This window comes from Plecotus auritus, assembly GCF_963455305.1.
Source record: "Plecotus auritus genome assembly, chromosome: X".
Lineage (NCBI taxonomy): Eukaryota > Metazoa > Chordata > Mammalia > Chiroptera > Vespertilionidae > Plecotus > Plecotus auritus.
Window position 1 is genome coordinate 128,683,037 of NC_137784.1, and position 144,179 is coordinate 128,827,215.

Sequence of the window (144,179 nt, forward strand, 5' to 3'; positions counted from 1 at the left end):
GATTGTTTTCAATCTCCATGCGGGGGGCAGACCAATGGCAGGCCCACATTGGCCTTATATGGTACCTCTGAAACCCCATAGATCAAGTCCAACTCTTTGCTTGGCAGCCTCTCAGCAACAGGGCCAGAAGATTCCCCCAAGAGAAGGGCAGCCCCATGAAACCTCTGCAGGATTCCTTTCCTCACCAGGACTGCACATACTAAGCATGAGTGCTCACATGGAAGAAATAGAAAGGCCAAGCTTTGAGGCCCAATGCTTACAGCTCTGCAACTCTCAAAGTTTGCGACACTAGACATGTCCTTTCACCTCTCTGAGTCCCCCATTTCCTCATCTAGAACATGGAAATAATGGTGTCTTACGCCTCATCGGGTATGTGGGCTCATGCAGATAAAGCACATGGAGGCCTCAGAAAATGGAGATATGCTGTTAGCTCAAGATTTGGTCCACATATTGGGTGACAAAGGAGTCTCATACCTGTCCACTCAGTGTGGAGAAAGCCCTCACCCCACCTCTGTCTCTGGCCTCCTCTCCCATTTCTCTATCAATCTTGGGGATACCCAAGGTGACATCCACAAGAGAACCTCTGTTTCCAATAGTAAATAAAGGAACCACAACACACCTGGGCCACAGTTCCACTGAGTGACATGATTCTAGGCTGGTTTCAAGGTACAAATAGAAAGATGCTTACCTGACCTCCATCCTGCTTAAACTTTGTTCACATCATAAACCTCCTTAAAATGCAATGAAATGAATGAAAGCTATGGGACCCTTTCCCTGTGCGTGTGTACAATCTTGTGGCCCCCCGAGTTTCCAGAAAATTCCAGGAAAACAGAATCCTATAACATTCACTGAGCAGATACTCCCTGCCAGGCACTGTGCTAGGAACTGGGAATACAGCTGTGGGCACAGATTGCGAGCTTCCTGGGGCCTAACATATACTGGAGGACAGCTAGTGGTAAATACAAGAGAGAAAACGAAATGGGAAAGGGGAGAGGAAGCGCCAAGGATGGGTGTGGGGCTTTAAAATGTTATATAGGGTGGCCAGGTGACATGTGTATCAAAATTAAAGGAAATGAGGGAGCCAGCCCTATGGATATCTGGGGAAGTGTATTCCAGCAGAGGGAACAGCAGTATAAAGGCCCTAAAGAGGGATGTCTAGTGTGTTGAGGAAGAGTCAAGAGTCCTGGAGCAGAGGGAGGGAGGGCAAGAAGGTAGATGATGTCATCCAGATGGGAGGGGGTATCTTGTTCAGGATCTATTAGGCTACCAGGAGCACTACAGTTTTACTCTGAGTGAAATGGGGAGCCACTGCAGGTGAACAGAGATTGGGACTAGACTGAGGTTGGGGAGAGAGGTTTGGGGGAAGGTAGGAAACAGAGGAATAGGTTAGGTGGCTATTGGAGTAATCCAGGTGGGAGCTGCTGGTGAATGGGCCTAGTGTGTAGCATTGAAGGAGGAGAGAAAGCTGAGAGGGTGGATATATTTTGATGATGGAAACAACAGAATTGTATGTATCTCTGGAAAGGGAAAAGTCCAGGGCATTTGGCCTGGGCAATGTGAAGGATGGAGCTACTATAATCTGAGGTGGCAGACTATGGGAGAAGTGGGCTTGGGGGTGTCCAGGAACTCTTCTCAGGCCATGTGGAGTTTGAGATGTCTAGTTTCCATCTAGGTGGTGATGCCATGGAGGCAATTGGCCATATGGCACAGGTGCAGCTGTGATGTCACAGGCTTCTAGGACATTGGGGAGAATGAGCATCACCCACCTTACTGGGGAAGCAGAGGAGAAGTGACATGAGGGTAGAGTGGAGATGTCTGGGAATAGAACTTCATGTTCCACCTCCTTAACCAATGTGGTGGTGGGAGCGGGGGGATTAAATTTAAAAACACTCTATAATGCTCTGATAGACACAGTTAATTCCATGTTCCAACTGCTTTGTTTGATCGAATATCCTTTAAGACACTCCACAGCTATCTCTAGTCTAGCTCTAGGATGACTCCCCCTCCCTGCAGGACCCCGACAGGCCAGAGGCCACACAGGATTCCAACTGAGGCCTTGTCTGGAGTGAAGGTGAAGATTTGGATCAATTCAATCATCAGAGAGCAATAACCTCCCATGGCCGCTGGCCACAGGCCCTCAGCAGAGCAGCCTGGGCTGGGCTGTGCAGGCCCACCGCGCCCCCAGGGGCCCTGCTTGCCCTGGTCCAGGGTGCAGGGTGTCCAGTGGCTGGACCTGAATGCTTCGCCTCAGCGGGAAATTTTAGCACCAGCTCGGTGGCACCTACTCAGCCCAGGGCTGGATCTTGCTAGGTTCTCAGGGTGCCCTGAGTTCTCAGTGGGCCCGGAGCCCGGGGTCGGATCTGGAGAGAAGGAGGGGCCGAATGGACGGCGGGTACACCCCTTTATTCTCGGCCTGCGGTTCCACCAAGTGCAACCAGATGTGATGGTGACAGGTTGCTACTCAGAGGTGCTGGCAGGAGCCCTGAGAGTGCTCTGGGGCTTCGCCCATGGAGCACTGCTGCTGTCGGACAGGACAAGGCGTCCGCAGAACTCAGGGAAGTCCAGGTTAGGAAACACAGCCGGGGCGAGGACCCCGGAGAAAGGGCATAGGCCATCCACAGGGTGGGGGATGGGAGCCGTGGGCCCTGGAGCCTGCAGGACAGAGGGCGGAGCGCTCCGGCCTGCCGGGCAGTTCACAGGGAAACCACGTTCCCCCAGAAGCTGCAGGCAGGTGTCCACCCGGGATTACCTCGTGCGGAGAGAGGGCCCTTGTAGCTCAGCTAGAGCAGGGGCTTCGCCCCCTCAAGCCAGGAGGGAGGGAGACTGGCTGGCGCGCTGGGGCTACCGGGTGAGCACACCCCGGGGAGGGGGGAGGGGGACACCGACAGAGTCCTGGCTAAGGTGGCGGGGTCTAGGGAGGGGTGGGCGTGGCGGGCGTAGGAGGAGGGGGTGGAGAAAAGGCGGGGAGGGGGAGCTAGCGGAGTAGGGGGAAGGGGAGCTAGGCGAGCAGGGGGTGGGTGCAGTTCAGTAGCTGCCACCGGAGAGCCTCGGTCCCTACTGCTGTCACAGCAGGTCGACTGGGCTGTCCAGCGGAAGCCAGCCAGCGAAAACGTGGGCAGTGGGATAGGCGCTACCCACTGAGCACCCCCAATTGAAGGTGAGCACCCTCCGGTTAGCTAGCTCTTGGAGTCAGTTTCAACTGAGAATGGGACGAGGTGGGGGAATTCAATAAGCTACTTTACAACCAGACTCCTGTCCCTGCGATGCTCCGGAGTCCTCCAGGGGTCTGCCATCTCCCTCTCCCCCTCCCTCCGTGTCTCTCTTCCACCCTATTTCCGTCATTTCCCCTCGGTCTCTGTTGGTCTGCCTCTCTCGGTCCCCGTCACTCGCGGGCACTCTCACCCTGTCGCTGATGAGTGCTGGATCTCCCGCGCTCCCGGCTTGCCCTCGGTCTGTCAGGGGCGCGCACCGCTCAGGAGATCCCTCAGCCTACTCTCAGGAAGACTACCTGCCGCCTGAGGGTTTCTCAAGTGCGCGGGGCTCCGCCTGTGGCCCTCTGGCAAGCCCCATCCTCTCGTGCCCGGGGGCGCCAGGTCACTCTGTTGTCATCTCTTCCCATCAGCGCACCGTCTAGGCAGTCCACCTGCTACCAAGGGCACCTACCGCCTCCCTCAACGTTTGGAGCTTCCAGGGTAAGTGCCCTGGTGCCCCTTCCTCCCCTCCCGTCTCTTCTCAGCTGCCATGGCTCCAGGTGGACTGGAGAAATAAGGTGACTGCAGCGAAGCCAGCCTGCAGCCCAGCCGCTTTCCCTTTTAAAAAGTGACAGAAGGACCCGGGAGGCCCTTTGGGCGTCCGCCGCGCTTCTGCTGCCCGGGCCCCATCCGGGCCTAAAAACTCAGAGTTTAGGGGCTCAGAGCCAGAGGGGTCGCGGGCGGGGCAGCACGGCTTCCCCTTTAAGGCCAAAGCCGCTTGTCGCCGCGTGTGTGAGGGTGTGTGAGTGTGCGGCGTGCGTGTCTCCTCCTCCCCGAGTGACACAGCAGTGAGAAATGCCTATCAGTAACTTAAACCCCCGAAACTCCACCTTCCGGGCGCACGGCGCGGAGCCGGGCGGTGGGAATGGAGCAGATTGAGGCCGCCACTGCAGCGCCGCCGGAATGAACTTGGCCACAAGCTGAAGCGGCCGGCGGCGGGCGGGCTTAGGGGCACCGGCCGCTAGCCAGGTGGTGATCTGCAACCGGGCCGGGCCACTCAGCGGGCTTCCGAGGCCAGGCTGCCCGCGCTAGCGGACGCTCGCCCCTGGGGCACTGCCCCCGCCACCGCCGCTGCCTGCCGCCGCCGCTGCCGCCGCGGGAGCTCTGCAGCACGGTAAGGCTGAGGCGGGCCCGGGAAGTCCGACTGCTGGCGGGGAGGAGGGGGGCTTCGAGGTACACTGGTAGCTCCACTTGTGATCCCCTCTTGGAGGAGCCGGGACCCAGGGATGCTGAGAACCGGGGGACCCCAAAGTTTGCTCCAAGCGCACGACCCACCTGGTGCACCGCGCTGCCGCCCCCCTCTCAGATAAGCCGGGCAGGGCTGAGCTCAGCTCACATAGCCCTGGACTGAGGCCTCTTCCTGCTCCCCCGCGCCCACCGGGCGTCCGGAATCCGGCGGGGGCAGCCAAGTACCAGGGAGGGAAGACAGAGGGGTGCGAGCCACGCGGGTTCCCCTGGCCGAGCTGGGTGACTGGGAGGCTCCCATTCTGTCCCGGCGCTCTCTGGGCCGCTTGTAACCCTGATGCCCCGGCGACGCTGCCTTAGTCTGCCAGCGCCCTGAGCCTGGGCTGGTCGGCAGTGGGCGCAGGGCGCAGGATTCCTCCACCCCACCCCAACCCAGTTTGCTGCCGCCAACAGGGAGTGTGGAGTGTGAGCGCGCCTAACCCGCTGCCTCGCGCTAGCTCTCCTGCCAAATCCTCCCCTGGAGAGCAGCCCAGAGCAGAGCTAGAGGGCTCGAGGCAGCCCCGACTGGGCTCCTGCCCGAGCTAACGGCGCCCTTGAGTTCTGAGCTCCCAGGCCTCGGAGCCGGAGCCGCGGCAGAGCTGGGTGCCCGGCGCCTGCTAGGGCGGGAGGGAAGCCCCCAGGAGAGCCGCCAAATACTTTTCTACGCCAGTTGGCTGGGCTAGTCTCCATCCCGATGCAATGAGTCCGAAGCCGCTTGGAAAGCTGGCCATACCGTCTGATTTTTATCCGTGATTAAATGCGGACTGAGCAGACACTAATAGGATTAGCCTGCCAAAAAAAAAAAAAAAAACTGCCCTGAAGTCTTCGGAACCTGAACACACAGATGCACCTCAAGCAGGGGTTTCGCTCCTCCCCCCACCATGCTCCTGCAGCTGGGCACAGCCAAATGGGGCACCCAGATTGTGGGTTTGAGTCTGTGCGCAGGCAGGAGCACAGTATGGCTGGGGGACGTAGGAAGAAGGGACCCCACTTGCCGGGGTTGCGTGATGGTGTTGTTTGGCAGCAGAAGGAATTTCGAAAGTGTTGAATGGGAAAAGGGCCTGGTTCTCCGGGGAAGATCCCCGCGGGAATCGCACTGCCCCCATGGGCCCCAGCCCCGATGTCTGGGCGATCGTGTTCCCAGGTTTTGGTGAGCCAACGGGCAGTACCGCCTCGGTGCAGCTCAGTCCTTGGCAGGCGCGGGCCGCCTCCTGGGTGCCCACGGGTCGGACGGGATCGGCCGCACACTCGAGGGGGCTTCCCAGCCACCGCTGCCGCTCTGAGCTCCCTAAGGAAGTGCACTTTTCCCCCCACACCACCTCTTCTTATCTTTATATATATCCCCCTCTCTCCCACCCCCCGACGCTGCTTCAGCCAACCATCCGCTTTCTAAAAAAGCCCCTTTGTTTCCCAGGAGGCTGGAGAGAGGGAAGGGGAAGGGAAAGGGACGCAGAGGCAGAGGGCGGGGGCGGCTGCCTCCCAGTGGCTTACAGTGGCTGGGGACAGGAGGGTATTTGTAGGCAGTGGGGGAGGGGGCTGTGTTTCGAAGACCCTAAGCAGGAGTCCCGGACTGAAGACGTAGGGAGACCCCCGGCTCCTGGTGTCCAACGGGAGCACAACCTGCAGGCGGTGGACAACCTGGGCCCCGGAGGTCTGGTTGGCCTGGCGGGCGGACTGCTAGCAGACAGGCGCAGAGGCCAGGGGGGGCGCGCGCTCCGCGGGCTGGGCAGACGCGGCTCGCCACTGCGCTCCCTGGGCGCGGGCAGAGGGGGCGCTTTCTCCTCGGTTTCGCTTTTCAATTCTCATCCCTTGCCGCCCAGGCACTCATGGCATCTGTCCCGCCAGGCGTAGTAAGACGATGGTTGAAAAGACTGTAGCTACTCTGAGGCTCTTGCCACCACGCGGCTACACGCATCACTCCTTCCCTCGCCTTTCTGCCACCTTCCCCCCACCCCCACACCCGCCAGACACACAAAGTTCCAATGCTCCGTGGGACCCCTTTGTTTTTAGTCAGGGAGGGAATCAGAACAGCCACCTCCGATTTCTTGCAGCCAGGCAGGCAGTGGGGACGAAGATGCACCTCTGCACAGACCCAGCGCTTGGCCCTTGGGGGTGTCCAGGATTTAGCCGGCCCCTATCCCTTACACCTGCTTTACCTCACAAACTTGCAGGACCTCTGACTATCACTGAGGAATGTTAAACATAATGTGAGAAGTAACCTATTGTCAGCCTGTTGGCCTGCCCGGTCCCCATTCCCCAAAGCGCCTGGCCCGCTTCTCTCCTAGCAAAGTTTGTTCACTTGTTCGAAAGGGGATACTGACAATAAGAAACACTGACAAATAAGGAGAAGTGGGCGGAGCCCAAACTCGACTGTTAGGTCTCAGAGCTTAGTGAGATTCAGATTCCTCAGGGTCATCTGTCGCCATTGCCTCCGCCCCCTCTTCCTATTTAATCTCATGGCGACATATTATTTGTGCCTTTTCGCATATCTTTCCCCTACACCACTCCCCTCCCCTCCCTGGAGATTATTCCTAAGTGTTAGTCGAACATTTGTTCTCTGCTCTTTGGAATAGAGGTGAAGCGTTAACTCCCCCCAACCCCCTCCAATATACACATCCCAACAGCATCTAAAACCACAAGAAAGTGCTCAAGGGGTAAACCACGAGCTCTACCTTCTCCTTCCCCCTTTCTGCTTCCCTTCTGGAGCAAGATCATTGGAAAAATAAAGCTGCTGATGTGCGAGATGGAACATATGGTGCCTCCATAAGAGAGAAGCTGAAATGGCCTTGAACCTGCCGGACAGACCAGCTGTTTGCTGCCAGCCAGAGCAGCTAATCAGCTTCTTCACCTTAAAGTAACAGCCCTCTTTTCTCTTGATGACCGGTTTGCATATTAAATAGAATATTCTCTAGAGGAGAAATGTGATGGGCTCCTATATTGCTTTGTGCTTTGGTGGTTCTCCAATGCCTGTCTCCTGCTCTGGGGGCTGCCTTGTCCTCTCCCCACGTGTGCCTCCCATGTGTGAGTGTTTTCTTCAACACTGATGTAAGAATGTTGCTCAAAGTGGAACTTGGGAAGAGGGAGACAGGAAAAAGGAAAGAGAGAGGCTGACAGATTCTCCGATTCCAGGGAGGACATATTTCTGTTTTGTTCCTACTGGCTTTAGAAAAACTAGCAGTCCACCCCCCCCCCCCACACACACACACACTTAAATATATCACAGAGAGCTGCAGCTCTTCCTTGTAAGATCTCCTTAAAAATCATCCTCTTCTGGCTGTGACCATTTTCAGTTTTCCTTCAGTGCAATGTGTTTGAGAGCCGGGAAAACAGCTTGGCATTGGAAGAAGAAGGCTTGAGGAGATACAAGGAATTCCATGTTAGGAAATCATTAGCAAAGGGTGACTTTGCCTGTTTTCCTGCTACTGACACTGACAGTAACACAGACATGTGGGTTGAATCAGGAATGTCACTGAATGTTTAAATTCAACCAGGAAATAGCTTATTGCTGGGGTGGGAGTGGGGGCTATACATTCACTGCATCTTAAGGTAAGGAATTCACAATTGTCATTTCTATTCATTAGGTAAAGGGAATTTTTCAAGCTTGGCCACCAAGTTTAATACCATTTAAAAAATATTTTAAGCTGATCACCTAATGGCTTAAGTGCACCTGTTTAGTAGACCACCCTTAGGAAACTCAAACACTGCTTAGGCTTATGAAATGGGCAGAAACTGATCTTAAACAAGTGGTTTCTTTCAGACAGTGGTTTGACTACTCTCCTTTAAAGGGGCTTCCTATATGTAGTAAAGCTTTTTTTTTAAGATTCTGATTTTTTTTTTTTTCTGTAGTGGTGCATTGGAGAGATAATTAGTAGAGGAAGTGAGACACTTGTGTTCTAGAACACTCTCCCTACTAACTAGCAGAATGATTTTGGGAAAATCCACCCTACCCTCTTGTTTCTCCTTCTTCCCTTCATAACCTGGAAGTCTGAGTCTCTTCCAGCTTTAACACACTGTGATGTATGAATGAAATAGTCATTTTTCTGGTAAAGTGAAACACCATTGGGGAAAACAGCTAGCTATAAAGAAATGGGTCTGAGATTTTTTTAAAATATATTTTTATTTATTTCAGAGAGGAAGGGTGAGGGAGCGAGAGATAGAAACATCAACGATGAGAGAGAATCGTTCATCAGCTGCCTCCTGCATGCCCCACACTGGGGATGAGCCTGCAACCTGAGCATATGCCCTGACTGGGAATAGAACCATGACCTCCTGGTTCATAGATTGATGCTCAACCACAGAGCCACGCCAGCCGGGCATGGGTCTGAAATTTTGAGGGGCAGCAAGAAGAGAGTGGTATAAAAACTGGCAGAAGGCCAAGCAAAACAATATACAAGTGTCATCAGTGTGAAATTCTAATCTAGAATCATGGATGGGAGAGTCTGAGAGGCAACCCAAAGGGCTTCTTGTCCAGTCCCCCTAATCCAGTGATCTCAGGGCCTATTGATGGCAGGCCTCCTTATCATTGGGTTGGTTTACAGATAACACAATCTAAACTATTTAAATTAAAATTGGCATGATTGTGAAGGACTCATCTAATATAGAACAGATTTGCTGTTTTGCAGTTATTTAGCAAAGGTTTCAAGGACAAAAATCCTTCCCCTCTGCACACACGTACCCCACTGGAATATGGGCTCTGAATTCAATGTTGAACCCTTTCTTTTGTTCCTAGTCCAGCTGGGTGTTTTCTTTTTTAAAAAATCACATTTTCAACTTTGAGGACACAGCAGCCATGAAAGAATCTGCCACTGTCCTGCTTGATAATATTGATTTTTTTAAACGGGTAGGGGGAGGGGTAGACATTATGAAGAAGGACCTTTTATCCTCTGAGCTCTTTGGCAATTATCTTGCTGCCATAAATGTTGATACACATATAATGGATGTAACTAAAAATCTCCTTATCCAAGCAGAAAAGGCTGAGAGTTTGTTGGAGCAGATAGAATGCTGAGAGTGTGAATAGACCAACCCAGATGTGGCTGGGATGGGAGATAAATGATGGAGGAACAGGAGTCGGTTACTATGGATCAGCACAATAAACCAATTCCCATCATACACCTCTCACAACGCCGCTGAGGGGTAACCTAGGCAGCACCAGTCAACTGTATGGCAGGATTGAAGCCTTGCGAAACTCAGCTGGAAGCAGTCTGATTTTTCAGACATTGAGTCCTTAAACATCTTCCAAACTTTGAAGAGGGAAACTTTATAAATCTGCATGAACCTGATGAGTTTAATTTCAGGGAATACTACTAGTTTTGTCATCATTGTTGTCATTTAGAAAAGAAGAGTGGGCCCACAGAGCCAGAGTCGGTTAGTCAGGGATCCCATGGAGAGGCAGGCAGAACAGCAGAGTCCTATGGGATTCTGCTCCCAAGTGACCAACCAGGGGCTTCTGAAGCCCCAGTAGCATTTTCTGCAAGGGAGGGGATGGAAACAAATTAATTTAGTTCCCTCCCTTCCACAACTCATTGCTTTATTTTTTCTTCCATTTCACAGAGCCTCCCCAATTAATTCCCTTCATGCCTCAAGTCCCCTCCTAAGATCTGACCTCTTCATAATTTCCAAAACAATCAGCTATGTCAAAATCTAAAATGATACCTCCTGCCCTAGCCAGTTTTGCTCAGTGGATAGAGCATCAGCCTATGGACTGAAGGGTCCCCAGTTAGATTCTGGTCAAGGGCACATGCCCCCATTGCAGGCTCGATCCCCAGTAGGGGGCGTGCAAGAGGCAGCTGATCAATGATTCTCATCATTGATGTTTCTATCCCTGGTAAGGCATAGCAAAGGGCCTCAGCCTCACTGGCTGTGGGTACCAAGCTCCAGGAATAAAGCTTTCCAGAGACAGGTCCAAGAGCAGCATAAAGAAAAAGCCCTTTGTAAAGTCTGTGAAAATTGTCCTTGCCCAGAGGTTTCCCCTAGACCTTCCTGGAACCCTAGCTTCAGACTTCTCCCTCCTCCCTGGCCTACATGATAATGGGCTCTTCTGGACCCTGGAGGAGGAGGTCACCAATGGAAACCCAGTCCTGCTCTGGTTGCCTTCTGGCCCTGGGGCAGTCATCACCCATTTCTGGAGAGTTTATGGCGCAGCCTCAAGGTCCCCCCATTTCCTGGAGGGGAAGGGATCCAGCTACCTTTCCTTCCCCTTCCAGAGTACCCTGCTGCTTGCTCTATACAGTAAATAATCATTAAATGGGCTTTTGGGAAATGATGTTTTCTTATGGATGAGAATTGTTCCACAAGGCCTGGAAGAGGATGGGGCCCACTGTGGTTCCATCATGCTAGAAGGGGCCCTGGCCAACTGGCCATTGTGTTTTCCCCCTTTCCTCCATCTGTGGGAGCACCTGGACACTAGGGTTCCTCCATCTGTGGGAGCACCTTTCCTCCATCTGTGGGAGCACCTGGCCATCGGGACACATTCTGCTGATTCTAGAAGAGGCCACTGGAAGCCACAGGATCTGAACTATTAAATGGCAACTGGGTCAGAAGGGCCTGGTGGCCCCAGCTCCTTTTGGGGAGGGAACTATGGTCCTTAGGGCACTAAAGGCAGGACAAAACCAAGTTGCCCTAAATGCTTTGGGCGATGTCAAGTCCAGTTGTTCAGAGTGCCACCCTTGCCCCATGGATAATATGTTTATATTTTGCACAGTGTTTGAGCCTGAAACCCATACCCGCAGCTTCTTTGAGGGCTCAGTGACACAAAAAGGGAAAGGGAGGGCAGGATCTAGGTCTTCCTTCTTTTGGGGGGTCCTGTTAACCAGTTGACCACAGTCCTGCACATAGTTGCCCCAACTCACATATAAAACTCAGATGTGGAAAGATGGAGACTTTTGGAGCTGAAAGAGTAAAGCCCTATGATTTTACAAAAGAGGAAAGTGAGGCCCAGAGAGGGGACCCAACTTCCCTGAGGTGACACAGTGGAGGGATCCCAAAATAGATAGAACCTTGGGTTCCAGCTCTCAGTCAAGTACTTGGGTCTTGAATGCCCACATTGTATTCATGCTGAGGAAAAGCAAACGTGGTGAGAGGAATAGGACCCACAAAGGAGGACCATCATTATTAACTAGTATAACATAAGCCACCCTGTGTCAGTGTGTGCTGTGCTTAGCATTGCTAGGACAGCAGAGGGGTGCATTATAATCAGAACTCCAAGTCTAGAACTAGCTGTAGATCATTGAAAGCTGTAAGTTAAGCATCAGTCTGGGGCTCAGGCATGGATGCCACAGAAAAGAGTGTCTTGTTTTGTTTTCATGTTGCTGATGGAGTGTTGAGCTGCCAGCCCCTTGGAGGGCTGGGCTGGGTGGGCTCCCTTGGCAGTTGCAGATTGTTTGGGTTTTGTTCTTAAAGAGATCTATGTTAATATCTGCCTTGGGTAGTTCCAGCGCTGACCTGGGAATTTTAAGTGGGACAGTAGTTTTGATGCAGTTGCCAACGTCACGTGTTTTGTGTGTCTAATTCTGAAAGACTGGCATGAATTATGCTAGGTTTGGGGAGGAGGGCACAGCGTTTTTAAGTTGCTTGTCTGTTAAGAATTAAGTTAACCTCTAATTACTACATTTTCTTCGCAGTTTGCTGCACGGACATGTTGTAACAAAAGCTCAAAGAAGTATGCCATTTCATTTCGCTGCTCTAAAATTAATTTGGGGGACGTGGAGTCAAATCTGACACACTTGGTGTTAAAATAATTGTGCTGACAGTTGAATTAAAATGAACAATCTGGTTGTTTCTAGTGATACCCCAGTGATGGGGTGAAGAGCATTTTTGAGTTAGTCGCAGCCACAACCCTCAAAACAAGCCCTGACAATGCGGAGGAGTGTCGCTGCACTAATCCCACCTGGCAGCCAGTGCTCCCGACACATGGCCCGTGTCCTGTGTGTTGCATTCAGAGCGTGACTTGCATAGTGAAGCTGTCTTGGAGCCCTTCCTACCTGCTAACAGGGCAGGTGGTGAGGTTTCCTACCATAGCAAAGGTGAGGCCATTATCAAATTGTAGCCTCCCGAGGGCCTACTCCCAAGACAGAACCACTTCAGAGCATGGCTACAATGAAATTGCAAAATTAGACTGCCTGGGATTCTCCAAGCAGGCTTCTCTCCCCCCTCCTCTCTGTGTTCCCCCACCCAGGAGGGATGGTCCCTTGGCAGGCCTACATATATATATTTTTTTATCTTCACTTCCCCCAAACAGCAGCAGTGGATAAGGGTGCCAAAAGCTCACTCCCCACTCTGGGGTAGCTGGGAAGTCTGGCTACTCAGAGTCTGGACAGGAGTCCTTCACAGCATGATTTGCTTCCTATTTCAAAATCCATAGACATAAACTTGTGGGATAAGGTTGACAACCAGCTTAGCCAGTCATGGGGCTTCATATCTTTGTCTGGGTAGTTGTGGAGAGCCAGACTTTACACTCACACATCCCTACCTCAGTGTCAGAGAAGCATAATTGCTCTTCATTTCCTCCCAGGAAGGAGAGGCACTTTACCTTTTAGAGCACATTTTGCTTTGGGATTTGAGAACTACAAGCTGATGTTATCTCTCTTATCCTCAGCACACCCTTTCTGATAGAAATGGCTAAGTCCTAGAAGCCCTTGTTCCCCACATGGTTGGGAACAGGCTGTCTGGCCTTTGCAGTCATACCTTTGTGTTGGCCCTTTGCAAAAGTTCTGGTTCAGTCCCCCGACCTTGCCCTTTCTGGATCCTAGACCTGCCCCTCCCCCTTCCCTGGAAAAGCACCATCCTCAATCCTCTGTGCCTTAGTGTGGCTCGCTACCTCAGGAGAATCTGGAACCTCTAACTTGAATTATGGGATGCAAGGGTTACATGTCTTGGGGAGCATCAACTCTTTAGGGCACAGGTAGGAGGTATTCAAGGGAGGCTCTCTTGGACCCCACCAAGTGGTACCATGCCTGGTATAAAGCTGGTTCTGTTCATGAGATTGGAGAATGGCCAGTAGCATCTGGCTGCCAAGGCTCTCCTGAGCTCACCCCAGGGAAGCTGAGAGCTGATCTCCTGAGCCCTAAATAAAAAATTTTTAAAAAAACACCTGTCTCTCTGAAGCAGGGGAGGCTCTTTGCCTTTTGCGGGTCATGGACCTATTTGAAAATTCAATAAAAGCTATGGGTCGTGTTCTTATACCACACAAGTATATGTAACGTTGCATCTAATTTCAAGGGTTCGTAGACCCTTCTGAAAGCCCATTCATGGTTCCCTTGGGGATTCTTTGAGGCAGATTAAGAATGCCTCAATATGGTGCCTTAGTCTGTGCCAGACTGTGTGGTTATCCCTGGTCACTACATGGGCATAGAAACACCATAATGTGGTGAAGGAACATGAGCTTTGCCTTTAGCACAGGACATTAACCAACTGTGGGATTTTAGGCAAGTCCGTGAACCTACCCAAGCTGCAGTGTCCTCAGTTGTCAGATGGAAATATGAGAATGCTAGCCCTACCCAGTTTAATGGCATGGGAGGAAATTCAAATGAACCAGTGTTTAAATGAACCAGCGTTGGTGCAATAGTCTTGCGCACATCAGACTCTGGCTCCCTCTAGGATTTCTCTCTGTGATGTCACTGGTCACTCTTCATTTTGCCTTCCTATCTGGCCTGAGAAATTTAACCAAAGGAAAGCAGGTCTCTTTTGACATGAAAAGTCCTTTTGTTCCTTCTTTTGACATTTTGTAAGTTATACCTAGGCAAACTACCATTAAAAGAGTCTCTAGTGTGGGCGGGACCTCCTCAGGCATGCAGAGTATCTGGAATCCATTCAGTTCCAAAGGTCAAGACTGGGTAGGGGTCTTGCTTGCCCAAACCTCAGCAACTCCTGAGTGGGGCCAGGATATGTGTTTCTGACCTATTACCCTGGAAGGGGCTCCATGTTGGCCTGTCATGGAAGTTAACAAGTGGGATCTGAGAAGGCAAATGGATTAGTTTTCCACATCCCAGTAGTGTCACGCCTAGCATCAAAAGGTACAAATGGATCCTTGAATCTCCCCTAAATTAGTGAAAAGGTCCGGCCAGCTCCTTAGGAAAACTGGATAGTGGACCTGTCTGGGGATCTGGCCAGAGTCCTGTCCTGAGGGATGGGGGAGCAGGTCTCTTTGGAGAAAAGACCCAGGAGCAGCCTGCAGGCACTTTGGTGAGGGGTTGGCCTGAAAGGGAAGAGGCCTGGTGGGCTATTCAAATAGTCCTTCTCCACTACCCACATCTAAACCTGGTAATGTAGAAACACTTTTCATTGTCAAGCCAGGAGGGCTGGAAAATCATAGATGAGGAAACTGAGGCCCTGAGAGGGGGCTGTGCTTGTTCAAGGTCACATGACAAGTCAAGGCCAGTCCCCTGCAAGAACACAGATGAACATGAAGACATGTCCTTGGCCCTTGTTGGGCCTGGGCTCCCTCCAGGCTGTCTGGTTCCTGACAGTAGTGTCTTTTCACCTCCTAAAAACACAACCTGTCTTCAGATTAACCTGGCCCTAATGAATGCTAAAGTTTTCAAAGTAAACTTGAGAGAATAAATAGTAGATTTGGAAAGCTCTTTGAATCCTCAGAGGATGATTCTGGCCATGCTGAGCCTGTTTCTATTAGTTAAAGAATCAAGGCAGCCACACATTTGTAGAGCCCCTCCCTCGCCCCACCTCAAGTTAGGAACCTTTTGGGAAAGAGTGTGTTGCTAGGAGCTTGGGCTTTTCCTCTCTTTATAAAGAGAGGAGTGCTGTTTTGCTGGCTTGCAAACAGATTGAGGGGTCCCCTCTTTTTTTCTTTAGTTAAACCAGCCAGATTCGCCAGGCCTGGTTAAGTGGAGATCATGTTGAAAATGAGTGTTCAGTCCTGGGTCATTATGCAGAATGGTGCCTATTCCCATCCTTTGCTGGAGTATCTAGGCCTTAAGCTTCATTATTTTTCTGGAGGGGGAGGAATCCTGCAAGTCACTTAAAAGTAGATGCCACTCAGCAATTTTAGGCTTCCTCACATAATCATCTGAAATGATAGTGGTCTGTAAATTGGGAAGTATGGCAGTTGGCACTTGCCCTTTGGGAGAGTCACTGTTTTGGGACCAACTTTCTGAGTCTAGGAAGGATCCCAAGTGCAATAGTGGGAAGAATATCCACTTGGGGGTCAGCTGACATGTGCTCTGGGTCCAGCTGTGAGCCTCAGTTTCCCCATATATACAGTGAAGAAGTTGACTAGAGAATCTGAGGGTGCCTCCAGCTTTGACATGTCATGCTTCTCGGAGCTGCAAATTAAACTCTAAGTTACTTAAAATATTTGAAAAGGATAAATCACAATTTGTTCTTTTTGAAATTATTAGAGACATGAAGCAATGAGGGTTTCATTTTAGTTTGGTAGGTGGGGGCTGTGACTATTATATAGTCAAAGACAGTTCTAGAAGTATAGGTAAAGACAAAGATTTTGTATGTATTTTTGTAGGACCATAAAATGGGAAAGGGGACATTCCCTTACAGATGCAGTTTTTACACATGTGAATACTGGGGTTGGACTCCATTGCAAGCTGCTAGAAGCTGAAGTACTCCAGGACTCAGGCGTTCCCACTCTCAGCCCACTGTGGGCTGTTTTGCCACCCATAGTTTACATACTGTTTCAGAGGAAACACCCAGACGTCCAGCTTTTGGACCTGCAGTTAGCAGAGTATCAGGCTAAGAGATTTTGGTTTCTAGCTACCAAATAGTAGCTTATCAAAAAGGAATTTTTCCCCATTCTTGCCCATAACAGCTAAGAGTTGTTCTCAGCTAAAGTAAATATTTAATTTTGTTGGTCTTGTACCAATGCCTAATTTAAAATAAAGCAAAATTTTTAAATAATGGGGTGGGGGTGGTCCTTGAGGATTTTTTTATTTGGAATTATTTTAATTTAACCATGTAGGCTGTTTTAGGTTTGACTTCATATATGCTTTATTTTCATTACATAAAAAAACAACACAAACCTAAGCTACCCCACCCTTATTTTTGTAATGAGTAACAGTTTGTCTTGTCTAAAAGAAGCTTTTAGTTTCTCAGCTGTTTGTACTCACAGTGCTTGGCATGTTTGCTTATTTATTTGTTTGTTTTTTAGTCAGAGACATGTATTGTCCACCTATAGCAAGGGGTGCTTACAAAATCTGTCTGGCTCATCCCCAAACAGCCACCAGATCTGGGATTGTTTTTTGCTGTTGCAACCCAACCACCTCTTATCTGTGCTCAGCTACCCCCTCCTCATGCCTGGAACTAAACCAATGTCTGGGAGGGAGGCAGTTTGGGTGCCAGGCCCAGCGCTCCTATCACTACATGACTTTGAGTATGCCCCTTCCCCTTTCTGGGCCCCAGGGTTCCTATCACGAGAATGAAGGGTCTGGCTTAGGGCTCTCTGAGATTTTCTTCTTACCATTGGGTTGTATTCTTATATTTGAAGGCTATGATTTGACCAATGGAGTATATGGCCTTTAAATTCTTCTTAGAGGTATAATTCAGTGATTGTCTAAGAAAAATGAAACATACTAGCACTTTTAAGTATATGTGCTTGTCTACCCACATAGTTCCTGATGTCTGGCTGCCTTTTGGAAAAAATGCATCTATTTCCTCCCCCTCATTCAGATTTGTTAAGAACTATAGCCTTGAATTCAAGGCAAAAAGGGAGGTAGGAATGAGGGCAATGCCCAAGACCTGTCTCTGTACTGTGGACGCTTGCAAGTAGTGGTGCCCATTGGGTACCTCTTCTCTCCCATTTGGACAATTCAGGGGTCAGTATGAAGCAGACCCAAAATAATCCCAAACTAGAACTTGGGTGCTGGTTAAGAAACTGGTCAAAAGACAATTTAAAAATTAATTTCACAAAGATATTTTGTATGTCTATTATGTGCCAGATACTGTTGAAGGATGGATGGATGGATGGATGGATGGATGGATGGATGGATGGATGGAAGGAATGAAGGAATAACACGCAGATACATGAGAGTTAAGATGTAAAAGATTTCCCAAAGTAAAGAAGTTATGCATATTAATAATGTGTCAAGGTGATGATATAATAATGAACAAAACGGACAAAAACTCTCATAAAAGGTAGCCTTGTGTGGGGGAGAACAAAGAAAATATTAATAAGTAAAAAATATAGTATGTCTGAGGTAAAAAGTTCCTTAAAGCAAAATAAATCAAGGAAACAAGTTGGAGAGTGCTAGGGAAGGGTGCACTTTTAGATAGGGTGGCCAGCAAGGACCTTGCTGAGAAGGTGAGATTTGAGTAAAAACTTGCAAAACCATTTATCAATCAGGCCAGTGCTATCCAACAGAAATATAATGCAAGCCACACATAAAATTTTAAAATTTCTAGTATCCACATTTTAAAAGAAGCAAATAATACTAATTAAATATATTTTATTTAACCCAATCTAAAACTATATCTATAATATTAATATTTCAACATGTAATCAACTTAAAAATTACTGAAATGGTATACATTCTTTTTACCATGCTAATTCTTCACATTCTAGTGTATTTACACTCATAGCATATCTCAACTCATACTAGCCACATTGCAAGTACTCCATATACTCTCAGGTATATACCTAGAAGAGGAATTTCTGGGTCATATAGTAACTCCATTTTTAACATTTTGAAGAACTACCAAAATATTTTACAAAATAACTGTACCATTTTAGAGTCACACTAACAATATATAATGGTTCCAATTTCTCCACATCCAGGCCAACACTTGTAATTTTCTGTCTTTTTTATTATAGCCACTGAAGTTGAGCATCTTTTCATATGTTTATTGGCTATTCATATATTTTCTTTGGTGAAATGTTTACTCATATCCTTTGCCTATTTTTAAATTGGGTTATTTGTCCTATTGCTAAGTTGTGAAGGTTCTTTATATATTCTGGACACTAAACCTTTATCAGTTATGAATTGAAAATATTTTCTCTCATTCTCTGGGTAATTTTCTACTTTCTTGATGGTATCATTTGTAGCACACAAATTTTAATTTTGATGGTCAATTTTATCTTGTTTTTCTTTTATCAGTTATTTTTTATGCCATATCCAAGAAATTATCACTTAAAGTCACAAAGCTTTATTGCTATGTTGCTTCCAAGAGTTTGGTAATTTTAATTCTTACATTTAGGTCTATCTTCCATTCTGTTTTTTTGTTTTTTTTCTGATTTATTTATTTTTTTTTATTAAGGTATTATATGTGTACATATCTTACCATTGCCCCCCCCACCCCACTCCCATACATGCCTCACCCCCCAATGTTTTGCATCCGTTGGTTACTCTTATATACATGCATATAAGTCCTTCAGTTGATCTCTTATTTCCCCCACCTCTCCCTAACCTTACTGCTGTAATTTGACAGTCTGTTTGATGCTTTACTGCCTCTGTATCTATCTTTTTGTTCATCAGTTTATAATGTTTTTCATTATCCCCAAATGAGTGAGATCATGTGGTATTTTTCTTTCATTGACTGGCTTATTTCACTTAGCATAATGTTCTCTAATTCCATCCAGGTGCCTACAAATGGTAGTAATTCCTTCTTTTTTGTGGCAGCATAGTATTCCATTGTGTAGATGTACCATAGTTTTCTGATCCAGTCATCTGCTGACGGGCACTTAGGCTGTTTCCAAATCTTAGCTATGGTAAATTGTGCTGCTATGAACATAGGGGTGCATATATCCTTTCTGATTGGTGTTTCTAGTTTCTTAGGATATATTCCCAGGAGTGGGATTACTGGGTCAAATGGGAGTTCCATTTTCAGTTTTTTGAGGAAACTCCATACTGTTCTCCACAGTGGCTGCACCAGTCTGCATTCCCACCAGCAGTGTATCTTCCATTTTGAATTAATTTTTGTGTATAGTGAAAAAGGGATCAAACATCATTTTTTTTTGCATGTGAATATCCAGTTGCCACAGCACCATCTGTAGAAAAGACCATTCTTTTTGTCTTAGCACTCTTGGTAGTTTGCTAATAGTTTGGTGAGGATTTTCCCATCTTTATTCATGACTGGTTTTGCTCTTTAGTTTTCTTTTTGTACTGTCTTTATCTGGTTTTTATATCAGGAAAAAAAACTAACCTCATAAAATGAATAGGGAAGTGTTTCCTCCTCTTTATTTTCTGAAAGAGAATGTGTAGAATTTGTATTAATTCGTCTTTAAAGTTGGGCAAAATTTGCCAATGAAACCATCTGGGTTTCAATATTATGAGTTCAAATTTCTTAGTAGTGATAGGGCTATTAAAATCTATTTTGGTAGTTTGTACTTTGCAAGGAATTGGTTCATTTCATCTAACTTGTCAAATTTATGCATGTAGAGTTTTTTAAAATATGTCTTTATTGATTTTTAAAGAGAGAAGAAAGGAGAGAGAGAGAGAGAGAAACATTGATTAGTTGCCTCCCACATGCACCCCAATGGGGATCAAACTCACAACCTGGGCATGTGCCCTGACCAGGAATCAAAGCAGTGACAATGCTCAACCAATTGAGCCACACTGGCCAGGGTAGTCATAATATTCCCTTACTGTCCTTTATGATGTCTGTCAGGAGTGTAAATAATAGCCCCTGGTTCATTTCTGATATTGGTAATTTGTGTCTTTATTACTTTTCTATCTTGCTAGAGGTCAATTTTACGCATTTTTTCAAAGAACCAGATTTTTGTTTCACTGATTGTTCTCTATTTTTCTGTTTTTAATCTCATTGATTTCTTATATTATCTTTATTATTGTTTACCTTCTGCTGCTCTGGGTTTATTTTGTACTTCTTTCCCTAGGTTCTTGAAGTATAAGCTTTGATTATTGATTTAGCTTAGATACTAATTTGAGACCTTTCCTCTTTTCAAATGTATGCATTTAGTGTTATACATTTCCTTCTCTGCACTGCTTTAACTGTGTCGTACATATTTTTATAAGTTGTGTTTTCATTTTCATTACATTCAGTAATTTTTTTAAAATATATTTTATTGATTTTAGAGAGGAAGGGCGAGGGAGAGAGAGATAGAAACATCAACGATGAGAGAATCATTGATCGGCTGCTTTCTGCACGCCCCCCACTGGGGACCGAGCCCACAACCCAGGCATGTGCCTTTGGCTGGCTTCGAACCTAGGACCCTTCAGTCTGCAGGCCGACGCTCCATCCATTGAGCCAAACCAGCCAGGGCTCGTTCAGTAAATTTTTAAATTTCCTTTGAGACTTTCTCTTTGACCCGAGGATTATTTGCATTAATTTCCAAGTATTTGGAGATTTTCCTGATTTCTTTTTGTTATTGATTTCTAGTTTGATTCCATTGTAATTAAAGAACATATTCTGTGTGATTTCAATTCTTTTAATTTTGTTGAGGTGTGTTTTAGGGCTCAGGATATAGTCTACCTTGGAATATGTTCTATGGGCCCTTGAAATGAATGTGTAACCTGCTATTGTTGAATGGAGTGTTATCTAGATTCTGTTAGTTGAAGAAGTATTGTTGAGTTCTTCATCTTTGTTGATTCTGACTAGTGGTTGTATCTATTGCTGAGTGTGGGGTGTTGAAGTCTCCAACTATAGTGTGCATTCGTCCATGTCTTCTTTTAGCTCTCTCAGTTTTTGCTTCATGTGTCTTGAGACTCTTGTTTAGTGAATACATACTCAGGATCTTTATGCCTCACTAGTGGATTATTTTATCATTATGTAATGTCTTCCTGTTTTCAATAATTTGCTTTGTTTTAAATTCTTTTTCTGATATTTATGTAGCCATTATTGCTTTTTAAAAATTCATGTTTGCATTGTATATTTTTCCATCCTTTACTTTCAACCTACCTATGCTGTTGTATTTGGAGTATCTTATTAGATAGAATATAGTTGAGTAATTTTTTAAAAATCTACTCTGCCCACCTCTGTCTTTTAACTGGCATGTTTATACCATATAAATATAAAGTAATTGTTGATATGTTACAGCTTAAGTGTGCTATTTTATTATTTGTTTTCTGTTTGCTTCCTCTGGTTTTTGTTCCTATGTTTCTCTTTCCTTGCATTCCTGTGGGTTACATAGACATGGTTTAGGATTTTATTTTGATTTATACATAGTGCTTTTTATTTTTTATTTTTTGGTCAACTTCCAGGTTGTTATTTATTAAAATCTTTATTTGTTGAAAGTATTACATATATCCCCCCCCCATTGACCTCTTCCCTCTTCTAACCACCCCACCACCACCATCCCAGGCCTTCACCACCCTATTGTCTGTATTCATGAGTTATATATATATATGCATATAAGGTCTTTGGCTGATCTCTTGTATAGTTTTCTTTTTTAATATATATATATTGTTTATATATATATATTTTTTAATATATATATATTGTTTCAGAGAGGAAGGGAGAGGGAGAGAGAGAGAGAAGCATCAATGATAATAGAGAATCATTGATCAGCTGCCTCCTGCACACCCCACACCGGGATCAAGCCCACAACCTAGGCATGTGCTCCAACTGGGAATAGAACTGTGACCTCCTGGTTCATAGGCTGATGCTGAACCACTGAGCCATGCCAATCAGGCATCACCTTGTATAGTTTTCTACCTATAAGTGTTATTCTAATAAGAGTAACACAAGTAATTTATCATAGTCTACAGTCTACATTTTATCACTTTGAGTGAAGTATAGAAATATTACTTCTGTTTAGATTTCTTTACCCTCCCCATTTTTAAAATATAATTATCTTAACAATTCTTCTATACATATTGAGTATCAGAGGAGATGGTGTTATAATTTTTACATCACTCATCAAATATGATTTAAGAAACTCCCGAAGAGAAATGTTTATTATACTTACCACTATTTTTACCCATTCTGAATTTCTTCATTCCTTTATGAAGTTTCTAGTCTTTTTCTGTTATTTCCTTTCTGCTTAGAGAATTTCCTGTAGCCAGCTATTTTATGGTGGGATTATTAGCAATGACATTTCTTAGTTTTTCTTCAGATGAGAATGTGAAGATTTGATTTCCCCTTCATTTTTGAAGAATTTTTTTTTTTTTTGCCAGATATATAATTTGGAGTTGACAGTTCTTTCTTTCAGCACTTGAAAAATGTTATGCCACTTCCTTCTGCAGGAGCAATTCCATGGTTCCTGAAAAGAAATCTGTCATTTGAAGTGATAGTTCTCTATAACTAATGTGTCATTATTGTCTGATTGTTCTTAAGATTTTGTTTTTACTTTTAATTATTCGAAGTTTAATGATGAAATGTCTTGGCATGGATTTCTTTGGATGTTTCATGTTTGGTATTATCTTAGATTCTTCAGTCTGTAGGTTTATGATTTTGCCAAATTTTGAAAAATTTCAGTCATTATTTCTTTGACTAATTTTTCAATCTCACTCTTTCCTCTTCTTCTGGGCCTCCAATGATATAAATATTGGCTCTTTTGTTGTTGTCCCACAGGTGCCTGAAGGCCTGCACCTTAATCTTCTCCCCTCATCATTCTTTTTTAGTTTATTTTCTCTCTGTTGTTCAGATTACCTGAAATATATTGATATGCCCTCAAGTTCATTAATTCTATCTTTTCTTATCTCCACTTTACTAATTAGCCATTCAGTGTGGTATTTTATTTTTGTTATTGTATTCTTCAGTTCTATAATTTCCATTTCTTTACAGCTTCTTTTTCTTTGCTGAGATTTTCTATTTTGTTAATTTGTTTCAAGAATATCTGTGATTGCTTGTTGAGTTGACATTATCCTGGTAGGAGAGTGGGAACATGCTTAGACCTTTGGCACCTCTGGGCAGAGGAATCAGAGCATAACCATCTGCTTACATGGGCCTGGGGGTGGGGAATGGGAGTTGGAATATCATCTTTCCACTTTCCCTGTCTGAAAACACAAAATGAGGATGGCTCTTCTGTTGGTGTTTACTGGAGTAGAGTGGGGATTTTCAAGAAAGTTTTCTTTCATTTAGTCTACTTTTGACAAGTTGGAAAAGGCTTTCATTGAAGCTTTACTATTATTATTATTATTATTATTATTATTATTATTTATTGCACCTGTTGGCAGATCCAGGTTGGAGGCTTCTGCAGCATGCTCTCTAGAATATATAGGAGTCAAAAAGGAAACCCAGGGAACTCACTGCTATGCTATTCCTCAAGTCAGTAGGTCCCTAGGTTGACTACTTTTTCTCTATGCCTTCTAGAGTCTTTCTATGCTTGTTTGTTATATTATGTCCAGGTTTTGTTTTAAAAAGTTTGCTTTTTAAAAAGTTTCTAATTGTGGTAAAATGCATATAATCTGGAATTTATCCTCTTAACCATTTGTAAGTGTACAGTCAGTATTGCTAAGTGTATTCACATTGTTGGGCAATATGTAGGTGTTTTTAGTTGTAAGAGGGAGGACTTTGGAGGAATGAGACTGTTATCCATCTTAATCAGAACAAGAAGTGTCATATGCTTTCCTGGCTATTCTTTTTTTTTTTTTTTTTAATATATTTTATTGATATTTTACAGAGAGAAAGAGAGAGGGATAGAGAGTCAGAAACATCGATGAGAGAGAGACATCGATCAGCCGCCTCCTGCACGCCCCCTACTGGGGATGTGCCCGCAACCCAGGTACATGCCCTTGACCGGAATCGAACCCGGGACCCTTGAGTCCGCAGGCCGACGCTCTATCCACTGAGCCAAACCGGTTTCGGCTTTCCTGGCTATTCTTGTGTGCTTATATTTCCATATAAAATTTAATATCAACTTGCCTAGCAGCATTAAAAAGCTTGTCGGCATGTTAAATTAGGATTGCATTTGATATTTATAAATTAAGTTAGAAAGAACTGACACCTTTAAGATGCTGAGTCATTCTGTTCAAGAGCAAAGAGTGTCTTTTCATTTGTTCAGGTCTAATTTCATGTCTTTCTGGAATGTTTCAGCATTTCCTTCATGGAAGTTTTATACATGCTTATTCTGTTTCTTCCTAAGGATGTTATTTTATTTCTTGTTTTTGTAAGTATGAGTTTTTTTCCTATTGTGTGTGTCCCCTCTCTGGTCGTTTGAGTACATAAAATAAACCAATGACTCTCTGCCCTAACCGGTTTTGCTCAGTGGATAGAGCGTCAGCCTGTGGACTGAAGGGTCCCAGGTTCAATTCTGGTCAAGGGCATATACCTGAGTTGCGGGTACATCCCCAGTAGGAGGTGTGCAGGAGGCAGCTGATCGATGTTTCTCTCTCATCAATGTTCCCAACTCTCTACCCTTCTCCCTTCCTCTCTGTAAAAAAGCAATAAAATATATTAAAGAATTCACTAGCTTTCCAAAGGCCTGTATCAATATTAGTTGTGGATAGTTCTTCTTTACTGCTCTATCAGAGGAAGTAAAGAGAACTGGCAGCAACAGTATCTTAAAGTCAGTGATCATTACACCAGGCTGATGAATAAATATAACATCAGTGAACATGAATACAAAGCACTCTAGAATGCTGCCTCCTCCATGAACCCCCATAGGGCATTTCTCCTGAAAAGTTTTCTTCAGTCTCCTAAGTCATAGTTCATTCCACAAACATTTCCTGAGCACCTGCTCTGTGCCAGTTACTCTGCTAAATACTTAGTATGAAATTCTGGTGAGGTGTGCTTTCTGCCCTGTAGGAGCTTGCCATCAGATTAGGCTTTATGACCCTCAAAGTCCTTCTAAGTGTTATCTAGTGCTATCTGAAGTGGTATCCAGTGCTATCTGATGTGTCATAGAGAAACTTCTATCACTCAGTTCCACACTCAATGCCTAGCCCAGAGTAAACTCTCATTGGGGTAGATGGTTCCAAACCAAGTGATCTTCAGGTTCAGGGAAAGAAAAGGACTTATTGCTCAGAGGTCACTTGCAGTGAAGAAAAGGCCATGCAGGGCAGAAGCCATCACCCAAGAAGCTAGACCTTTGCTTAGACCCTGAGGTGGTGAGTTTGAGAGCAGTAGGGAGTCCAGATGGTTAAAAGCAGGACAGAGAAGGATTGCCAAATGTGGGGGACCTAGAGGCCATGCTCTGGAACTTTTCCTGTAGGGAGTGTGGCACCAATATTTTTGAGCAGGGAAGATGGTAAGATCAGTGTTTCAGAAAAATCACTCTGACTATAGTATAGAGTATAATTTGGAAAGCAGAGACTGGAGACAGGGGTGGTCCCCTGGGAGGAGGTTGTGGCAGGAGTCCAGGGGAAAGATGAGGATGAACCAGGGCAGTGGAAGGACATAGACTTGACAGATGGTTGAGAGGGAGAATCAACAGATGGCTATTACTCCAAAGACAGGTTTGACTGATGTTTTACCCATACGGAGATGTGGGTTAGAATCTGTGATAGACATACTGTTATTAACAACTTTATAAAGTGTTCAACTCAGAGACTTGAATGGTATTTTAAATTGAATTGTGTCTCCCCCCAAAAAACAAAACAAAACAAAAAAAAAACACACAAAAAAAACTTGTTGAAATCCTAACCCCACAACCTATGAATGTGACCACACTGGGAAGTAGGATATTTACAAATGATATCAAGTTAAGGTACGGTTATTAAGGTGGGCTCTAATCTAATATGACTGATGTCCTTATAAGAAGAGGGAAAGTTGGGCCCTAACCGGTTTGGCTCAGTGGATAGAGTGTCGGCCTGCAGACTGAAGGGTCTCAGGTTCGATTCCAGTCAAGGGCATGTATCTTGGTTGCAGGCACATCCCCAGTAGGGGGTGTACAAGAGGCAGCTGATCAATGTTTCTCTCTCATTGATGTTTCTAACTCTCTATCCCTCTCTCTTCCACTCTGTAAAAAATCAATAAAAATTTAAAAAAATAAATAGAAGAATAAATAGAAGAAGAGGGAAAGTTGGAATAGAGACACAGAAGGAGGAGAAGGCTATGTGAACAGAGAGACAGAGATGGAATGATGTATCTACCAGTACAAGCCAAGGAATGCTAATGATCGCCTATAGCATCAGAATCAGAGAGGCATGGAAAAGGATCTCCAACAGAACCTCCAGAAGGAACTAACCCTGCCAATACCTGGATTTCAGACTTCCACCTTCCAAAACTGTTAGACAATAAATTCCTTTTGTTTTAAGACAGCCAGTTTGTGCTAATTTTTTATGGCAGCCACAGAAAACTGAAAGAACAATTGAACAGGCTCTCCGGGACTATTGAGGGAGTAATAAGGGGATATTCATGGTGTAAAAATCTGGCAGTGGCTGTGTTGGTGGGTTGGGAAGATATCATTTTGTATTTTGGACCCAGCTTGCCCCATTGCTTTTTTAAAGGGAGGCATATTAGAAAAAACAAAAAACTCAGTGTTTCTCAGATGTTGTCACATGTTATTGCCAGAAAAATATTGTCTCCTAAGAGATCTACAAATTCATTCTGCCCTGTGACTTAGGTGGCTACCTCCTGGTAATAAATGGGAATATCCCTGGAGAGGTTAAAACTCAGACCTTCCAGGGGGTGTTCTTCCTGCTCTACCTCAGCACCCCTCATTTCATTCCTTATTTATGACAATTATACAGGTATTGGCTAGTACATGTTCTAGCAGATTTTGATTTCAAAAGTAGAGAAAGGGCAAAAATATTAAAAGTCATTGCTGCCCATACACTGGCATATTATTCAGCCATGAAAAGGAACAAAGTCCTAGTATATGCTACAACATTGGTGAACTTCCAGAACATACTAAGGAAAAGAAGCCAGACACAAATGATCATATATTGTATAATCCCATTTATATGAAACTAGAGGCCCGATGCATGAAGATTCGTGCAAGAATGGGCCTTCCTTTCCCTGGCTGCCGGCACCGCCTTTGCTCCAGCTGGAGCCGCCTTTCCGCCTTCCCATGCTGCCCAGAGGCCTGGAGTGGCTGGGGCGATGCAGAACGCCCCCAGCCACTGGGTGCCTGTGTATGCAAATTAACCCACCATCTTTGTTGGGTTAATTTGCATACTCACTCCTGACTGGCTGGTGGGTGTTGTGAAGGTACGGTTAATTTGCATCTTACTCTTTTATTAGTGTAGATGGCTCAAAAAGACAAATTCAGAGCAACAGGGAATAGCTTCATGGTTGCCAGGGTCTGGAATGGGGAGTGGGAGATGGGGAGTGATTGCTAATGGGTCCAAAGTTTCCTTTTGGGGTGATAAAAATATTTTGGAACTAGATAGAGCCTATGGTTGTACAGCATTGTGAATGTACTAAATGTCACTGAATTGTACCCTTAAAATAGCTAACTTTATGTTATGAGACACTTACCTCAATAAACAAAGTCATTGGAGGCTACAAAGCATATTTTCTTACTTGGTTTCTGAGCATTTCAAGATCAGTAATTCTATATGTGGTCCTGAGGAGGGCAGGGAAGTCTCACTACCTTCAGCTAAATAGCAGGCAGCACAGAGGGCCAAGTGAGTAGACATTTGTTCCAATTTGTCACATGGAATGAAGAGCAGTGTAGCCCAGCCCTCCTGAGAGCCACCTCAGGCTGCCCACATGGCAGGACATTACATGTTCCCATCTGACTTCTGGGTGGATCAACTGCACCCTGTGAATTTAAATTTTAATTGCTGTGAAAGGATTTCTCCAAATGGTTGTGAATTTAAAGAGCAATTTCCTTCACAAGCATCTTCTCTCCAGGCTTTGGCTTCCTGGGAACCCTCCAGAAAATTCCAGTGAAAATATACTAGAGAATCTCATCCAGAAAGCTGAGAAAGCCCAGGCCCATCTGAATGGTGAGCAGAGTGATTGATACATCCTATGAAATGTCTAAAATGCCCATATTCCCATACTCTGAGGCTCAGAGATATCACCCAAAACTGGAAAGATTCTTGTTTGGGTATTGTTTCACTGCCTTATCTATATATATAAATAAGTGACCGAATGGCAGAACGACCAGAATGACTGATAGACCAGTTGCTATGATGTGCACTGACCACCGGGGGCAGACACTCAACTCAGGAGCTGCCCCCTGGTGGTCAGTGAGCTCCCACAGTGGGAACACTTTCTCCGTTGACAGGGATGAGTGGCTGCTCCCACAGCGGGCCTATCCCCACAGGCCACACCCCCCACCAGTGCATGAATCCGTGCACCAGGCCTCTAGTTGATGAATAATTGACATAGAATAAACTGCACACATTTCAAGTATAATTTGATCAGTTTTGACACATGTCTACACCATCACCACAGTCAAGGTAATGAATATACCCTTCACCCCCCAAAATTTTCTTCTGCCCTTTGGCAATCCTTCCCTCTTGCCCCTCTCCACTACCCCAGGCAACCACTAATCTGTCTTCTCCCAGTCCTGAGTACTTCACATTTTCTAGAGTTTTGTATAAATGGAATCATAGAATAGGATCTCTCTCTTTTTGGTCTGGCTTCTTTCATTTACCAGTAGCATAATGACTGAGATTCAGTCATGTTGTGTGTACCAATTGTTCATTTCTTTTTGTTGCTGAGAATTATTCTATTCTATGGATTATGCCACAACTTGTTTATCCATTCACCTGTTGATGGGCATTTGGGTTGTTTCCAGTTTTTGGTGAATATAAATACAGCTGCTGTCAACATAAGTGACAAGTGTTTTGTGGACATACTCTTTTAGTTTAATGCCCAGCAGTAGAATACTTGGGTCATAAAGTATATGTTTAGCTTTTTAAGAAATTCCTGAACTGGTGTTTTTTTTTTTTTCAAATAAGTTGTATAATATTACATTCCATTCTGGTGTGATTTTTTAAAAATCCATAGCTTTCTATGGGGATGATAGACATTCATGGTTTTTCACACATGTTCTTTAGCAAATTAGACATTGGGCTGAATCCAGAAATAACCTTTGTTCTATATTATGAAACAAGATTGGAAGGAGGGGCAAGTGGTGAAGGGGAAACTTCATGTGGAGGACAGAGTTTTGGAAATAAGAAAACATCAGCAGGAGTCTAGTTGGTCCATTTGAAGGGAAGACTGGGAACTGCAGGTGACTGAGGAAGGGAGAGGACAGCCAAAAGTTCAGAGCCTTTCTCCTGGTTGCCTGCTAGAGAAATTGAAACTCTCTGAAGAATGAATGAGCAGATTTTCTGGGCACCCACTTCTAGACCCTGAAGTGGTCCTGTGCAACCATGTTATTTCCTGAGTCTGGGAACCCATTGCAATGAGGCAGCATACATGTAGCCTACACCTTGGAAAACGTCAGAAAAAGAGGGCAGTTATGATGTTACCTGTTTTCCACTTTCAAATGCTTGTTGTATTGTACAGCCCTTCTTCTCTTTCCTACTATCTCTTTAAAGGCTGATTTGAAAGAGTCAAGGTGGGGAGGAGGCTTGGGTGATACCATGCCTTGTCAGAGAAGTCTCCTGCCAGACAGAGGCCTTTGTGCCTCTGTGGCTCTCAGGAAACTGGAGGTAGGAGACTTCTGTACTAAGGGTCGGCTCTTCCAGAGCTGTTGGGTTGCTCCCCTCCTTAGGCCTTAGTTTTCCCAAGTACAGGATGTATCTAAGACTAGGTGGTCCAAGGATGAGAACTTGAGCCCAGCTCCAAGGCATCACTCTAGTCCTTGAGTTCCAAAGGGAGTTTGTTGCAGACATCTTATATCATATCTCTCTTCTCTGCACCTCAGAAATTTTTAAAAATATATTTTACAGATTTTTTACAGAGAGGAAGGGAAAGGGATAGAGAGTTAGAAACATCAATGAGAGAGAAACATCGATCAGCTGCCTACTGCACACCCCCTACTGGGGATGTGCCCGCAAAACAAGGTACATGCCCTTGACCGGAATTGAACCTGGGACCCTTCAGTCCGCAGGCCAATGCTCTATCCACTGAGCCAAATTGGTTAGGGCTGCAACTCAGAAATTTATGTTAGCTGCACTTAATGGAGTCTTTCCTTCCCTGGTGAAATACAGTCTCCTTCAGGACATCCTTGGATTTAAGGTGATGAGATGAGGAGGAAGAGAAAGGTCTGCCCTCTTAGCCAAAAATGTGTGCTGGATGCTTTTTTCCTCATGTTAAGAAGAGCAGTGACAACAGTTGATCCTTACCAGTGCTCCCTCTGGATCAGACATAGTCCTCAGGACTTTACACTTGGTGGCTCTTTTTAACCCTTGCAGCACCTGATGGGTAGATTCTATTTTTATTGCTTCCATTATACAAATGAGGACACTTAGGCACAGAAAGGGTAAAGTCTTTGTTCCCTGTCACATAGCCAGGGAGTGGCAGCACTGTTAAGAAGAAAAAGAATTTGTGCAAGGATCTCCTTTCCCAGCAAGATGCAATTCAAACATGCAAGTCAGAAAGGGAAGGCATGCTGCCCTCGGACCTCCATCATCTCTCAGAACCTGGCTAGAAACGACCAAAAACAAGTGCCACCCATACCTGAACTACACCAAATCCCAAACTGCAACATTACTTCCCTCATGCCCTGGGATCCTCTGGGTGCCTGTGGCATCCCTTGATGCTCAAGCCAAGAGAAGGTGAGTCCCATGTTCCCCGGAAGACTCACCCTGTTAGTTTTTTTCCATCAATATAGTAACACACTTTTTCTAGAATTTCTATATGGCAGACATTGGCTAGCTTTGAGGCCCCACAAAGGGGGACACAAGCATAGAAGCAGAGCCTTTCTGTAGTGATTCAGGCTGAGAGGGAAGGACAGAACTTATTTTCCATAGAACAGGGCTTCTAGGATAGCCTAGAACAGGAATTGGGGGTCTGACTCAGCCTCTCCCCTCCCCTCCATCAGTCGCTCTCCCCACTTCATTTTCATTTTCATCTCTGAAAGCTGCTTCTCAGCCATTTCCAAGGATTTGACTCATGATCCCAAGCTGTCTCACCAGGGAAAAATGTTGGAGTGCCGGCGACAATTACGAACCATGGCCATGGCCTCTGTCCAAATGGGTCCAGCCATCCCAAATAAACAAGCATGCCTGTGTCTGGAAACCAGACATGGAGCTCCCAGGAGGATCTCTTTAACCAGTCATCAGAAGGCTCATTATACCTGGACACAGGCAGGATAGGGTGCTTATAGTACTTATGATGGGTATTTTCTGACCTCTCTGGAGCCAGCTGGTTCTCAAACATTCTGGAAGGGAAGAGGATCAGTACTGGATGCTTGTGAAACAAAAGCCAGGATTCTTAACCCTTTCTGTGCTATGAGTGCCCTTGGCTTTCTGGTGAAGCTTAGGGACCTTTTTTTTTTTTTTTAAAGTTTACCAAAAGATACTAATTAGATCACAATAGTTATATTAACAAAACAAACTTGTGATATGTTTATTTAAGTGCTTCTTAACACATTAAATAAGATCTAGCAGTAGGTCTCAGAACTACTGCAATTTCAAGGTAGTGATATTTGGAGATTCTGGCTATGACAGTAATGTGAAGTAAAAATATCTTTGATTTCTCTTGGCGACCAATCCACATGTTCTGTAAGTATTACTGTGGTTTGTTGCCAACATTCATAATTGAAGGAAATGCTGAATTTCAGTTAGAGATTAGTGAAAATATAGATGTGATTTTCCCCCCATTTGAGTTTATAGTTTCTCTGAATTCTATCCATGAACATTAGGTTAAGAGCCCCCTGCTAAGGCAATAACTGAAACATATGTAATTAGTTGGGATCCCCGCCCCTCCCAATTTCTCAGCTAAGTCAAACTGTTGACCATACAACTTTTTCTTACACTGTACTTTCTTATTACTAACAAAGAACAAACAGGGAGCTTAGATTCCAGTACTAGCTTTCCCACTTATGAGCTCTGTGACTTTGGATGAGTTGCTGAACCTCTCTGAACATCAGTTTTCTCTTCTGTCAAATGGGGATAATAATAATATCTACCTCCTAGTGTTGACAAAAGGATTAAATGAGATAATCCTTGCAAACCATCCTGGTACTGTATTAGCCCTTAATAAAGATTAGCTTTAGTAATTACCATAGGATACACACAGAAAGGGGAGGGGGCAGTAGTGTGCTGGAGCTGGCTCACACCAGCTCCCGAAAGCCAATTATTACATTTTCAGGGATTTTGTGAGTTGTTTGACATCATTATGGTAGCTTGAAATCAGCCACAGTGAGAGTACTTATAACAGAAATCATCAAGTGCTACAACAGAGCTTTGAATTAGAGCTCCCCCCCCACCTGAAGAGTTGCTTGTTAAACATTTACTAGCACAGCACTAGGAGAGGGGATAGCGGTCTGCTCTTGCCATAATGGTGGTGTGGCAGCCTATACTGTATCTGGGGAAAATGTGAAACATCAAATGGGGTTCACAGGATAAAACAAAATTATTTTTGTGGTTCAGGTTAATGTCATTTTCAGTCTATTGGTTCTTCCGTCTACACAGTTTTGCATCATGAAAAGTACAGGTTTTTCTTGATTAATGTTCTCCGTTCCTGATAATTCAATTTAAGCAATTTTGCAAAAGGATATGTTTTCAATAAGGGGGGGAAATCCCTCTTCTCTTTATCTGAAGAGTACAATATTTTAAATTTTAAATCAAATATTTCTGTGTACTGGTAACTTCCATGTCAAATTTTATCTATAAAATTCCTATACATTTTTTCTGAGCAAGTATTGCAAAGGCACATGGCAGAAAAGTGAATTTAGTGATTATGCAGCCCTATTAACATTACTTGAGCCCACAGGTTGGCTTCGATGGTATTTTCAGAAAGAACTCCTAAGTGGATGTTTATATCTGCAAATGGAAGCGCTGAGTAGCTAGACTTGTAGGGCGTATGTGGGGGAGTCAGTCCTGGGTGGTGGTTTACTCACACACTGGCATTTGGTTGCATGAGCTCTTTTCAAATGCTTCTCTGCTAGCTTGCTATCATCTATAAGCCACTTATGTATGCTGCTCTCCACTGATTAAATATGCTGACACATGATGTAGAAATGAAATACAATGGGATGTTAAGCAAGAGAACTTACAACTATGGAGAAGTGGAATGTGACAGAGAAGGGAGATCCATTTTTCCTGACAGGGACTGGACAACCTCTTATGGGGATGCTATTGTGTGCTCCAAAAGGGCAAGTGTGCTGCGAAATTTCCTCTAGCCTTGACTAGCTCTACTAAGATGTCAGGGGCCAGCTCAGCTAGCCGCCTGATATTTTCCCCACCCAATGCTGTTTCTCTTGGATGGTATTAGTTTTTATGAAATGTGGGCAGTTTGGTACTCCCCTTGCTGGGTCATCAGCATCATTGTGGTCCACACATCAGTTCATGTCTCTGATCTTGCCTCTTGTTAAAACCCCATTTGATTGGATGATACCTTTGGCTGGCTGCTTGGCAGCAGGTAAATATGCCAGCCTCACCATCTGGACTAGCTATTACTATTGTGAATAAGTAAAGATGACAAGGAGTTAGGGATGAAGACCATGGCTGCCAAGATGGGATCTGGTTTCTGGAAGCAAAAGTGATAAAATGAACAACCTAAAATGACGTGAGGCACTCAACTAGTCTGGGTTCATCTTTTTCTCTGCTTCGGCCTGATCTGCACTGCAGATAAAGTGGCCAGCTGAGCTGCCTCTTCACAGAATATGTCCTCTCAGAAGCACACAAAACATCAATCTCAATTCATGTGTTTATGCCTGTTGCAATTTCAAATCCTTCCTGTTAAAATGTACCTGTTTTCTAAAATGTCTTTTTAAAATATATATTTCACAGTTAGGAATGGGAAGGAGGGAAAATGAACATTGTATAAAGTAAGCCATAGAAATTGGCTCCTATAATTGACATAGAAATGGTGTATGGATATTGCTGTCAGAAATAGAGTCTGATCTTGTACTGGGATAGTGGTAAGCCCAAGCCTTGGAAGTGCGTGTGTCCCTTCCCCTCTTGTTTTGCCAATGCTATGTGTGTGTACACGCACAGGCATGCTGGGCCCTGATGGGAAAGGAAGTTCCTGGATGGTACAGAACAGAGTCCACCTTACTTTGTTTGTCATCCAGAAAGGACACTGAAGCCCAGAAAGGGGCAGAGACTGCTGAAGGCCCCACAGTAAGGGAGAAGCAGAACCTCTCAAAGCCCAGCCCCCTGGCTCCTAGGCCAGCTCTTCACTCTGTCCTCTCTGTCACCCATGTTAACAATTTTTTAATGTTGGGACCTTTCCAAAGTCATATGCTATAAGGGAGGGAGTCCTGTACCCACTCATTCACTTGTTGCTGATGGACCTGCCAGGTGCCAGGTTCTCTTCTAGAGACTGGGATTCAGTATGGGGCTCATTCTAGAGGGGAGAGACTGGACAAAAAACAGTACATTTTATTTTGTGCACCATGACAATGTTTCACTGCACCCAGCAGCCATTTTGCACCAAGTGCTCCTCTACCAGGACCCAGATGGAGGCCTAAAGGAAGACAGTACCGCTAGGTAACATTTGGTGGGGCTTACTATGTGTCAGCCTCTGTTTTAAGCACATTACAGATATCATGCCTTTGATCTTCATCACAACCCTATGGAGTGGATGCTATTATTATCATTTCTCTTTATAGATCAGGAAATAGATTCACAAAAAAAGTTGACTTCCCCAAGGACACACATCCAATCAGTGGCAGAGCTAGGATTCAAACTCAGACCATTGTGTGCCAGAGTCCATGCTTTAACTGCTCAGCTATTATACTGCCCCTCTGGATGGCACAGAATCTGAAGTCTAGACCCTACCAAATTCAAGGAAGGCCCAACAACCAGGTCAGGATCAAGCCCCAGATCTTCCCTAATGAGGGTGACCGTTTTCACCCTGGAAAGAAGTCTGAGGTAGCCATATGCTATCTGGGTACTGCCAGTACCTCATTTCCCTTCCTAGCCAAAGGACCCTCCTCTGAGATAAGAATCCAAGCCCCATTTGCTTCTCAGAATAATTGTGAGGCTCTAAAGTGTCAGCTCTGATCACACCAGTTCCCGCTCCCCCAAAAGAGTTATCAGCACTAACCACCCCCTTACTCTTCCTCTGGGTAATTAGCTGGGACACAAGGTTTTGCAGAGAATGATAGATTGTTGTCCTGCTGGTGGCCACAGGCTTTGGAGCAATTTTGCCAGCTGCAAGGCCATTTCAGCCTTTGGCATGAATAGTGCCTGTTGGATTTAGCCTTCAACACAGCCAGACGGACAAGCTCTAGCCAAGGCCACTGTGATGAGCAGAGGAGAAGTGTACAAGTTGTACCAGAGACTGGTTAGAAGCTGTCTGTCAATGCGTCTGGGATGCTCTCACCACATACCACAATGCCCTGATCTGAAGATTGCCCTATAAACCTGCCCAACAAGACCTTTTGCTGCCAAGGCATCTTTCTCTGGCCCATTTTCTTCTTTCCCGTGTCCCAGCAAGCCAGTTGTTGAGAGCTGTCAGAGCCCCAGGAGCAGAAACTGCATATACTAATAGGAGAAGCAAGCAGACTACCAGTGAATTGAATTCACTTTATTTAACTGGCCTGTTTGCTTTTCAAATGACATTCTTTTTAGTCAAATTTAGGGAATCAAAGTTTTATGATAAAAACCATATGATCTAGGAACTGTATTAAAAACCAAGATTTTAAAAGTGTCCCACACAATGTTCTAAAACTCAAATATTGTTAGTGTGTTGATACAGATTTTCATAGAGGGAAACAATCACTCATTATGAAGAAAAAAGTCCACATGTCAGCAAATCAACAGCACTCTGAGACCAAATTGGTACTTTTCGTTGCAGATAATAATATGGGGGGCCCTTTAATTCTGGACCTGACACCAGAACATATCAAAACAATCATGAGTGTGAGAGGGAAAGCTTTTAGTTCTCTCCACAGTTTTATCATTAACTGGGCAGCAATATGTGAAGCTCTCCCCAATCCTCTTTGCTTTGTACCCTCCCCCAGCATTCCCCTTCCAGGCTTCCACTAACTCTCAACAATCCACACAGATAGAGCGCCACCCAGTGCTCCCGCAGATCCACCTCTCCAGCTCCATCCTGAGGGTCTTTGTTTCTTGCATCCCTCCAGGTGAACTCCCCCTCTTTTTTTTCTTTTATACTTTAAAAAAAATTATTTTTATTTATTTCAGAGAGGAAGGGAGAGGGATAGAAACATCATGGATGGGAGAGAATCTCATTGATTAGGTGCCTCCTACATGCCTCACACTGGAGATTGAGCCTGCAACCTGGGAATGTGCCCTGACCAGGAATTGAACCATGACTTCCTGGTTCATAGGTTGATGGTGAGCCACTGAGTCACGCTGGCTGGGTTCAGCTGTACATCATGTTGGCCATTCCAGCACAACCTAGTGGATGCCAGGTGAACTGATGGGCTTTGTTTCTAGCCTACATGGAGTTGTAACAACTTCCAATAATTTTATTTCACAGATGAATTTCATTATCTCTTCCTCTCTCAAAAAGAGACTTATAAATTTGTTTTTAATTAAACTGAATACTATTAAGTTTATTCCTATCATGACATTCCATAGCTACATAAGGTGTCATAAACCCACCTTTGGAATTTTTGAGATGTTCGCTATACTTCCAGTTATTGTGGGTGATCAGATAACCTATTCTACTAATTGAGGGACCTTGAGAAATCATCCGAGAAGTCACTTTTTTTCACTGATTACTCAGTTGTCCCCAGTTGACTTCTCTTGCACAGTATTTCTCAGATTTGTCACTTCTGTGTAAGCATTGTATGCTTTCTGTTTAGGAAATGCAGCAAATGATGCTCAGCCATCACTGGAAGGCTGTGAGCCCAGGGCAATTCAGAATAAGCCCACCTTGACCATTTATGAGTTTGTTATGGAGGCACAGCTTCTCCTTCCCATTTTACTCAGGAGCAGTATTTTGAAGACAAGATTAAGTCAGGAACATGAAGAGAGGCATGAGACAGACCAGATGGGAAGAAACCCCATTTCACTACTAAGAAACAATCAGTTTAAGGCTCATCACATCAAGACAAAAACTCCAGGCCTCCTGGAGAAGCAGCAGCATCTGAGGGAAGCAGCCAAGATGCACCATTCAGGAATGGAGATCTGGGGTGGGTGTCCCCAAAAGAGAGAAGAAGGCTAAAGGACACCATACCCCTGGAGTCACTAGCTAGGGAAGAAACTTGTCCTTCAGAAGAAGGCTGTTTGGAGAAAAGCTTTAAGCTTCTTTGTAGAAGAGAATGATCTTTAACCTGTGGGTGATGCTGTTCTGCTTGACTTGAAGACCGTGATAGATAAAGGGATTATGAGAGGGCTGTTTGGTTGATGGCCAGAGTCAACAATAGGCCAGGACACTAAGGGAGAGAGAGTAGTTGCTAACAAGGCTTTGAAACTTTATCATGGACCTTTAAGGAATAATGCAGAACTGCAAAAAAGAACCATAAAACCCCCCAGATTTGCATGTACTTCCAAGTTTCCAGAAAATAATTCCTTAAACTGGATATCTTATCTAGCTATAGTTTTTGTTGTGGCTCCCTGGAAAAATTGTAGAACATGCTATGAGAGAACTAGTGAGTGAATGAATGTTCAGAAAAGGAAGCCTGTAAAAAAGTAGGTCTATAACAGTATCAGGAGAAGAGACCCCTCAAAGCCACCATGGGTTCATGAGGAACAGCTCATGGTGTGAGAATAGCTTCCTTTTCTGTTGGAAGCGCTCACTAGGCAGATAGGTCAGAGAAAAGCAGGAGAGTGCTTTTGGACCGCATCAAAGCATTTGGCAGCATCTGTTGTGAAATCCTCATTTACAGCCCAGTTATGTGATTGTGTAACCAATTAAAGAACTGTATCCAAAGGCCATGGATAATGGATTAATGTCCTCCTTTGGAGATGGAGTTCTGGAGGCAAGTCCCAGGGCTCCCTCCTGGCTGCTTTGCTTTTTCTCAATGATCTAGATGAGAGAGAGAATCGCTCTTACCAGATTTGCCCCTGACAGAGTGCCAGAGGGTGAGAATTTTCTGTAGCATAGAATTAGGATCCAAAGAGATGTTGACAAGCTTAAAATTGATATGAAAAATATAATATGGGCAAATGGAAGATCTTACATTTTGGTCCTGAACCCCATCTACCCACATGTAGGATGGGGGAACCATGGCTTTCGAAAAACTAGGGACTTCTAGTCAACCATGATCTCAGTATGATTCAGAAGTGAGCTGGGCTTGCCAGAAATATTACGATGTCCTACCCTGGTCAGGGGCTTAGTTGTTTGGAACGTTATCCCGTACATCAAAAGGTTGTGGGTTCGATTCCAGGTCAGGGCGCATATGGGAGGCAACTGATCCATGTTTCTCTCTCACATTGATCTCTCTCATTCTCTCTTTTCCACTTCCTCTCTAAAAAAATAAATAAAAACTTATCCTTGGGTGCCAGCAATGACCCGTTTGGTGTGAAGGTGAAGGAGCTGCTGTGGCCATGCCGGAGCCTGGTGCTCAGTTGATATCAAGTGTTACAGACAAGTAAAGGTGGCCAGGCTAGTGTAAGACAGTGTGATGAGAAAGCTCAAAATAACATGCATGTAGCCAGTGACCTCCTCAAACTGGGACTTGAAACAAGGGTTCCTGATTCTAACTTCAGAGATTTTTAGTGAACACGTGTGCAAAATTTTGTAAGCAGCGTACTGAATAACACTCCTTGGATTTGTTTTATTCTTTTACTTCTCAGTATATTGACAAATGCTTTGAGAGTTTGGAAGATATTTTTATGAAAAGCAGAGATCCTTTCTGTGTGGGCTACCTCCTCCAACTTCCAATGCTCAGGAGAAACTCGGCAGAGATACTTTCTCATAAAAAGCAATTTCTTTAATGAATCTGAAATGAATTTCCTAAACCATCTGAGGCTTCTTAACCATTTTGAAAGGTAACCATTATTAAAACAATACCTTTGGATACACAAAGGTTATGTAGCTTACAAAACTTTACTGTACTTGAACTTCAATGTAATACAAAATGAAAACGTTGTCTCCTTTCTTATACTTTTTCTACAACTCTCTCATACTTGCTTTGTGTAAGCAAAAAGAGGAAGGATGAATCAGTATGGCACAGGCTGCTTGATTGGATAAATAAATGGATGGCTGGTTGAATGAGTGAACTGCAAAGTCTTGGCAAAGTGTTTATTTGAAGTGTTTCTGTGTTCCTAATCAACTCAGTGCACAGTTGAGGAATGGTAATGGATGACACTCCATTGACGAGCCTGGAGCTCTGGGGGTCTGTGATGTGTTGTAGTAATATGCTTGTCAAACACTAGTTGTTTGTATCACTAAACCCCAGAAATATACATTTGTAATTGATCCCTAAATGCAGTTAAATATTTATCACTGAAGAAATTAGAGCAAGAAAGACTATTGAAGTTGTGGAGGTGGTACTGATTTGGATTTTGAAGTAATCAGTCCAGAAGAAATAAATACAGTGGATAAAGTTAAGCTCAGGTGAACAGAGCTGGCTGGACCCCATGATCAGGATGAAATAAGCCTGAAGCAGGACTCAGGTTGTTTTCCTGAAACTTCCTACTCCTGGTAATCTAACACTCTACACATGTAGCCCCCACAGTTTTAAGATCCAGCCAATGGCATATTTGTGTGTGTGTGTGTGTGTGTGTGTGTGTGTATGTGTGTGTGCGTGTGTGTGTGTGTGTGTGTGTTCTGATTCAGAGGAGACAGATTCGATCAATACAATATGTCTTATTTGCTCCAGTATTAACATTTTGGCTTATGGGATGGAGTAGTAGTAGCCATGGTCAAATGACTTAATCTAAGATCTATTTGGGATTCAGCAGGATTCTTTGCTCCTGGTGGATCACAGCAATGGAGCTTTGCTCTTGATAAATAGGCAAACTCGGCACAAGACTTGCAATAGAAACTGACTCTATAGTTTGAACTGTGGAAATCCACTCTTGCTATCAACCAGAGTAGCCTACCAACACTATTCATGTCACTTTTCCTTTTCAGCTGTTTTAGAAGCCTGAGCTGGCTGTCTGCACAACATTGGTCTTGCCTATTTAGCATGTCATGCAGAGGAATGGTTGCCTATTAAATTGCATTCATCTTTAATGCCTGCTTGTTTGCACTTAGTTGACTGTGTTCGTGAAGGGAAGTGTCTGGGAACCATTTCTGAAATGCACAGCAATTTTTCCACTGTTTTTGAAAACCAGAGGCATTGTTGCCAACTTGCAATACATATCTTTAAAATTAGTTTGTTTTCTCCAAAGCTGATGGTAGTAGCCTTGACTGTTTTCTTTCATTTGTGAAATAATATCTAAAGTATTTGCAAAACATTTCCAAGAATGGAGAGATTTTAATTCGTCATAATAAGTACTGAAAGCACATTTTCCTCCCATCAAATGAAATTCTGCACGAAGTCTCTAAGTGCAACACTAGGGTTTTTTCCTATTATTTGAAATCCATCTAAAGAGTGAAATGCATTAAGGAAGACAACCATAACATGAACTCTTCACAAATCTTTTCTTGGCTAATAATAGTCTTCATTAAAAAAACAAACAAACAAACAAACAAAAAAACTGGCTGTTCTCTTTCTTCTTTTAACGCACTGCTCCTTTTGACCACTTGCTAAGTATCCTTCCCTTCACCAACTCACCTTCTTAGGTAGTTTTCTCATTGGACCTGCCACAAGTATAGTTGGAGGTGCAAGGCTGGGGTGTGGATGCAGGCCTATGGGACACTTTCTTGCAATGGCCAATGACAACTGCCCACATTTCTCTCCTAACCATGGCCTTCTTCCACTTTCTTTTTTAGAGCACTTTGGGCTCTGATGCTGAGGAAGAATTCTTGAATACTGCCCTAATTAATGTTCCAGGGCTCTGATTCCCCACATTGCCTTGTTTAGAATCTGGGGGATCACGAGTCTTTCATTTAATGTGGAAAAAGGGCACCCCAAACTCCACTCAACCCCACTAGGAATCTGGAGTCAGTCTAGGATCTCTTTAGCAGCCAATGAATGGAAGTTTGTTTGTCTACTCTCACTGGCAAGTCATAATAGTGGATGACCAAAGAGTAAAGTCGAGGCAGAGATGATGCCAGCTGGCAAGCTACATAGGGTCCTCTAGGCCAAACTCTTTGTATATTGAAAGAAAGTGAAACCCCGAGAGGTGAAGTGACTGGCTCCTCAGCCTTGGCACGGAAAGGCTGCAACCTCAATGTTCTTGCACTTCTTTAAAGAAAGGCAGGGTCACCAGACAACCTGAGAAGCCTTCTCAGGGATTTATTAGGCTTCTTCTGCCAGAACTTTTCAGAGTGTGGATCTGAGGGAATATTAGATTGAGTGTCTGTCTTCAGTCTAGCCCTCTGCAATCGCACCCCTACTTGGGATTCAGTGAACCTGACTTTTAGTGTCAGCTTTCCCTGGCCATCATTCCTTGTGATTCTGGACAAGTCTCTGCCTTGAATTCCTTATCTGTACAAGAAGGAGTTTACCTTATAATCTCTAGTTTTCCTTCCCAATATTAACATTCCAGGATTCTAACCAAGCTTTATTATAAAGGACGAGAAGGACAAAAAAGGACGGCTACCATTCAGCTCAGTTTTGGGCTCCATTTCCTACACTGCAGACAGGGATGGCTCTCCCCCTGCACTTCTGTCCCAGGTGCTTTCAGGTTCAAAATCTCATCCGACTCTCACACAGTACAAGTGAGACAAAAAGAGCAAAGGGAATCAACTCCATTTTACAGGTGAGGAACCTGAGACTCAGAGAGATCAAGTGATTTGTTTAAGATGCAAGTGGAACCAAGGTTTCCCAGGCTCCCAGGCTCCGCCCAGTTTCTCCTAAACCACTTGCTAAAAGTGCTTTGCAAACCATACTTGCTTTTTTCAGCCTGCTGTTATGGTTGGCATCTGGGCCCAAGTGACACATGTTTACAAGCTATTTCTATACTCTAAAGCTATTAACTGCTGAAATCACTACAAAACCAAACCATTTCCAATGTTTTCCTCCTCCCTAGCCCAGCATTTCATTGTTCTTGTGTGATAAGTATAGAAACAGCATTGTTTTTAAAAATCATTTCAAGGGGGGAGGGGAACCTTGATTGGGTGTGTGACTTCAGGTCCAAAGCTGAGAGGTGGGCAGGTACCAGAAAGGAGGATATGAACTAAATTTCCTCCAAAATCTGAAAAGATTTGGCTTCATCCATTCTCTAAAAGAAACATCTTTCTAAAACCCCAAATTAGATTAAGGAGTGATAACAATTTGGGCTTTATAAAAAAATCTTAATTAGTATATAATTCACATATCATACAATTTATTATTTGAAAGTGTACAATTAATTGTGTTGTTATTCACAGAGATATGGATACATCACCACAATTAATTCCAGAACATTTTCATCACCCTCAAAAGAAACCCTGTAACCATTACTAGTCACTCCACATTCTCTCCCTGCCCCAGCCCTAAGCAACCACAAATCTGCTTTCTGTCTCTATGGGACTTGTCTATTCTGGACATTTCTTATAAATAGAACTTGCAATATGTGACCTTTTTGGCCTGGCATTTTTCACTTAGCATAATGATTTCAGGGGTCATCCATGTTGTAGCATGGCAACACTTCAGTCTTTTTATGGCTGAATAATATACCATTGTATGGATAAGACCACATTTTCTTATCCATTCACCAGATTCACCAGTTGATGGACATTTAGGTTGTTTCCATCTATTAGGAATAGTGTTGCTATGAACACTCATGTATAAATTTCTGTTTAGACATGTGCTCAAATTGGAGATATATATATATATATCCCCAGTAGTGCAATTGCTGGATCATACAGGAACCATCAAATTGTTTTCTAGAGTGGCTGTACCATTTTACAATCCCACTAGCAATATATGAGGGTTCCAATTTCTCCACATTACTTTGGACTTTTTAAAGTCAACTTTTAAAAAACTAAAAGTGGTGTTTTAGGATACTGATATATTTATTAGCACAGGCTATAATTATATGCCTTGCAGCTTTTGCATACTGCCAAAACAGTCCTTTCAAATGCACAGAAATACTGTACAATGCACTATGCATTCCTAAGGACAGATGGTCTCCAATACACCACATCATCAAGGCACTAGGCTGAGGGACTCCTTCAGAGGCTTCTAGTTTTTCCCGCTACCCAAGCTTGACACTACTCTGCAGTTCCACTCAGTAGATTGTTCCTGATCCCCTACTATGTGTCCTGAACACTGTGGAGCTGCAGACACACATAAGGCATGCTTCCCTCCCTCACAGAGCTCATAGTCTAGAGGGGGAGCCACAGGATAGACAAGCACTTCCTGCCAATGGTGATGGGAACACAGAGGGAGTTATTCAAATGTACTTTGTAGGAATGTTGGAGAGAGTCAGTGAAATGCTCTATGTAAATTGCCAAACCAGATGCATGGCTTAGAGTGGGCAACCAATGGCAGCTGTTGCATTTCTCTATAGAACTTTGTATTTTACACATGAGGAAACTGAGTCTCTAAGGTTAAGCAGTTTTCCCAGAGCCCCATAACTCATAACTGAGAAGATTGCCTTCCTGCTTCAGAAATGTCTTTGGGCTCCAAAGCTCTGACTGTACTGACATAGAGAAGCCAAGCCTTCTTAAACCTTGACCTGCCTGTTTCAGCCTGGGCTCTTACCTGCCTTTCTCAGGTCTGGCTCCTGCTGGACCAGGGCATTCTACTTGGTTCATGCCCAATTTAACACCAATATTAAGTGGCAGATAGTAATTAGTAACAGTTAACCAGTCCCTTTTAGAGTAGGGAAATCTGTGATCAGAGCCCAAAGTAGTTATGGCTGATGGCAGAGTTGATGGGTCTATTACTTATGCAGTGTTCTCTGCTTATCACAGTCTAGGCTGGAAGTCTGGAATTAGCAGTAGCCTTAGCCTCCTGGTCTGTGTGCAGCCAGCCATCAAACCAAGTGAATCTTCATCCGAAATCCCTCCTTCCCATTGTTTTCTCTCCATTTCCACATGGCCCCCATACCACAGTTGTGTCTACAAAAAGTTTATAAAGCATTTTCCATGAGAAAAGCACCGTGTCAGGTGCTCTGGTTCAGAGCTGCCTGGGATAGAATGATCTCTGGCTTCATGTAAATGGGGTGGATAGAGTAATAAGAGTCCAGCATGGGGAATACAGTCAATAATATTGTAATAACTATGTATGATGTCAGGTGGATACTAGACTTATTAGGAGGATCACTTCATAAGTTATATAGATGTCTAACCGCTATGCTATACAATAATATTGTATGTCAACTGTAATTAAAAATTTTTTTAAAATTAAAAATGATCAGTTGGGCATAATTGTGTGGGTCTATTTCTGGGTTCTCAGTTTTGTGCCAGTTATCTATATGTTTGTCCTTCTGCCAATACCACACAATCTTGATAAATGTAGTCATATTCTAAGTAATGAAACCAGGGAGAGAGATTTGTTCCACTTTATTCTTTTTTTGTTTCCAGCTTTTCTATTTCCTTTGTCTTTCCATATAGCTTTTAAAATAATCTTATCTATATCTACAAAAGTCTTGCTGGGATTTTAATAGGATTTGGGTTAAAGCTGTATAACAATTTGGGAAAATTGACATCTTTTACTATGTTGGGTCTTTCAATCTATGAACATGAGATATCCCTCAATTCATTTAGATCTTCTTTTATGTCTTTCATCAGTTCTGTACATTTTGTTTGATTTTCACCTAAGAAATTTTGAGCAATAGTTAATGGTATTGTATTTTTAATTCTAGTTTCCATGTGTTCATTGCTGGTATATATAAATGCAATTGAATTTTATTTTTTAATATATTTTTATTGATTTCAGAGAGGAAGGGAGAGGAAGAGAGAGATAGAAATGTCAATGATGAGAGAGAATCATTGATCAGATGCCTCCTGCACGCCCCCTACTGAGGGTTGAGCCCACAACCAGAGCATGTGCCCTTGACTGGAATCGAATCTGGGACCCTTTAGTCTGCAGGCCAATGCTCTATCCACTGAGCCAAACCAGCTAGGGCTAAATGCAATTGAGTTTTATATGTTGATCTTGTATCCTGAGAACTTCATGAACTCGCTTATTTTTTTCTAGGAGTCACTTTGTAAATTTTTTAAGACTTTTCAAATAGACAATCATGTCAACTGCAAATAGAGATGGTTTTACTTATTTTTTCTAAAATGTATGTCTTTTATTTCATTTTCTTGCCTTAATTACTGAGTAGTATTCCATACTAAACATGTATCAGAACTTCCAGTACTATGTTTTTATTTTGTTGTTGTTGTTTTGAGATATATTTGACATACAACATTGTGTAAGTTTAAGGTATACAAGATATTGATCTGATACAAGCAGTGAAGAGACCAGATATCCTTGCCTTATTACCAATCTTAGAGGGAAACTATTCAGTCTTTATTATTAAGTGTGATGTTATCTGTAAGTTTATTATAGATGTTCTTTATCAAGTTGAGGAAGGTTCCCTCTGTTTTTCTGAGAGTTTTTATCATGAATTGGTGACGAATTTTGTGTAGTGCTTTTTCTGTATCAAATGATATAATATGATATTAAATTTTTGTTCTGAGATAATTGTAGATTCATATGCAATTGTAAGAAATAATGCAAATAGATCCCATGTACCCTTCAGTCAGCTTTCTCTAATGATAAAATTGTGTAAAAGTATAGTACAATATTAAAACTAGGATGCTGACATTGGAACAGTCAAGGTACAGACATTTCCATCATCATATCCTCATATTACACTTTTATGGACACATCCATTTCTTTCTCACAGCCACCCCTCCTTAATCCTTGGCAGCCACTAATTAGTCTATTTCTATACTTTTGTCATTTTAATAATGTTATATAAATGGAATCACAGTATACTGTATATAAGTTATGGGGATTGGCTTTTCTCACTCAGCATAATTCTCTGTCCATATATCCAGATCATTGTTTACATTCACAGTCATATATTTTTATTGCTGAGTAGTATTCCATGCTAACATGTATCAATTTGTTTAGCTATTCATTCACTGAAAGATTTCTGGGTTGTTTCCAGTTTGAGGCTATTATGAATAAAGCCCCATTTGTGAATATTTGTATGAACACAAGTCTTTATTCCTCTGGGATAAATAACCAGGAGTGCAACTGCTGGGTCATATAGTTTTTAAAGAAATGGCCAAATAATTTTTCAGGATGGCTACACCACATTTTATTCCCACCAGCAATGCATGAGTGATCCAGTTTTGCCCATTATAGCCAGTATTTGGTGTTGTCACTATCCTATATAATAAAAGGCTAATATGCAAATAGACCGAACGGCAGAACAACCAGAACAACCAAACAACCAAACAACCAGTCGCTATGATGTGTGCTGACCACCAGGGGACGCACGTGGAACATGGCGGGCATTGGCCATGGCAGGATGGTGGAGCAGGTGAGCGGGGGCACCAGACCAAGGCGGGGCGCTGGTCGCTGTCATCGGGGTGAGCCTCTGGTGGTTAGTAAAAATTCTTTGCTCCCATTTGCCATGGTCCTGCCCAGCACTCACACCTGCTGCTGGTGCCAGCCCCGCTTGCACCCATTGCCAGCACTAGAGCTGCTGCTCGCACTCACTACCAGCCCTGCTCACAACTGCAGCTGGCACCAGAGCTGCCGCTTGCACACACTGCCAGTGCCCAGCGCCAGTCCCGATTGCTTGGCACCATCAGCAGGTGTGAGCAGGCTGGCGCCATCAGTGCATGGGAGAGGCAGCAGAGGGAGTGGCGCTGCTGGCAGACAGGGGACCAGGGGCCGTGGTGGGAGGGGCCAGGCGGGGGCATGGAGGATGGGCCAAGACCCACCCCTGTGCCTACCACAGCCTCGCAGCCCACAGTTTCTTTCAAGGTGCACAAATTCGTGCACTGAGCCCCTAGTTTTTTTATAAAGCTGAAATTTGCATAAAAATTCAATGTCATTTTGTACATTTACAATGTATTAAAGCATCACCTCTATCTAGTTCCTAACCATTTACATCCCAAAATAAGTTCCCATTCTCATTAAGCAGCTATTACCCATTCTTTTCTCTAGCCCCTGGAAACAACCAATCTGCTCTTTGTCTCTGGATTTACCTATTCTGGACATTTCACATAAATGAAATCATACAATTTTTTTGACTGGTTTCTTTCATTTAGCATAATGTCAAGGTTCATTATATTGTAGCATGTAGAAGTACTTCACTACTGTGTATGGCTAAATAACAGTCCATGGTATGGCTATACCAAAATTTGTTTATCCATTTATACATTGATGGACATTTGGGTTGTTTCTAACTTTTGGTTATTGTGAATAATGCTACTATGAACATTTGTGTAGAAGTAGAGTACTTATTTTCAGTTATTTTGGGTGTGGAATTGTGGGGTCAGATGATAACTTTCTGAGTAACCAGCAAACTATTTTCCACAGCAGCTGTAACATTTTATATCACCACTAGTAATGTATAAGCATTCCAATTTCTACACATTCTTGTCAACACTCATCATTTTCCTTTTTTTATTATGCCATCCTAGTGGGTAGGAAGTGGTATATCATAGTTTTGATTTGCATTTTTCTAAAAACTAATGATATTGAGCACCTTTATATGTGCTTGTTGGCCATAAGCATATCTTCTATATATATATATATATACACACACACTAGAGGCCCGGTGCATGAAATTCGTGCACAGGGGTGTGTGTCCCTCAGCCCAGCCTACACCCTCTCCAATCTGGAACCCCTCAAGGGATCTCCGACTGCCCTTAAATGGGCAGTCGGACATCCCTATCACAATCCAGGACTGCTGGCTCCCAACTGCTCGCCTGCCTGCCTTCCTGATTGCCCCTAACCGCTTCTGCCTGCCAGCCTGATCACCCCCTAACCACTCCCCTGCCAGCCTCACTGATGCCTAACTGCTCCCCTGCCAGCCTGTTTTCCCTTAACTGCCCTCCCCTGCAGGCCTGGTCACCCCTAACTGCCCTCCCCTGCAGGCCTAGTCCCCCCCAACTGCTCTCCCCTGCAGGCCTGGGTCCCCCCCAACTGCCCTCCCCTGCAGGCCTGGTCACCCCTAACTGCCCTCCCCTGCTGGCCTGATCACCCACAACTGCCCTCCCTTGCAGGCCTGGTCCCTCCCAACTGCCCTCCCCTGCTGGCCATCTTGTGGTGGCCATCTTGTGTCCACATGGGGGCAGGATCTTTGACCACATGGGGGCAGCCATCTTGTGTGTTGGAGTGATGGTCAATCTGCATATTACTCTTTTATTAGATAGGATAGAGGCCTGGTGCACGGGTGGGGGCCAGCTGGTTTGCCCTGAAGGGTGTCCCGGATCAGGGTGGGGGTTCCCTTGGGGTGTGGGGCAGCCTGGGCAAGGGGCCTGTGGTGGTTTGCAGGCCAGCCACGCCCCCTGGTGACCCAAGCGGAGGCCCTGGTATCTGGGGTTTATTCATCTTCTACAATTTTAACTTTGTAGACTTGAGTGGAGCCAAGCCTCTTGCTTACTCCATGGCGGCAGCCATTTCTATTTAGTTTTATGTATCTTCTATAATTGAAACTTTGTAGCCTTAAGCGGAGGCCTGGGCTGGCCAGGGTGTATGGAAAGTTCGGCTTCCTCCATCACTGGGGGCAACCCTAGACTCTGCTCTTTACAGCTCCGTGGCTGCTGCCATTTCTGTTGGGATTTATGTATCTTCTATCATTGAAACTTTGTAGCCTTGAGTGGAGGCCTAGGCCGGCAAGGGCAGGCGGAAAGCTTGGCTTCCTCCATTGCCGGGGAAACCCAAGCCTCCCTCCTACTCTCTGTGGCCATAGCCATCTTGGTTGGGTTTATTTGCATATTTGCTCCTGATTGGCTGGTAGGCGTGGCTTGTGGGTGTGGCTTGTGGGTGTAGCAGAGTGATGGTTAATTTGCATATTACTCTTTTATTAGATAGGATATAAAAGCCTAAGCGACCATTATGACTGAATGACTGGAACAACCGGTCAACCAGTCACTATGACATGTACTGACCACCAGAGGGCAGACGCTCAATACAGGAACTACCCCCTGGTGGTCAGTGCACTGCCACAACCAACCTCCTGTGGCCCCTCTTCCCGGTCCACTTGTCCTCCCCCTCAACCTCCCTACCCCCCACCCTGATAGCCTCAATTGCCAGCCAGGCCAAGGGACCCCACCCATGCACGAATTCATGCACTGGGCCTCTAGTCTTTTGATAAATGTCTATTCAAACCTTTTGCCAATTTCTTAATTCTTTTGTTTGTTTTATTGTTGAGTTATGAGTTATTAATATATTCTGGATACCAGATCCTTCTCTGATATATGATTTGCAAATGTTTTCTCTCATTCTGTAGATTGTTTTTTCACTTTTAGATAATGTCCTTTGATGCACAAAAGTTTTAACTTTAATGAAGTCCAATTTATCTACTTTTTGTTGCTTATGCTTTGGTGTCATATCTAAGAATCCATTGCCAAAATCAATATGATGAAAATTTTACTTTGTTTTCTTCTATGCGTTTTATAGTTTTAGCTTTTACGTTCAGGTTTTTTATCCATTTTTGTATATGGTATGTAGTAATGGGTCCAAATTCATTCTTTTGTTTGTGATTATACATTTGTCCCATTACTATTTGTTAAACAAATTATTCTTTCATTCACTGAATAGTCTTGATACCCTTTTTGAATGTCAATTGGCTACAGACTTTTGGGTTTATTTCTGGATTCTCAAGTCCATTGGCTTATATGTCTGTCCTTATGCCAATACCACATTGTTTTTATTACTGTAGCTTTATACTGTTTTTACATTGGAAAGTATGAATCTTCCAACTTGTTCTTCCTTTTCAATATTTTTTAATGCAATCATATGATTGTTATTCTTTTGCCTGTTAGTATGGTGGATAATGTGGGGTGACTTTTGAATATTGAACCAACCTTGCATCCCTATAATAAATCCAACTTGATCATAGTGTATAATACTTCTCATAAATTCCTAAAACTTTGTTAAGTATTTTTGTGTCTAGATGCATAAAAGTATTAGGCTGTAATTTTCTTATTTTGTAGTCTTTGTCTTTGCTGACAGTAACATAGTGAGTTGGGAGGTGTTCCTTCCTCTTGATTTTTAAAAAATATTATGTAGTATTGGTGATAATTCTTCTTTAAACAATTGATATAATTCTCTAATGAAATCATCATTCCTTGGAGTTTTTGTTTTCTGGAGATTTTTTAAAGTTATTAATTTAATTGCTTTAATAATTATAAGTAAGGCTGGCAAGGTTATTTAATAATGGGGGGATTTTGGTGGTTTGAGCTTTTATTTATATATTTATTTTTTAATATATTTTAAAATCTTTATTAAAATGTTGTTGAGAGTATTACAGACGTCCCCCTTTTCTTTTCCCCATTGCCCTCCTCCAGCCAGGTTCTTTCTTTGTCTTTAACCTTTGGCATTATCATTATGATGTGTCTTAGTGTGGGCCTGTTTGGGCTACTCTTGTTTGGGATTCTCTGCACTTACTGGACTTGTAAGTCTATTTCTTTCACCAGATAGGGGAAGTTTCCTGTCATTATGACTTCAAATAGGTTTTCAATTTCTCACTCCCTCTCTTCTCCTTCCAGCACTCCCATGATGCCAATGTTGGTATGCTTGAAGTTTTACTAGAGACTCCTTACACTATCTTCATATCTTTGGATTATTTTTTCTTTTTGCTCTTCTGATTGAGTGTTTTTTGCTTCCTCATATTCCAAATCACTGATTTGATTCTCCGCCTTCTTTACTGTGGATTCCCTGTAAATTATTCTTCATTTCAGTTAGTGTATCCTTCATTTCTGACTGGTCCTTTTTCGTATCTTTGACATTCTCACTAATTTCCTTGAAAGTTTAAGATCCTTGAAATTTTAAGTCCCTTGAAGCTCTCATTAAGATCCTTGAGCATCCTTGTAACCATTATTTTGAATTCTGTACCTAATAGTTTGCTTCCATTTCATTTAGTTCTCTTTCAGGAAATTTTTTCTGTTCTTTCTTTTGTGACATGCATCTTTGTCTCTACATTTTGGCTTCTTCCCTGTTTGTTTCTGTGTATTAGGTAAAACTGCTGTGTATCCTGGAATTGGTAGAGGGCCTTGTTTAGTAGATTTACTGTGGGGCCCAGTGGCTCAGCCTCCCCAGTCACCTGAACTGTACACTCTATGTGCACTCCTGTATGGGCTGTGTGCACTATCCTGTTGTAGTTGAGCCTTCATTACTGTTGGCATCATGGGGAAGAACCCCCAGGACAATTGTCTTTGAGGACCAGCTGCAACTACAGTGGAAGAGCTGCTGTGCAAGAGGTACCCCTACGCAGCAGGACTTGCTTCATTGGGGCTTTGGTACTTGCTGGGTCTGCTCCTTGAGTGTGTTGCTCATGTATGTAGTAGACTTGTAAACTGGTGTGGTCTGAAGCTGTCCACCTGGTGCACTGGCTCTGTAGCCTCCCAGGAGGTACAAAGTCAGCCACTTTCTGTGCCCTGCCTGGGGCCACCAGGCATGAGCTAAAGAACGATCTGCAGTTAGCTGCTACTTGTGTTGGGCTTGGAGGTGGCCAGGAAATACCAATCTGTGAACCTTGGCAAGCTGCTGCTAGTGCCAGGCCTGGGACCACTTATTGAGAGTTATGGGGCATGCTGAGTCCACCTGTTACTTGTTTGAGAGATTTAAAGAAAATCTGAAGCCTGAAACAGGACAGGTCGTTCATATGGAAAAGCTACTGCAAACAGCTTGGGTGGGGCTGCAAATTGGGTGGGGTGGGATCTTAGGGAATCACCAAGGCAGGGTGAACAGTGTGGGCCATGTTGATGGAGACTCAGATATAGCACCTGATAGTCAAGCTCTGTGGCGGGACAGGGGCGGGGTGTCTCAGCAGAGGAATAATGACCTCTGCCAGCACTTTTGTCTGGGAGAAAGCTGCTCCCCAGTTGTTGCCCTGATGCCAGACAATTTATGTCCCTAAATCATTTTAAGCTGCTGCACCAGTGCTGGAGCTCAGAAGGAGTGAGTTCAAGTAAGTCCTTTCATGGGTCCTTTAAGAGGAACTGCCTAGGTCTCTGGCTGTCTCTGCATCACTCAGCCACAATCCCTGATGATTTTTATAGCCCAAAGTTACAGAGGCTTATCTTCTTGACATTGGAACCCTGTGTTGATGGTTCTGGTGTGGGACTGGGACCCCTTGTTCTCCTGGGAGGCCTCCTCAGCCAAAATAACCCTCGCGATTTTAAACCACCACACATGGGTGTTGGACCAGCCTGTTCCATATACCTTCCCCTCCTAACAGTCTCAATGTGGTTTCTTCTTTAATTCTCTAGTTGTAGGGCTTCCATTCAGCCAGTTTCAGATGAATCTGAAAGATGGTTGTTCTTGTATTTTAGTTGTAATTTTTATGTGGTTGTGGGAGGATGTGAGTAACATGTTTACCTATGCTGCCATCTTGGTCCCTGGTCTAGTAGTTCGAGCTTTTAGAATAATTGTTCCGTTTCATCGAATTTATAAATGTATGTGTGTAGAGATGGTTGTAGTAGTCCTTTAGTATGTTTTACGTGTCTAGAGGGTCATTAGTAATATTTCCCTTTTCATTCAAACATTGATAATTTGTACCTTCCCTTTTTTTTCTTTGTTAGTTTTGCTAAAGGTTTTTCAGTGTTGTTGTTGTTTTAATTTTGTTAGAGAATTCCTTTTTTTTCCAATTGGGTTTCACTATTTTTTTCTGTGTTCAATATCATTTCAATGACAATATATTTTTAAAAAAATATTTCCTTCCTTCTGTTTGCTTTGGTTTTATTTAGCTGTTCTTTTTTTTTTTTCTCTCCTTGGATCCTTTGGTGGAAACTTCTATGATTGATTTTAGACCTTTTCTCATTTCTATTGTAAGCATTTAGGGCTATAAATTTTTCTCTCAGCATAGCTTTACATGTATCTCACAAGTTTTGATATATTGATTTTTATTCAGTTTAATATGTTTTTGTTTTTAACTTATTTTTTAAGTATAGTTAGCAAACATGTTTGGTGAATTATATCTTTATTTTTACCAATCTCTAATTAAAATTACCATTTCCTTCTATTATGGATATAAATAACAAACCATAATAGTTTTACTAGTATGTGACTTTGTCACAAAAGGAAATTACAGATATTTTTCACATCACATTACAGTTACTCCATATACCCTAAAATATCATTTATTTGAGATGATATATTTGATTTCATACAAGCATTATTAGAGCTAAAGGAAGATATAAACAAGTGGAAGCATATACCATGTTCATAGATTAGAAGAATTAACATCATTAAAATGTCCATACTACCCAAAGCAATCTACAGATTCAATGCAATTCCTATTAAAATACCAATGGCATATTTCACAGATTTAGAACAAATATTCCAAAAGCATATATGAAACCATAAAAGAACACGAATAGCCTCAGTAATCATGAGAAAGAAGAATAAAGTTGGAGAGATCACAATACCAGATATCAAACTATACTACAAAGCCGTTGTAATAATAATTTTTTAAAAAGCCATGTATTAGCACAAGAACAGGCAAGTAGGTCAGTGGAACAGAACAGAGCCCAGAAATCAACCCATGCCTTTATGGTCAATTAATATTTACAAAGGAGACAAGAGCATTCAATGGAGTAAAGACAGTCTCTTCAATAAATGGTGTTGGGAAAATTGGACACGTACATGAAAAAAAAATGAAACTAGACCAACAACTTACACCATACACAAGAATAAACTCAAAATAGATAAAAGACTTAAATAAAGTCATAAAAATCTTAGAAGAAAACACAGCCAGTAAGATTTCAGACATCTCCTGTAGCAGTATTTTTGCTGATACATCTCCTAGGGCAAGGGAAACAAACAAACAAAAAAATAAACAAATGGGACTTCATCAAAAGAAAAAGCTTCTGCATAGCAAAAGAAACCATCAACAAAAATGAAAAAGGAACCCACTATATGGGAAAACATATTCACCAATGATACATCTGATAAGGGGTTCATTTCAAAAATATATAAAGAACTTATACAACTCAATACCAGGAAGACAAACAATCCAGTTAAAATATTGGGCAAAGGACCTGAATAGATACTTCTCCAAAGAGGACATACAGAAGGCCAATAGACATATGAAGAAATGCTCAACATCACTAATCATCTGAGAAATGCAAATTAAAACTGTAATGAGGTATCACCTCACAGCTGCCAGAATGGTTACCTTCAATAAATCAATAGACAACAAGAGCTGGTGAGGATGTGGTGAAAATGGAACCCTAGTACACTGTTGATGGGAATGCAAACTTGTGCAGCCACTATGGAAAACAGTATGGAGACACACAATATTATGTTAGTTTCAGGTGCACATCATAGTGACTAGTCATTTACATGTCTTATGAAGTGATCACCACAATAAGTCTAGATAAGTGGTCGGCAAACTCATTAGTCAACAGAGCCAAATATCAACAGTACAACAATTGAAATTTCTTTTGAGAGCCAAATTTTTTAAACTTAAAATTCTTCTAACGCCACTTCTTCAAAATAGACTTGCCCAGGCCATGGTATTTTGTGGAACTCAAGGGGCCAAAGAGCCACATGTGGCTCGTGAGCCGCAGTTTGCTGACCACGGGTCTAGATCATTGTATTATTTAAAACTAGAAGCTCGGTGTGTGAAATTTGTGCACGCAGGGGAGGGGTATCCCTCAGCCCAGCCTGCACCCTCTCCAATCTGGGACCCCTCGAGGGACAGCAGACATCCCTCTCACTATCCAGGACTGCTGGCTCCCAACTACTCACCTGCCTGCCTACCTGATTGCCCCTAACCACTTCTGTTTGCCAGCCTGATCACCCCCTAACTACTCCCCTGCCAGCCTGATCGATGCCTAACTGCTCCCCTGCCAGCCCAATTGCCCCTAACTGCCCTCCCCTGCTGGCCCAGTCACCCCTAACTGCCCTCCCTTGCCAGCCTGGTTGCCCCTAACTGCCCTACCCTGAAGGCCTGATCGCCCCCAACTGCCCTCCCCTGCAGGCCAGGTCGCCCCTAACTGTCCTGCCCTGCAGGCCTGATTGCCCCTAACTGCCCTCCCCTGATGACCTGGTCAACCCTAACTTCCCTCCCTGCTGGCCTGGTTGCCCCTAACTGTCCTCCCCTGCAGGCCTGGTCACCCCCAACTGCCTCCCCTACTGGCCTGGTTGCCCTCAACTGCCCTCCCCTGCAGACCTGGTCCCCCCCAACTGCCCTCCCCTGAAGGCCTGGGTCCCCCTCAACTGCCCTCCTCTGCCAGCCCAGTCACCCCTAACTGCCCTCCCCTGCAGGCCTGATCATCCCCAACTGCTTTCCCTTGCAGGCCTGGTCTCTCCCAACTGCCCTCCTCTGCCGGCCATCTTTTGGTGGCCATCTTGTGTCCACCTGGGGGCTTCCATCTTTGACCACATGGGGGCGGCCATCTTGTGTGTTGGAGTGATGGTCAATTTGCATATTACCTCTTTATTATAAAGGATTATCTTGAAATCTCCTCTTTAACTCATGAATTTTTTAAAAGTGTCTTTACTTTTCAAGTGTTTGGAGATTTTCCTGTTGTCTTTCTGATATTATTTTCTAATTTGAGTCCATTAAAATCAGAGAAAACACCATATATTATTTCAGCTCTTTAAAAATGTTGTGGATTATTTATAGTCTAGAATAAATCTATTTTGATATATTTTCCTGGGGTACTTGAAAACAATGTAGTTTTTACTGTTTCTTTTGGTGTGAATTGTTCTATAAATGTCAATTAGATCCTATTTAGATGATGGCATTGTTGAGATTTTCTATATTTGTTAATTTTCTAATTGTTTTATTGATTATTGGAGTGGATATTAATGTCTCCACCAAAAATGTGAATTTTTATATTTTTTCATTTCAATTTTTCTCTTTTTTTCATATATCATGTAGCTCTTTTGTTGGTGCATGCATATTTAGGATTATTGTGCCTTCTTGGTATATTGACCTTTTTTATCATTATGTAATGCCCCTCTCTATCCCTGGTAATTTCCTTTGCTCTGAAGTTTATCTGCTATTTTTATTTACATTTTCATGATGTATCTTTTTTCTATCCTTTTATTTCAACCTGCCCATATCATTATATTTGAGGTGAGCAACTTGTAAAGAGCATATAATTGAGTCATTTTCTCTTATCCACTCTGCCAATCTCTGTGTTTTAATTAGTTTTAATAGATGATTTTCACTTAATGTACATATTCATGTTAGTGCTTAATTCTGCCGATTTATTTTTATTTTCTGTTTATTCTCTGTTTTTGTTTTCTCTATTTTCTTTTTCCTGACTTCGTATGGGTTACATGAACATTTTTTAGAATGCATTTGAAGATTCATGTACAGTGTTTTTGCATTAATGTTTTAGTATACCATTTTTAGTCATTGCTGTATGTATTACATCTATACATAACTTTATGACAGTCTACTGATATTAACATGTTACCAGTTCCAATGATGAATAGAAAACTTTCCTATCTTCCTACCCGTCACCCTCCACTTTTTATAATGTAACTGGAGGCCAGTGTACAAATTTGTGCACGGGTGGTGTCCCTCGGCCTGGCCAGCGATCAGGGCCGACTGGGGCCAGCCAGCCGGGGGGAGGGGCCACGGGAGGTTGGCAGGCCAGCCCCTCCATCAGGCTGATGGGGGTGCCGGCTGGCTGCGGGGAGGGACTGGGGGACGTTGGCCAGCCATGGGAGGTTGGCTATGGGATTACAGTGACCACCAGGGGGCAGCTCCTGTGTTGAGCATCTGCCCCCTGGTGGTCAGTGTGCTTCATAGCAACTGGTCATTCTGGTCATTCATTCCTAATGCTTGCTTAGGATTTTATATATATAGATTGTGTTACATGCATTTTTCGACATGCATTTAGAACCACAACATGAAATGTTATAGTTGGTACTTCAAGCATAGGTAATTTAGAAAACTTGAGAAGAGGAAAAAAAAGTCTATATTTACTCATACTTTTTCTTTTTCCATTTTTTCTCTTTCTTGGTGATGTCCAAAATTCTTTCTTTAATAATTTCCTTTTTGAGAGATCGAAAAAATGGCAGTGGAATAGACAGATGTGTCCCAAGCCTTGTCCCAGAGCAGATAGAAAGAACAGCTGAGGGTCACATAAGGAGTGTATGTTGGTGAGTTGAGGGACAGCTATACTCCAGGAGACAGTGGGGGCCTGCTGAATGGGGCTTCCCTGACCAGGCAGCCCCCAATGCTGCTGGGTTCCCTCACGGAGTGACCAGCTCAGACTCAGAGACCATGCCATTTTGAAGGGGAAAGTGGATGTTATCGGAAGCCTGAAAATCTACAACTGCGGCACCCAACAAACAGCTGCGAACTCCAGAGCACAGGTACCCAGTTAGTGCAAACACGTGGATTCACGGGAGCTCTACAATCCACCACATAAAGGTCAGATTTCACCTGGGATAATGAGAGAGAGAACTATATAACCAGACACCCGGAGAAGAGACCATGGGGAGACAAAGAAACAGGCCACATATGAAAGAAAAGCAGGCATCACCAGAAAAGGAAGTAAACGAAATGGAGGCAAGCAACCTGTCAGAGAAAGAATTCAGAGAAATGGTCATAAGGTGGCTGAAAAGAATGGAAGACAAATTCGACAATATGTGTAAGAACCAAAAGGAAATGAAGAAGAACCAAGAAGAAATGAAAAATGACATTGCTGCTGTAAAGAACTCAATAGAAAGCATCAAGAGTAGACTAGAAGAAGCAGAAGACTGCATCAGTGAGCCAGAAGACAGGGTAGGGAAAAATACCCAAATAGAGCAGATTCTAGAAAAAAAAATTAAAAAGCAGGAGGAGAGCCCAAGAGAACATTGGGACAATAATAAACAAAACAACATCCACATAATGGTGGTGCCAGAAGGAGAGGAAACTGAGCAAGGAATAGAAAACCTGTTTGAAGAAATAATGACAGAAAACTTCCCTGATATAGTGAAGAAAAACCCACACAAATCCAAGAAGCCCACAGAGTCCAAAGCAAAATGAACCCCAAAAGACCGATGCCAAGGCACATTATAATTAAACTGGCAAACACCAACGACAAAGTAAGAATCTTAAAAGCGGCCAGAGAGAGACAGAAAGCTACCTACAAAGGAACCCCCATCAGACTAGCAACTGATTTCTCAAAAGAAACTCATCAGGCCAGAAGGGAATGGAATGAAATATACAAAGTCATGCAAAGGAAGGGTCTGAATCCAAGAATACTGTACCCAGCAAGGCTATCAATCAAAATTGAAGGTGAAATCAGGAGCTTCACAGAAAAAAAAGGACTAAGGGAGTTTATTACCACCAAACCAGCAATGCAAGAAATGCTAAAGGGTCTGCTTTTAAAAAAAAAATGTAATAGGAAGCAAAGAAGGAACACAAGGGTAAGGAATAAAAATGGCAACAAATAAGTACCTATCAATAATAACTTTAAATGTAAATGGATTAAATGCCCCAATCAAAATACATAGGGTAACGGATTGGATAAGAAAACATGAGCCATATATCTGCTGTCTACAAGAAACCCACCTCAGAAAAAAAGACGCACACAGACTGAGGGTGAAGGGATGGAAAAAGGTCTTCCAGGCGAATGGAAATGAAAAAAAAGCTGGGGTAGCAATACTTATATCTGACATATTAGATTTCAAAGTGAAGGACATAACAAGAGATAAGGAAGGCCACTTCATAATACTAAAGGGAGCAATCCAACAAGAAGAAATAACTCTGGTAAACATATACACACCCAAGACAGGAGCACCCAAATACATAAAAACACTCCTGGAGGATATCAAGGGAGAGATTGACAGCAATACAATCATAGTAGGAGATTTAATACCCCACTATCACCATTGGACAAATCCTCTAAACAAAAAATCAGCAAAGAAACATCAATCCTAAATGACTCACTAGACCAGATGGAATTAATTGACAGCTTCAGAACATTTCACCCCAAAGCCACAGAATATACATTCTTCTAAAGTGCACATGGGTCATTTTCAAAGATAGACCATATGTTGGGTCATAGGCAAAGTCTCTTTAAATTCAAGAAGATAGAAATCATATCAAGTATCTTCTCGGATCACGGTGGCATAAAACTGGAAATCAACAACAATAGAAACAATCCAAAAAAATCAAACTTGGCGGCTAAACAGCATGCTATTAAACAATGACTGGGTTACCAGAGAGATCAAAGAAGAAGTAAAAAACATCATGGCAACAAACGACAATGAAAACACACAATCCAAAATCTATGGGACACAGTGAAAGCAGTCTTGAGAGGGCAGTTCATAGCTCTACAAGCCTACTGCAAAAAACAAGAAACAATTGTAATAAATTACCTAACCCTACAACTCAAAGAGTTAGAAAGAGCAACAAGAAAAGCCCAGTGTAAGCAGAAGGAAGGAAATAATAAAGATCAGAGCAGAAATAAACGACATAGAGACCAAAGAAACAATACAAAAGATCAACAAAACCAAGAGCTGGTTCTTTGAAAGGATAAACAAGATTGATGAACCTCTAGTCAGGCTCACCAAGAAGCAAAGAGAGAGGACCCAAATAAACAAAATCAGAAATGAAAGAGGCAAAATAACAACAGACCCCACCGAAATACAAAGGATTATTAAAAAATACTATGAACAAGTCTATTCCAACAAACTGGACAACCTGGAGGAAATGGACATATTCCTAGAAAAATATAACATTCCAAAACTCAATCAGGAAGAATCTAAACATCCCAATAGGCAAATAACTATGGAAGAAATTGAAGCAGTCATCAAAAAGCTTCCAGCAAACAAAAGTCCAGGGCCAGATGGCTTCACAGGGGGAGTTTTACCAAACATTCCAGGAAGAACTAAAACCTATCCTCCTCAGACTATTCCAAAAAATTCAAGAGGAAGGAACACTTCCAAGCTCATTCTATGAAGCCAGCATCACCCTAACACCAAAACCAGATAAAGACAACACAATGAAAGAGAATTACAGGCCAATATCCCTCATGAACATAGATGCCAAAATCCTCAACAAAATTCTAGCAAATTGGATCCAGCAGTACATCAGAAAGATCATACACCATGAGTCAAGTGGAATTTATCCCAGGAATGCAAGGATGGTGCAATATCCGCAAATCAATAAATGTGATACATCACATAAACAAATTGAGAGATAAAAATCACATAGTCGTATCAATTGATGCAGAAAAAGCATTTGACAAAATCCAACACCCTTTCTTGATAAAAACTCTCAACAAGGTGGGAATAGAAGATCATACCTCAACATAATAAAAGCTATATATGATAAACCCACAGCTAACATCATACTCAAAGGGCAAAAACTAAAACCACTTCCCCTAAGAACAGGAACAAGACAGGGATGCCCACTCTAACCACTCCTGTTCGACATAGTACTGGAAGTATTAGCCATTGCAATTAGACAAGAAGAAGAAATAAAAGGCATCCAAATTGTAAAAGAAAAAGTAAAACTCTCCTTATTTGCAGATGACATGATATTGTTCATAAAAAACCCAAAGGACTCCATCAAAAAACTAATAGACTTAATAAATGAATTCAGTAATGTAGCAGGATACAAAATTAACGCCAAGAAATCTATGGCATTTCTATACACCAATAGTGAACTTACAGAAAGAGAGACCAAAAAAGCAATCCCATTTACCATCGCACCAAAAAAATTAAGATACCTAGGATTAAATTTAACTAAGGAAGTAAAAGCCCTATACGCAGAAAACTACAGGACACTGAAAAAAGAGATAGAGGGAGACGTAAACAGATGGAAGAACATACCATATTCATGGATTTGTAGAATCAACATAATTAAAATCTCCATACTACCCAAAACAATCTATAGATTCAATACACTCCCCATTAAAATACCAATGGCATATTTCACAGACCTAGAAAGAACTCTCCAAAAATTCATCTGGAATAAAAAAAGATCCCGAATAGCCACAGCAATCCTGAGAAAGAAGAACAAAGTAAGTGGGATCTCAATACCAGATTTCAAGCTATATTACAAAGCCACTGTTCTCAAAACAGCCTGGTACTGGCACAAGAACAGACATATAGATCAATGGAATAGAATAGAGAATCCAGATATCGACCCAAACCACTATGCTCAATTAATATTTGACAAAGGAGGCATGAACATACAATGGAGTCAAGACAGTCTCTTCAATAAATGGTGTTGGGAAAATTGGACAGATACATGCAAAAAATGAAACTAGACCACCAACTTACACCATACACAAAAATAAACTCAAAATGGATAAAGGATTTAAACATAAGACGGAAAACCATAAAAATACTAGAGGAATCCACAGGCAGAGAAATCTCAGACATATGCTGAAGCAATTTCTTCATGGATACCGCTCCTAGGGCAGTGGAAGCTAAAGAGAAAATAAACAAATGGGACTACATCAAAATAAAAAGCTTTTTCACAGCAAAAGAAATCATCAACAAAACAACAAGAAAGCCCACTGTATGGGAGAACATATTTGCAAATGTTATCACTGATAAAGCGTTAATCTCCAACATCTACAGGGAACTTATACAACTTAATAAAAGGAAGATAAATGATCCAATAAAAAATGGGCAACAGACCTAAATAGAATATTTTCAAAAGAAGACAGAAGGAAGGCCTAGAGACATGTGACAACATGCTCAAAGTCACTAATTATCTGAGAGATGCAAATCAAAATGGCAATGCAGGACCATCTCACACCTGTCAGAATGGCAATCATCAACAAATCAACAAACGACAAGTGCTGGTGAGGATGTGGAGAAAAAGGAACCCTCATGCACTGCTGGTGGGAATGCAGACTAGTGCAGCCACTGTGGAGAACAGTATGGTGTTTCCTCAAAAAACTGAAAATGGAACTCCCATTTGACCCAGTAATCCCACTTCTAGGAATATATCCCAAGAAACTAGAAACACCAATCAGAAAGGATATATGCACCCCTATGTTCATAGCAGCACAATTCACCATAGCTAATATTTGGAAACAGCTTAAATGCCCATCAGCAGATGAGTGGATTAAAAAAAACTGTGGTACATCTACACAATGGAATATTACTCTGCTATAAAAACGAAGGAACTTTTACCATTTGCAGCAGCATGGATGGTCCTGGAGAGAATTATGTTAAGTGAAATAAGCCAGGCAATGAAAGAAAAATACCACATGATCTCACTCATTTATGGAAAATAGAGAACATTATAAGCTGATGAATAAAAAGATAGATACAGAGGCAGTAAAACACTGAACAGACTGTCAAATTACAACGGGAAGGCTGGGGAGTGTTGGGGAAGGGGGGAAAGAGATCAACCAAAGGACTTGTATGCATTCATATAAGCACACCAATGAACACAAGACACTGGGGGGGGTGGGATGAGGGCATGCGACAGGGTGTAGGGGAGGCTGGGGAAGGTCAATGGGGAAAAAAAGGAGATATATGTACTAATATATGTAATACTTTAAACAATAAAAATATTATAAAAAATAATAATATCCTTTTTGTTTAGAGAACTTCATTTAGCCATTCTCTTAGGAGAAGTCTGTTGTTTAAAAATCCTCTTATTTTTTATTCATCTGATAATGTCTTGATTCCCCTTCCATATCCAAAGCCTATTTTCATTTGGTATAGGATTCTGGGTTAACAGTTCTGTTACATCAGCACTTATTTAGATCTTCTGTTTTAGCTTATAATGCTCCAGCAGGGAAGGGGGCACCATCTCATTTCTGCCATGTGGGTATAGAAGTTCACGTTTCCCACTTAGTCTTCATTGACACCAGGTAGGTTTGGGCTACTCATTACTGCTGAGCAGTGGTGACAGTTTCAGTTCTCCACTAAGCTTCCACTGATGCCACCATGGCTGGAATGGGTAGGACTGTCTCATTACTGTTACCCATGTGATTTCCACTGACAATTTGCAGGGATGAGATGTGGACTTATTACCAACTGATACCAACTACTCTGATACCAACCTAGTAAGGACAGGGAGAGATGAGTCATTACTGCTAGATGGGGCAGCAGTCTAGGCCTCCCTTGACTTTTGCTGATGGGATTTGGGGGGGCACACTTTTTTCTGTGGTGGTTAGCTGAATTAGAGCCATTCTTATGTAAAAATTGTCTGTCTTGGTATGCTGCCCCTTTCCTGATACTTTATCTAAAGATAACAGGATTTTGCTGAGGCCTTTTTGTCTGTGTCCATTGGCATTTTGGGTTGTGGCTTCTTCAGGTCCATGTCTGGGATCTTTGAGGTAAAAAGAAAACCCAGGGAGCTCACCACTATGTTGTTCCTCAGGTCCCAAGTTTCCTATCCAGTTTACCTTTATACCACCACATTCCAGTGTCTTCTTAAGTTTGTTTTATATATAACTAGAGGTCTGGTGCATGAAATTCATGCACAGGTAGGGTCCCTAGGCTGGCTGGTGACCAGGGCCAATCAGGGCCTTCCAGCTGCCTGCCAGGGCCTTCATTCCATGCCGCCCCCTGGTGGTCAGCACATGTCATAGCGAACAATTGAACTCCCGGTCTCCTGAGGGGACAATTTGCATATCAGGCTTTTATATATAGAGATGTCTAGAGGTTTTAATTGTACTCAGTGGGAAAAGTACTTCTCCATTTTTCCAAAGTCAGAAGTCTAGACATTGAAATTTTAGAACCTGGTTCTATACTACCAAGGAGATTAATGAGAAGGAGCATTTCCCTCATAAATGAATCCTCAGTAGGGCTCTTATTTCATTTCTATATCATGAAAAACAAATGAAACAAAACAAAATGTAAAGAACAGTTTTACCTGAGTTTGTACATGTCTGCTCATCTGTTATGGAAGGTATACATTTGGGTGGCCACGATCACAGCCTGCTCATATAGTTTTGTTTTTTTTTTAAACCAGTGCACTGGGGTTTCATGAGTCCCTTCCAACAGCCATTGCTTCCTTCCACTGACTGTCAGGATTTGAACTGTTAACTCACTTAGCTGGGTGTTAACATGGACAGGATAGAAACTGCTACTTCTATGGGCCATATGGCTTACTCTACTGGAACTGAAGGGGCCAGCTGTAAACCATCACCTGGTCTTAACCAACAGGGTTTCCATATAAGAAAGCTGTGTCAAGAACAGAAGAGCCATTCCACTGACCTCACCTCATACCACACATAAGTAAAGCCAGACCTAGGACCCACATATCCTGCCATTAGCCCAGTGTTAGTTTAGTAAAATCAGGCTGCTTCTCCAGCCATCACTCAGCTCTCCAGTGAACTTTGCTCTACCCCATGGCCATCCCAACCAACTGCCTCACAGAAGTGCCCCTCATCTGTGGAAGAGGGAGGGGCTCAATGAGATTGGTGGGATGGGGAGAGAGACAGGAAAAAGAATGTGGCTGACTTCACCCAAACCTGTCCCTCAGAGTGAAAGACTGTGATTCATGGGTCATTGGTCTCATCTACATATCTGAAAGACAGTGTACTTTTTGTCTCCTAAGCCCTGTGTCTAGGTCGTTTGGGAAAGCACCTTGGAGAGTCAAGAATAAAATTGCAGGTCAAACAATGGATGACTGGAAAACTCGGCTTGTAATCAAGAGCATGCTTCCCCATATCGCCATGGTGGGAAATCGTCAGGAGCCCAGAAAGCTCCAGGAATCGGTCAGACAATGGGCTATTGGGGGGTGGGGGGTGTTGAACGCTTCTAATCTTAAAGTTGAATGTAAGATATATTATTGAAATTCTGTGTACAAATTCATGGCAGGGAACCAACTTAAAATGTAAGGTGCTGGAATCTGACATAGACGAGATCTAAGAGATGAGCTGACCCTACCCCTTGTGAGTTTCTGGAAGAACAGGACATACAGTCCAAGGCTCCATTCTGGACTCCCAGTCCAGTGATCTCTGCAATGCACCCCTTGAAATGGAAAGAGAGGAAGGATGAGAGGGAAGAAATGCCTACTTTTTCTCTTCATAGAAATCAGGAGTGTGGGAATGACAGGCACTAGATGTATTGCATTAGCTTCCTAATATCACTGAGAACAGGAAGCCAGTAAGTAGGGTATAGAAAGATATTTCTATTAAACTCTTTGGCCTTTACTAGTATGTCCTTTTAAAAATTCATTTGACAAATTTCTACTTTCCTTGCTTGGAATCCAGACATCATCCATGTGTTGGAAAATCAGGGTCAGGGTTTCCAGCAGTATGTCTAGGATCCAGAATGACAGAAGGGGCCATGAAAGCCATTGGTTAGTTGAATTTGGCAATAAAAGCCTGCATCATCGTCAAACTACCACGATTGGCTCAGTTAGTAGGAGTTGCAGCAAACACAATAGTTGTTATCTCAGTGTATTAGGTCTACAGACCTAATCTCTGAAATTAATAGAGCAGAGAGGAAATGGCTCTTATAGAGCCGTGGGTCTGCTTCCTTCCTGTTCAGAGAACTAGGAGCTCAGAGTTCTGAGATAATGTCATTTCGCATAACTAGAGGGCCTGGCTTCTCCAATCCCAAGGGCAGTCTACTTTCAGTAAATTGGCTTTCTATTTAGTCTAGGATTCTCACATGTGCACAGGGTTGAGAGCAGATTGTTGAAGTTTTGCTTCTCTTTTTTTCCTCATTGTCTTCCACAAACAAGGTATTGAGAATGTGGTACCAAGTTGAGTATACAAAACTTTGTTTGCTGGAGTTCTATCTCTCACAGAGATGGTAGACAGAGGAGATGGCAAAGATGGAGCAATTAATTGGCCAGCAGTCTGTCCTCCAAATTGCCAGCCCTTCTGCCTGGGATTTTCTAGAAGGCAATCTCTAACCTCCATCCCAATTACTGTTTTGTTATTTATCTTTTATAATCAACAAACTCTTGGTAATGCATCTAGAGCTCATGATTAGTTTCGGCATGACTTTCAGTTTCTCCTTTGTGTCACACTTGTTTCTATTCCTTGGAGGAAAGGGTGGGTAAATTGTAGTTTCAAGGGTCCTCTTCCCCTTCTCCTCAGGGACCCTACCAATACCCTTTTAAAAAGTGTGACTAGTAAGTAACTTCTTTGATTTTGATCAGTTTAAACCTCCATGTCAGAAGGGTTTTACTTAGATGGGTCTTTGGAGTGGCCATCTGTGCCCTCACTCTAAAGACGTTACCATTGCTCATGCCATTTCCAGGCTTGACTTTTCTTTGTATATGACCTTTAGAGCCCTTTGTAAGCCTTGCCCAAAATTCACCTTGTTACTTTAGAGTCACACATTGTGCTTCATCGAAATCAGCCCTTCTCCCTCTTCTTGTGGCATATCTTATTTTCTGCCCTTGGCTCTGCGTGGCCTGTTTCTTATAGTCCAAGCTGTTAGAAAACCCAGGATTTGCCTCAGTTGAGGGGATTAAAAATATGTCTCACACTACAAAAGCCACTCTTCTCAAATGAGTCCTCTTCACAGTAAAAACAAAACAAAACAAAAAACATTTGTCTTCTTGGAAGATGCATATGGTCTCTGACAGGATGGCAGTGAGGGTACCCATTCCATTGGCCCAGCCTGAGAGGTATACATAGAGTCTGGCCAAGTCAGGCGCTGCTGATACCCTCAGCTGGCAACCTGGGCAGCTCTTGGTTTGAGTGCAGCTGAATGTTCCTGGATGGTCAATCCCTGCAACCTCAGGAAGACACCTGGTGCTAACATGAAGCTCTGCTACATGTGCTGAGGAAATCAGCAGTCCAGGTGTTTGCTGACTGAGGGATATAAATAGACAGATTAAAAGCAGAGGGGCCTGTCAGTTCACCATGAAACCTGCTGTCCAAACAAGTTATTGCAGGGCCCAGAATGATCAGCAGCAAGAGGTCCTTTGCAGGAGCTTGTCTTGCACTTCCAGGTTGTGACCTGAACTGGATCTCAGATGTTTCTATTTCTTGCTCTCCCTCTGATGCTTCCTAATACTCAGGGACAACACCCTGTACCCCAGATCCAGGGAACTGTGTGCATGTGAAAGCACAGCCCTTACACCACTCTCCCCCATCCTGTAATCATACTCAATATGAAAATCTGATTTAGACACTCAGCTTACCTGGTTCTCTTGTCCTTTCCAAAAACCAAACTAACAACAACAAAAACAACCATGTTTCAGATCTAGGTCTGTAAATAAAATTCTCAGTTCCAAAGGAGTATTCGTGTAAACAGCCTTGGGATTTCCATGTGAATAATTGACAGACCACTTGCAGGAAAACATCCATCTGATGTGATGATTGTTCATGGCCTAAGACCAGGGTTCAGGACACCTGGATTCTAGTCTTGCTTCTGCCCCTAACTACCTATAGGGCTTTGCCCATCATTTGTCCTTGACAAAGATCAAGTGAACCAGGAATAAAAATAGCCACATTTAATTGAGCATTGACTAGGTGTCAGGAACTTGCTAAGCATTTGGGGGGCATTATCTCCTGTAATCCTTAGAATAATCCTGAGATGAAGAGTATATCTCTAGGAACTGAGGCTCAGAGAGATTAAACAACTTGGCCAAAGTCACCAAACATTTGGGCATCCACCCAAGGTTAAAAAGGCATCCAATCTCTAGTTAGTATGTGCAGTTTTAACAGGAGGCAGAAGGGGAATGTTTGGTCTTTCCCTTTGAAATTCCATTCCTTCCTAGATCAGTGGGTTGATTGAGTACTAGTGGGAGAATCACTAAATTATTAACGCTTTTGATGGGAGTGCTCCAGAGCTTGCATGGAATTGGAACCCAGTATACACATCACACATCATCTCTCTTTCAGTTGACACCTCACTGTAAATGCAAATCTTTCCCAGCTCTGAGCAGCCACCTATTCTGTTCACAAAGCAGTGCCAGACAAAATGGGGTAGCTGAGGGCATTAGACAGACAGTTGGAGAAGGAAGGAGATACTGCTTATTGCTCATTTTCTGTGTCTCATCATTTAATGACAATAAATGGTTCACTCTATAGGTTACAGTGAATTGACATAGTGGGTATTTCTTCTGAGCTTCCCAACTATTCTCCGTCTTGATGGATGGATGAGGACACTAAAGTCTGAGAAATCCAGTGACCTGCAGAAAGATGCCCATCAAGCAGGTGGAGAGCTATATCAAGTGTCTCCATTTGGGTTGTCCATCCCTAGTGCAGCCTGCTTTCCACCCACAGTATGACCAAAACTAACTCCTCACCCCTTCTTCTTCTTACCTCTAAGAAGGCTGAAGAAGGAGGAGAGGGGAGGCCTGAGTGTAAAAGGGAATATCGAGAGTTAGATGGCTACAAAAATACTAGCCTTGTTTTAACTGGCCCTCTTCTTTAGACTGATAAACTTAGTAATGGCCAGCAGAAAGAGGTCTGTCCATGTCCTTCTGCAGTGTGTGGTTAGGTTTAGGTTCTATATTCAATAACTTTGGGGGCACATGCTTTTCCTTGTAAACAGAGTATAGGAGTCGGTAAGGAGACCTTGAATCTGATCCCAAGGATGTAACCATTGCTTTGTGATGCCTTAAGCAAGTCCCTTCCTTGTAGAGGCCCCATTTCCGGGGTCCTTCCTATGTGTCAAACCCTGGGCTAGACCCTGGACGACAGCAGTTCACAGACAAGGAGCAAACAATTTCTAGGCTGCCTCCTTTGGGAACAACTCTGTCCTGTTCTGTAATTCTACCCATCTTACTCTGCAACGGTGAGGAGAGGATGGTTGATGACTCTCATGTGAGGTACTTTGTACAAATTAGCTCATCTCTTCCTGTGACAGAGGGATTAATATTTCCACTTCACCACTGAGGAGACTGAAGCTCCGAGACAATAGGGACTTTTCTAGTGTTACACAGTCAGTAGGCAGGAAATTCAGACCACAAACCCAGACAACTTGATTCCAAAGCTCTTCCCCCTCTGCTGCTTCCCATTCCCATCTTATGAGATCAGATAATTAGGCCTTCTGCAGGTTGGCATGACACTTGGGGGTAAAACGGAGTCCCAGATTACCTGGAGATTTTATTACAGTGCAGATATCCAACAAACAGAGCAAGAGTGGATGCATCTTTATTTCATCCTGGTGGCTCACTGGAACCTTCTGGCCACCACCATCTACTACCCAGCCTGAAAACAGTGAGCCAGGATGATTAAACACCCCCATAGGGAGGTCAGAACAGTCAGCTAGGACCTGGGCTGAGTTGTCTAAACAGCCCTCTTGTAAGCCCAGAGAAGAAGGCCAGTGTCCCCTGCTCCATGGAGGCTGTGGGCATGTTGCAGATGTGGCTCAACCTCCAGGCACCAGATGGTCCAAGGACAGGTTATGGGAGAGGCTGTTGTTCCTGACACAGATCTTGCATGAGTCTCTGTGTTTCAGTCTCTGCACCAGTAAAATAGGATTAATAATCTGACCTCTGCCCACGTCAGGGTTTCTGGATGATGATGATGATGAACAAGATGTGGCTATAAATGCTGTATAAACCACACAGGGCATAACTTCGTTAGCACTTTTTTTTTTTTTTTAATGATGAGAGGTTGGCACTGGCTCAGAAGGGCAATGGGAAATGTTTGTCTTTCCTACTCAGGTAGAAACACACATGACTCCTGAGGATATCTCAATCTCATCAACAGCCCCACTGCACTGAGGAGAGCTGGATTTATGGTGTAGCTCTGAGCATTCTAGGTCAAGGCTTGCAGTGCATATGTGCCTTTCTATTTTGGGGCTCCTCCCATGGAGCAGGCAGCTGTTCACTCCCTTTGCTCCCTCCACCTCCTCCTGCAGTAAGGATCCTTTCCTGCTCTAGACACCCAACCAGGGAAGGCCACCTGTCAGAGGTCTTGCATTCAGATGGATCTCTCCTGCCACAGCTGAGCACTGCTCAGCTTGCACCACACCACTGGGCTCTGCACCTGGGTCCTACCTGAGTAGCCCAGTCCACCAAACCATTGACCTGAAAATCACAATCTGTTTGAAGGAGATGATGTTGAGAGGGGGAGTTCTGTTTGGCAGCTGGCTTCTGTTGGCATCTGGGAGCTTGGCATTGCCTATTCCTGGATTTCCAGGAGCCTACACTGGCCTTGTCTGCATTTCTGCCTGGCTCCTGCTCCCAGCTTCCTTGACATTAGGCCCAAGGTGACAGGTGTCCGGAGTTTGAAGTCCCTGGGGGAGGAGAGTAGGCACTATTGGACCTTAGGTCAGGGCTGCAGAAGAGCTTCACTGAGCTGAGGCTCAGATACCATCTTTCTCTAGCATGTGTGCAAACCGGGGAGTCATCCCTAGGATGTGGGTCTGGGACTCTCCAAACGCTGGGCTAACCTGTGACAGCTGAGACCTCTTGCTTTTGCTGAAAATCCCCAACTGAAGAGCTCAATGTGACTCTGCTTGCAGACAGATATTTGGTTTGTAAGCCGCCCGTAGAGTGCCAAGTTCCAGAACTCAGGGTGAGGGAAAGCATGTGCTTCTCAGGTCTGGGTTACAGATTTTTATTTCTGCAGTCAACATAGAATAATTTGTCCAAGGCCTCCCTCCTCCCCTTTTGCCTGCTTTCCTTCTCCTCCCCTTCCTTCCTGCCTTTCCTTTCTCCTTCTCATTTCCTGCCTCCCCTCTCACCAGATCTCCAACCCCCAAAGTACCAAAGTTAGAAAGGCAGGCAGGAGCCACAGGCTGCTGGACATGTCTGCTGGGAACCCAGACCCAAGGATCAGGCATACCTGCCACTGCCACTACCTCCCACCCCCCAGCTTCTCTAAACAAACTTGCCTTTGTCTGCTTCCCTCCAGTGCTGTGGGCTTGGTCACTCTCCTGACTCCTCATCCAGAGCTGCTTCTCTATTCAGTTGCTTCCTAAGGCTGTCAGGTTGCATAGCCACTCCCATGACCCTGAGAGCTCCTGCTCTTACGTCCTTCTTTCCATGGCTCAGTACCTGGCACATAATAAATTCTCAATAAGCATAGGCTGCTGTTTCTCTTGGCCAGAAATCATCCCAGCCACTCTTTTGTTGACCCAAGAGGTCAAGAACACACAAAGGAGAAGGGGCGTGTCCAGGGTCATTGGGCCAGTTAGTAAATTCATTACAGTTTCAGAAAAGTGGTTGTCTCTTGGCCTTGTGCTGGAAATGGGAAAAGAACAAGATAATTTGCAGGAAAACTTTTGCTCCAATGGCTAATTTAAATCTGCAGATGCCAGCTGAGCCCTGTTATGAGGATAGGCACTCTGGAGGTACAGAGATGAGGAAGAAACAGTCCTAGCCTTCAGAGAGCTGTTTTGTGCAGACAGGAAATGCAGAAGCCTAACATGGCAGCCTTGAGGTTGGCCAGAGCACCGACCAGGCTGAGAATAAGAGTAGAAGCTGAAGCCATATTATCATAGAGACCCATGAAGGCCTGAGGGAGGTGGGTATGCTTTAATCTGCTGAATAACATGAGCATTGCTCAAGAGTATAGAAAGGCTGGATGAGCAAGGCAGAGATGGGCATTGTAGAGAAGGTGTTTTCTCCTTTCACTGGAACCTGCTGAGCACCCACCATCAGATGCTCAATAATAATAACTGTCATTAGTAAAGGTGAAACATGGCACTTAGGAGTACTACATACCTAGTCCAGCTCAGAATTGGTCATCTCACTTGTATGATGGTCTAAATCTTGAAGCTTTACAATTCCAAAAATGTTGCTTACCACTCTCTTGTGACAGTAGGGCTATGTGGTCCTCTGAAGTGTGAGTAGGGCAATTTGGAAATAACTATTTCCCTGGGGAAAGATGCTCAGCTCATGCTCTAGGTTAAGGCTGGCAAACTCTGCCCCAATGAGCTAAATCTGGCCCACAGACTGTTTTTGTAAATAAAGTTTTATTAGCACACAGTCACAATAACTTGTTAACATATTGTATACTACAGTTGCAGCAGAGGCCACATGGCCTGCAAAGCCTAAGATATTTACTATTTGGGCCTTTACAGAAAAATTTTGCCCTCCCCTGATCTAGGTCACTGGGCTTTGGTTCATTTTTCCTAAGGCCATAGCTTTCCCTAATAAATGGGTACTCCCCTCTGTGCTGCTTGAGAGAAAATCACAGATCTTCACACCTCCCCAAGTGTTCTGTTTCCTCTCCTCTGTCAAAGCTGGTCCAATCTCCACTCTAGATCCTGTCCCTTTTCCAGACACCTTGCCTCTGTAACTGGTCCTTATCCTTTTTGCAACATCCATTTCTCCCTCTCCCATTAGCATCCAGAAAGACATTTTACAGACAGATCAAGTCAATCATTCCTCTGCTTAACCAACCAATGGCTTCCCACTGCCAACAATTTACAATCCACCCCCTTCCCTATGGCCAGCAAAGCCCTCTGCGAGCTCATATCTGCTTGCTGGGCTTACTGTGCACCAAGCCCACTGGCCACCTGCCCTTCCCTGGAACACACCAAGAGCTCTCCCCAGGACCTTCTCACTTTTGCCCACTTGCCTGGAACCTTCTGCTCCCAGCCTATGTCCGGGACGGCATTAGATGTCCACTTAAACGTGTCTTCTTCAGAACAGCCTGCTGGCCACTCTGTCACATCACTGTTTCTTCATTCCTCTGAAGAATACTGCTCACACTCTGTTCTTGTTCTTGTTGTTCAGTTACTTTTTATCCCACTAGAGTTCCAGTTCCTTCTTAGTCTGGTTCACCACTTGCTTTTCTAGTGTGTGCTCATTATGGGGAGGATTTCTATTCTGGGACTCCTAGAAAGCCCTGTTTTGTACAATTAGAAGCTTTCATCTCTGTAGTAGTCAGAAGTCCAGTGCCACTCTCTCTAGTTGCCTCTGTTTGTAGAATAAACTTCAGGAACTGAAGTTGTCTAGTATTAGGCCTGTGTCTGTGTGACACTGTCAGAAAATCTGAACATTTTCTTGCCTCTTTTCCTTTTTCAAGTCAAGCCTTTGGAGTTTAGAACAATGAACTTGGCCGATATAAAATGCCTCCAGGAAGCCAGCCTCCAAACACCAACACCCAACATCTGCTTTCTGAATATATGGCTTCAAAGGGCTAAGTGTACAGTAGCTAACTGCTGCCCATCTTTTATTTTTTTTAGCCACATGACAGCTAAGGAACTTAGAAATGCCTTGCCCTTTCCTGTAGTTAAGTCTGACATAAAATTGCTTTATTGGCAACATTTTAACAAATAAAAATCTCCCATGTTTCTACAAGTAATTCAGCTTTAGTTTTCCAGGTGAGAAAAAGATAATTATGATTAACTGCAAGGAGACAGTTTTGAGGTTTCTGTTAATAACACATTCAAAGTGAGTCTTCTTCCTCTGACCCAGTCACTGGAGCTTCTTACAGAGGTAATGAAAGAAAGACATATCCTGTAGGAACACTCCCTCATCATCAGCACCTCTTCCACCACAATCTCCACCACCTATCTCCATCACTACCACACCTACCCTCACCTCCATTACTATCACCATTATCTATTCCAGCACCACCAGCCCACCAGCACCCCCCCCCCCACACACACACACACACCAGCAGGGGGTATTGACTCGTTCCATGATGCAATCACAGAAAGAAAGATTTTTAGACAGTCATTATTTTCAATATGTAACCTACTCCTGTTGCTGTGTGCTTTGGGGATGTGGAACATCAGCACATGTGTGTGGCCAAAATTAAATTAGGATTCATTACAAGAAAGGACAATATCACTAAGTGCACACCTTTCAGAAAAGATAAGTTTGGCTAAGAGATCTTTTACTTTGTAAAAGAATTTACTGAGGATTTCCTTTCAATGGCAAATTCTTGCATTTTATTATGATTTAGTTTACAAAAGTTAGCCTTGCACACAGCTATTCAGGAGTGCAGCCAATGAGTAAAGGCAGATCGGCTTTGAATGGCAAATGCTGCTGAATAAACCATGTTAAAGGCTATTTTAGGATCACCAAGAATGTGTTTGCATTTCAACAGTGGGAAGATAGAGAATATTTATTTGGTATGTAAGCCATGCCAGGCATTGTGCTACTTTACATGTATAAGCTCATGTGATCTTTATAACAAACTTGTGAGGCAGGCCTCACTCTCCTCATTTAGGTTGCACAGCATTTTGAATGTATTAAATGCCACTGAATTGTACACTTTAAAAAAAGTTTAATTTTATGCTCTGTGAATTTTACCTCAATTTAAAAAAGAGGACCTAAAACATTTCACAATGTATGCATATGTTAAATCATCACATTGTACACTTTCAGAAAAAATAACATTGTACAACCTAAATATATACAATTTTTATTTTGTTAATCATACCTCACTTAAGGTGGAAAAGAAGAGGACCTAGACCATGGGGAGGTCCTCTCTGGACTGATCTGATGCTTTTATGACATATTCTTTCCAAGCCTCTGCTTCTATTGAATTCTAGAGCTCAAACAGCCTGGCTCAAAAATCTAGTAACTGGAGTAGGTTCATCTGTGGACTGTTAGATTTCAAAGCCAGAATTTGGTGCTTGGGGGCTAAAATGTACTTATTCTGTAAGTATGACCATCTGAATGCACTGGACTAACCAGGTGTCTTTGGATTCTTTTCCCACCTGCACAGCTGTCATGAAAGTGAAATGCCTTTTGCCATTTTATTTAGCTCATTTTGGGGGCACACACAGATGCAAAGTCACTTGTGCCTAAGCTTAGAGACAAACCTTCTAAGGCCTGGTATCTAATTTTGTGCATTTAACCTTATATTTTCTTTCAAAAAAGGGGCCCCCAAAATCATATAAACTTCAGTTCCCACAAAGCATAAATCTGCACCTGGGTACAGGGAAGAAGGCACTAAGCAATCAGCAACTGTTTTTCTCTTTGCCACATTTAAACTACTCAACTTGGTGTCCTGGAGATGGTCCTGGAAAGTCAGGACTGTCATCTTGGTCCTGATCCTACCATTGTAATCCTATGGGGCCTTGCTGTAAGGAGAGATAATGCTGCTGTGTTCACCCAGTCACAAGCAGAAGTCTTAAAGATTTTATGGATGGAAAGCCAGGTCTACTCCATATGGTATGTAATTTCCACATACCCCAAACGATCCCTTCTGCCCTCTTCAAATATAGAAATTCAGGTCTGCGCAGTGGCCCTGGCTGCCTCCAACCTCAGCTCTGCCTCCATGTTTCCCCTTCCCTACATGATTTTGGCCTCATCAGCTTAATTCAAGTGAAACACAGATGACGCTTTTTAACCTGGGTCCTGCATAGACAGAGTTTTCTGGACTGAAAATATGTCCTTGGCTTTGACCTTCAGCTTCTATTCCAGCCCCCAGACAGCACCTGCTTTATCTATAGGCCAGCCTTGCCAAGTCCATTCAGCCATTTGAAACAAACTACCTTTTTCTTCTCCCCCAAGTAACCATCTTCATCCCATGAATGATGCTACATGGGAATGTATTTGGAGGCCAGTTCAGGGTTTCTCTCTAACAGGTCAAACTGGGTGTCAGAGACACTGGTCCATGGACACATGTCTTCCTAGCTCTGGGCCTCACCAGCCCTTACATGAGTGGGAGGGACCAGCCTGTCTCCAAGGCCCTGGCATTCTTACAGTCCAGGAATAGAAAGTTAGCACTCAAGAAAGGCTTGTTTAATGACCGATACTTCAAATCTCAGGGGGTGGCACAGTATACATATGAGTTTATTAAATGCATATGCAGCTATAGGTTTAGGGCCATTGTTAGAGTTGCCAATACTTCCAACTGGTGTGCTTACATTACAGAAAGGGAACACAGTGCTAGAAAATCCCCCACCTTGGCCAGCTTGTTTGTGCATTTGTTGGGGCTACCACTCAGATAGCTCTGCTTGAAGCTTGTCTAAGTCACAAGTCCTCAGGTTGGGATGAGTGCTGTAGACAGTGTGGGGGAACTGAGAGCAGTGGATGGTGGTGAGCAGCAGGAGGTGAAATTTTAAAGGCAGCACTGCTGATTGTCAGGTCAGTGCCTTCAAGACTAGGCCACTCACCCTCACCCCACCCCCACATGATGTGCCATCCTAGTGGATGGGTCTATATTGATAAAAGAGCAAACCGAGGTCCATACTGTAGGGCAATATGACAGCTTGGGGACCCAAGGCTTGGATAATAACGTCAGTAACAATTACTGCTCCCAATGCGCATGTCTCAACAATGCCATGAGGCACACACGGCAGCCTGAGCACATATTTTACAGAAGAATAAATTGAGGCTCAGAGAGTGGGAGTGACTTGTCCACAGTCACACAGCAAATGGAAGAGCTAGGCAAGTCTTCTGGTGTCTACTCCAGGGCTTTTTCCTCCACCCCACCTGGCCTCTTCCTGCATTGGGTGCTGAGCATGCAATCTGTGGGCTCAGGGCAAGCCAGAGGCACCAAGAAATCCCCTTCTTATGGCCCAAGAATCTTGCTCCAAACCATCTGTTAGCAGAGATTTGTCCTTAAGACAAACTGACTCCTCTTGAAGCCAATCAGCATTCAAGGCTCCCTGCCATTCCCAGCTACCCTGAGATTCTCCAGAGCCTCATGTCCTGCAATTCTGGAAATGCTGAAAATCCTGATTGTTCTACAGGAAAGTCAGTTTTAGTTTGTGGGGACATTTTTTTGAAAAACAAACATGCAAATGACACATATGCCCACATATAGGCATTTATACTATGTACACAGATACTAATTTGATCCCATGTATATATCCAGGCATATTCTTTCTCTCTCTCCTATTATCTCTCTCTTTCTGTAAACCTAATACTGATGCAACATTGTCTTATCTCTTCTGGGACTAACTACACCATGTCCCATAATATTTTTACTTCTTTCTTCTGAGCAAGTATACTGGGGACCACTTTTGTCTCAGAGGGCTTGAAATCCAATCTAGTTGGCGAACATCATTTTCTAGGGAACTCATAGGGGTGTTGCTAGAGAATGGATGCACTTGTGAGAGAGAGATGAAAAACCAGCAAGCAGATTGGCCTGAGCTGAACTAGAGGAGGCACTTGAAAAGGAGAAAGGGGACAGTAATAAACTATTTCCCCTTTTTTGACTATTTTGCCCAGGACCTACATGCTCAGTGCCCTCTGGAGGGATAACGAAGGCTCACTGAATTCACCTCTCCTGGATATCTTCCACCTCCTACATTCTTACCTAGTAGGACCTGTGCATATTTTTACTGGCCTTTCATTGGTGTCCATGTTAAACCTCCAGCTAGAGTGTCCAAAATTAAGTGATTATAACAGCCTGACCGACTTCTTTGAGAAGAGTAATATATTTATGTATATTATATTCTTTATCTCCATATGCCCATTTGATGAGTCTGGACTTTACTCTTATAATCTATACCTTTTCCAAGAAATATTTGTTCTTTGTGGCATTCTGAACTAAAAGTGTAGAAAAGGGAAGACTTGCCATTATGTCATTGTTCACAGAGAACCAGAAATAATATTGACTTCAGAGCTGAACTTGGTCCCAATCTGAAGGGTTGCCTTTGTTTTATCATTATTTAGGGGGTGGGGAAGCCATCACATGCTTTCAAATGCATTTTAATGAGTGTTTATAAAGTCGTGGTGATCACATTGGTGGCTTTGTCTGCCTGATTATGAAATGGGAGTCTTTAGGCATTTGTGGATAGAGATAAAGTCATTCCTTTCTTAAAAATACCAGAGAACCACCCCTCCCCTCCCAGTGTCCTCCCTCACACACAACAAAGGCAGGATCTGTGAGGTCTCAGGCTGGGAGTTGGGACACCTGAGGTCTACTGTTGTCATTATATCTTAACTAATTGTATGGCCACAAGCAAATCACATCCCATTCTGTTTTGTGTAAAGAGGTTGAAATGTGCTCTCTAGAAATCCTGCCAATGTCTGCTGATTTACTTTTCTTGTAAAAAGATAAATTAGAAATTTCAGTGAGTGGACAGGATCATGTGCAATAGATGGCCTGAATGAAGTAGGGGTTGGCTGGTAGCTTGGACCAATCGCTTGCTGTCATGGAGTCCACAGAGACTGGAAATGGCATATGCATGAAGCTGGAAGGTTTGTTTAGAAGGGTCTGAAAGCTTGGTTGGGACCTTCCATCCCCAAATACAAAGTTGATAGGGGAAGCCATTCAGGAGTAGCAAGCTATCTGCTGCATTTGATCTAAAATGTTGGCCACAGGAATCAGTCAACACCCAGCCCAGGAAGGCAGACCTCAGCCCATTACCCACTGGTCCAGGTGACTCAGTGAAGGTGTCAGTGTGCACTAAGCATGGGAGACAGCCCAGCCATTTTCTTGCAACTGAGATAAATAACAAATCATGGGACTGTGCAAGAGGAGGCACTAAGGCAAGCCTATATCTATGGGAAAAATTAACTGGATAATAGATTTCCACACCTCACCAATGCCTGGTGAAAGCTGATGCATTTAGAGCAAGGTTGGGTAGTTCCATGTAAATGCAGCCACCTTCCCGAGCTTTGTTTAACTTTGGCTGGAGTTCTTGCCAGTCAGCCAAGGTGCTGTAGGCCAACTGTTGAAAGCTCTCACTATAAAATTCCAAATGCAAAGCTGCACAGTTTCTAACAAAGTCGAGTCTCCTTTAAGTCCACTGAAAAAGGAGAACTCAGTGCTCTCTTGGGCAGCACATATACTGAAAAAGGAGAGCTCAGAAGGGGCTCCCATCTGCCCCTCTGCTGAAACTGCAGCCTTGACTAGCAACCCTGTGCACTCAGGGACAAAAAGGCCAGCCTGTCCTCTGATTAGACATGCTCCCAAAGTATTCAATGAGGTGAGCAGCAGTCCAGCTGCAGACTTGGCACAGCAAGAGTGGCACCTACTGCAGCAACTGGATCCACCAGCATTGGGACTGCCATTAACATCTCCCAGGGGCATCCTGGGGTCTACTTTGTTATTGAGGAGCTAGTTGGAATTGTAATTGAGGGGGAAATATTAGCTTGAATGCACTGATGGGTGCCTGAAAGTTGGATACCCCTGTCCTTTGCAAATGGTTCCTAATATTACTTTTAGCATCCCAAGGTCACTCCCTGCTTTCTCTACCTCCTTCAACCTTAGTCCCAACAGGTTAATGGAATACCTACCATTAAATGAAAGCTCCAGGAGCACACAGAATCTGCCAGGGATTCCAGGACACTGCTACTCATAGCCCCTGCCCTCTCTTCCTTCCCATCCCCCAACCCCATCCCTCCCCTGCCTGATTCTACATAGCCTTCACTGTAATTAAATCTGTCTTGCAGTCTAAGATATTACAAACAGCACATTGGGACCAACCACTGCCATCTCAGACTCACTACAGGGGATCTTATATAAAACCCACACTGTCATTCCTTATTGATCCATTTCATACATTTCTATTCAATATATTGGGTTTCTTTGACCTTTTTTGGCAGAATGTAAAAGAGACCAAATTTCAGTTTGGGACCCAGTGACTTGTTGGTGGGATGCTCCATATTGATTGAATGAATGGACAGGAAAACATGTGGCCTGATCATTTCAAAAGAAAAGGCAAAGAAATAGGCAAGTCCCCTCAGTCAGAGTGGTGGAGCCTGTTCGGTAAGGATGAGGTAGTCAGTGTCCTGCCCCCTTGGTGGATTAAGGCAATGGGTCTGGAGGCAGCTGAATGGTCATGGAGGGGCCCTGCATCTGCCCTCCAGTTGAGCAATTCTGAGCAAGTCCTGGCCCCTCCCTGGGTCTCAGGGTCCCTGTCTTTAATAGGACAGGGTTGGACTCTCAGGGTCCTTCTAGATCTACTAGGTGCCCCAGAATCTGTCCCATTCCACATAAGAGTCAGAGCAGCATCATGAATGAGAACTAAAATTATGCTCATTTTACAAATGAAGAAACTGGGGCTCACAGATATTAAGTGCAAAGGCAAAGACTTAGGTGTTTCTGCCTGGGGACCAGGGCTCTATGCCACATTGGCTCCACTGTGCTCTGGGCCAGTGGTTCTCAATTTGACTGTCCACTTAGAATCAGCCAGAGAGCTTTGAAAATTTTCAGAAGCCTGGGCCCCACCCCAGATGATATTGAACTAATTCATTTATGGTGGGAGAGCCTGGGAATCTAGGTGTCTCTAAGTGATTCTGATATGCAGCAAGGTGTAGACATGTAGACCAGGGGGATCTCTTATGATATTGAGTCTGCCGTGAGTGTCATGATCACTGTTGTGCTAGCAGGTGGCCCCACACAGCTGTTTACTCCCCTGTGAGCCAAATATGAGGGGACAGTACTGGATGTCTCAGTAAGAATGCCAAAGCTAAAAGGGGGTTTCTTACCTGAAAAATGCTTGAAGAGAAATGTATCTGTTAGACTGTTGGTATTTAGGTGATTTTCAAGCCCCTCTCTACCCACTCATATTCCTTCAATCCACTCCCTTTCCCCTTTACTTGCAGGTCATAGCCATTAAGATGACAACTACAGGTGACTATATAAATCTTGAAAGAGTATGAAAGAGTAGGAAATACTGCATTTCTAATTGCTTTGTTCCCAAAGAAATGCTTTTATAAAATGGTAAGCAGCTCCCCCAAGGTGCATATCCCAGATTGGGGTCTTTTCCTGTTGTTTCATATCTCCCCGATCTGAGGATGCATCTGCAGAGAGGAATTTCTTATTTAAATAGCTTTATACTTTTTTGCACTACAAGTCATTCTCATTAAAAACAAACAAGCAATACAAAAATGTGGAGAATAGAAAGGGAATTGCCAGTCCTCCCCAAGAGGTCACTGTTCCAAATGATTGCATATATGTCTTCCCAAGTTATTTTTATATGCTCATACCAATGTGTGTTAGTGCATGTGTGGTGTGTGTGTGTGTGTGTGTGTGTGTGTGTGTGTGTATGTGTGTGTGTGTGAAAATAAATGGAACCATGCTACAATGACTGTTCTGCAACTTGCATTTTCCTCTAAACAGTGTATCTTAGACAGCTGCCCTAAAGAATACACCCAGATCTCCTTCATTTCTCTTAAGGTTCTGTTATGTTCCATTTTATCACTGCAACCTGATGCATTTAACCAAGACAGGGAAACAACCTAAAAGTTCAATGTCTATGTTATGCTTTTCCTTTTTAAAAAATCTGGGTATCTGTAGATAAGTGCAAATTGAAAATATCTTAGCTACTTCTAGGTTGCTCTCAAATGCCTGCCTTTGACAGCACATTTTATTTAGTGACTTCTGCATAGTTTTGCTGCTCTCCTTTAAGTGGACAAAGAATATCACTTGACTTTCTGAGTGATTTTCTGTGGTATTTAGTATTACTGATAGCATAATGCCTTGTTTAAATGTAACAAGACAGTTTAAATGAAACACAGCAACAAAGAAACAAGCATTATGGTTCCAAAGACATAGGCTGTATTGTAGAATTTTGACAATTATAAGCCTTGAAACTAAGTTGTTTTATCTTGCAAGTTTTGCTGTTCATTCAATTTATTGTGCCAAGCCTTTATAAAAATTACCCAACCCTCCTCTCTCTCAGCCACAGGGAACCATTAAGAGGAGACAGGAAGGAGACAACTTCCAGTTTCCAGCCATGGCTGACGGGGGTTACCCTAATAAAATCAAGAGGCTTTGTCTTGAAGATGTCACCCTTTCTATGGGCCCAGGTGCCCATTCCAGCACGCCCTGTGCAGAGCTGCAGGTTCCTCCATTGACAATGAACCCTAGCCCTTCAGCTATGGGAGCAGCGGGCCATTCATTACTACTCGAAAATAATTCCATGAATGGCAGCATAATGGACTCACCATTTGTGGTACAACCAAATGCAGAAATGGGACTCAAAGAGCCCACTGTTCCTTACTATGACAAAACCAACAGCATGATGACTGTGGAGCAGGACCAGGAACTTCAAGATCTGCTAGAGGAGCTAACAGAAATTCAAGACCCTTCTCCAAATGAGCTAGATCTTGAGAAGATACTGGGAAGCAAGCCAGAAGAACCACCGGTCTTAGATCACTCCCAGGGAACCCTGGGCACAACTCGCAAGCCTTCGGCTCAGATGCCACATTTGGAGAGCCTTGGTTCCAGTAAGGAGTTTGCTTCTGGTTGCAGCCAGGTCACTGGTGTATCACTTCAAATCCCACCCTCCACTGCAGGGATCAGCTATGCTATTCCCTCCACTAGTAAACAGATGGTCACACCCAGTTCTGCAATAACACAGACCAAGAGCCAGGTCCAGGCGATGCTCCCCGTGGCTTTGCCCCCACTCCCGGTGCCTCAGTGGCATCATGCCCACCAGCTGAAGGTGTTGGCAGCCAGCAAGCAGGGATCTGCTACAAAACAGCAAGGGCTCACATCCAATTGGTCTAGCCTGACCTCTCCAGGCCTCTCCCCACCTTACCGCCCAGTGCCATCACCACACCCGCCACCACCTTTCAGCCCACAGAGCCTCATGGTATCCTGCATGTCATCCAGCAACCTGCCAGGGAGCACTCTCCAAGGCTCTCCCAATGCCTTACTCTCAAGCATGGCATCCAGCAGCAATGCTGCCCTTGGGCCCAGTATGTCCTATGCTCCCGAGAAGCTCCCCAGCCCATCTCTCAATCAGCAACCACAATTCAGCCCACAGAGCTCCATTCTTGCCAATCTAGTGTCCTCTACTATGAAAAGCCCTCAAGGCCACCTGATGTCTGCTCTACCCACCAGCAACCCAGGACCATCCCCACCCTACCGCCCAGAGAAGCTTTCCAGCCCAGGCTTGCCGCAGCAGTCCTTCACTCCACAGTGCTCCTTGATCCGGAGCCTCACTCCCAGCAGTAATCCACTAAGCCAGCAGCAACAGCACCAGCAAACAAATGCCATCTTCAAGCCCATGGCCACCAACTCACCCAAGACCCTGAGCATGATCATGCAGCAGGGGCTGGCCAGCTCCAGGCCAGGAGCCCCAGAGCCATTTACTTTTGGCAACACTAAGCCCTTGTCACATTTCGTTTCTGAGCCTGGCCCCCAGAAGATGCCCTCCATGCCTGCCACCTCTAGGCAGCCTTCTCTACTCCACTATCTGCAGCAGCCTATGCTGACGCAGGCCTCTTCTGCCACTGCCTCCTCCACTGCCACGGCCACTTTGCAGCTGCAGCAGCAGCAGCCTGACCGTTCTTCATTCCTTCTGCAGCAGATGATGCAGCAGCCCCAGCGCTTTCAGCGGTCAGCAGCTTCAGAATCCATGCCTCCTCTGCCAAGACAGGTAAGACAATCTTATATCTGGTTGGGTTCCTTGGTTTTTGGAAGTAAGACCATATCTCATACTATTGATACCTGGCTTTGGAGGCAATTCCAAGCTCTAGTCCTCTCTGAGACTAGGCTTGACTCTGGAAAAGTCTATTGAAGCCAGCTAACTCTGGCTGGTTGAAGCACAGAATTAATTAGGCCAAGGTTATGGTTTCAGTTCCTGTGCAAGAGGAAAGCTGCACCCACAGGTGCTGCCAGGGGAAGGATCAAGGAGTGACAAGTCACAATTGTACAGAACTGCCTTCTCCTATACTGGGTAATGGAACATGGTCCCTCACACAGGACCGGTGAAGGCTTCGTAGGATGCAAGAAAATTGCACTGAAGCATTTAAATCTTGTCCTTGGTGGCATAAGGCTAAACACTGAGCCTTCTAGAAATGCCACAGCAGACTTCTGCTGAGCAGTTCCAGTGTGCTATTATTCACCACTGTGCTGGATGCTGAAGCAGTTCATAAATGGAAAGGACAGATGCATGTAAGGTAGTTACTTTTATCATCTCCATTTTACACACAAAGAAACAGAGGCTCAGATTGTTGAAATGACTAGCCCAGAGTCACACAGTTAACAGGGCAGAGCAGGAACTTGAACCCAGGCAGTCACCCTCCAGATTCTGCTTTTCTCCAAATTACTGTGACTTCTCTCTCCCTCAACTTCTACAGTCTTATCAATTACTAAATTCAGCTGATTCTGCCTGGGTGGTGTTGATCATAGTTCCCAATTTTCATTGTTCTGATCCCTACTGTATTGTTATCTATTGCCATGTACCAAATTACCTCAAAACATCTAGTTAAAACAACATACATACATTATCTCATGGTTTCTGTGGGTGGGAATCCTAGCATTGCTTAGCTGAGTCTTCTGGCTTCAAGTCTCTTCTAAGGACTGTAATTATATCAAAGCTCATCTGGGAAGGGTCTACATCCAAGCTGACTCCCATGGCTGTTAGCAGGAAGCAGATCTTTGCAGGTTGCTGGATTGAAGCCTCAGTCCTCATGAACCATTGACCAGAGGCCTTCCATGATTCCTTGCCATGAGGTCCTCTTCATAGAGCATCCCACAAGATGGCAGATGGCTTCATCTGAGTGAGCAAGGCAGAAATATGCCAACAAGAGAGGCAGAGGGAATGCCAAGAAGTTAGAAGTTGCAGGTTTTTGTTTTGTTTTGTATTTTAAATATCTTTTTATTGATTTCAGAAAGGAAAGGAAAGGGAGAGAGAGATAAAAACATCAATGATGAGAGAGAATCATTGACTGGCTGCCTCCTGCATACCCCCTACTAGGAATCGAGCCCATAACCCAGACATGTGCTCTTGACATGAATTGAATCTAGGACCTTTCAGTTTGCAGGCCAACACTCTAACCACTGAGTCAAACCAGCTAGGACAGAAGTTGCAGTTTTTATAACCTGGTCTTGAAAGTGACATTCCATCACTTTTGCTATATTCTGTTCATTAGATGCAAGTGTGAAGGTGTGAATACCAGAAGGGGATTACATGAAGGTCTGAATACCAGGAGGCAGGGATCAGTGATGTCTGCCAGAATACTATGCCATGGTCCCTCTTTCCCATTGCTCTTATCCCTGCCTATGTCCAGGCCCTCTTGATTCTTTGTCTGATCTCATACAGTTGACTCTTACATTAGTTTCCCCCAATAATCCATTCATTGCTCTAAGCATTACATTGCTATAACAGAGACCTGATCATGTTTCATACTTGTTCAGAAGTTTCCAGAGTCCCATAACCTGGCTCCATCAACTTCCTTAGCAGTCTCCACTGGGCCCTGATTGGCACTTCATTTCTATAACCTGGAAGTGCTTGCAGGTCCTGGCCCACTCTGCATTCTTGGCCTTTACTGCCGCTATTCCCTCTACATGGCCTTCCCTTACCACCTTTTCTTTCCTATCCCACTCTTATAATCCCTGAGGTTCAGGCACCTCTCCAGGAAGCTTTTCCCTGACTTGCCTTGGTGCCTCTATCTTCCACTCTGCCTCCCCTTTCTGTAAAGGAAGAGATAGCCATAATGTGCTTAGCCAGGGATCTGGCCAGGTGAAACACCTGTCAGGCTGCCCTCTTTCCTGAACACCCTGGATGTGTGTGACCCTGGTAGCCCCTGAAGGATAGAGACTATGCCTTTTTCATCCAGGTCTCATGAAGCATAACCAAACAGAGTGCTCCACCCCAGGGAATTGGTCCGTTAGTGGATGCACACAGCAAGCAGAGCTCCTGTGGGGGTGGCGGGATGAGCTTCAGGCCTTTGTCCACAGTTCATGAGCACTTCAGTTTGATTTTGTTATAGGCAATGTGTTGTCATGGACTTCTGCAGCTGGCTCAGTGGAGTGCCAATATCAGCACTGGAACTCTTACTCTGGCAGGCAAGATCCTCAGCCTAGAGATATGTCACCATCTAATATTGTGAGCCTTTTGGTTTTTTTATGTCTTCAGTGGGGTACATTGTAGCCTGATTATGTTGCCTCAGAGCTGGATCAGAGAGAGAATTCTTAATGACTGGGGTAATAAAAATCACACCTAACCAATTACCTAAGTGGAGTTGGAGAAATAGTTCAGGAGAAAGACTGAGTACCCAAGCTCCCTGAAGCTAAAAAGGACTCGGGCTGCCTCCACCAGAAGAGGCACACGGCTGGGCTCCCTGAATGGGATGCTCTTGCTGCCAAAAGCTGCCTTCTCAAGCCAGCACCAGCCAGTGCCCACAGGCTAAGCATGCGATACAGTAAGTACTTCACCTGCCTTTTCCCATTTTAATCCTAAGAGGAAGGGGCTGTTATCAATCCATTTAAAGCTGAGAAAATTTAGGCACAAAGAAGTCATCAGTTACCAACAGTCACACAGCAAGTCAGAGACAGAGCAAGAAATCTCACTACAGAGCCCACACTCATAACCTCATGCACAGGGCACTGCCTCCAGAGGCTGGGCATGATGATAGGTTGTTTGAGGATTAAATATGTTAATACATCTAAAACACTTCAAACAAGGTCTGGCACAAAGTACCTGCCAATAAAGCTTTGCTATAACTATGACCCTTAACTCCTGGCCCTGAGCTTCCAGATCTATTTTCTGGTGGCTAAGATGTGACTCTCAAAACTGGTGCTGTCTCAGGACAGAGTACACAGAGTGCTGTCTCCAGACTCCATGCCCACCATGAGATTGACAAGAGCTGTGGAGCCTACTAGCTTTATGGGATCTTCCTATTCTAGGCCATGCCCTACCCAGACAACTCCAGGCCAGGTGGAAAAAGAAAACGAGCCATTTTTGTTCAGCTGGCTGGGATTTCCCTTTTGTTCTCTCTGGAGCTCTCTCACACTCTCACTCTACCCCTCTACATAGCACCCTGTTCTGTATATGGCATTCTTCTAGCCAAAATGCACTGAGCAGGACTCCAAGCTGGGCACATGAACAGCTCTGCTATTCCTTCTTGTGGCCTTTCCTCATTCACTTTAAGGCCTAAGAACTTAGCCCTGGCCAGTCTTCCAGGGGTGAGAAAAAAAGAAAGGAAGAGGAAAGTGTTTGAGGAAATAGCTAGGTCACCCATGCAAGGACAAGACAGCAGCCCTAGTGGTGGGAAAGGACATGCTTCTTGTTTCCAGCATGGTGAACTTGTCAAGTTTTACTGATGGCCATACTCAGCCCCAGCAGACACTCCTTGCTGACTACATGGCATTGACTAGCTCATTGATCTTCCATGGACAATGGTGGTCACTATGGGAGGACTGGGCATTCATTTTGATCCAGATATTAGATTTTTTAAAGTTGTAGTTTCTAAATGTAAGATGAGAAACCACCTCATGAATAAATAGAAATGCCAAATCCAGCTATCTAGAGGAGCCCATTCTTATTTGCAGGCTAATATTTCCAATCTCAGGAAATTTCACTTTACCATTTGAGTGAACAATAAGGTAAAAGGCAAATGCCATCTGATGTTTGGGCAGCAGTTCTGCATGGTGGTATAAGAAAGAGCACTGGAGGCAGACAGAACTAGTGTTCAAGTCCAGGCATCAACACTGACTGGGCCATGTGCCGGCAGCAATGTCTATTATCCCCTTGAGCCTCAGTTGCAACATCCCCATCTCTTAGGGCATTACATGACAAAGGAGACACTAAATTGAACTTGAGTAGACCCTTGCCCTGTGCACAACACGTGCTCAGTCAGGACTGCTGCAAGCTCCTTGTCCTGGGTCTGAGACCCATGGGTTCAGATGCATATCCAAATTCAGGACATCTGGTACTTTAAAACGGTAACACAGTGCATATACCAAAAATCACACAACCCTCCAATGGAATCTGGGCAGCCTTTTATTACTTTTGCAAATAAATATGAATATTTAACTCCAGGTCAAACTTTGTCACCAAAATTACAAAAATAAAATAAGCTTTCAGAGCTTTTTGGACAGGAAATTACAGATACAGAATGTGGACTTGGCATTACTAAGGGAGGGACTCCTTTCAGAGTTGTGACACCCATCTCTGGTGTGTGGGATTTTAATAACCTCAGATCTCCTCACTGTATTCCCCACCCTGCTTCTGAGGCTCAATGACATCTCTTTGTTTTTAATCAAAGTGAAGCAAAATGAAATTTAATTTAATGCCCCTTTACTCTGAAGACTATTAGAGATGCCTTAAGTAAGGTATTGGAAATGTCCAACAATCAGTGTTAGGACTTCAGTGTTACCATCAGCCAAATTTACCATTGGCAAATTAACCTCAAAAGGCTGAAACAGGTCCATCAAGGAGATGGGACTTGTGCTCTGGGAGAGTTGGGTGCCCAGAGTGCCTTCAGGGCACATTTGCAAAGCTGGGAGTGTAGCATCATGGGGAGGAGAGATGGGAGGGTGGCCAGTTGGAATAAGAACAAAAAAGGCTTGTAATCTGATCCTTGAGGCAGGCCAAAGCACAGGAGGAAGGGGGCAGCTGCAGAGAAACAGACCAAAGAGGCGCATGATATTGCTTGGACAGATTTTGAGAGGCAAGAAAACTGGACTTGGCTATTCCCAGGTTTCCTTTATTTCCTACCTTTAAGGTAAACCTCCCATATCCTTATCATAGGCAGCTGTGAAAACCCAGCAACTGTGGAGATTATGGGTGAATCTACAGAGCTTGCCATCTTCCCTCCTCAAGGGGCCTTTGATGGGCATCTGGGCAACTCGGTCTGAGGTGGGGCATTGGGGAATCCCTCTTACTGCCCTCACACACTGGCTACTCTTGTCCCTGATGAAATGAGCACTCCAAAGTGCAGAACTCCCAGCACCCAGGGCCGAAGGGAGCTAGCACAGGGCAGGGGACGCCAAGGCTTTGGTCTTTGGCCCTTGGCAGGGCACAGGCCCTGAAGGCTTGGCTTGAGGCTGGGTTCAAGAGACCCCAGGCTTTGGATCACTTGGGTCCCAACCCCAGCTCTGCCTCATTCTCATTTGGCAAGCTGTTTACCCTTTGGGCTTCAGTCTCCCCATCTATAAAATGGAGATACTAGTATACTTATCTAATGGGGTTGCTTGGGAGGATTAAATGAGATGAGGTAAAAGTGCTTGCATGGGGCCTGTCATGCAATAATACTCATCAATGTTAGCTGCTACTATATTAAGAAAGTTCCTGAAACTCAGAACACCAGTAACCCAGTGGAATGGGTTTAGACTGCCTCCATGTCCAGGTTTCTCTTTGGCTTCCAGGGGTAGGTGGTGACTTGGAGAGGAGAAGCAGGAGAGTGCCTCCTGGGGGTGTCAAGGACAACATTTGTCAGGTGCTTGAGAGAAAACCAATTGGCAGACACAAGTTCGTGACCCCAGAAAGGAGCAGAGCTTCCAGGGGTCATATGAGTGCTGCCCATCCTGCATGGATACTGAGTAACAAGTAGACACCCCAGGATGACTTTAGGTGGGCAGAGAGGAGCGTAAGAAGAAGCCCAATTCTACCTGCAGCCAGCTTAATACTAACCTTACTGCTTGCAGCAGGCTGAGGGCCACCCCTGGTTTTTAGTTCCAGAGAGAGGGCCCTCTGTTGATAGGCAAAGAGAATGAATGGGAAGAAGAATGCAGGCCAGCCTTGCCAGCTGCCCAGCACCAATGCCTCTAGGAATGTTGATTCTGCTTGGTCATTGGCATTGGTGAATTGGTATTTCTGGCCTGCATTTGTTTGTTGTTGTTGTTGTTGGTGGTGGTGGTGGAGCATTGCTCAAACCGGGCCCCAGACGGATACTACAGCATGCAGGGCATCCAAAGCGCCTCCAAAAAGAAACTTTGCAGAAACTCAAGATTCCTTTTTGTTTGGATTTCCAGGGCTGGATTCACCTGCTCAGTAGAGCAGAACCTTTAATTAGAACTGCAAATTAAAATCTTCACATTTGAGCCATGATCTCTGAAAACAAAAATGATAAAACCAGGTTACTTGGAGCAAGACAATCCCCTAATCTTGTCAAAGTTACATCAGTTCCATTTACTACTGGAAAGTCAGGAGAGATGGCAGCCAGTGGGCCTTCTCCCATTCTCAAAAATTGTTCACTGACATTTAAAAGTAAATGACCATTATCTTGCCAAAATATTTGACTCCCCCAACCCCCCATCCTGTCCCCATCCCTGTCCCCAGAATCAGATGCACCACATATTTTCAAGGACATGCCTGTGACCTTGGACTTGCAAGTCCCTTCTCTGGCTCCCCTTAGTTCTTCTCTTGTTTTGAGGATAAGGGTTGTGGGAGAGCAATACTGCTCCCCATGTTATGAGAAACATTTCTTTGCATTTATCTTTTACTAATTCTGGCAAGGAGAGTCACAGATTTCATTACAAAGGTTAGTGCTACTGAAACACAAGAGCAAAGGCCTCTAAGGGAAGCTCTGTGCTGCACTAAGTGGGGCGGGGGGAGGGGGCGGAGAGACAAGTCAGGTTTCAAAGAGCCCATGAGTCCTGTCTGACTGGGATCTTGCCCTGCTCACATCTCCTCTACCAGATATGCCAATGTTTTACTAAATAAGCATCTTTATTTTGTACTTAAACACTATTGTACATACAAGCTTAGTGTTTATTTTCTTTCTAAATTGGGCCTCAAAGAACTATTTAGTTTGGGGAAACTTTTTTTTAACTGCTTTGGGAAGAAATATAATTAGACACAGTGTAACATATATTTTGAAAATTTAGGAACCAATGTCTCAGTGTTGAACAAGTTTTGTTTTAGTCACTCTGAATTGCCAGGAAATGAAACTCCATAGGCTGTTGAATTTGGTAAATACAGGCTCAGCACTTGGTACTAATGTTACCAAGAATTAGATAGTTGTTGTATCTTTTTGTTTTCTGAGAACTATTAATGATCCTCTACCTCAATGCTATGTTCCTTTTTTACAAAGCAGAAATTTGAAATGAGCTTCTGGTCAAATTAACCTTTTAAAAATCAACCTTTTTTTTCTGTCAGTAGTTGAATGAGTGAGATAACGTATTGCAATGAAGCAACATTACTTTTTGGCCCTGGAGTACCCATCACTCAGTGAAATCAACACCAAAATTTACTGGAATGGAAAAATTCCCCCAATACAGATTCCTACATAATACAGGCCAATCAATATAGTTTTATAATTGCTTAGTCATTGATTTATGGAAGCTGAAAAGGCAACCCTTTTCAGAAGCCTTCTATCAAGTTTTTTGTTTGCTCATTTTGTCTTAACATATCTAAGAGAAACAATTAACTTTTCTGAAGTTGAGGTGCCCAAAATGAGACATCTTAAAAACAAAGTGTATAAATTATTTTATACTAAATTCATTGAAACATCCTGCTTATTTGTCACTGTAAAGCAAGGAAAGGGATCTCATTTCCATTTTCAGAATGTAGAAGAGGGCAGACATTAATCGTTATGTCGTGCTCCTTTAAACTGTAACTCTGCATGAATATTTACAAGCCCAAGATGTAGAACAGCACACCGAGAGGCAGTCCCATTTCAGATTATGAACCCAAGTGAAAAGTTAGCAAAATATAAAAAAATGTCTTAGGTGGATAGAATATCATAATGGACTTGCTCCACTCAGCTGTGGCCCTAACGCCTACAGCCAGCATTGTCACTGAGTGCAAGAATGGATGGCGCCAGAGTAGCCATGTGGATCAGAGATGTGACCCATCCAGGTGAGCAAGGGATGGGTGTGAAAAGGGTTCGACTGCATTCTTCCACTCCTTCCTGCACCCTCCCCAACTTCCCTCTCTCAAATCCAGTAATGGCCCATATCACAGATTTATGGAAACCTCTCCTGAGTACATTTGTACTTTTAGCTTCCTCTGTCCCTTGGGCCTCCTGTGTAAAGCAAACATGTGTGTGTTCTGATCTGGCTACTTGTGAGCTTGAAGGGGACAGCAGAGGGTAGAACACGGCTTACAGTTAAAACACCCCACCCCCGACCCCAAAGAAAAACTTTCTGCTTTTACCTAAGGAGTTGACAAAGTTTGGATTTTCATTTGATCTTGATAACTTACGCACAGTGACTGGTGCTAATTTGTCTGTTTTATTGTGTCCTATTGTTAGATGAGGGCTTATCATGTTAGTTCTTCTCATCAAAAGCAGTGAGGTTGTTAAAAGCTAAAAGTAAGGTAAAGATCCAAGCCCCCTCCCCATGGCCATGTCTATGGCCATGCTGAGAGCCCATGGATACTCCTAGCAGACCTGGCCCTGTCTCCTGACTACCAATGCAATCAGTTTTTATGACAATGGAATAAAAGTTCAGCATTGATCCATTTCTCCCACACTTTGGTCCTTCTCCTCATGTTAACTAAATTTCTTATTAGAACAGAAAATGTGCAGCTTGAAACCCCAGTGTCTACAGATCTTGATTCAGTTATTAGAGCTAAGTGCACAGGAAAATGGCAAGTGGGCACTTGAGGAAATTGTCATGTAGCCCTGAAGGCCTGAAAGATGTATACCCTGCTCCATTAGAAACTATTGCAACTTTTGATTTGCTTTTGGGAGTTCTGGATTTGAGGCTAAATGCACAGGTTCTATCTGACTTCCCCCTGCCCTCTGTCACCTGCTACCAAGTTTGGCCATTCTCCATTTATGAACAGAGGATGTGAGCATAGTTGTGGCAACTCGGACTTTTTGCAGACCCTTGTCTGGGTGGCATATGAAGACAATTTGTTAAAGCCAGCCAACTCTGTGGAACAATAGGTGAAGGTCGATTCCTCTTTTGCAATTTTGAGTAATGATCATTTATTTCCATGTGACAAAGCTTTGGAATGTGGGAGACCCTAACCACGCTGAGTGGGTATAAGTGGGGTCAATGCCTTGACCCTTTCCTTGTATCAAGCAATGCTTTCAAAGATGAGCTCTGAAGAATATGAACACAGCACTTAAATATGACTTTCTAATTTCATGTCCTCAAAATACAAAAATTTGACAGCCATTAAGATGCTATTATATTTTTAAAAAACCCACAGAAAATAAGTATTGGCAAGGACATGAGGAAATTTGAAACCATGTTGTGCATTGTTAGTGGAATTGTAAACTGGTGCAGCCACTGTGGAATACAGTATGGTGATTCCTCAAAAAATTAAACACAGAACTACCATATGACCCAACAAATTTGAACAAGTTCACCCATATTCATAGCATTATTCACAATAACCTGAAGGTGGAAACAACCCAAGTTCCCATCAGTGGGTGAATGGATAAACAAAATGCACTATGTCCATAGCATGGAATATTATTCAATTTTAAAAAGGAAGGAAATTCTGACAAATGCTGCAACATGGATGAACTTTGAAGACATTATTTTCAGTAAAATAAACCAGGCACAAAAGGACAAATGCTTTATGACTCTACTTCTAGGACGTCCCTAGAGTAGTCAAATTCATAGGAACAGAGAGCAGAAACGTGGGTTCCTGGGGGTGGGGAGTTAGTGTTTAATAGATAGAGTTTCAGTTTGGGATGATGAAAAAGTTCTGGAGATGAAAGATGGTGATGGCTGCACAACAATGAGAGTGTACTTAATGTCATGTAGCTGTACAATTAAAATGGTTTGAAGTGGCAAATTTTACAACAATAAATGAATGAAAAGGAAAAACTGACATTTGAAAACATTAGCTAATTTTCCTTAGTCAAAAACAGTGTTTTATTTTCAAATAACATTAGCGCCGGATGTAAAGGCAGCAGCAAGCTGAGCTGCCTGTTTTCTGTCAGAGAGGGGAGCAGTATTGACTGCAAGTACACTCATCATTTGTGTGAGCCAGCTGGGTTTTCTTGATGTCTTAGTGAAATGCATACATGTTAAATGCTAGGGATAGGGTCCCTGGGCATGGGCTTACAAATAACTTTCCTGGTAAATTGAACACAAGTTCTGTCCTTTTCTGTGCATTTTGGAGAAATTACAACATGTGGGTGGGAGAACAAAGAAATGACTGTACACAGGAAAGAACATTATCTCTGTTTCTGAATGGTATAAAAAACCCCACTTGCTTCATTGGTTCTCTGGTGCATCTGCAAGTCTGGAAACACTAGGATGACTCACGGTTTGCTGATTAATACAAGAGCCAACAAAATAATGTTAGGGACTCATTGTGATTTGCTTTCTATGCAAACTGTCCCTCTGGAGTAGGTGCTAGGACCTGGTGTGAATTCTGGAAAGGTTAAGGATATGAACAACAATCAGAACCAGCTCCTAAGGCCTCGGCACTGGCACTCAAAGTAGAAAAAAAGAACCTCTAACCAATGCTCAAATATCTTTTGGAAAGTTGACACACCTGGTCATTGTGTCCCTACTCACAACTCAGCTCCCAAGACTTTGGTTTCTGCCCTTCAGGGCTTGGTGATGTCCACTTTTTAATCAAAATTATTTGTGTTTTGTTTGCACCCCACTTGATAGCAGACTCCTCAGCTACAGGAAGATGTCTTATCTAGTTCTGTAAAAGTGAGCTGAATGAATGACCATTTGAATGAATGAATGAATGAATGAAAAAATACAGAAAGGAATGTACTGATAATAAATTGCATCTGTTAGCCTTTGAAAAATTAAGCTCTTGAAACTCTTTTGAGTGGTTTAGAGTGATTATTGATAGGAACTCCTAGTCTTCAAGTCTTGGAGGCTAATGAACTCATATTCCCATATTGGGCCAAAGGGAGGACTCTGCATCGGCACATAGAGCCCCCACCTCCTCATCATGACCCATTTTTCTGGTCCAATTGGGCTCTTGTCCTTCTATAGCACTTGGGAAACCCTTGCCTACTGTTCTACAAGTGTGATATCTGAATACATGTGATTTCTTCAACCTCCAACAAATACACAGTTGTATCCCTCCAGTGATAATATGTACTGGTTGTTCTGTTGTGGGGGTGATGGTAGTTTCATGCATTTTAGAAGTACAAAAAAAAAGACATCTGGTTGCCATTTCATATACCACAGTGAGAAAGCACATGATAGAAGAAAAGCAAGAAAATAAAAATATGAAAAATTTTTAAAAAGAGCTGGCTTATAAATTCAGCCTACTCATTGCATTGCTTTTATCTCAGTTAAGATTCATTTATGCCACTCTGGGGCAGCACCAATATTTCTAACATAAATCAATCTATTTCAGTCAATCCTGAGAGCAGTGAATGGTCTTCACTTCACACAATTCTTTTTCTTCTCTTCCTCCTCCTCCTCCTTCTTATTCTTCTTGATCTTGTTCTTCTTCTTGTTCATGTTCTTATTCTTGTTCTTCTCCTTCTCCTTCTTCTTCTAAAACAGTATTAAGTGAATGTGTTTTGAAGGTTGTTCAACATATGTTTTCTCCTATCAGGCTTAAAATGTAACTTATAATGACACTCGGTTATATTTGAATAAGCTGCCACCATTGATTAAATTTTTTCAAATTAAGAAATTTATTTTACTAATTCATGAGCACAGATTTTTATATCCTTTGTAGAAATGATCTTTCAGGGGTATTGTTTTGATTGTTTTGTTTTTATCATTTTGACAACTATATTGTTAGTCTCTTTTATTTGCTTTTTAACTTTTCCTTTGAAAGTGTTTTCTTTAGAATAGTTACATCACAAGGCAGTTCCTTCCCACCACCTCCTAGAAAGTTCTCCTGTCTTCCCTTATTGTTCTATTAACTGATATAGTTCAATTTAGATACAGATCAAAGGAACAGAATGGGGTGGAAAGGGGCAGCCTCTGGCAATGGCCTTGACCATGTTGATTCCCTCTGAACTCATATAGATCTAGAATCACACAGATCTGTTCTATCTGGCTCTTTCCTTAGCAGCTGGTGGGCAGGACATATGTTCTGAGCTCTGTCAATGCATCATTACCCCATACTGCAAAAGACAAGATTGTAACAGAAGACCCTAGATAAAAACTATGTTAGTCAGCCTTTGGAATGATAACATGGCCTTGGGAACTTAACAGACTCCACTAAGTCTCTACTGCAAGCAGGATATCTGCTTGTGAGTTGTCAGAACTAGATTGACATCCAGTTTAGGGTTTAGAATTCTATTCCATGCCCCATTTTTTAGGCAAACTACAAAATCTTGATATTGATAATGATCTAGTCCAATATGTTCCACAAGATGTCATAGCCCTTTAGAAATTTGAAGACAACTGTAACTGAGTCTTCCCTCCCCTGCCCAATTCTTTGCCCCAATTCTGGCTGCTTGTCTCTGAACTAAGCACATGATAACGGAGTGAGGCCCTCTAAGTGGATAAGGCTCTGACCAAAGTGCTGAAGATGTATTAACCCTGCACAGAGGAAAGCAAGAGGTTCACTCTCCTTGTTCCCATTAATACCATTTTGTTTCTGCCCCACCCCTAAATCTCACTTGCAATAGTTTTAGCCACATTCCCCATCTGCCCTGCCTGAGCTCATTGTCAAGGCAAACTACAGCTTATAACTTTCCCCTCCCAGAATAGGTTCCTGAAAGCAAAGTATTTCTCTGTAGCCCTACACTTGATTCATGTCTATTTCCAACTCTCCTGATAGATGAAGTTTTGGATATAATATTGGACTAGGGATTGAGAAAGAGAATGAACCCTCATGATCGTTTTTAGAGCTATCAGCATGCTACTCAGAAATACCTCTTACAGGCTTTTAATTTTTTGTTTACAGTTATTGCCTCTGAAATCAAATCTCGAGTTTCTGGTATGTTCTTGGACTTCTCAAGGGATTTAAAAATTCAGGGGCTTGGTGCCAATAATTGCTTTTAGGAGTTGGCACTGCCTATTTTCTATAGATGAATTCCATTTTGGATCATCAATTATTTTCTTCACAGAAACCCACAAAGTACATATTCGAGTTTGCCTTGGAATTGAATATGATCTAGAAATCCTTAATGTTGTTAAGCTAGGCCAATGGTCGGCAAACCGCGGCTTGCGAGCCACATGCGGCTCTTTGGCCCCTTGAGTGTGGCTCTTCCACAAAATACCATGGCCTGGGTGAGTCTATTTTGAAGAAATGGAGTTAGAAGAAGTTTAAGTTTAAAAAATTTGGCTCTCAAAAGAAATTTCAATCATTGTACTATTGATATTTGGCTCTGTTGACTAATGAGTTTGCCGACCACTGAGCTAGGCTATTGCTTCTAAAATGTGTATCTAGAAATCCTTAATGCTGTTAAGCTAAGCTATTGCTTCTAAAATGTGTATCACATTCAACTAATGCAAAATAGAGTATTTAAGACCTTGAGTACCACACTGGTAATCTGAATGAGGAGTCTAAGATTGAGGTATTTGATCCACACTAGATGTATTTGCTGGAGCATGCTGTACAGACAGGTCAGGTCTGATGGATTTCTCTTTAAATGAACTGTGGCTGGCCAGTGTAGCTCAGTGGTTGAGTATCAACTTATGAACCAAGAGGTCACTGGTTTGATTCCCGGTCAGGGCATATGCCCGGGTTGTGGGCTTGATGCCCAGTAAGGGGCGTGCAAGAGGCAGCTGATCGATGATGTTTCTCTTTCTCATTTATGTTTCTATCTATCCCTCTCCCTTCCTCTATCTCTAAAGATCAATAAAAACATTTAACATTGTCTGAATTTATTACCTCTTTTTAAAAAAATTAACTGGTTTTGGGGTAAAGAAACATGACTCAAAGCTGAGCAGGGTTCAAAGGCCTGTGCTTTCATCATCTGAAATAGGATGCTCCTCAATGTGAGGCTGGACATATAGTGCAGTCCTCATAAACTCAGTGGTCTGAGGGACCAGGCTAGATTCTTTATAAGTTAAGATATATTGAGTTGCAAGTAACAGAAAAAACAATTCACACTGGTTTAAACAATAAAAGGAACTTACTGAGCCCTGTCAATGGAAGTCCAGCAGTTGGGCAGACTTCAGGGGTAGTTTGAATCAACAGCTCAACAGTGTGACCGAAGATGCTGCTTCTTTCCAGCTCTCTCTTCAGCCTTCCCTAGCAACAGCTTCATTCTATTGCTGACTCCCCCTAGTGATCAGATGATAGCTGCCAGCAATTCCTGGGGCTACAAGTTTTCTCCTGCCCTCAGCCAGGGGAGCAGGAGAGACAGTTGCTTCTAGAAGCTCTGTCACAAGTGTAAGGAAACTTCTTTCTTGGAAATTCCTAGAAACTTTGGTGTAGTAGCCTGAATTAACCACTTGTCTACTATGCTGCTTCATGTGAGCTGAGATAAGTGCCTCACCTTTAGAACCAGGTGGAGCCAGGTTTCCCCAAAGCATATAGGCAGCATGGGGCAAGTGAGGTTCCCTGAATGAAAACTGGGGAAGGTACCAAGAGAAAGAAGACTAGATGTTGGCTAAACAACCAACTATATTTGCTACAATCAACCTCTTTGGCCATTCACATCAATATGTTCCCTCTTTCTAATGGATATGCCACCCAAAAAGTTCGACTCACAGAAACCTATTTACCCCCTCCCCAAAGTGGTTCAGCTCCAATCTAGAAATTCCAGGTGACATGCAATCCTCTCAGTTTGGTCACTACATTACTCCCTGTATTCTAGGAATGCCTGCCCACTGTGCTCACCTCAGCAGAGAAAGAGCAGGAGTACAGGGAAGAACAAACAACTCCCTTTTGGAAAGAGGAAACTGGAAAGCAACACACAGTCGTCACTGGCCCAACATTCAGATCATATCCTGCTTGACACAAGTCAAGTGTTCCTTCCTTCTCTGAGACTCAGTCTCCTATTCTGTATGATGGGAGGCTTGGATTAAATCAGTGGTTCTTGATTGAGTATGCCGTGGAGGGCTTGTTAAAGTGCAGATTAATGGGTTCCACCCCCAGAGTTTCTGATTCAGTATGTCTGGGTGGGGCCCAGAAATTTACATTTCTAACAGATTTCCAACTAGTGCTGCTGCTCCAAGGACCCCCACTTTGAGAACCTCTGGTGTAGATGACTCCTATGGGCCCTTCTCATTCTGACATTTAGGACTTGGACTTTTCTCAGCACTCTTTTCTCTATTTACAACAGATTGTTTTATAAATAAGACACACCCAACTTTACCACGTGAGTAACTAAAAACATGTTGGAGCTCCTGCTTTGATTTGTAATTTAATTTTCAACAAGCAAAGCTGAAAGTGAAAGATGTCATTGAGCTTCAAGAACAACTTTCTTGAATTTAATAAGTTAGGAACAGAAATGTGAAGATTATTCATTCATCCTCCCAGCCCCTATCCACTGTAGCACGGCACTCTTTGGATGACTCTGTGACTCCAGAAAGCAGCCTTTTTCCAGAGAGAACCCAGATACTTAGGCTTCATTTTGCAAACAATTTCTCTATACAATCTGCATATCCATCAGGTCTTAGAATAGGAGTGGCACTGGGTGAAACTGTGACATATATAATAGTGATTTAAAAACTTAGGCAATTTTGTGCCCACCACCCCTCACCTAGACATCTATTCATCCTTTAGGTCACAACCTGAAGCTCAGTTCCCCCAAACAACTTCTTCTAACCATCTACCCTCCACAGCCTAGGTTGGGTTCTCCTGTTATTTTTATTTAGCACTCTGTAATGTTCTTATATATCACTTATCAATCTGTATTACAAATCCTTGTTTAAGTGTGTCTCCATTATATAAGTGTGCCAGCCCTAGAAGGACAAGGACAGTATCCACCTTGTCCAATAATGTTATCACAGCACAGGGTCTGGATCATAATAGATACTCATTAAATATGTGTTGTGTGACTGCTATCAAAGGCAAACTGTGAGCAGATTCCAGCCACAGTATTTTATTGCAGTGAAGAATGATTGAACAATCCATATGATATAATCTACAATGTACAAATTGAGTGCTCCAAAAGAACAAAACAGACAAGCCCTCAGAAAAAGCAAACAAACTAATGGAGCATCCCAGTGTCCATGGCAACTGCAGCCAACTCTTTCATAGCCCCATACCTCTTCTCCCTGTGAACCTGGTACATTAGGGGTCCAAGATATCTCCCTACCTACCAGGCACCTGGGACCTCCTCTCCAAACAGTAACTCCAGCTCCCTCCTCTACCATACCCATACAGTTTGTATATAGGCACTTAGGTAAAGGCAATAGAGGCTTTTCCAATGCACATATGCCCCAGCCAGCAGGGCCTTTACAGTAGATATGGGTGAAGCCCAAATTTTCCCACTGGAGCTATGGGTGTTCAGCAAGGCTATAAAATGACTGGCACTGAGCAACATCTTGAGTCTTCTGACTTCTGGCTCAGACTCCAGGCTTGTGCACACATTGTGAATCATGAAGCAGGCAGGCATCTTCAGACCTGAGAATAGGATATGAGCACACTCTTTGTAGTTTATCACCATTGCTATAACTCTTTGTTATTAAACATTATAATTAGATAAACCCAACCAAACACTTAAAATAATTTAGAGAAGGCAGATTATTTATTATGAAGTCCATAAACTGGGTAGGAGTATATCCTGCAGATTTTGACTTTGAAGACTGTGCTTAAGTTTAATGTAACTAATCAATCCTGATCTCATTAGATGGTCATACATCAGAAAGGATGTCTATTTGGCCAGGCATAGTGTTTATGCTTATTTTGCCTTTTTTGGTTTCCATAGCTGGCCCTACTTCTTTCAAAATAGACCCATAATCTACTACTTACTGTGTTACAAGGCCCTGATGAGGGAGACAGAGCCGTATGGTGAAGACCAGGACTTTCTTTATAGAGCACAGTGTTCTGTCTTTGCTGAGGGTTATTGGATTTTAATTTAGAAGTCTCAATTAAAGCCCAACTTAGCCAGAAATCCTGGGAGAGTAGATTTGTGGGGTTTCTCCACAACTTGCATTGTCTTTTTTTAAACAACCAATTCATGACTGGGGTGAGGAAAGAAGATAACAGAAAAATAAATCTAGCCCACAAAATCTACAACAAAGCACAGAGAGAAATTAACTCTCCAAGCTGTGAGCCAAGTGCTTAAGGGAAGAGACAGGAGAGTGCTTGTCACTCACCGCTCACTGTGGTCATTCAATGAGGCAGTGTGGGGAGTGCCAAAGGGATGAGGGGGAAAAAAGTGGTTTTCTATATTTTTGGCAGAAAGAAAAGCCAAGTAGCCAAGTACTCCTTTGTGTCTGTTTGGGTCTGCCAAAAACTATGGGGTCAGATGTGTAAACATATTGGGGGGAAAGCCTATGAAGGTTAAAGAGATGGAGCAAGAAAAGGTGGGGAGAGCCTCAGACCACAATGCAGATGGTCTGGCCCATGGGAGACACAGGAGTATTGGGTAATTAGAGTCTCAAACCACAGTGCAGCTCCAAGAAAGTGAGAGACAGAATGGGTCAGAAGACAGAAGCTGAGGTTTTCAATGAAAAGAAAATAGAAAACGATGCCCGCCCCCCGTATAGATAAGGAAGAAAGGAGACCAAATATGTAGCCATGAGAGAGAGAAGTGGCAGAAAAGCATATGTTCATTTGTAGTTGGAATACCAAAATACCTGCTTGTGCATCTCTGTGGACAAAATATGGGGAAAGGAGACACAAAATCCTGAGCTCTGGAAGTGTTGGCATTCCTGATGAGACTCAGAGAGCTAACACCAGTCCAACCCGAAGTCCCATCTCTACCCTAATCTGTGACTGGAGCACCTCCAAAAGGAGCTGGGAATGGCAGGGGGGAAAAAGATAAAAATTCCAAAGTGATTTTTTTAACCTAAATGATGATGATATTACATGAACTTGAGTTGTTCTTTGACATAGGACAATACTTTCTACTTACATGATTCCTCTTTTTTTTAATCACGTTTTTTAATTCATATGATACACATCAAAGAGTGAATAAAACATATAACAATAAAACCAACATGTATGTACCCATAAATCAGATTAAGAGGTAGAACTTTCAAAATATCTTAGAAGCCCTCCCTTTTCCCAGAGGTAACTATTCTTTTTGCCAAGAGCTGACTCTAGGAGTACACCTTAGGCTTGTTGGTGACCTTTGAGCTCATCCTAGTTAGATCAGGCACATCACTAATCTCTTTAGTAGTTATCTTCTGATAGGTTTCCACAGATTACCTGTCCCATCTATCTTGTGTTGATCCTCATTAGTTTCAATCTTATATGGGCACCTTGTCTTTTGTCAATATGGTTTATGACCTTGTCATTATAAGAATAGTATGTACTTTTTGTAGTGAACTTGGAAAATGCAGAAAACACAAGTATATAATATATAAATGTCAGGGATAACCACCATTAACATGTTAACATATGGTATTTTATTATTTTTTTCTAGGCAGAGATGTATATTTCACATTACTGACTTAAAGTTGTATATATAGCTTTTTCCCTTTTATTATGAAATATAAAATAGATTTAGAGTAGTGTGCAAGACCTTTATGTACAGTTTAAAGAAGTGCAGTGTCACCAATTAGGTTGAGAAGTAGAACATTGTCAACCCCCCGAGTAGACCTTCTCTCCCTCCCCTCAGAGGTGACCACAATCTTGATTCTGACAGTCATTCTCTTGCATTTCTATATAGTTTCAATAGTTTCACCATTTATTAATGAACTCTTAAACAAGCATTTACTTCACTTTTAAGAACCAAGTGGTGAGCAGAATCTAGGTGCATCCGTAAGCAGCAGAGTCACAGTGCCACTATTAGTTGAAGACTTCCTGAAGAAGAGAAGCTGCCCTATCTCCCCTCTTAGGGAGTCAGCAGCTATAGGCATGTTCCCAGAAAGGAAATATATGGAGCCCACTACCATCATGGCCATGGCACTGGACACACAGATGTGGCCAGAGGGATTGGGCTGCTCTTTTTGCTTTCAATTTCCCAGTCTGCCTCCAGGAACTCCAGCTTCCAGATGTAGGTCAAGGCAGAACACCTCTATGGGCTAAAGTGAGCATCCACAGCTGATCTAGGCAGCAGGATCTGGATGGGTAAGCAGGAAATTCAGCAACAAATGGTCAAGTGAGATCCCTTCCAGGTTGGGAGAGAAGCAGACCCCCATGGATGTGAAGTTAGGGAGGCAATCCAGGGATCTACCCCATTGTGTTGGCCACCCCACCCACTTCCCAGTTCCAGAGACAACTTGGGACTGCTGGTCCTGAGCCTGATGAAGATTCTTTCATGTAGACCTAGCTGCTTTTCCACTTTCCCCTCTGCCATCTTGTGATTTAGCTTCCCTGGGGCTATGTTGACCCTGGTGTAGCTACTTTTGAGCTCAACAAATTCTCCTTATTGCATGGCTGTGTCTTTACAAACAAAGTCAGACCCTTACTGTACTTTTAGTGGAATCATGGGAGGGACTGGAGTTAGATGTATGCTTTAAATATGTTGTCTAAATCTGAAAGTCTCCAGAGGAAATTCCCAGTGGACCACCTAGCCTGAACAACCACACAGTCTTCCTACCTAATGACCCCGCATTACTGATGACAAGTGTAGCATTGGCCACTCTGCCAAATTGCCCCCACAGAAAATGGCCAGGCTAAAGGACAGATTGAATTGCAGATATGCTCTGTGCCCAATGCTATAGAGGGTATATCACATTCTCTACCCCAAGGAGTTAACAGGATGCTTGCTTATTCATTGAAATTAATGGTGCAGAAAAATATATTTATTCCTTCACTCCTTAATTGATTTATACATTATTGATTTTACCTTTTTGTGTTCTTGGGTTATTTTTTTCTCTAGGCAAAATAGCAATTTACCAGTTGAACTTAATCCTGTAATTCAATTCCAAGTCTGAGAACTTGGTTGACTAAGTGAACTTGATTTGGGACTCCATCAATTGTAGTCAGCCTTAGACATTTAAACTTTGATATATTAAGGTTAAATTATGTACATTTATAGAGAAAAATCCAGAAAAGCTCAAACTCTTCCAGTTCTTACATAGAAGATACCTTGCTCCAAGAAAACTGTAACAAAATGCAAATTTATGGACGAGATCCAGGAAATGGGTAGGATTGATGCTACCCTATCTCCCTTCCACCTTCGGTAACACATGTATCATAACAGAACTCTCCTAATTTAGAGCTCTTCTCATTTTAGGATATAGTTGTAAAAACAAACGAAAATTGGGTCACACATAGCCTGCCCAGAAGCCATTGCACAACTGTGGAACCCCAGAAGCCCTCCAGAATCATCTTGCAGCTGATCTGCTTATAACAATAACAAAGGTTTCTTTTGGGCAATTTGAGCAAGCAAAAACACAGGGCAATATATGGATTTTAGTTCAAGCTTTGGCACTTACTAATGAGTGACTTGGGCAAATTGCTTGACCTCTTTGTGCTTCAGTTTCCTCATCTTTACAATGGGATCATAAAAATACCTACCTCATAGAATTGTTCTGAGAATTGATTGAAATGACCCCAAGAAAGGACTGAGCCTAGTGCCTTGCTTGCATTAAGTAGTTCTCAATAAAGGTTTCTAATTTTATCAAAATGATCATTTATAATTTTTATTAGTCTATTTTGCCAAAGTTTAAAAGAGATGATAGCCTTGATGAACTGTGTTGACGAGACCATGCCTAGAGCAACATGTCCAATTCAGGCTAACCCATATAAAATTTATAGGATAGTGCCTGGAGCATTGTAAAGTGCACAATATATGGCAGAGGTATTATTATTACTTAAGACTACAACCAACTGGTCTTCTGAGAAAGCATACAACATGCAGGCAGGCACTGCATTTGTATTAATTCAATTAATGCTTATATCCACTCTATGAATAAGATACAACCATTACCTCCCTTTTACAGATGATGAAATTAAGGCATAGAAAGTTTAAGTAACTTCCCCACAATTACATAGCTAATAAATGGCAAATCCATGGTTCAAGCTCACGCCTTCTTTTTTCAGAGCCTGCCATTATGCCAACGAGTTGTGCTTTCCAATAATGTAGCCAGCAGATACATATAGCTATTTATTTATTTAACTTTTAGAATCTAACAGCATTTTTTCAATTACAGTGGACATTTAATATTATTTTATATTAGTTTCAGGTGCATAACATAGTGATTAACATTTATATACTTTACAAAGTGATCTCACCCATAAATCAAGTATCCACCTGATAATTATCCACCTGTAATTATTACAATATTATTGACTATATTCCATATGCTATACTTTACATCCCCATGACTTTTATAACTATAAATTGTACTGCTTACTCCCTTCACCTTTTTTACCCAGCCCCTCACTCCTCCTCCCATCACATGTAGGTATTTATATTTAAATTAATTTAATGTAAATAAAAGTAAGAATTCGGTTCTTCATTTGCAATAGCCACATTTCAAGTGCTCAACTGCCACATATGGGCAGTGACTACCATATCGGAAAATGCAGGTATAGAACTTTCTGTTCTTTCTAGTAGGATGATTCAACATCATCTCAAAAATTTTGTTGGACAGTATTGCTTATAGCATTTCTGGGATTCTATTCCTTACAAAATCTCAGACTTGAGTTGTATAGCTTTCTCATGTTGTTGTTAATAGACACATGGTTGTAATATATTGAAATCCCATTTGCACTTGCCCAAGTAGGGTAATGGTAAGCAAGAGGCCAAGTAGTCTGATTCACATTAAATTTTCCTGCTTTCCCAAGGCATTGCTTCAGATTTACAAAATTGTCTCCTATTACCTCTGTTTGACAGGTAGGGACATTTACCAATTTGCCCAAAGATCCAGCTTCTTCCACAGCTCTGTCTTGACCTTTTTGGGCTATCTAGATAACATTTTAGTACCCTAGCATGTTTACCTCACTAGTGACTTGAATGGCTTGACTGGACTCTGAAGTCAGACCAGCCTTGAAGAACCTTAGGTTCTGATAGTCTCTGGCATATGCGCCAAATCTCCAGTTCCCTCTCTTTGGCTTTCTCTGCTCACCTCTATTACACATTTAGTAAAGACCAGAGAAAGGAAAGAGAGCAGTACATGTTTCATTGTCTGAACTCTTGGATGACTAAATCTAGAAATCTACAAGCTCCCAGAAGCCAGTGGAATCATAGTTTATTACTATAACCTTGCCAATGCACATCTACCTCCTTCTGAATCTCCATGGTGGAGAATATTGGACCAATATCTAATCCAGTCAATAATTTATAAAATATGAGCAGTTTTTATCCACTTCTCGCAAAGTAGCTGAATATCTATTGGGGTTAGTCATAATCTTAGCTTCTTGCACCAGAGCCCATTTGACTATGGTGATGCCATAGAATAGCCAACAATTTGGAGCTACTCCTGTGTGAATGAAGGAAGACATCTCACCATTCCTCTCCATGTGCAGAGAAGGAGCCTTTGCACATCCAAACCCAGGAGTTGCTTGGGTTTTAATCATTCTATAAATCAGATCTAGGTCTGTACCCCACCTTGCCATTGCGTGTCCTGGGTAAGCCTACCTCCACTTCCTTGTCTTGTAAACTAGAGACAGGCTCAAATGCATATGTGCACAAAGTTCAGTACCCAACACACAGTGAGTGCTCAAAAATATTTAGCTGATGTTATTTTCATTCTCTGTTCTATCGTTGGGTTTTATTAACACCACATTGAAAAAGGGTGAGTATATGTGCTTAAATGAGGATCAAGGCTCAGTTTATCATTAATATCCAACCCAAAAAGAGGCCAATGTAGTGTTCACCAAATTATCATCTCCCAGGTGCCTGGGACATCATGCTAAACTCATAACAGTAAAGTTGATTGAATTTTCTAAGTACAGGGGTGGGCAAAAGTAGGTTTACAGATGTAATACAAATAATACAATAACTAATAAATAATAATACAAGAATAAACTCTGTGTTTTGAGTACTCACAACTGTAAACCTACTTTTCCTCACACCAGTATTTGCTAAGCCCGTTGCCTGTGCCAGGTGCTCACTGTCTGGGCATCAGAGAGATATCAAGATGATTAAGACTTGACCCAGCAAGGTTGTTTAGTCAGCTGGAGGTGTTCAGCCACAGGAGCTAGACCAAAAAAGAGCAGAATTCCCAGGGTAGAGGAGCTGGATCTTGAAGGACATGCAAAATTCCCAGAGTGGAAACTTGGAGAAAGGGCATTCCAGGCCGGGTGAATCAAGGCGCATAACCACAGAAGGCTGAATACAAATGGCAACCTATCTGGAAAGCTCCAAAGAAATTGGTATGACTGGAAGATAGAGTACATGACACTATGGAACATGAAACCTGGCTGCCAAAAGGGCGAGAAGTCAAGGGGCAGAGCTTAACAGGATGTGTTTGTGTCTCTAGACAGCTGCAAGCCATTGGAGGATTTTTAGGAGGGAGGAGCCGTGGACCAACTTAGGTTCATCAAGCTCGTTAGTAATCATGGGAAACCTAGGGTCCAGGGTGCTGAGTGGGTGTGAGATTTTTTAAATCGGTCACCACTGTCAAACACTACCCATTCCATGATCTGAATTCTATGAAATTTGGAATCACATGGAACCAGTCAGTCCAAGAGCTATAAATCATGGCCACCAATTACCGACGGACTTGTTCCTTTTTGTTTTTGTTTATTTTAGATTTTCAAGGAGAGAGATGGGTGTATCTTATATTTGAAAATCTCTAGGAGTAGAAATGTACCTAACAGCCTTTTCTTTGAAATGTGAGCCTCACATTTAAAGGGAGTTTGATAAGCAGGTTTTTTCCCAAATTAAGTAAAATGGAGAATATGCACAAGCATTAGCTATAAAGCTCCTAGCCAGTCAGAGTCAAGATAGAATCTTATCTATTTTATTTCATGTTTCTTTTTAACTGGAATTGGACTGGTCTTTGAACTGCCTCTTCCCATTCTGCTCCACCTGAATGAGTGGCTCCAGGCCCATTCCCAATGGCTGCTGAATGGAGTTGCCCACATTGTGGGGGCATCTTCTGCTGCTGGTAATTCCCATGTGTTATCTGCAGTTATTTCTACCTAGTGAACTACTGAGGCACTGCACACATATGTTAATGCTGATGGGGGAGTCCTGTTCCTTGACCCATCACTAATATCCTACTAGTCACATGAAGCTACCAGGGATTCCTGAGCAAAAGTTTACAAATAAGCCCCATTCATTGCTTTTAAAATGCGTCATCATGGAATAAGCAAATAATCAAAACTCTAGTACTATTTGCATTTTAGGATTGTAAAAATGTCAAGATGGCTATAAAATCGTGTTTAAGATGTTCAAGGAGCTAGATATGCAGGCCTAGAGTTGTAAATTGTAGAAAGCAATGTTTTTGCTTATGTCCCAGATGACCTTGATACAAGGACAAATTGGAGCTTGATGCAGTGAAGCTGGAGATGGCCAGTGAGCTCAGCTGTGTACTGAACCCCACCCCATAGGAAAAGGCACTGGGTCATCCACAGTTGGTACACCATCAAATGCAAAGAAGTTTCCTTTCCCAAGTGCATTGAGTTTAATTGCTAAGAATATTGCTTGTTGCTTTTTGATTTTGTATTGTTTTGGGGCGATGGTATAATTTCTAAAACTTTCCAGGTATTAGATTGTCTTTCTAGTCCCATCTTTAAGTGGTTATAATGTGTTTTTTAATAAAACATTTTGGTGCCCCCCCCCTTGTAAAACCTTGCATATAATTTTCTCCATGTCATATTTTAACAAATTACATCTCAAAACTTGTTTTCATATGGCAAGTTAATGATTAAACGTGCACACACACACACACACACACACACACACACACACACACCATGGCAAACTTCATGTGGGCTTTGGAACTAGGTAAACCTGGGTTCGCATCCTACTCTGCTACTAACTAGCTGTGTGACTTTGTGTAACTCAGTTAACTTCTCTGGGCCTCATTGTCCTCATCTGTAAAATAAAGACAACAATAGTTCCTGCCTCGTGTATAGATTGAATGAGTCTGAATACTGAAAGCATTTGGGTTCATAGCAAATGCTCAGTAAATTTCATGGTGGCAATTTTTTATTGTTGGTCAAATAATGCATCTAACTATCTACTGGTCTGTCATCACTGCAGAGACTTGAGCACACTAGATGATACTTAGTGCTTATTGCAGTGAATTAAATTGATTCCAACTGTTTAGCTTTGATTTGGGGGATAAATATTTCCCTTTCTACTGGGATATTTGGTAGGAGACGCAGATGATCAGTTGCAGCTTGGGTGTGAAGAGGCTGTCTCACATAGAAAGAAGAACTCATCAATGCAGGCTTCCCCCTGGTTTTTTTGGACACCACTGTTGCCAAGTGCTTGGTGTACTCGTCAGGATGCCAGGCTATATCAGTAGCTCATTCAAGTCTTGAAGCTTTCTCTGACATGGATATCAAGTATGGACTTTTTAATTGCCTTTAGCTCAAAGAATTAGGTCATATGTTCAATTCTGATTAAATTCCTGTCTTCTAAAACATGATGGAAAGGGAAGGTCCCACCCATACACAAGTCCCGAAACTTTGGGGCCCTGGCAAGGTGAAGTGCAGTGAGGACTGTTGTGAGATTTCCACTTGACTGTTTGGTTTTGCACTCACCATTTGGTTTTGCAGATTCCTCAACATGTCTACATACATACCTACAAACCAATTTAGAACTGTGTTCTCTGTTGTGGGGGCCAGGGTGGGTAAGGAGGGATTGGGATTGGTGGAGGTCATTGCCAATGAACCAGCTTAACTGACCTAGCTTTACTCCCATTTCCAACATGACAGTGACCGGTCAAGACAGAGGATCCTTAACTGAGATCCACGGATGGATATTAAGTGGTCCGGAAAACCCCTGAAACTATATGTAAAATGTTGGTGGGTTGGAATGGGGAGACACCACTGTGCTTTTTCTGTGGAGAGAAACCATAGCTTTAACTGATTCTCAAAGGAGTCTGTGACCCAAGACCATTAAAACTGCAAAGCTGTTTGGTTTTGTTGCCCCAGACCAGTTGGTGTGTATAAACAACACCCAAATGACCCAACTAGACAGTCAGGGAAGTGACAAGATCGGTCAGAACCATTTTGTGGCCAAGCAGCTGATGAATTGTTCAATCGGTTGTTGTAGAGTCATATAGACAAAGCCTGCAAGCTTGGGGAAGCCAGGCCCCCCCAGGTCAGCCTCGGGCATCAGCCCCCATCCTGCCAGGCCCTGGGGAGTGAGTCCTTCCTGCCCAGCAGCTCCTTTGCTCATGAGCTGGCCCGAGTCACCTCCTCGTACAGCACCTCAGAGGCAGCGCCCTGGGGCGGCTGGGATCCGAAGGCCTGGAGGCAGGTGCCTGCTCCACTACTGCCTAGCTGCGACGCTGTAGGTAAGTCACTTCCCCTGAGCCTCGCTTTCCTCATCTGTCAACCGGGGCACAGTTCCCTGCTCAGCCTGCCCGCCTGCCTCACAGGGTTGTTGGGAGGAACACAGGAGGTGACAGCCCATAAAGCTCTGTACACCTAGGAGGGATTTCTAATGCTTTCTCTACTGTGTCCCGGCCAGTCTTTGGTAGAGAGAACACCCAAGCAAGCCAAGTGCTTCAGGTGCCTCAGCATCACCTCCAGGGAAATAAGCGGTGCTTGCCCCTGGTGCAGTTACTCCCTCCCTGCTGTTCACCTTCCAGCATCCCAGTTCCTTCCCTGCCTGTCTGTTCCTGCAGCCAGACTGTGAGCCTCAGGGGGACAGGGGCTGCACTTCTGCACCTTGAATGGCCTCAGTGTCCGCCCACTCCATACCTAGTGGGTACTCAGGAACTGCCCCTCCTGGCAGTGAACTGCTGTGGACTCTGCTCCCAGAGGTGTTCCTCGACCCCACCCAGGATTTGCACACCTTAAAAGTGAGAAGTTGGATATCCCCACTGGAGTACTGGCAGCCTGGGAAGGGCAGACAGAAGGAATCCGAACCAAGCCTGTCCAACATGGCTATGAGTTTGGATCATCCTGCAGAGTCCAGAAGGAATGGCTTGACTTGCCCTAAAGAGTCACATTAGTGGTCATGAGAGCAAGATGGAGGACACCAGCCAGAATGGGCCTTGGCAGAGTATTTCATTTGGATCGTGAAGTTGTTGTTCTAGTGCATGAAATATCAATGTGCACAGGATGTCTTCCCTAACTTCAGAGAAGACTGGAGAAATGAGCATTGCTAAGTGATAGCGATCTGAAGATGGTCATCAGGCTGAAAGGGCCTCTGGGATTCTGGCCTTTAATGGAAATTCTGCTTTGTTACATACAGCCTTGTTCTCTTTATCTGCCTGCCCTGGCTGGGAAGAACAAGCAGTGCTTTTTGTTCAAGGAGTATTGACTTTTTCTCTCTTTTTTTCCTCCCCTTTTTTCTGTGCACTCTTGGAGTCACAGTGCTCTTCAGTTAAAACCTGAGAAATCTTGCCCAGCATAAAGCTGACAGGGAAACAGAATTGGCAAAAACAGATGGGGACATCATCCACTCAGGATGTCACTGCTCTTCCCTGTACCTGGAAGTCAAAAACAAGAGGATCCCAGCTAGCTTGCCTCATGAATTCCTATCCTCACCCCCACTTATGTCTACGCAAGTCAATGCCTTCTATCCAGCAGTGAAGGGTGGGACAGATGCTTGGCCCCCTAATCTTCTTTATGAAGCTTTGGTAGTTGGGCCTACCTGGGGACATTTTGAGGGACAGTACCTTGCCAGCTCAGCCTGTGACTCAGGAAAGCCAGACTCAGTGTGAGGCAGAGGAGGCAAGCACCACAGGGGAAGAAGAAAGGCAAGCTGCAAAAGACATTTGTGTCCTCTACCCTGGGATATTCCCAGCATTTAGACCAATCCCTTCTGGGACTAGGCAGTCCTGAAACAATCAAGGAGACCAGAGAGGAGTTAGAATGGAGTTTATGCTGTTGGAGGTCAAGTGGAAAGACAGAAAATGGAGAGTAAAAAAGCTGATCTACAGTTCTGCCATTTGCTTTTGATGCCATTGTTTTATGAAGGCCCCATTGACAGCTTCAGACCGGTTCAAACCCCAGGGCAGCACCATCACCATGGAAAAGGTACCTGGCTCCTGTGCAAGGAGCTCAGAGAAGCAAAGAAAGACCCCCAGCGGACTAGTGCTGACCCCAGTCTTGCCTAGCTTAGAGAACTTTGTGGCAGGTTCTGATTTACCTTCAGGGCCCCAAGCCCTTACCTGAGGTTTCTGGTGTGCTCCCCACACCCTCACCCACTCTGATCCCTTCACACATTGTATTTTCTTTAGAAGATATATAATCATCTGAAATGACCTTTGGTTGACTTATAACCTCTCCTCCAGTGTAAGTTCCATAAAAGTAGAGAAGCACAGTGCTGTCCCCATGCCTGGGAAAGAGCCTGACCCAAAGTAAACCCACAAGAAATGTATGTCAGCTGACTGACAGACAGACATTCTGGGCTTCCAATGAAACCCTCTCTTCCCATTAGATATTTAGGCAGGTTCATTCTGGGGGACAGAATCAATGAGGCCCACACCTTGCAGGCTGTTGGGCAGGGAAGGTCATTGATCAAAGGCAACACAAAAGGGCAGGTGCTCAGCAGCACCCCTCCCCACCCCCGCTAGATCTAGGCCTGAGGTTCACAGGGAGAAGTGGCCTGATGGCACACCCATCACTCCCAATTGTGTGGCCTCCTCTAGAGGCATTCTGGAGAAAATGAGTCACAATCTCTGAGAGTTAAGAGGGATTAGGAAAAGAATTTCACCTGCCATTCACTATAGAAAGTCTCTGTAGTTTCTGGAGAACATCTACGGAGAATTTTCACCTAAAAGCATCCACACGCCCTCAAGCAGGGCTTCTGATGCAAGTGTCTACATTGCCTTCATCCATGGGCCATAGCAAGTCTTAGGTGTCCCCATCCATATGAGTGTGGGAGCCCCCAGAGCTCAGGTCTTGATTTCATAATCTCAATGCAGAATACTGTCGTCCTGTGATTTTAAATGAAAAGTCAATAGAGTAGGTGAGGTGTCTCCAAATCTGATTTTCAAAAACTGCAAAAGGTGTTTTCCTAGTAGAGTAATAAACAAACAAACCCAGACACAAGAGCTCATTAACCTTTGAACTTATAACACATAGTTGAGTGCCTTTTGCTGCAGGGAGTGCTCATGAGCTACATTTCCTGGGAAAGGAGGCTGGGGTTTCCTAGTGGTAGAAAAAAATATCTCCTCTTTCTCTTCCTTTTTCCCCTCCTCTTCCTTCTACTTATCCTTATTATCTTCCTCTCTCCCTCTCCCTTCCTTTTCTTCCCTCCTTACCCTTGGTTTCCCTTGCCTCTTCCCTCTCTCCTTTCCTGCATCAATGTGCTCTACACAATAAGGCTTTGGATCTATTATCTGAGGTACCCCAGAAGATATTTCATTGTAATCCCCTTCCCAGTCATAATGCTCTCCTCCTGGAAATCACTAGGCCAGTAACCAGTCTAATTCCAGCTGAAATCCAGGAACCTTTTGTAGGCATCTGTGTGTGATGCCTGTTCATCAGTTTCCCCATCCCATCTCCCATCTCGCTTTGCTGGATTAAGTGGTTGAGTCAGTCCTGAGAACATCCCTGGCAGTGATGTTAAGAAGCATCCAAGGCGATTCCATGGGGCTTTCAGGAGCCATTCACCTGCGATGACTGAAAAGCAAAGTTGACACAGCACCTGTCCTGGTCTGTGGGAGCATGGGGGTTGGGGGGTAGAGAGGGTGGGGGGAGTGGAGTGGAGGGGAGCTGGGGCTATGTTGGACTCAATTATACCAGGGAGTAGCAGAAGGGTTTGGGCCAGTCTTTTGAAATCTCTCCTGACTAGCACACAGATAAAGCACTAGCCCTGCTAAAGCGCCCATACATGGACCAGGGCTTTGCAGCTTCCTGAGCATCAGAAAGAAGCTTCCAAAAAAGCAGCTCTGACTTCCCAGGTCCCCCTTTTGGCTAAAATGTGGCCCCTTGGCCCAGCAGGACTGGGAGGAGCTGTGACAGAAGATCCAGGGCCCTAGTTCTCTGGGAGACTTCCTGCTGACACTAGCCCAGTCTCATCCATGGGACCAGCATGGGGAAGCATAACTAGGCTTGAAAAGGACCCACCAACACTGCCCTATCAGTGTCACCTGGCACAATAGGATTCAGTACCATGACAATCACAGCCTTTGAAAAATGAGTTATTTGATGACCTCCTCCAATAAGCATGCTTATGAAAATCCACAGGTTACAGCAATTTTCAGCCACCCTTTCCTCCTGGTCACTGAAAACATTTGTCATTTCCTGTTTTCTCCATTTTCCAAAGATTCTAATTGTCAGTGTCAAAAGGCAACAACTGTTTTCTTGGGGCTTATCTTTGGAGCACATTGATTCAGAACAAAGGATGGGGGCCTCCATCTGCAAAACAAAGGAAGCAGCCTCCTAGGGAGGCCTGGAGAGTGCTCTGGCTGCTGGGCCAGGGACAACAGGCCCAGGCCCAGAGCACAGGACTGGGAGTGCCCTGGACAGCCCCAGTAGTATGAAGAGACACCACTTGACAGCAGTGCCCCAGGACCCTAGAAGGCCTGACCCACAGGCTGGATGTCATGTGTACCCTTTGGACTTGGGAATATGTGTAACCATGCCAATAGCCAGGTTTTCCTTTCAACTCTGGATGCTGTGGGTTTTGTGCTTCCTTGGATGGACACTAGCCAACACCCCCTTCTCCCTGCAACCCTGGACTATTTGAGAAGCATTCTCTTTTATCTGGCAGACACTACCCAGTTCCTCCACTCTCTGACTTTGGTCTCCCATGCCTTTGAGGTATCATTCTTCTCTGCCTCTTTCCTTTTTGGCTCTTCCCCTGCTTTTTCTTTGGTTGCACTCTGTAGCCTCCACCTGCCCCCAACCCCCACCCCTCTACAACTATTTTATTTGATGAAACCAATGGGCCAGCCAATGGAGAAGAAGTTAGGGTCAGTGTAGACCTAGCCAGCCACAGAAGCCAGTCCCCAGAAGCAGTGGGGTTGGACAGGCAGAGCAACCCAGGGTCTGCAGTTAAGAGACATTGCACTGCCTAGCCGTGTTGCTTTGGGCAAGTCATGTAAGCTTTCTGTCTGAGCCTTAGATGTCATGTGAGTAAGCTGGGGTCCATAGATCTTCTGCCCTTATCTCCTAAGGCTGGTGTAAGGGTAAAAGGGAAGAATACAAGTGAAAGGGTTGCCTCAGAAATGCCTGCCTATCCTGAGCATTTCAAGCAGATCCTAGCCCACCACTCCCTTCTTGATGTCATGGCCTTGGGAAGTCATATGGCCCCTGTACTCCTCAGTATCCAAATCAGTATCTCTGGGATTATAACATGCCTACTTTAAAGGATTGTTGAAACACAATGTGAAATAATGGGTGCAACGTGTTCAGTACAGTAAGCACACACGAAGACAGTTATGCCACCTTCATACTTTAGCAGTAAGAGGGCAGCTCCATGGGCCGGCTGAGAAATAGAATCTCCACCACCCACATCCCAGCAGCCAGGGGGCGGGGTGGGCGGCGGGGGGCAAGAGCTCAGACAGGAAGCAGGCTAAGGCCAGGATGGTGAAATCGCTTTTAGTGTAGTCTTCCCAGTGCCATGTGTTTGTCCTCTCTGCCTTGACAGGAACTGAGGCCAGGAACTGCCGCCAGGCCTGGGAGCTGGGCACTCTTCCAAGTGCCGGTTCTCTGCCTGCCCCCATCCCACGCCCCAAAGTCAGCCCCCTAAGTGCAGAAAAGCAAGCCATCCCATGTTGTAGGGTCAAGTCTTCTGGCATCCAAGAGGATGCATCTCAGAAAGTGGATTCAGGGGTGTGTGCTCCCTGGTGGAGCTGCCTTGGTTATTGGCATACTTGTGAGCAGGCTTCTTGAGAAGCGGGGAGAGATGGCAGAACTGGATCCCAGTCACAACCTGGCTCCAAATGGTTGAGAGTCTCTGTGCAAGGAGCGAGTCATGCCTTCCACTTGCTCTCATCTGATTCTCTTTGGACTGTCCCTTGAGCTGCTCCCACACTCTGTGCTGGGACTACAGCCCTCAAGCTTGGCTCCTCCCCTTGCCCCATCCAGCTTGGAAATGGAGACAGGAAACTCATCCCAATTGTCCATGCTGCAGCCAGTCAGGAGAAAGAAGGGAAGTTGACAGTGAGTGACTACTCTGGGTGCATCCTTCTGATCATGTGATCATCCTGCTCTTCCTGCCAGGACCACCCAGAACAATACTCAGCCCTTTCCCCATGACAACCCAGCAGAATCTGGGTACCCACCACCACATAGCCCAGAGTCGGCTCTGCCCCAACCTCAGCATCCCTGGTTTGCTAAACCATTTCTTGTCTGTGCGATTTGGAGTTTGAGCCCTACCCCAATCACTTAGTGTCCTCTGAATACAGCCAGTTTGTCTGGCTCTCCCTGATACTGGCATGCCCAGACTCTTATCAGCACTATAGACATGGTCTGGCCAAGACAGAGTAATGTAGGACTGTCACCTCCCTCCTTCTACATACTCTGCTTCTATTACTGCCACTTAATGTTACTTTTGCTCTTTTGGTGACTGCATCTCATTGCTGACCCATCCTGAGCAGGACATCCAAAATGCCTAAATCTTTTTCTACGTGCTCTTGCTGTTAAGCTCTGTGTCTCCTGCCCCATCCTATGCTGTTGCAGTTGGCTTTTTAACCCAGGTTGCAGAATCCTACTTTTATTTATACCTGTGGAATTTTGCTTGGGAGGGTGGGGCATGCATGCAAGTGTGTGTTGGTGTGTTCACTCATGCTTTCTGCTATACCAAAGCCAAGTCCTGGGTCCCCACACAGTGATCCCAAGACAAATATTTCTTGATAGACATATTCTAACACATCTTTTTTCATCTTATTTAGCAAGAGAAACAGAAATCAGGTCTTATGGCAATGACCCCTGAACAGCAGAGTGCGTATATCGCCCAACAGATGAATCAATTTCAAGGTAAGCAGTTAAGATCAATCTTCCCAGAGGGACAGGCTAGGGGGTGTAGTGTGGGATGAGAATTCACCCCAGAGTATGCAGTTATTGTGGGTGTTTCTGAAAATATTGAGGGAAAGAGGGGAGGTCTGGGAGTCAATTCAGTAGCACCCTGGTTGAACCTCTCACACTGGAACTTGAGTAGGATCCCAATTAAAGGTTAGGTTTTAATGACTCTGACACCACTGTTTAATTCAAGAGTTTGATTAAACTAAGTCAGGTGCCTTAAAGCAGTTATTCTCAATGGGAGAAGGGCATACCCCCTAGGGTTTTATCAGAATCAACTGAGGCTGCCACAGTCCCAGGGTTCTGATCCTGCCCTTCTTGCTCCCACCCCAGTGACCTTCTTTCTAATAGGATCCTGGACCATCTCCCATGTGTGGGCAATGGAAAAGAGGTTGAAGTTGTGCCTCAAAGAGTCTGTGGTGGGGGGGGGGGCTGCCAGAGCCTCCACAGACAGCAGGAGTCCCCACCTTATCATGGCAGCTGTGAATGCAATCAACTTTTATTGGTCAGAGATACAGCTGTTTCAAAGCGGGGGAAAAACCACAGGCATTGTCCCTACTTCTCGGAGCTTCCAGACTAGTCAGGGAGACACGTGGTAAGCAGTCCTTACTGGCCGATAGTGACATTGTGCAAGACCAAGCTTACTCTCACTTGGGGCTCAGTGAAAGCTGCTTGCCCTCCAACAAGTGGTCAGCATCCTCATTTTAGCCAATGCTACCATCATGCCATTACTCCTCCATTCTCATGCAGAAAACCCTGTTTTGGGGGCCTAAACACCAGCTGAATATTGCACCTGCCCAGGTCAAGCACACTTCAGCTGTAGAGACAGGGAAAACAAGTTCCAGGAAGGGCATTTCATCTGTCAAGGGATGGGCAATGCCAGGCCTGTGTACGGAGTATTGAGTATGAAATCAGACTAAGACCCTGGCCTCATAGAGCTTATAATCTACTTGAAAAGACAGACAGATAAGCTGGCATTTTTCATCCAACATTATCTGTACTTGGTGGAGGGCAGGGGTGTGTGAGCACAGACCAAGGAATCTAAGAGGGCTCCCTAGAAGAACTGCAGTCCAGACTGAGGGTGGAGGAACAAAGGGGAAAAGAGTTGGGGAACAGAGGATGCTCAGTAGGAGCCAAGGGTGGAAGGTGAGAAATCAGTGCTAGGCTGGTACGCCACACCAGCAACTGCAGCGAAATTGAGGATGCCTTTGGAATTGACCCCCCTTCTCTCTTTCTGTAGCCGTCCAAGAACAAGTCACCTCCAAGTGTAGCCAGACCAAGGCAAGCCCCCCTTCCAGCCAGCACATGATGCTACCCAGAGCTGAGCTCCTTCAGAACAATCTGAGTCCAGGAATGATCCCACCCAGCCGGCACCAGAGCCATGGGAGCACGATCTCACCAACCCCAGGCAAAAAGCAAGGAATTTTTAACTCCAGCCCCCTGTTTCCCATATCCTCACGCTCAGGCCTGGGCAGCCTTGGCTCTGTCTGCCAATATACACAGATGCCCAAGGCCTCCCCCTCAGGAGTGCTCCTGCCCAGGTTCTGTCCCAGCGCCCTGGGCAGCCAGTCCCTGAATCCCCACCAGCTCAGACAGCCATGTGTGCCAAGAATGTCCACCTTGTTCAACAATGCCACATGGGTGGCAGCAGCAACTGCAAACCCAGTGGTCTCGAGGGAACCACCCCCAAGCCAACTAGATAATAGCACCCAGCAGCAATTTAATAGCAACTCTATCTTCGCAAAGGCACCTGTGAGATTCTCCCCAATAGCCCCAGCCTGTCCATCGCAGCAGGCAGTTGTACCTCCCAATCAGGGGACCCCAGGAGATAGGCCTGGCCAGATGGTCAATGCTGCCCTGGCCAACCCCAACTTCAGCCTCAGACAGAGCCCAGAGCGGGGTCCTGTGCCTGTGCTGAACGTCACCAAGTCCCTCCAGCAGGGCATAGACAGCTTTGGTCCCATGAGTCCCATACAGGCCATTGAGCCACCGCCAAGCTATGTGGCTGCTGCTGCCGCTGCCGCTGCCGCTGCCGCCTCGGCCATCACTGCTAGCCAGTCTCCAGGTCCATTCAACAGAATGGGTCCCCTTACTGAGCTGCCACCCTATGACTTTTTGCCCCAGCCCCAACCCCCATTAAATGATCTGATTTCACCACCTGACTGCAATGAGATGGATTTCATTGAAGCTCTCTTGAAAGGCCCCAGCACGAGCCCAGATGAAGACTGGGTGTGTAACCTGAGGCTGATCGATGACATTTTGGAAGAGCAGCATGCTGCTGCCCAAAATGCCGCAGCCCAGAATGCCGGCCAACTCACCGAGAATAGCCAGGATGGCGTCCCCAAAGTTGACATCACTTTAGGGAGTGGTGTGAATCCATAGCAAATTCACAACTGGCCCCAGACAGCCACACAAGTATTTCCTCATTACAATCTGAGTGGCATCAGCCCATGCCCATCCATCTCTCTACCTATAACAAAATGGAAAGCTGGTGATTTTTCAAAATACCTGTACATATTTGAAAATTTTGTAAATGGTTTTCCTAAACATTAATGACAGAAGTATTTATACTTCCTTTTGTGACTTTGTAAATAAAGTGACGGCTTTCGTTTCAGTACAATTGTATTGATTATGCATTGTTTGTGTTTATTATACATTGTTGCAAATATGCAGACTGTGTTGTTCGCTCCAATGATCTCTAATAAGCGAGGTGTCTGAGTGGCTTACGGTTTTGATGCAACAGATGATGTGGATGTGACCAAGAGGTGTTGTACAAGCTAACAAATGCCACATAGAAAACCACTTGGCCATTTATTGCCATTTTCTCGGAAAATTTGATTGCCTGATGTAATTCTTAATCTCTTTTTGCAAACCTGTCAGTCTCTGCTAGCTCTTTCCTGATAAGCACATTACAGCAGAAGCTGCTTTTATAGTAAGTGCCCTACAGAGGAAGTTTTCAAGGAGGCTGAGAGAGTTCTGTAGATTTGGGAAAGGTGAAGAAAGAGAATGGGAGTTGAACTCTCTCCGAGCTGACAACCTTGAGGATCTATAGTGTCCGCTCTTTATCATTCAGTCAAGAGAACCTTAGCTTTGCACCTCTCCAGAGACACCCTTGTAGGGTGAAGGTGAGATGTTCCTGGTTTAAAGCCTTTCAGTACTTGTTTTGATGTAAGGCTTTGTGGTTGGGGGAGGGGGGGAGTCTGTAAACATTAATACTTGATTTTTGGTTTGTCTTTGATGGTTTCTATCTGTAATTATCATCATGTATATTTCAGTGTCTGTTACAGAAAACCCACGCCCACTGTCCTGTAAACTTTTCTCAGTGTTCAGACTCTATGTAATCAGATTTTAATTGCCACCTCATATTTCGCCTCTTCGTTTGAAAACTGGCATCTCTTTCAAGCCAAAACGTTGTTTTTGTTCCTTCCTTCTGTAATAAACAGCCAGGAGAAAAGTGCCTTCATTTTTATTTCTTTAAGGGAGCATTCAGTACCTGCAAACCCATGTCAGTGAAACCAGCCAGTGCCTTTGGTTCCTTCAGAGTTTATTTGTGTCCTGAGCATTGGAAAGATGCTGCAGGGAGGGGCAAGGAGTGAAAAGTTTATGTAGGCAAGCAGCAATCACATCACAGCATAGAAGCTTGTCACTTGGGGTCTCAGCCCCTTGTTTTATAGAGGAAACAGGATGGGAAGCCACTAAGGCAGTGGTCGGCAAACTGTGGCTAGCGAGCCACATGCGGCTCATGAGCCGCAGTTTGCCACTCTGTTGACTAATGAGTTTGCCGACCACTGCACTAAGGTAATTCTCCACTTGGGGGCAAGGGGAGGGTTGCACTGAGAATCTAATCTCTGCACCACGATCCTCTTTCAGCTAAGAGGGTGACAGACCTTAATAAAGTGTCAACTCCTCCATGTAAGAGACATCCATATAGAGTGGCTAGAATGGGGGCTGTACCTTGAAGCAGGTGACATATCTGCTGTATGGGAGAGTGAAGTTCTTGGCTTCACAAAGACAACCAACAAGGCCCTGATGAAGCCACTGGGCAGATGAGCACCCCTGCAGTGCGTCCTGGTGGTGGTGGGGGACAGGGGTAAGGAAGGACGCCCTGATCATCCTGAATGCTGAAGTGAGAAGAGCTCAGCAAGCTGGAGTGTGGATGCCACAGGAATGCCAGGGATCCCCATGTCCAGGACCACAGCAGAAGGGCAGTCTGCTCCAATTTGCCTGACTGTCCAAAACTTACCGAGCTTCACCCAGTCCCCTTTAGCCCCACCTCCTCGCACCCCCAGCATTTGCAGCAAGTTGGTTGGCTGCTGGTTGCTTCCCATTTAAACTACACAAAAACAAAAGGGACTCCTGTCACCCCACAGTAGGGCCACCCCTTAATAGCAAGAAAGTGGCTTTCAACGAGCTTCATCTGAATTTGGCTTATGCTTGGGCCTTATTTCCAGGGACCCTAATAAGATGGCTGGGACCTATGCCGGGAGTGGTCACGAGGTGAGTGGAGGTGATGGGTTGTAAGATGTCTCACATCTCCCCAAAGGTAGCAAAGAAGCCAGTTGGGACACCACTTCCCCATGTGCTATAAAAACACAGCTTAAGCACCAGTTGGGATCAGATGGAGTAACAATGGAGTACATCCCATTTATTCCCCTAACTGGCTGGGAGAATTTTTATACCTCATCCTCAAGGTACAAAATGTTCCAACATAATGACATGCTTGGCAAGGCCCATGGGCTGAGACAGGCCTGTTCTGTCCAGCAGAGCCTAAAATGCTTTAGGAAGATGCCTGCACCCACCACTCAATGACTGACTGAGGGCAAAGATCAACAGGGGTGGAAGCAGGCCTCCCCAGCCTGTGGGCCAGAGGGATCATGGAAATAGTCATTGCCCCAAAGCCCTGGCTTTCAGCCCACCTGTTAACACAGGCCCCTCCTGCTTCCTGCAGAGCGTTCTTTGTAGGTCTGGGTAATGGATGTGTCCTATGACTGCCCTGCAGCTTCAATCACCACTCCCTGTCATGGTCTCTATTTCTGTTCCCCCTGCCCCTTGATGTTCCCAGGATCCATCTGCACTGTGCCTCAAGTATCCCAGTGGTTCCAGGTAATAGGCAGGCTCTGGCTTCCCCACACTGAGGTACTTGGGCCTACCTCTCCTGTCCCCTTTCTCCAGTGGGCCCAGGAGAAGAAGGGTTTGGGCCAGGTGCCCTTCCTTGGCTCTGTGTTAGACCCAACTATCCAGTGACTGTTGCTTACAGCCAGTCATTTTGGTTACTGAAGCCATGATCTGTAGATCCCCCAGCCCAGCTCTCCCAGTGAGGTTTCCTCAGCCTGCCAGAGGGATTCGTGGTCACCATTGTCCCCACTTAGCTCTTCTGGTCCTTAGAGCCCCAAAATAAAAGCTGAGCTTGGCCCACTAGGTTGGTTCCAGCTTCCATACCCAGAGGGTTCACTTCCCATCACAACCATGATGTCACCTCAAGGTTGAACTAGTGTGGACAGCATTGTAGACAGCTCCCTGAGCACTTTTGCCACTGGCTCCAGCCTGGCCTCACCGTTCCCCAGCAGTCCTTTCCCATTTCCATTTCCACTATGGTTGTCCCAAGTTACTCCTTCCAGGAGATAACTCCCACCTTTCTTCCATTGTACTGACAGCCTCTCTCTGCTGGGTTCCTCCCTGGAACTTTCAACTGGACCATGTTAAAAAGCCACTCAACACCACAACCCATCCAAGTAGAGCTCTAGCTCCCTGTAACCCTCCTGTCCTACTCATTCCTCAACCTAGAGTGATATGGCTCCAGTCCCCTCTCTTCCTTAAGTATGCTGGTCAAACTACAAAATTCCTCCTGGCCATAAATCCCATGGGAAGTTTTCAGTCTTCAGTACACTTGCCCCTTCAGCAGCACTGGACTCTCCCTGCTTCCCGAAAAGTACTGACCTTGGTTTCTGGAACCCACAGTCCCCTGGGACCCATCTTCCACTCTGGCCTGCAACCTGGTTCTCTCTCTTGCTCTGAAGGCATTTCTCTTCTGCTCCTTCCATTTTCTCTCACTTGACTAAGCCTTCTTTATCTTCTCCATATCTTTCAGTTTTTTTTCCCCTGAGCAGACAAATGGGTCCACACGCCTATATCTCCGCATCTTAGCATCTCAGCCTGGTCAAACAGCATAGTATGACTAGACAGAACCCTAAATTTCAGTCCCTAGGACAATGCTGCTGTACTAGGTTTTACACAGAGCTGAAGCTCTCTAGGACCCTTGAAAAAAGAGTGCAAAAACATGGAGGCTGCTGAATGCCCCTGCCCATGAAAAGGGCTCACCCTCATCCTGCTTCAGACAGCAGTCTTGACTGGAATCCTTCATAGGCCTCCCAGCCTTTGAAAGCCCTTCCCTGAGAGGGCTGAGAGGAAGAATACACTCAGCTGCCAGTGGCTCCTCAGGAGTTTGCAGGGAGGTGCCTAAAGGCCTTTCCAATGGGGAGGGGGCATAAAGAAAGAACTATGATCATTACGGGGAGGTGCTCTCTTCACACTCAATCCCATTAGCCCTGCCCCAAATTTGAGTCCAACAGAAAGGAAAAATTTCAGAAGTTCCCAGGGAGGTAAGTGAGATCCCAGGGACTCCCTCTTCCATTAGAGCAGGCTCAGGTCCCTGGAAGTCTCAGGGCCAAAGACTCTGAATAAAGTACCATCTCTCACTTGACCTTCAGCCTAAGAAGTCAGAGAATCTGGAAGTAGAAAGGGGGTTCTGAAGAAACATATACTGTTGCCTTCTCTAGTGTGTGGTCAAGGATATTCTAGGCAGAGGGAACAGCAAGTACAAATGCTAGGCAGAATGGAAAAGAGGCAGGTGGATGGGTCTAGTGTGCAAGAGAAGGGGAAGTAGAGGAGAGAGTGCAGGGATGGGCAGGGCCAGAGCATGCAGGGCCCTGCAGGCTATCTTGATTCCACAAGGGAAAAGGGTCACTATGGTAGCTGTGTGAAGGGTGGACTCCAGAATGAATAAGGGAGGCCTGTAAGGAAGGCCTCTACATCCAGGGATTCTCTTTGCAGATTTCTCATGGGCATCTCCAGTTCAGGAGGTCCAAAGTAAACTCCTCAGCATTCTCCAAGCCGGAGTGTCCTCCTGAGTGGCAGGCAGGCATCATACTCTAATGCCCCACTTTTAGGTCCTCAAATCCACTTGGTCTCCAAGTCCAGAACCTGGGAGTCTTCTGGATATTTGTTTTTCTCTCATCCCTTCAGCATCCTGGAAAGGTGGTGTATCTCCTCCAAATTAATCTGCAAAATCTCTATGATCACAATAAAAATACCCAGCAGGATTATTTTCTGGAACATGACAAAATGATTCAAGGTGATTCATCTGGTGGGACAACAAAACAAAAATAGCCAGGAAATTCCTAAAAAAGAAAAATCAAGAAAGGGATTTTAGCACTACCAGATATGAAAGTGTATAATGAAGCTACTGTATTTAAAACAATATGGTACTGACACAGGAAAAAAACAGACAAGTTGGTGGAAAGGAAATAGAAGCAAGCATGGGAATTGAAACAATGAGAAAGGTGACATTTCAAATCAGTGAGGGAGACTCAACACATGGTGTTGGAAAAACTGACTTGCCATTTTAACAATAAATTGGATCCTCTGCCTCACTCCTAACATCAAGATAAATTCAGATGATTAGAAGATTAAAATAGAAAGGCACTAAAAGAAAAAAAGGTTGGATATTTTTAGAATATCAGGATAGATCAAGTTTCTCCAATTATGACATGAAACCCAGAAGCCACAAGGAAAAGATTGATGAAATTGCCCACATAAATTTTAAAAACTTGCATACAAAAAAACACACCATAAAAGTAAAAAGATAAATGACAAATTTACCAAAAAAAAATTGAACACATGACAGACAATGGCTGATATGTTTAATACAGATAAAAGTAAATTGTCCACAAAGAGACAAGTACAAGGATTTTATAGCAATTCTATTCACAGTAACCAAAACCTGTGAACAGCCCAGATGTCTATTAATAGGAGAATGGATAAGCCAACTCTTTGTACAATGTTTGTACAATGCAATACTACTCATTAGTATACAATGATAGTCCTCAGCAATGAAAGGAATGGATTACTAATACATACTATAACATGCATACATTTCATATGCATTATGCTGAAAAGAAGCCAGACACAAAAACATACACATGATCCCATTTATAGACATAAGTAATTCAGGGTGAAAAAAATCAGAATAATGGGTAAGTATGGGGGTTGACTAAAAAGAGGTATAAGGGAACCTTCTGGGTGATGGTAAAATCTCTTGTGGGTTACACAGGTGTATGCATAGCCAAAACTCAGAGTATGGTTCACTTAAGATCTGGACATTTCATTGCAAGTTAATTTTACCTAAAATATAAATATCTTAAACAAATATTGAACTCTTGTTAATGTTCTGCTGGAGTTTGCGGTAAAGTGTACTTATGTCTGCAACTTACTCTGACACACATAAAAAAAGATGATTAAGGGATGGATTAGAGAGAAAGAATTATGATAGAGTAGCATGTTATTGGTAGAATCCAGGAGGTGGGTCAATATGGATCCAATGTACATTTCTTCACCTTTCTGATTACTTGAAAATTGTCATAATAAAATATTGGGGAAATATTTTTAATAGTACAGAGATGCTTTTAAAGTAAAAATCTAGCAATCTGGGGCAGGGAAAAAGCCTACAGAGATCAGGAAGAGGAAGGAGAATGGTATTCAATTTTACTACAGCCTCTTTTCCAGGGGCCAATATAGCTTAGAATAAAATCACAGGGAATGCAACAGCCACTCAGTATGTGAGACAATCAAACAGATTGGTCTTATCTCACCTATTCTGACAACATTTTGTGGAAAGTGGTCATTCAAACCATTGTTCACCTGTTTTGCTCAACTGAATTGTCTCTGTATTCTCAATATTTTTTAAATTGTTCTTTTCAAAACTTTCCATTTCCATTATCTTATTTAAATTACTTACCTTGATAAACATTTATTCTTCTGTATGCACTATGTGAAAAATAAAAGTAGAGCTCCTTCAATCACTAAGAAAAATATGAACTACCCAATGAGGAGGAAATAAGCAAAGGGCATGAATAGTCAGTTAATAATAGAAGAAATGAAAATTGCCAGTGAACACGGAGAGGATGCTAAGCCACCCTCATAATGAAAGAAACATCAGTAACACCAATGATGCTCTGACATACTGTCTCTATCAGATTGGTCCCAAATGTAAAAACTGATAATAGGTGCTGTAGCTGGAGCATGGGCACACAGGTCCTTTCTCTTCTTCACTGCTGGCTGGAGGGTAACACATACAACTGTTGTAGGGGCAGTTTGGTAATTCTCATGAGAGTTTCAACTTTGGCTGTTCATTGGAAAATAAACCTGCCTAGATTCTAACCTCAAAGAATATCATTTAGAGGTGCCAGCACAGGGGCCAGGAGTCTGTATTTAAAGTTCCAAGATTGAGAATAACTGTCTTGGCTTTTGACGTGATAGGAATCTGTTACAGAAAATTTGCAGGGGTGCACAAAATTGTTGATTACAGTATTGTGTGACCTAACCAAAAATTGGAAACAACCCAAGTGTTCCCATTTGGGAGTGTTAAAGCTTCTCAATGGAGGACTATGCAGCTGTTAAAAAAACACATGGGAATTCCCACTTGTGGGAAGTCTGGTTTTCACTGCCCAAACTCAGCTAGAATCCTTTCCAGGCCCACTTGTACCAATTTGAGAGCCCTGAGTATCACCTTCCTAATCCTGATCCAAGCCGAGCTTCAAGCTATAACTGGATTTCCATGAAGCCACCACACAAGTTCAACCCAGTCTGGGATCCTGAGTCTTCCCAGATGCCTTCAAAAGAAAATTCTCAGGAAGACATAGCATCTTGTCATCATTCCTTCTCAGAAATGCTAATAGAGGGCCTCGATAACTTGGCCCTCGGTCCTGGTACCAACTACACCGCCCCCCTACACACACCCACACCAGAATGGCTACTTCTAGAGCAGGACACTGAAGAAGAGATGCAACAAAAGAGGCCATTAGAGCAGCCATGGTTACTTCGGAAGTTAAAAGACTAATAAAACAGAGAGCCCTTACTCAGCACCTAATATTCACTAAGCATTTCTGTTATCAGAATTAACTGAGACTTGAATTTGAATATTATAATTTTACTAAGTGTTCCTCAAACTTTAGAGTGAGGAAAGAAAACATCCTTTCACCTGTCCTCTGCATAAATGTCAGTTAAGGGCCTCAGTAACTTGACCATGAAGCTTTCTACTACCTACTGGAAGAGTTCTTCCAATAGCAGGACAAAATAGAAAAGATTCAACCACAAAAGCATGAGAAATGGGACTTGGCATTTCTCCACAAAACAGAAACTCCAAGGCCTCAAAGATTTGCATTTAAAGGCTTGTCTTGCACATAGAATGAGGATGCAATTGAATACAGGTGTGAATATCCATGGTGCCTTGCAAAGATACTTTCTTAGAATTGAAAACAAGGAAGAATAGACAGAATTATGCCAAAGAATTATGCTTATTAGAGTCATTGGTCATTCTTTTGGCACATTGCACCAAATTGTGTGTCTTCAGATTCTAAAGTCAATGCTAGGATGAGACCCAGTAGTAAGAGTATGAATCAAAAGATGGTTGGAGCAAACAGATGTGGTAATAGACACTGGTGTTTCTACATGTACTGTTTGTGTCAAACATGATTGCAATAAGGTAAATATTTTTCTGCTCCATACAAATTGTCTCAATTTTCAGTACTAAATAAATGTGTTTAAAGGAACCTACCATTAAATTCAGTTTTGCTTTTTATACTAATAAGTGTGCAGCAGGAGCCCCCCCAACTCCACATACTGGATACCACCACAATGCAAGCTCTCCCTGCTCTGCACTGCACTGCATCCTGCATCATCATTTTAATTTGCCTTTCAAATGATAGGAAGAAAAGTGGGCTTCAAGGCACCATTGCTTGTCCTCTAACCTCTCCTGAGGTAGGGAATGACTGAAGAAGCCAAGCCAGTCCTCATGCTTGAAATTGGGGTTAGAGGGTTGTAAGAAGAACATTCACACACGCACACGCACACACACACACACAGAGTGATATTTTCATGACAGTTCTTGCCACCTGCAGTAATCTGGTCTGCCTATTAGGAAGAAGATATTCAAAGCTGTTGCCAGGGGTTGTCCCTGAGGCTGAGACAAGAGAAGTTGCTATCCTACTTTGTTGTTGTAGTTTCTGAAATTGGGGAGCTCTGCCCCCAGCAGGTTTAATTTGTCCCAGAGTCACCTGGCCCACTTTGAAAGGGGTTCAGGTTAGGCCATCCCAAGACTGAGATGGCAAAGGGCCTATTGATTTAGACAAGGTTTTCCAAGTCCCAGACTGTGGAAGGCTCTTACTGCCCCCCATCTGCCAGGCTTTGGCTCCAGCCTCCAGGCCACCTCCATAGCTCCATTTCTCTTTAAAGTGGATTTTCCTCCTCTCTTTCCAATCCCTGTCATGCTGGAGGCTAATTCCAGCATGTCATAAATGCAAGAAGTTTCATCAAAAGGTTGATGGAGCCCTAGCTGATTTGGCTCAGTGGATAGAGCATCGGCCTGCGGACTCAAGGGTCCCGGGTTCGATTCCGGTCAGGGGCATGTACCTTGGTTGCGGGCACATCCCCAGTGGGAGGTGTGCAGGAGGCAGCTGATCGATGTCTCTCTCTCATCGATGTTTCTAACACTCTATCTCCCTTCCTCTCTGTAAAAAAAAAAAAAAAATCAATAAAATATATTTTTTTAAAATAAAGGTTGATGGAACCTTGAGGCTTCAGCAGGACTGAATACATGTTATTGCCTGCTGGAATGGCTGAAAAGCATTTCCCCAAACCCGAATTTACACAAATGATTGCTTGCTGCCAGAAAGCTGAGGGCATTTTAATCTACATGTTATTGCCTCCTGCTGGCCAAACACCTGAACAGCCGAAGGCAGTTTCCCCAAAACTGACAATGCCTGCTGTATACTAAACCTTACCTTTTGATATGTATATCTGCTTTGCTTTAGGGCAATTTATGTTAAAAAACAAAACAAAACAAAACCAAAAAAAACTAGGGGTCCAGAGACTCAGAGAACTTGGTTACTGAAGCTAAGCCCTCCTCTGGCTCCCCATGGATTACAAATCTATATTATATTTCTAGTCTCTTTATGAATTTATGCCACAGCCCCTTCTCCAGATTTCTGAACCCTTCTAGATGCTGGATATCACCCCAGCACTCTCACCCTGTGGCCACAAGAGAGAGCTTCTCCATCAGAAAATCCAGAGGCTCACCATGGCTGCTGAAGCATCTGCTGCTTCTCTGTAAATTGAAATCTGGTCATTGATGATGCAAGGCATGGTGCATGGAGCCTTCATGGAAATAGAGCATCCTCATTCCTGTTCTCTGGGTCACTTTGACTTTGAATTTAATAAACTAACCTCCTTGCACTCAGTAATATGGCCCACAATCAGCAACAAATGAGGAGACGTGTGGATCTTTCACACTGTTTCCCATAGCCCTGGCTGCCGTGCCAGCCTGCCCACCCAGAGTCCTGTCTCCTTCTAAGTGGCTGTGGCTGCAAAGCTCTGAGGTCACCAAGTGCTAAGCAGGGCTGGAAACTTGCCCCTTGTTCTATCCTTGACATCTTCCATACCCCTCATCTCCTTCTCAATTTTGGTACTCCTGGTCCCTTTTCAGCAAACTGTGCCCACCATGTTGGGAACAAACCTCACCTCCCACCCTCATATGTACTCTTTTCAAATGGGAGTTCACTGTACTCATTAATTGCTTATTTTTCATCTCCAATAAAATTATTTGTAATTGTAAAAACAAAATGCCCTCATGTCCTTCCTTGGGCATTATCACATTAAAAATTTATTAATGTGGTTTTTTTTTTCATTCATATTTCTTTGTGGGTGATACTCCACCCACAATATTCCAAAAACAGAAAGAAAATAACAAGAAAGAGATGCATAGATACAGAGAACAGACTAACAGCTGTCAGAGGGGAAGGGGTTTGGGAAGATGGGTGAAAAGATGAAGGGATTAAGAAAAAAAACTCATGCCCTGGTCGGTTTTCTCAGTGGTTAGAATGTCAGCGCTCAGACCAAAGGGTTGCAGGTTCGATTCCCAGTCAAGGGCATGTACCTCACTTGCAGGTTCAATCCCGAGCCCTGATCAGGGTGAGTGCGGGAGACAACCAATTGATGTATCTTTCTCACCTCTCTCTCTCTCTCTCTCTCTCTCTCTCTCTCTCTCTCTCTCTCTCTCAATGGAAAAAAATATCCTTGTTTGATGATTTAAAACAAAACAAAACAAAACAAAAACCTCATAGATACAGACAACATTATGATGATTACCATAGAGAAAGGGAGGTTGGGGAAGTAGAAGAGGGTAAAGGAGGGATAAATGGTGATGTAAGGAAACTTGACTTGGGGTGGTGAACACACAATAGAATATACAATTAATGTGTTATAGAATTGTACACCTGAAACCTATATCATTTTATTAATCAATGTTACCCCCAATAAAGTCAATTAAAAATAACATAGAAAGGTAGTAAGTTTTTCATATCCAAAATAAGATTTTTGTGTCCAAGACCAGACAATGATCTTTTTTTTTTTAAATATATTTTATTGATATTTTATAGAGAGGAAGGAAGAGGGATAGAGAGCTAGAAACATCGATGAGAGAGAAACATCGATCAGCTGCCTCCTGCACACCTCCCACTGGGGATGTGCCCGCAACCAAGGTACATGCCCTTGACCGGAATCGAACCCGGGACCCTTCAGTCCGCAGGCCGACGCTCTATTCACTGAGCCAAACCGGTTTCGGCTAGACAATGATCTTGAAAGCCAGGCTTTATCTACAGAGAAAAGACTTTTCTAAATTTGATTGTCTCCTGTGATGAGATGATCAGTTGTATGTGTCACTTTGGTTAGACTGTAGTCCTGTTATTTAATCAATGCTAATTTAGGTGTTGCTGTAGCTATGGTTAACATCTACAATCATTTGACTTTAAGAAGATTATCCTCCATATCTGGCTGGGCTTCATCCAATCAGTTGAAAGGCTTTAAGAGCGAAGAGTGAGTGAGGAGACAAAATGGCAGCGGAATAGATGGACGTGTCCCGAGCCTTGTCCTGGAGCAAATAGAATGAGCAGCTGAAACGAATAATATCCACCTGAATCTCAGCTGGTGAGACAGTTTACAGCCGGGAAGGGCAGAGGATCCGGGGAGAAAGGTAAAATCAAGGATCTGGGCAGGAGAGTCTGCCAGACCTCTGAGCCCAGTGTCAGAGGGGATCCACACAGCACCAAGCCCTGTCCCTGGGGACAGGCACAGCGTCTGACTGTGGAAAGAAGGTCCACAGGACTGCTGGAGGCATGGGATTTGAGATCTGGGTCCACAGTCACAAAAGGCTGAGCCCAGAGGGGGCAGACTGAAGGGCTAACCAGACCGCACAGTGCCGGCAGGAGAGGAACACGCAGAGGCACAGTCTTTCCCCTCTCTGATGCCTGTGCCTTTCTTCACTGAACCTAGTTCATAGTACCTTTTGGATATGTTGGAGAGTGGGAACTTTCGCCCATTCCAGAGAGACCATGGACTATGCCCCAGATAGAGTTGTCAGTGCTGACACCAGGCCAGGCCTTGAGATATGGTCTCATGGCCCCTTCCCAGCACATAGGCCTTCTTTCATAGAACACTGTCAGCTTTCTGAAGAACAGGATGACCCTGTAAATAACATGGTCGTCAATGGCATGATCCTGACGTTGCTTAGGAAAAACTGTTTTGTCTTGGGTTACTTGCTCTGCAAAAACAGGATGTGGTTAATGTGCTTAAAAGTGGTCCCACACAAAGGGTCGGGGCTGCTCTCTGGACTCCTTGTGTGAAGAGAGAGCAGTTGCTAGCCGGCTATTAAAGGCTCCCTAAATTTTAATTTGGTCTGGACTCCAGTGGTCATTCACTTGCGTTTGCTCCACAACATTTGGAGGCCCCAGCGAGATAACCAGCCTTTGCCTGGTCCTGTGACCGGAGCCCACTGGGGTCCCCGGACTCTCCGACCTAGGGGGAGATCTCTGAGAGACATTTCCTCAGCCCCAGGACCGGTAGAGGTTGGAGACCCTGCCTGCTAAATTTCCTGATTGACTCTGATCGGAGCCACCTGGATCTGGTTCTTACCAGTAAGAAACTTATTTCTGGTTCTGTGGGCACCCATCTGGGGTCTCTGGAAGGCTGGACACAGCGCTACTTCCTAGACCAGTTCCCGGCGCACGATGGTGCCTGGCGACCCTCAGTTGGTTGTCATTGTCTTTTATTATTCTGTGTTATTGTGGTCTAATTGTCTCTATCATTAGAATGGGTCAGTCTGCTTCATGTTCTTCTGTCTGTACTCCCCTGCAATGTTTTTTGAAAATTTTTCAGGAATTCAAGTGGCAAGCAGATGATTATGGAGCCTCCATTAATGCTTTTGATTTACAGAAATTTTGTAAGCAGGAATGGCCAACTTTCCCATATCCCAGTGAGTGGAAGGGGGAGCTTGATCACCTCCCCAGAAGTCAAAAACTCAGATTGTCTGATGTATAAATGTAAGTGTGAGAGTCTGTGTGAAGTGAAAGCTACTTTGTGCTGTCTGGCTATACACATCAGAGTATTTGTTATCTCTTTCTATTGTTTAATTTGTTTAAAGATAGGGTGGACCTGCTATGACGGAATGCAAAAGTCTTCAGCAGCTGCTGAGACGCCTTTTTCTCAGAGTCTTTTGCTCTCCGTCAGAGAAGGAATAAGCCCACCTAGCTAATAAAAATTTCTGTCTATGTTTGTATAAGTAAGGGTTTCAGTTTGCTCTGATTTGTGAATTTGCTGTATTAAATTAAAATTTTAAAGTCCTAGGGTTAATTTGAAGGTATAAATTTGTGACATTTCAAAGAACAAAGAACTTTTACTTATGGCTTTCTTATCTCTTTTGGGTGGTCGGAGAAATCAAGAGTAGTAAGGAGGAGGATTTAAGATCCTCTAGGAGTCTAGGGGCTTAGAGTAAAAATCTATGAGGGAAAACAACGGTTACAGAAAGAAAAAAGTATCCTTAAATGTAAAAAGCCTGATTATACAAGATCTCAGACAGCTTGCCTTATTTCCCCTGCTAAGGACAGAGTAAATGGTTAATGCAGAAAGGGCGGGGGGGGGGCGTCGGTGGGGAGAGCAGGGAGAGATAGGTTATAACCCGCTCTGCTGGTGTCCTTGGTTTCTTACTTATCTGAACTATGCTAGACTCAAGGTTTTTTGGAAAACACAGTGGATCTTCCTCTGCCCTGTTTTATTACTTCTTGGGCCATGGTGGAATATTCAGCAAAGGAACTTTAAGATATAATATCTTTAAGGCTAACAACTAGTTTAAGTTTTAAAAATCTCTATCTCTCAAAAAGAAATATTTTTACCTACTCTTGGTTTTATCACTGAAGGTCTGGTTATAGTTTCTTGAAAAAGTACATTTTAAATGTGTTCATAAAAATTAATCTAAAAATGCTAACTGTTCACTTTTAATAATCATTAAGGGATTGAGGTTTCAAAGAAAAAAAAAAAACAACAACAACTAGGCTCCCAGGAGCCAAGCGGAGGAAAAATGGAGCTGAAGTCCGCAGGCGCCCTGGTGATTTAAAACTGGGTGCTAGGCAGACTCAACCCCTGAGAGCCAGGTGAAAAAAGGGGGTGAGGGGGGCTGGGTGCCCGAGCTGCCTGCAGTGGCCCTGGAAGAAGCAGCAGCAGCGAGAAAGCGGGGGAACAGCAGACATTTAACTGACACTAGAGCTACCCTGCTGCTGCCCAGTGAGTAATGAGTGTTTTACAACAAGCAGTACAAGACTTAGGACTTTGGTTTGCTGGCTGCAGCAGTTAAACCAGAAGCCAGTGACTGCTACTAGCCTTCCTGCAGCCCCAGGAATAGAGCAGTAGGCCCGGGATCTGTAAAAGCAGCAGATAGAGCTAGTGAAAGCTCCCTGTTTGCAAATGTACTGAAAGGGTTCAGTACCTGTTGCTGCTGGAAGAGGAGGGGCTGAGATCCCCTTCCAGTGCACTCCCTTGGGAGAGGCCTGGTCACTGCTCTGCCACAAAGGGGACTGGCAGGAAGACAAGGGGCCTAATACCCAAGCCACTGCCACAGAAGCACTTCGCAATATGCAAAGCTGTTTCTAACTGCAACTCTGGCTGTTTTGGACTGGCAGCTTAAAGTCAAAGAGCAAAGGAAAGGCACTCTCCCTGGACCGGGGAGCCTTCAGGACTTTGAGATTCTCCAAGAGAGGAGGAGTCTGACTGAGGGATGGCAGAGACCCTGTTGGGTTGGAAGGACCTAAGGCCACATGTTAAACTTATAAATTACGGCTTTCCAGGCAGATGTCCAAGCCCAGTTATGTAGGGGTTAAGCTGCCTGTTTACAGCAAAACAACTTTCTCCCGTGCCAGAATAAATTTTAGGGGAATTAGACAGGCTGTGTTTGTGGCTAGAAAGAATAACTGGCCACCACGCACAGCCCTGACAGTGGCCTGCAGAAAACTGTATAATAGACTTAGACGATGCCTGCGTCTTCACGAACATGACTCCAGAAATACAAGGACAATTTTGCTTTGTGTGGGAAGGTCAAGAATAGACCTTAGTCACCTCCCTAAGATATTTGTACAGCCCTACCATGTGTCATATATGGTAGCGGAAGATTTGGTTACCTAAGGTGGCCACAGTGCCAATATTGTACTTCATTGTGTTAATAATATTGCATTAACCTTACAGATTTGAATGCAGTTGCCAAAAGGGCAGGTGCCCAAATGGGCAAGGAAAATACCCATCTGGTTTTGGTCTCTATTGAAAGACAGTTGGCAGCCTGTATACTGTCTTGCAAGCCTGTGTGACCATGTTCATGTCAGGTGTGTCACAAACCTCAACTTTAGGAAACTGGGGAAGGTCTGTTTGGAACAGAGGGAAGTGGTGAGTACCAGCCCTATGTTACAGGAATTACAGACCCCGTGAGGTCCTGTGACATGTGAGACCCTGTAAAGCAATAAAGCTCCCTTAGTCCTTTCTCAGAGGGCATGTCACCCCTCCCAGAGACCATATGAAATTTTAAGGACAAGTCAAGTAGGGGGAACCCTACTACAAGGACAGCTATAATTATCTACTTGAATATAGACACATTTTGAATTTCTCCTTGTCATTTGAAGACAGTTATATTACTCTGAAGAATCCATAGAAAGGACTGACAAGGAAAATCAGAAGATCTTAAAGCAGGTCAGTATATTTTTTTTAAATATATTTTATTGATTTTTTACAGAGAGGAAGGGAGAGGGATAGATAGCTAGAAACATCGATGAGAGAGAAACATCGACCAGCTGCCTCCTGCACACCCCCTACTGGGGATGTGCCCGCAACCAAGGTACATGCCCTTGACCGGAATCGAACCCGGGACCTCTCAGTCCGCAGGCCGACGCTCTATCCACTGAGCCAAACCAGTCAGGGCAGGTCAGTATATTTTTCTCCTTATACAATTCCTCCGAAATTTGGCAATACTTAATAAATAAATCATGGCAATACATTTGCATAAATTCAATAACACCAGTTTCCAATAGTGGTTTTATTAACCAGAAACTTTGACTGGAGTATCATGTTTTAAAGAGCCCTGCCTGAACTCTGAAGACTTGAAACCAATAAGAGTGCCATGGAGATAGTCTGGTATCCTGCTTGGTAGCCCTGAAAATAGCTGGTGCTGGAGCATCAGGCCCATACCCTACCATCACTGGCGGTTGGTCAGAGTAGAAGGGAAGCAATAAGGGCGCCTCTGCGTCCCTGCGGGACCCCCACACACTCTGAGCCGCGACGAGTAGGAGGGCTGAGATGGGCCTTGAAGCCTAGGGCATGGGCCTGGGTAGAGCCACTACAGGTGAGGATTCACCTAACTCAGCAGATACTACAGGCAGGCCTGACAGCAGCTGGATGGCTTGGCTTCCTGGCCCTATGGGGCATATTAAAATTCAATCATGAAATTCCGCAAAGGTAGTCAGTTACCATTCTTGTTATGTTTATGCAAACAATCAGGCCAAATTAAATACAATAGATAAATTAGTCTTGATTTGGCTCTTTTGTTAAACATGGGGGTAATTTTGAGGAGAAAAATTCTATTTCAATAGAAGTTATTAAAACTGAAAGGTCTTCTTTCCCTTCCACCAGACCATTTATTACAGTTTGTCTCCGCCAGGTCACAAGCCCACCTCCTTCTGTGCCCAGGCCTCATTGTCCTTCTGACAGACAGCAAGGATCTCTTGGCTCTGAGAGAAAACTCCGCCCCTCCTCAGCACGAAGCAGCTACAGAAGAAATTCAACGTCCATTTTCCCTAAAAGAATTCAGAGCCAGGATCCTTGAGGAAATATATTAGGCAGTTAGACAGATATGAGCAGAGCAAGGACGATGGGCCAACTAGCACTACCAGATGTAATTAAGTCTTTCCATATCTAACTATGTGAGACAAAGGGACTCCCCAGAAGAAAGAGGGAATGAGGCTGCAGATGAAGCAGCCAGGGAGGCTGCCCTAAAACCAGTGGGGCCTCTGCAGATTCTAGTGACTCTTCTAAACCCTGACCTAACCACCTCACCAGCTTACATAGAAACCCAATCTAGAAAAGCTGAAATCCATAACCAATCTTTACTCAAGTTCTTACAGGCTTTACAGTCTACCCAGAAAGCAGTCCAGAAGCATGTATACCAACTTCTGATCCGGTCCATCTTTCCACCCTGGTGACTCTGTTTGGGTAAAGAAATTTGCCACACAAGGACTGACTCTTACCTGGAAAGGACCACCCCCACAGCAGTCAAGGTCGACGGGATCCCGACATGGCTTCATCACACCTGGCTTAAGACAGCCCAGGCAAAATAGAGAGTCCAGGACTCTTCGGACCCTCTAAAGATTAGTCCTGGCCCTCATTCCGGGCCCTTATCTTACAAACAGGCCCACTGACTTTATTCAGCAGAGAATTAATTCTATCAAGCTTATAGTCCTCATAGGTCAATATAACTCCCTTGCCAACAATGACCCAAAAGAGTCAATGATTTGACTCTTGTACATAAAACCAGTGGGGAATGTTGGAGAGTGGGAATTTTTGCCCATTCCAGAGAGACCATGGACTATGCCCCAGATAGTGTTGTCAGTGCTGACACCAGGCCAGGCCTTGAGATACGGTCTCATGGCCCCTTCCCAGCACATAGGCCTTCTTTCATAGAACACTGTCAGCTTTCTGAAGAACAGGATGACCCTGTAAATAACATGGTCGTCAATGGCATGATCCTGACGTTGCTTAGGAAAAACTGTTTTGTCTTGGGTTACTTGCTCTGCAAAAACAGGATGTGGTTAATGTGCTTAAAAGTGGTCCTGCACAAAGGGTCGGGGCTGCTTTCTGGACTCCCTGCGTGGAGAGAGAGCAGTTGCTAGCCGGCTATTAAAGGCTCCCTAAATTTTAATTTGGTCTGGACTCCAGTGGTCATTCACTCGCGTTCGCTCACAACAGGATACAGACACTTACCGGTGACTAAGGTGTGGGAGAAGGTGCAGACTTGTGGAATCTGGGGAAAGGAGGGGGTCCAGGAGCAGTGGCAGTGAGTCTGGCAATGAGTCATACCTGAGCCCAGGACCTGGGCAACCATTTGGTCCTGAAGAGTTAACCCTTCCCTCCAGTCTCTAGGCAAGCAACACAGCCACACCCAGATTCCACCCTGAATGATACAAAGGATGAAAAAAAAATCTCAATAGTCCCTGAGAGTCCAATGGGACTGGCCTAAAGAGAGACCTTCAGTCCCAGCAATAGAAACTGAGAAACAGTACAGTACAGAAGACTGGGATCTTAAACCAGCCAAAGGAACGACACTTCACTTTTTCATTTTCATTTTTATTTTTTTATTATTATTTTGTTATCTCTTTTTTCTTTTTTTTTTGTCTTTTCTCTTTGTTTTCCTGTTTTTGTTTGTTGCTTTATTTTCTATTCCTTTTGCATTATTTTTCCATCACTCTATTTTATTTTATTTGCTATTTTTTATTTTTATACCATTTATTAAATCATTTTTTGTAAATTTATTATTACTATTATTATCATTTTCTTCTCATACTCTTTGTTCTTATCCAACCATCCCATTTCTACTTCCTCTATACTGAACTGAGGTCCTCCCCATATTCAACCAATTCTTAACCTTATTTTCTGTATATAAGCTCAGGATCTACAGATTCTGTCCCCACCCTCTTTGCTGGGTGTTTGGTATTTGTATTTTATTTTTTGGTTTATCTATTGGTTCTGTGGTGTTTTTCATATATCTATATCCATCCTATCTAATAAAAGAGCAATATGCAAATTGACTGTACCTCCACTACACCCACAAGCCACGCCCACCAGCCAATCAGGAGTGAGTATGCAACTTAACCCAACCAAGATGGCTTCGGCCATGGAGCGAGCAGGAGGCTTGGGTTTCCCCGGTAATGGAGGAAGCCAAGCTTTCCACACACCCTGGCCGGCCTAGGCCTCCACTCAAGGCTACAAAGTTTCACTTATAGAAGATAAATAAATCCCAACACAAATGGCTGCAGCCACAGAGCAAGCAGGAGGCTTGGCTCTGCTCAAGGCTACAAAGTTTCAATTATAGAAGATAAATAAATCCCAGATACCAGGGCCTCCGCTTGGGTCGCCGGGGGGGTGTGGCCAGCCTGCAAACCACCACAGGACCCTCGCCCAGGCCGGCCCACGCCCCAAGGGAACCCCCACCCTGATCTGGGACACCCTACAAGGCCCCCACCTGTGCATCAGGCCTCTATCCTATCTAATAAAAGAGTAATATGCAAATTGACCATCACTCCAAGACACAATATGGCTGCCACAAGATGGCCAGCAGGGGAGGGCAGTTGGGAGGGACCAGGCCTGAAAGCGAGGGCAGTTGGGGGAGATCAAGCCTGCAGGGGAGGGCAGTTAGGGGTGACCAGGCCTGCAGGGGAGGGCAGTTAGGGGGGACCAGGCCTGCAGGGGAGGGCAGTTAGTGGCAAACAGGCTGGCAGGGGAGTAGTTAGGCATCAATCAGGCTGGCAGGGAAGTGGTTAGGGGGTGATCAGGCTGGCAGGCAGAAGCGGTTAGGGGCAATCAGGAAGGCAGGTAGGTGAGCAGTTGGGAGCCAGAAGTCCTGGATTGGAGAGGGTGCAAGCTGGGCTGAGGGACAAACCCGCCCCCCCCCCCCCCCCGTGCATGAATTTCGTGCATCGGGCCTCTAGTATATATATATTCTCCTTTTTCTTCCTTTTTCTTTTCTCTCTTATCTTTTTCTCTCTCTTTGGTATCATTTGTGCTCTCTTTTCTCTCCCCTAATTCTCTTTTCTCAAGTGGTTACTTATAGTGGAGTTATTGGTGTTGTGAGTATATTCGTGCTTTGCTCCCTTTGTGTTGTGTCTTGTTGAGGTGAATTTTATCCTGTCTGGCCAGGTGCTAGGGAGTGAACCACATAACCAGACACCTGGAGAGGAAACTCCATCCACGAATGGGTCAATAGAACCCCAGACCCAACTACAGAGGCAGGAAGAAGGTGACAGTGAGGGAGAAAGCGTGAGTGAGGGAGGGAGCAAAAGAGGAGTGTGTGGTCATGTTGTGTGTGGGGGGGGGGGCACATTTAGATCCCACAGGACCTTTGGGTGCAGGTTAACCAGGCTCGCCTAACTAGGCAGCCTCTGCTACCATTGTAAACAGTACCAGGAGGCTGGCTCGTCTTCAGAGGCCTAGCCATTTTGAAGGAGAGAGCTGCTGTAACTGGGATCCCAGCCTCACCTCCACCCAGGGTGTCCTCAGATAACACCTGGGACTCTACAGCCACCTCTGCCAGGAACCTGATACCTTGGCTGTGGTCCCATGGTCAATGAGTCTCCAGCCACCCTGAGCACAGGCTCCTGTGAGTTCTAAAGTGTGCTCCCATATGACTGGCCCAACACTTTAGCCCAAGGCACTACAACCATGTGAGCAGAAGACACGTGAGCAGCCCGCTCCTGTCCAAGGAGCAGCAGCCTCACATAGCCTGCCCCTGTCCACGGAGCAGCAGCTGTGTGAGAAGCCCGCTCCCCCATCCGAGGAGCAGCAACCATGAGAGCAGCCCACCCAATCCAAGGAGCAGCAGCCACACGAGCAGCCCGCCCACGATTGAGAAGTGGCAGTCCCGCGCAGCTCGCCCTCATCTGAGGAGCAGCAGCTGCGCAGCCCACACCCTGCACCTGTCCAAGGAGCAGCAGCTGAGAGAGCAACCAGCCCCTGTCCAAGGAGCAGCAGCCACACGAGCAGCCTGCCTTCATCTAAGGAGCAGCAGCTATGTGAGCAGCCAACACCTGTACAAGGAACAGCAGCACCACGAGCAACCTTGCCTCATTCAAGGAGCAGCAACCACCTGGGCATCCCACCCCAGTCCTAGGAGCAGCAGCCACATGAGCAGACCACCCAAGTCTGAGGAGCGGGAGCTCTGCACAGCCCGCACTGGTCCAAGGAGCAGCAGCCACATGCAGCCTGCACCTGTCCGATGAGCAGCAGCTGGGTGAACATCTGCCCCTCTCCAAGAAGCAGCAGCTGCACGTGAAGCTCAATCCCACCCAAAGAGCAACAGCTTCACAAGCAGCCCATTTCCTGTCCAAGGAGCAGCAGCTGCACAAGCAGCCCTCACCCATACAAGGAGCAGCAGCCCTGCAAGCAACCTGCCCCTGTCTAAGAAGCGGCAGCCTCATGAGGAGCCCACCCCATCTGAGGAACAGCAGCAGCATGCACCCAGGCCTGATCTAAGGAGCAGCAGCCACATGAGCAGTCCACCCCCATCCGAGGAGCAGCAGCAACATGAGCAGCCTGCCCCTGTCCAAGTAAGAGCAGCTGTGCAAGCAGCCTCCCCCTTCAGCCAGAGGAGACACCACTGCTGCGAACAGCACCCACCAGAGGAGCCACTGCCGACTGAGGAGCAGCCGCTTCCATGACCACCCGAGGAGCAACTGTAGCCCGAGGAGCCACTGCCACCCAAGGAACAGCCCCTACATAACTCGACATCTAGATCAGTCGGTGAAACCAAAAATGGTAGACAAAAAAAAATCCCCAGAGGAAAGTAGGAATGACCAAAAAAGCAGCTAAGTGAAACAGAGGCATGCAATATGTCAGAAAAATAAATCAGAATAAGGGTCATAGTTCATAAACCAGATAGAAAAAAATCAACAACTTATGTAAGAATCAAGAAGGAATAGATGAAAAAAATAAATAACTTATGTAAGAATCAAGAAGACATGAAGAGTGATATAGCTGCAATAAAAAACACCATGGAAAGTTTCAACAGTAGGCTACAAGAAGTGGAGGACCGAATTAGCAAATTAGAAGACAGGGAAGCAAAACACACCCAAAATGAACGGCAATTGGAGAAAAAAAAATTAAAAGACAGGAGGAGAGCCTAAGGGAGCTATGGGACAACATGAAACAAAGCAACATACGAATAATAGGGGTGCCGGAACAACAGGTAGAGGAATAAGGTTACGAAAACATATTTGAAGACATAATGTCAGAAAACTTCCATGAGGTGAAGAAGAAAAAAGTCACACAAGCACAGAGAGTCCCAAACAAGATGAAACCAAAAATTCCCACACCAACACACATCATAATTACGATGGCAAATGTTCAGGACAAAGAGAGACTCTTAAAGGCTAAAAGAGAGAGACAGAAAGTTACATACAAGGGATCTCCCATTTGATTATCAAATGATTTCTCAAAATAAATACAACAGGCCAGAAAAGAATGGAAGGTAACAGCAAGGTTATCATTCTAAATTGAAGGGGAAATAAGGAGCTTCACAGACAAAAAACAAAGGCTAAGGGAGTTTATCACCACTAAGCCAGCAATGCAAGAAATGCTAAAGGGACTGATGTAAAAAGAAGAAATAAAAGGGTAAGAAAGAACACAGGCACAAAAAATAAAAATGGCTACAAACAAGTACATTTCAATAATAACTTTAAACATAAATGTACAAAATGCACCAATCAAAAAAAAATCAAGTGGCTAAATGGATAAAAAAAAAAAAAACATGACCCATATATATGCTGCCTACAAGAGACCCACCTCAGAACAAAGGACTCACACAGACTGAAAGTGAAAGCATGGAAAAATACCTTTCAGGCAAATGAAAATGAAAAAAAAGCTTGGGTAGCAATACTTATATCTAACAAAATAGACCTCAAAGTGAAGGCCATTACAAGAGATAAGGAAGGCCACTTCATAATACTAAAGGGATCCATACACAAGAGGATATAACCCTGATAAACATATATGCACCCAATGCAGGAGCACCAAAATACATTAAAAAATTCCTAGAAGATAACAAGGGAGTGATCGACAATAATACAATCATATTAGGAGACTTTAATACACCACTGACATCACTGGATAAATCCTCTAGACAAAAAAATCAGCAAAGAAACAGCAATCCTAAATGACTCACTAGATCAGAAGGACTTAATTGACATCTTCAAAACATTTCACCCCAAAGTCACTGAATAAACATTCTTCTCAAGTGCACATGGGATATTTTCAAAAATAGACCACATATTGGGTCACAAGCAAAGTCTTCCCAAATTCAAGAACATTGAAATCATATCAAGCATCTTCTCAGACCACAATGGCATAATATTAGAAAAAAACTACAATAAAAACAATCCAAAAAATTCAAACACTTGGAAGCTGAATAGCAAGCTATTAAACAATGAATGAGTTACCAAAGAGATCAAAGAGGAAATTAAAAACATCCAGAAAACTAATGACAATAAAAACACAACAATCCAAAATCTATGGGACACAATGGAAGTAGTCCTGAGAGGGAAGTTTATAGCTCTACAGGCCTACCTCAAAAAACTAAAAAAAAGAAAAAAATAGTAGTAAATCATCTAACTCTACAAATTAAAGAATTAGAAAGAGAGCAACAAGAAAAGCCCAGAATGAGCAGAAGGAAGGTGATAATAAAGATCAGAGCAGAAATGAATGACAAAGAGACCAAAAAATCAATACAAAAGATCAATGAAACCAAGAGCTGGTTCCTTGAAAGGATAAAAAAATTGATGAACCTTTAGCCAGGCTCACCAAGAAGCAAAGAGAGAGGACCCAAATAAACAAAATCAGAAATGAAAGAGGCGAAATAGCAACAGACCTCACAGAAATACAAAGGTTTGTTAAAAAATACTATGAATAACTCTATTCCAACAAACTACAACCTGGAGGAAATGGACATATTCCTAGAAAAATACAACCTTCCAAAACTCAATCAGGAAGATTCTAAAAATCTCAAAAGGCTGATAACTATGGAAGAAATTGAAGCAGGCATCAAAAAGCTTCCAGCAAACAAAAGCCCGGGGCCAGACAGCTTCACAGGGGAGTTTTACCAGACATTCAAGGAAGAACTAAAACCTATCCTCCTCAGACTATTTATTCCAAAACATTCAAGAGGAAGGAACACTTCCAAGCTCATTCTATGAAGCCAGCATCACCCTAATACCAAAACCGGATAAAAACACACAATGAAAGAGAATTACAGGCCAATATCCCTCATGAACATAGATGCCAAAATCCTCAAAAAAATTCTAGTAAATCAGATCCAGCAGTACATCAGAAATATCATATACCATGACCAAGTAGGATTTAACCTGGGGATGCAAGGATGGTACAATATCCACAAATCAATAAACGTGATACATCACATAAACAAATTGAGAGATAAAAAATCACATAGTCATATCAATTGATGCAGAAAAAGCGTTTGACAAAATCCAACACACTTTCTTGATAAAAACTCTCAACAAGGTGGGAATAGAAGGATCATACCTCAACATAATAAAAGCCATATATGACAAACCCACAGCCAACATCATACTCAATGAGCAAAACTAAACCCATTTCCCCTAAGAACAGGAACAAGACAGGGATGCCCACTCTCACTACTCCTGTTCTACATAATACTGGAAGTACTAGCCATTAAGATCAGACAAGAAGAAGAAATAAAAGGCATCCAAATTGGAAAAGAAGAAGTAAAACTGTCCTTATTCGCAGATGACATGATACTGTACATAGAAAACCCGAAAGACTCCATCAAAAAACTAATAGACTTAATAAATGAATTCGGCAATGTAGCAGGATACAAAATTAACGCCAAGAAATCTATGGCATTTCTATACACTAATAGTGAACTTACAAAAAGAGAAACTAAAAAAGCAATCCCATTAACTTTTGCATAAAAAAAATTAAGATACCTAGGAATAAACTTAACTAAGGAGGTGAAAGACCTATAAGCGGAAAACTACAGGACACTGAAAAAAGAGATACAGGAAGACATAAACAGATGCAAGAACATACCATGTTCATGGACTGGTAGAATCAACATCATCAAA

The 144,179-nt window shown here is 43.8% G+C and overlaps 1 protein-coding gene across 3 annotated transcripts; it reads left to right on the forward strand.

Annotated features, from left to right (window-relative positions):
- Nucleotides 1-4,090: 4,090 nt before the first annotated feature.
- On the forward strand, nt 4,091-120,134 carry MAMLD1 (mastermind like domain containing 1). Of its 3 annotated transcripts, none has more exons than XM_080652751.1 (6): nt 4,091-4,365; nt 64,862-65,021; nt 81,718-83,421; nt 109,805-110,048; nt 116,550-116,634; nt 117,917-120,134. In XM_080652751.1, the coding sequence occupies exons 2-5, from the start codon at nt 64,926-64,928 to the stop codon at nt 116,588-116,590; spliced, it is 2,085 nt and encodes a 694-aa protein (XP_080508877.1). In that variant the 5' UTR covers nt 4,091-4,365; nt 64,862-64,925; the 3' UTR covers nt 116,591-116,634; nt 117,917-120,134. The 3 variants fall into 3 exon arrangements, with proteins under 3 accessions (XP_080508877.1, XP_080508878.1, XP_080508876.1); XM_080652752.1 differs by lacking the exon at nt 117,917-120,134 and adding an exon at nt 117,010-117,027; XM_080652750.1 differs by lacking the exon at nt 109,805-110,048.
- The last annotated feature ends 24,045 nt before the right edge of the window (nt 120,135-144,179 follow it).

What these genes read in the sequence shown, in the direction of transcription:
- MAMLD1 (XM_080652750.1), top strand. Translation starts at nt 64,926, where the DNA reads ATGGATGACTGGAAAACTCGGCTTGTAATCAAGAGCATGCTTCCCCAT. An exon ending in CCAGAAAGCTCCAGGAATCG is followed by an intron (nt 65,022 to 81,717) that starts GTCAGACAATGG and finishes CCTCTCTCTCAG; the next exon opens with CCACAGGGAACCATTAAGAG. An exon ending in TGCCTCCTCTGCCAAGACAG is followed by an intron (nt 83,422 to 116,549) that starts GTAAGACAATCT and finishes CATCTTATTTAG; the next exon opens with CAAGAGAAACAGAAATCAGG.